The sequence below is a fragment of the Crinia signifera genome, chromosome 3 (assembly GCF_055691185.1).
Source record: "Crinia signifera chromosome 3, ASM5569118v1, whole genome shotgun sequence".
Classification (NCBI taxonomy): domain Eukaryota; kingdom Metazoa; phylum Chordata; class Amphibia; order Anura; family Myobatrachidae; genus Crinia; species Crinia signifera.
The window spans coordinates 35,402,400-35,546,578 of record NC_139219.1 but is presented as its reverse complement, the minus strand read 5'-3'; the positions used below and the strand labels follow the sequence as shown (position 1 = coordinate 35,546,578).

The window sequence follows — 144,179 nt, the reverse complement described above, 5'->3', positions numbered from 1 at the left end:
ATTCTAGTTCACTCTTAGAGGCCAATTCCTTCTTAGCTGGACAAAACCATGTGCACTGCAGGTGGGGCAGATGTAACATGTGCAGAGAGAATTAGATTTGGGTGGGGTTCTCTTGAATTCTCTCTGCACATTTTACATCTGCCCCCCTGTAGTGCACATGGTTTTGTCCATCTAAGAAGGATTTGGTCAGAAATAGTGAACTAGAATAAGGCCCTATATGCCAAAAGCTGGGACTCTTCCCTTTCCGTGGATCCTAGCCGCGTGTCTCTATCTTGCCCAGAACCAGAGATATCAGCCTTCCAGCAGCCGGTCCCTTTTCCAGCTCCAAACGTCTGGTGTACAGTTTTATATTTTTGTCAATGGATTGCTCTGGCTCCTGGTCTCTGATCCCCAAGTCCCCAGCACCTCCTGAAAGTTGTGACTAGTTTTTATACTATTGAAGGCTAAGAAATCTATTTCCAGATAATGGTAATATCTGCAGTCAAAAAAGCTGCCCTTCCAGCTGACGAATATTAAGCCCACTCCATTATAAGTAATTAGCAGAAGTTACTGCTCCAGGTCCTACATGTTGAGTGGAAGATAGAGCACCCCCTGCCACCTGTGGGACATCAAAGCTGCTGCTGATAGCACCCCCCACCCCTAGGAGGGAAGAATGGGTAAGGGCCCCCGTGCATTGCTTTGCCCAGGGGCCTACACTGCTGTTAAGATTTGCCCTGGTTATACCCTGTCCCCATTCACAGATACATTAGCCTGATGGTCAGCAACATAGAGTCGGGACCCCATGCTGAGAAGGCCGGGACCCACTTTGGGGTCAGGACCCACAGTTTGAGAACCGCTGTACTAGTGCAATATTGCAATTATTACTAAGAGCAAATGTAATAATATGGGAGTTCTATTGTTGATCGGATGTTGCCCATAGCAACTAATCATATTCTTCTTATTTCAGAAAGAAAATTGTATATGTGCCAGCGCTGGCTGAATTTTTTTTTTACAAGACGGTTCATTCAAAATGGATAATTTTAAAAGCGAAACATGTACCGCGTAAAACATACACATTATGCAGTGCTGGGCAACACCGGCCCTCCTGATGTTGATGAACTACACATCCCAGCATGCCTTGCATCAGTTTCAGTATGGCCACATAGCAAAACTAATGCAAAGCATCCTGGGATGTGTAGTTCATTAACATCTGGAGGGCCGGTGTTGCCCAGCCCTGACACTAAGTATAAAATGCCGCAGTGTGCATAGAAATTCACCATTACATGTATGAGATTAGCCAGAATAGAATGTCTGTTGATCTATATCAGGGGTGGGGAACCTCCGGCCCGCGGGCCGGATACGGCCCCCGCACCCATTATGTCCGGCCCGCCCGCCTGTCTATATTACTGTTTAAAGTACAGCCGCCCGCCTATATCACATATCAGCCGCCCGCACGGATAATCTGCTGCTGCTGCCGCCGGGGAGATGTTCAGAGGACGCGCCCGCCAATAACAGTGGCTGTGGAGGTGATGCGCCGGCGGTGATTGGCGGGCGTGATACGGGCGGTAGGGAGGGGGACTTGTGAGGTTTTGGATGCGCCCGCCATTCACTGCATGGGCGGGAGCATCGGAGGTCAAAGTCAGAGACTGTACAGCAGCAGCAGCCCTCACGCTGTGCTGCTGCAGCTTAATCAGTATAAACATGAAAAGGTAAATGCCGCTCCTCTCACCCTCCCTTCCCCAGTGACTGACAGATCCAGGGGTTGTCATTTACCCCTGGATTCACCCCCAAACAGGTTTATGTGATTATGTCTGATTATCATAATCAGACATAATCAAATTAACCTGTTTGGGGGTGACACCCCCCCCCCCCCCTTCCTCCACACTGTCACTTTTTATGAATAAATGACAACCCCTGGATCTGTAAGTCATCCATATCACCCTCACAATGCTGGACATTAATTAGCCAGCCCTGTTGTCGCTGCCCGTGTGTATAATGCCCACATGTATACATGTATATGTCGCTGCCAGTGTGTATAATGCCCACATGTATATGTCGCTGCCAGTGTGTATAATGCCCACATGTATATGTCGCTGTCAGTGTGTATAATGCCCATATGTATATGCCGCTGCCCTGTGTATAATGCCCACATGTATATGCCGGTGCCCTGTGTATAATGCCCACATGTATATGCCGCTGCCCTGTGTATAATGCCCACATGTATATGCCGCTGCCCTGTGTATAATGCCCACATGTATATGCCGCTGCCCTTGTGTATTATGCCCACATGTATATGCCGTTGCCCTGTGTATAATGCCCACATGTATATGCCGCTGCCCTTGTGTATTATGCCCACATGTATATGCCGCTTCCCTGTGTTTAACCCCTTCCCGACATTTGACGTACATGTACGTCATGGTCGGGAAGTACTTCCCGACATTTGACGTACATGTACGTCATGGCTTGTAACTGTCACTGCGTCTATAGACGCGGTGACAGTTAGGAGATGTCTGCTGTCCCTGACAGCAGACATCCCCCCTCGCCGCCCAGGGGGGGCAGGGGTGCCCCCCCCGGTCGGCGATCGCTGTGATTGGCTGTTCAAATCTGAACAGCCATTCACAGCGTTTCCTGTGTTACCGAAAACGGTGGTGATCGGTGCAGCACCGATCACCACCGATGAGCAGCACCCCCCTCCCACCCACCCGGCACTCACCCGGCAGCTCCCTCAGGTCCCCCGGCAGCAGCAGCAGCACGCCAGGTCCCCCGGCAGCAGCAGCAGCACGGAGCCTCAGCGCACGCAGCGCTTCCCCCCTCCCACCCCAGCAATGAGTTAAAAAAATAAAAAAAAGGTACTGAAATATATATATATATAAATATATATATATATATATATATGTGTGTATGTGTATATATATATATATACACACATATATGTATGTGTATATATGTATATATATATATATATATACACACATATATATATGTATATATATATATATATCTCCTATATATTTGGCTACATCTGTCACTCAAAGTGGGTGTCTGTGTCTATAACGCTCTGTTCCTGGACTTTCCTCTTAATGTGTAATTGCCTTCATCTGTGCTGAACACCTTTCTGAGAAATTAACCTGTTTAAAACAGGTGATGGCAATCATACATTAAGGGGAAGTCTAGAAACAGAGCATTGTGTCCCTCCTGGAGAGGGTCATGTTGGGAGGTATGTGACCGAGAACCAGCCCAGTGAGCCCACAGACAGTGCCAGACACCCACTGCCTTCCCATGAGCGCCCCCCTCCCGCGATTTGCGGCAAACCCCCCCCCCCGCGCCCCCCCCCTCCCTCGATTCGCGGCAAAAACACCCGCTCCCCCGCGACCCACCCTACCGCGATTCGCAGCAAAAACACCCCCGCGACCCCCCCTCCCGCGATTCGCTGCAAAAAGAACCCCCCCACGACCCCTCCCGCAATTCGCGGCATAACCACCACCCCGCGACCCCCCCTCCCGCGAATCGCGGCAAACCCTCCCCCCCCCTGATTCGTGGAAAAAACACACCCCCCCGCGACCTCCCTCCCGCGATTCACGGCAAAAAGACCCCCCCCGCGACCCCCCCTTGCACGATTGGCGGCACCCCCTCTGCGACCCCCCTCCCGCGATTCGCGGCACCCCCCCCCCCCCCCCGCAATTCGCAGCAGCCCCAGGATTAAATGGCACATGCAAAACACTGACATGGCTATGGTCGACAATGAAAAAGGTTGACATGAGTTTTTGAAGATTTATTTTTAATTTTTTTAATTTTTTCATATTCATTGTCATGTGTCGACATGGACACCAATGAAGTGGCACACTTATGTCAACATTTACATGTGTTGACCTTTCTGTGTTGATTTTTTTCTTGTGGCGATTCGCGTCACACCCCCCCTCCCGCGATTCGCGGCACCCCCCCGTGACCCCCCACCTCCCGCAATTCGCGGCAACCCCCCACCGGAACCCCTGTGAACCCCGCCCTCCCGCGATTCGCGGCACCCACCCCCGCGACCCCCCCTCCCGCAATTCGCGGCACCCCCCCGTGATTCGCGGCAGCTCCAGAATTAAATTGCACATGGAAAACACTGACATGGCTATGGTCGACAATGAAAAAGGTTGACATGAGTTTTTGAAGTATTTTTGTCATTTTTTGAATATTTTCATATTCATTCTCATGTGTCGACATGGACACCAATGAAGTGCCACACTTATGTCAACATTTACATGTGTTGACCTTTCTGTGTTGATTTTTTTCTTGTGGCGATTCGCGTCACACCCCCCGCAACCCCCCCTCCGGCGATTCGCGGCACCCCCCCGCGACCTCCCCCCCCCTCCCGCAATTCGCGGCAACCCCCCACCAGAACCCACATGAACCCCGCTCTCCCGCGATTCGCGGCACCCACCCCCCGCAACCCCCCCCCCTCCCGCAAATCGCGGCACCCCCCGCGATTCGCGGCAGCCCCAGGATTAAATGGCACATGCAAAACACTGGCACGGCTATGGTGGACAATGAAAAAGGTTGACATGAGTTTTTGAAGATTTATTTAATTTTTTGAATGTTTTCATATTAATTGTCATGTGTCAACATGGACACCAATGAAGTGGCACACTTATGTCAACATTTACATGTGGTGACCTTTCTGTGTTGATTTTTTCTTGTGGCGATTCGCGTCACACCCCCCCGCAACCCCCCCTCCCGCGATTCGCGGCACCCCCCGTGACCCCCCACCTCCCGCAATTCGCGGCAAACCCCCACCGGAACCCCTGTGAACCCCGCCCTCCCGCGATTCGTGGCACCCAACCCCGCGACCCCCCCTCCCGCAATTCGCGGCACCCCCCGTGATTCGCGGCAGCTCCAGAATTAAATTGCACATGGAAAACACTGACATGGCTATGGTCGACAATGAAAAAGGTTGACATGAGTTTTTGAAGGTTTTTTTTTCATTTTTTGAATATTTTCATATTCATTCTCATGTGTCGACATGGACACCAATGAAGTGCCACACTTATGTCAACATTTACATGTGTTGACCTTTCTGTGTTGATTTTTTCTTGTGGCGATTTGCGTCACACCCCCCCCCCCCCCCCCACAACCCCCACTCCCGCGATTCACGGCACACACACACACACCTCCCCCGCGATTCTCGGCACCGCACCCCGCGACCCCCCCTCCCATGATTCGCCGCAACCCCCGCCCCGTAACCCCCCCTCCCGCAATTCGCGGCACCCCCCCCCGCGATTCGCGGCAGCTCCAGAATTAAATTGCACATGGAAAACACTGACATGGCTATGGTTGACAATGAAAAAGGTTGACATGAGTTTTTGAAGTTTTTTTTTTCATTTTTTTAATGTTTTCATATTCATTTTCATGTGTCGACATGGACACCAATGAAGTGCCACACTTATGTCAACATTTACATGTGTTGACCTTTCTGTGTTGATTTTTTCTTGTGGCGATTCGCGTCACACCCCCCCCACCCCCACTGCAACCCCCACTCCCGCGATTCACGGCACACACACACCCCCCCGCGATTCTCGGCACCCCACCCCGTGACCCCCCCTCCCGTGATTCACGGCACACCCCCCGCGACCCCCCCTACCATGATTCGCCGCAACCCCCGCCCCCGCAACCCCCCTCCCGCGATTTGCGGCAACCCACCCCGCGACCCCCCTCCCGCGATTCTCTGCAATCCCTCCCCTCCCGCGATTCACAGCATCCACCCCCCGCGACCCCCCCTCCTGCAATTTGCGGCACCCTCCGCGACCCCCCCCCCCGCGATTCGCGGACACCTAAGTTGCAATACAGGGCATCTTTCATACAATTCTAACCATATTTCTCATATACAAACGTTCACAAATTAAGGGGGCGCAGCCCCTTACGACGGTGTGAAGAGCGCCCGTAGGGCACGATGAATCACCTACTATATATATATATAGACAGATATATGTGTGTATATATATGTGTGTGTATATATATATATATATATATATATATATACATACATACATACACACACACACACACACACACACACACACATATATATATATATATATATATATATATATATATATATATATAGAAAGATATTCCCGACATATGACGTATATATACGTCATGGTCGGGAGGTACTTCCCGACCGAAGACGTATATATACGTCATGGTTTTAAACTGTCACCGCGTCTATAGACGCGGTGACAGTTTGGAGATGTCTGCTGTCCCTGACAGCAGACATCCCCCCTCGCGGCGATCGCTGCGATTGGCTGTTCAAATGTGAACAGCCAATTGCAGCGTTTTCTGTGTTACCGGCGGCTAAGCCGCTCGGAAACACAGTGATCGGTGGTGATCGGTGCTGTTAAGTACAGCACCGATCACCACCGATCGCCAGCCCCCCCCCTCCCACCCGGCAGCCCCCCTCACTCCCACCCACCCGGCTGCCGCAGCGCCAGCCCCCCTCCCAAAGCTGGTGACCAAAATGGGGTCACTTGTGGGGGGGTTCCACTGTATTGGTGCTTCGGGGGTCTTGCTAATGCGACATAGCACCCACCATTCATTCCACCACCAAATATCACTCCTTCCCTTCTGAGTCCTGCCATGCACCCAACTGGTATTTTTTGGTCACATGTGAGGCATTGCCGTACTCGGGAGAAATTGGGGCACAGATTTTGGGGTGCTTTGTATCCTTCATTCCTTGTGAAAATGAAAAATTTTGAGCCAGAACTGCATTTTTCTGTAAAAAATTACATTTTTTTACACAAAAATGCAGATCTGGCTCAAAATTTTTCATTTTCACAAGGAATGAAGGAGACAAAGCACCCCAAAATCTGTGCCCCAATTTCTCCCGAGTACGGCAATGCCTCACATGTGACCAAAAAATACCAGTTGGGTGCATGGCAGGACTCAGAAGGGAAGGAGTGATTTTTGGATTTTGCAGCACAGATTTTGGTGGAATGAATGGTGGGTGCTATGTTGCACCAATACAGTGGAACCCCCCCACAAGTCACCCCATTTTGCAAACTACACCCTTCAGGGAATTCATCAAGGGGTATAGTGTACATTTCAAACCCCCAGGGGTTTCACCAATTTTGATACAACTGAGCTGTGAAAATGAAAAAAAATTTTTTTTTATTTTCACTGCCCAGTTGTACCACAATTGGTGAAACCCCTGGGGGTTTGAAATGTACACTATACCCCTAGATGAATTCCCTGAAGGGTGTAGTTTGCAAAATGGGGTCACTTGTGGGGGGGTTCCTAACTTTTAGCATCTTATGGTGCCTAGAAACCTACATGGTGCCTAAAAAATAATCTCATAAAAAGGAGGCTCCAAAATCAAGTAGGTGCTCCTTCTATTATGAAGCCTGTGGTTTGGTCACCGTGCACACTAGGGCCACATATAGGATATTTATGAAAACCAAAGAATTGGGGGAATCAATTTTTAGTCACATTTCTCTAGTAAAATCTACTGTATTCGTTAGAAAAATGTATTAAAATTGAAACTCTGCAAAAAAAATGAAATTTTGAAATTTCACCTACACTTTGTTTTAATTCCTGTGAAACACCTAAAGGGTTAACAAACTTCCAAAATGCTGTTTTGAATACTGTGAGGGGTGCAGTTTTTGAAATGGCATCATTTATGGGGGTGTCTCACATACAAGTCCCTCAAAGTCACATCAGAACTGAACTGGTCCCTAAAAAAATCAGTGTTTGAAATTTTCTTGAAAATTTGAGAATTTGCTATTCATATTTTAAGCCTCCTAGTGTCCAAAAAAATGAAAATGAGGTTGAAATAATGATGGCAACATAAAGTATACATATGGTCTATGTTAGTTATTAACTATTTTGAGTGGTAAGATTATTTGTCTCACAAGCAGAAAATTTAACATTTTGCAAATCGCAAAATTTTCCATTTTTTTACGACATTTTGGTATTTTTCACAAAAAAACACAGACTGTATCGACCAAAATTTACCACTAACTTGAAGTACAATGTGTCACGAGAAAACAATCTCAAAATCACTGGGATAAGTAAAAGCAAAAAAAAGTTATACCCACTTAAGTGATACATGTCAGATTTGAAAAAAAGGGCTCTGTCAGGAACGCAAAAACTGGCTCTGTCAGGAAGGGGTTAATGCCCACATGTATATGCCGCTGCCCTGTGTATAATGCCCACATGTATATGCCACTGCCCTGTGTATAATGCCCACATATATATGCCGCTGCCCTGTGTATAATGCCCACATGTATATGCCACTGCCCTTGTGTATTATGCCCACATGTATATGCCAGTGCCCTGTGTATAATGCCCACATGTATATGCCACTGCCCTTGTGTATTATGCCCACATGTATATGCCGTTGCCCTGTGTATAATGCCCACATGTATATGCCGCTGCCTTTGTGTATTATGCCCACATGTATATGCCGCTTCCCTGTGTATAATGCCCACATGTATATGCCGCTGCCCTGTGTATAATGCCCACATGTATATGCCGCTGCCCTGTGTATAATGCCCACATGTATATGCCGCTGCCCTGGGTATAATGCCCACATGTATATGCCGCTGCCAGTGTGTATAATGCCCACATGTATATGCCGGTGCCCTTGTGTATTATGCCCACATGTATATGCAGCTGCCCTGTGTATAATGCCCACATATATATGCCGCTGCCCTCTGTATAATGCCCACATGTATATGCCGCTGCCCATGTGTATAATGCCCACATGTATATGCCGCTGCCCTGTGTATAATGCCCACATGTATATGCCGCTGCCCTGTGTATAATGCCCACGCGTATATGCCGCTGCCCGTGTGTATAATGCCCACATGTATATGCCGCTGCCCTGTGTATAATGCCCACGCGTATATGCCGCTGCCCTGTGTATAATGCCCATGCGTATATGCCGATAATTGATAATTTTTATATGGCCCCCGAAGGGTTTTCAAATTTTCAAAATGGCCCTCGGTAGAAAAAAGGTTCCCCACCCCTGATCTATATAGATGTCCAACTGAATAAATGTTACATTTGTTACCATTCCATAGGTAGAATAAATGTTGCTGAGGTATTCGGTGGAACATGATATAGATGGTATTAGAGGAGATGGGATAATTAGGAACCGATGCAATTGTCCCACATACAGTGGTCAGTTGGAGTTATGAATTTTCCTCCCAGCAACAATAATAGGTGGATGGTAGTGCCATTTGGGGGCAAATTCGAGCAAATCCTGTGCCAGCTGCTGATAATTGCACAACTCACATATCTTTTATATTCTTCTCATTTATTAGCACTTTCTAAATGATAATATATATAATCTGATTGGTTGCTATTGGGCAACAGCACATTTTCACTAGAAACCTTTCCCCCAAATTATTTAGGCCTGGGCTTGCTGGAAGGACCCGGGAATGCACCCCCCCCCCCCCTTCGGGAGTACCTCTGCTGTACCATCTTCCCAGTGCCATCTACAGAAAGTTGGTACTGCACAATGAAAGCAAACAGTGCCGGAGTATTTGATCATTAGTGCACATGCACCATCTTCCCGAATGTCGCCTGCACCCGCCAAGGAGGAGAGACCCACTTGCCAGCTATAATTGCATTTGTGTGTTCTTTGTCCTCACTATTAAAGAGTGTTACCCTTAAATGTAAAACACTTTGAATCCAAATGGAGATACTACTGCCTTAGGGGCCGATTCGCTGCCTGAGTGACAGGCAGAGGATGTTCACTGGGATCCGCTCTGCGTTTCATAGGTGTACCCACAAAAACAGTGGGCATGCTTATAGAATTTCTGGGCGGACCCCAGCAGACGCTGGCACCCGGGGTGCTTGAGGCGGGCAGATGAAATCACATGACGTCAGCGCCCGCCCCAATTCGGCAGAAAGCGTCCAGATGGAAGTTAAGTCCTGGTTTACTTTTCATAATGAACAGAGGAAAAAATCATTCGATGGTGAGTAACCAACAAATTATTTTTCCTCTGCGCGGGCGCAAGCGTGTGGATGTGTAAGCGGGCACATCCACTCAAAGCATAATGCAGGGATTTGGGCGGTGGGGAGGGGTGTGTGGTGGGTGGTGGAATGGAGTTTACCTGCAAATATACACAGCCTAGCAAACAGGTCTCAATTAGGCTCTTAGTATCCCCCCCCCCCCCCCCAAGTAAAATTTGCCACTGTTCTCTGCCTAAGTCAGTGATGGCTAACTTTGACACTCCAGCTGTTGTTGAACTACACATCCCAGCATGCCCTGCTACAGTTGTATTATCTGGCCATGCTAAAACTGATGCAGGGTGTGAAGATACGAGTTCTTCAATCACTCAGACACCGAGCAGATGAAACCAAAATATGGTTTATTTTTATCACAGCACACACAGGTAGACAAACACAGGAACAAGAGGCAAATGTAGCATATAAACGTATAAAAAATATAAAATATAAAAAATGGCAGTCCTTGTAGCAGCCGTTCCAAAGCACAAAACTATCACTCCTCCACACAGCAGTGATAGCAGATAAGTCCACACGATACCTAGACAGAGCATAACCTCTTAGTCCAGGACAGTCCATCAAAATCTCCCTCCTGGCTTGTGTGCCAGTCATTTTAAAAACTTCCAATTTCCCACAGGGCTTAAACTGCCAGTGGGCCGGTACTTGGTTCGGATTGGTGGACCCAAGAGTCAGACACATCCCCCCAGGTAATATCCAGCTGCCCATCTGCTGCTGCCTCCTGCTGGGTCTGGTTCCAGAAAGTCTGGAAGTGGCCAGAGATATGCAGAGCAGTGTCAACACAAGATAATACCCAGCTGATTACGTTGTGTGGTGGTCACCCCCTGTGGACAACCTTCCTGTTGATAGCAGGGGAATTGGATCACCCCCTGTGGTGCCCGGTTCCACTAAGTCTGGTATTGACACAAAGGAGCTGAAGATAGAGACACAATCATAGTCTCATTACATTATGTCCTGATTACCCCCTGTGGACACAACATATGGGTGAATCCCTGCAATGTTCTTTCCTGGCTATTTCATGTCAGACCATATTTGGGCAAGAGCGATCTGATCTGGAAATACACGCAGCTATGGGGAATATAGACATATATGGAGAACAAGAGGGTACCGACGGACTAAAAAGTACATTAATTACTACACCTAATAAAATATAATAATTACAGATTTACAGTGAGTCTGATAACCTCACATTCCTTCCCCTACTATTTTAGTCCCGGTACCAAGTTGTTCTGGAACCAATAACAACCTGTAGTGTGATCCAGAGCAGAGAATCTGGGCTAGAGGCGCACCACCTGAGTCCCACAGAGTGACATCATACCAAACCCATCTTGGAAGAGGCGGCTGGTTTGCAGAATCAGCAAGGGCAATATCACAATATAAGTTATGCATGTTAACTAACAAGTGAGTTAGCACTTCCCTGTCTTCAAATGTTGGGTACCCCCCCTCTGCAACATCGTAAACTTTCACACCGGGCACACCTATAGGGTGTGCTAATACTTTTGCCTCTGGCACAATGGGGCAGGGAGCAGTTTCCACCTCCCCCTCTTGCCCAAGGAACATCTGCCAAACGGCAGCCCAATATCGGAGCTCTGGCCCTGGCACTTCCGCCACTCTGTCAAGTCCTTCCTCCCTCAAACCCAAACTAGGGGCATGGCAAGTTTCAGTACAGCATTTGGTCTCAATGCCCAGGGCTGAGAAGGGACCCTCCATCAGGAACAATTCCGCTGGTGGCTGCAGGGCAAGCTGGTCCACGGCCAGTACTACCCCCTCAAAAGCCTGGGTCTCACCTGCCGCTTCCTCTGCGCAGTCCTCAGTTTCCAGGATAACCTCCTTCCCCAGCTGAATATGCTGGGCAGCCTGAAGCAAGACATCATCTGCGACTGGTATGCTTGTGGCCTGGATGTTGTCGGATACTCCTCTAACCACGGTGATCTCCTCCTGGACGCAGTCCTCATAGATCCCCTGGCAGCAGGTTAATAATTCTGCATCTTCCACCTCAGCAAAAGGAAAGCTGTAGTGCAGCTCCTCCTGGGGTGCCTGGCTCACAGGCCCCACTTCCTTCATTTTGGGGATAACCTTCCCCTGTATAGAACACTGAGCAGCTTCTTCCCTAGGCTGTGGGAGAAGCTGTTGCAGGCGGTGCCTTTCATCAGCCACCCTGCGACACTGGTCTTGCCATGCTGGGGTGTCCAGGAGCCTGTGATCAATCGCCTCTTCCTCTGCCACAATAAAGCACTCCTCCAGACACTCCAATTGTTCCCACACACTCAGCTGTGCACCGAAATGGAGGATACATGCCCGATAATCGGTAAATGCTTTTGTAGGATCCCCCTGATCGTGAAGGATCTGCTGAAGGATTTCCCCGCGAGTGCAGGATCGGATGGGTATACCTCGCAGCTGACATTCTGCTATCAGCTCCTCCATACTCATTTCTTCAAGGGCAGTTAGGGGCCCCCCTGACAACGACCCTTCTCTTGCGGTAACAATTAATTCTGTGGCAGACCCCTCGGTTGTCTGCCAGATTGCAGTAGCCCCCTTCTAGACCTTTCCTCTGGTTCTATCTGGGGCATCAATTTATTCTGGACTTGTCCTTCAGCCTCAGAATATTGTCCTCTTTGTAGCATCTGGGTAACTGTAGCAATCACTTCCTCTGTAAATTCAACAAACTCTGGCTCCCCCAGCAGATTCCACGAGGTGGCCTCACCTTTACAGTGCAGGAATGCATCCCCCAGGTAACACAACTTGTCCTGAATGCTGGATACTCTCCACCCGCTGATCATCTGCTGAGCTTCTTCCCAGTACTCCCAGATATACTGCATTTTTCTGACAATAAATAACAGATCCGGCTTCCCAGCCTGCCGATACACTGAAGAACCTCCATCCCTGAGCTCCTTTGCTCCAGGGGTCTTGAGGCATCTATTTTCTTTCCTTGGAAACATTTTCCCTTTCACAGGAATGACACCTGCTCACTTGCTGAACTTCACCTTAAGCTGGGTACACATATGTACAATTTCATTTTTCTTGCGACCGTTCGATCGACCGAATACACGTTCGGCCGTCCGAAACATACGACCGATCTGCGCGTACACATATGTACAATTTTACTTGCGACGTCCGATGTACTCCCGTCCAAACAATCGCAAGAAAAAGATTGTACCACCGTACACACTCTCCCGTTCTGGCTATTCGCACGATAAAAATGTACACAACATTATCATAATGGGCTGGATTAAAAGAGCATACCAAAACGAGGCGTGATCACGGAACAAAGAATCGTTCGTGTAGTACAGTGAATAGAGCCGTGACTATTCAGATCCATTGCTAGCTGTGCAGGATATACGTACGTTCGTTCGTCTATCGGTGCATTTGGGCCTTTTTAATTATGAGCTTGAGGAGAAGGAAGGCTCGTGCGTGCATTTTGGCTGCTATGGCCATTAGATTGCAGGCTATTAAAAAAAGAAAAAGGACCAAGAATCGGAGCTGCTGGACCAGAGACTGGCTTCTGAGGAGAGACACCTTCTCCCACATGCCATTGCTACAGGAGATACGGGAGAACAATCCTGATGATTTCAGAAATTATCTCCGTATGGATGACGCTACCTTCATGGAGCTGCTGACACTGGTTACCCCTTTAATAGAGAGAGAGGACACCTATTTCAGGAGGCCTATTTCTGCAGAGCAGAGACTGGTGGCAACGCTGCGTTACCTGGCAACAGGCAGGACCCTTGCCGACCTGAGATTCACCACCGCAATATCATCTCAAGCGCTGGGGTTGATAATACCAGACACCTGTGATGCCATCGTCCAAGTTCTACAGGACAAATACATGAAGGTAAATATGGAAATTACATACATGTCCCCCATATGTATAGCTGTGCACATACCTGTACCCTATATGTATATCTTTACAATGCCTGTTAATTTAAACTTTTACACCAGTGGGTGGGGGGTCATTTTGATAAGGCGGGTAATAGCTTTGAGGCTGCAATGAGGGAGGGCTGATGGGTCTAAAATCAACCCAACAGATTATTAATACGCATATACTTTTATATTGCAGTTTCCATCGACCAAGGAGGAGTGGCAAAATATTGCACGTGATTTCCGTGATCTTTGGAATTTCCCTAATTGTGGTGGAGCTATCGATGGCAAACGCGTCAGAATCATGCCCCCTGCAAAGAGTGGCTCTTTTTATTATAACTATAAGGGGTTCTTCAGCATTGTTCTAATGGCCATCGCTAATGCTCGATACGAGTTTATATTTGTGGACATTGGGAAAAATGGTAGAGTTTCAGATGGAGGAGCCCTGGAGAATACCTTTTTCCACGACCAACTGAAAAAAAATGAACTGAATCTGCCAGAGCGGACTGAAAATGAGCACGGTTTGAACTTTGTTTTTGTGGCGGATGAGGCCTTTGCATTGCACCCTAATGTCCTTAAACCCTACCCACAAAGGGCACTGAACAGGGAACGGCGCATTTTTAACTATCGCCTGTCACGTGCCAGGCGAGTGGTTGAAAATGCGTTTGGGATTCTGAGTAATAAATTCAGAATTTTTCACAGTGCCATCAATCTGCGCCTAGATAAGATTGACAAAGTGGTGCTGGCCTGTTGTGTGCTGCACAACTACATGCGCAGAAAAGCGGTGCACACACAACAACTGGGGGCTACAGTGGACGACAGCCAAGTTGTTGACGAGCCTATTGGTCTGACAGCTTTGGCAAATAATTTAAACACCAGAAATGCATCAACGCAAGCAAAGTTGTCAAGAGACGAGTACTTGAATTATTTCAATGGTGTTGGGGCTGTGGAGTGGCAGAATGACATGATTGCTTGAAAATATAGGTTTTTGTCATTGTAAATATATTGTTTTTTGGTGTGTACTAATCAATATTTTGCCAATAAAATTTGTATACTCACAGTTCTACACAAGTTGTCCTCTGCGTCTTCTTGCAGCAAGGAGGGGGAGGTGGAGGCCGAATCACGGCAAGTGAGTGGTAGTACTCAGGTGCCAGGCATTCCTGGAGGGCACAATGCCACGACACCTGGAGTGCAGACTGTACCCAGTACTGGTGTTTATGTACTAGCAAGTAGTTGCTCCACCACACCTATTTCTATGCCAATTTCTCCTGGTACTTTTGTACAGTCTCCAGGAGCAATACATGAAGGTAAATATTGAAACAACATGCATGTACCCCATATGTATATCTTTGCCCTATAGTCAACCTGCATGGTAAATGATATTTTCACACGGACACCAACTAGATTAGAGAATTTTTAATTTTTATATAAATTATTAACTTATAAACTTATAACAAATATAACATAAATAACAAGGAAATAAATAATAAAGAAATACTTAAACATAAAAATATTTAAACTATATTATTAAAACAATAATGCAATTAAATAAACTATATAAAATATTTACATCTGGTGGTAAACTTGTCCCACCCCATAATCCCCTGTATCCATCGGTGGTTGGGAGGGAGATGGACTTTCCACTAAACTCTGGAAGGGGCCACCAGGTGGACCTGGTGGGAGTGTATTAGCCAAAGTTGCCGGTTGGTGCTGCCTTTGCCCAGTTGGTGGCTGGAAATGTTGGTAGTGCGGATATTGCACCGGGTGAAATACCGCTTGTTGGGGTATAGGGGCAGGGCTGATGGGTTGAAATTCAACCCTAGGCAGAGGGGTCTCATCGGTGAGCCGTGTGTGCCGGGACAGAGTCCCCACACGGGCCCGGTACAGCGTTTCATAAAATATGCGCTCTACCTCCACCCTTGTAGCCGGGTCTAACTTTCTTAAATTGTCAGCCAATACACTCCCCACCCGGTCCGCATCATCCTCCTCCATGGTCATCAATCTGTTGGCAGACTCCAGGATCTTGGTGGTTGCCACGTCCGCAGCATCTGGAGTCTGCCTCGGCCTTTTGCGCCCTCTTCTTGATGGCGCTTCTGCTGGAGGTTGAGCGCTTGTTTGCGGTTCAGCGCTGGTTGTGGCGGTTGGTGTGGGGGTGGAGCAGAGGGCCGGTGAAGGCAGCTGTGATGCCACCTCCAGCGATGCCGAAGATTCCTCCTCGGCAAAAAGCGATGGCTGTAACAAAACAAGATGACAATGATGTATCACTATCGATTTTTAAGACTTCCATATATTTTTATATCTACGCAGAAGAACGCAGCCCACACACCACCATGTTGCTGCCATGGATGAAAGTGAGCTAGTTGAAGAGGCGTTATGACTGGCATCTCTGGAAACTAATTATTTAGATACCAGACATACCAAATACTAATTTAAATACCAGAAATGCATCTATGCGTGCTAAATTAACCAGGGATGAATACATGCAGTATTTTATTGGTGTTGGCGCTGTGGATTGGCAGAATGATATTATTTCGTTAATTTTAGACAACAAAAAAATATTACAATAATCCGCGCCAGAAAGACTACAACAGTGTAGATACCAGGGATTACCAATGCCAACCAAAAGTTCCAAATACAAAAAATGTGGTAAATGCACTTGCGATGTCTGAATATTGATCACTGTGTTCTCAGGCGGATAACAGTATACCTCCACCACTGAGAAGAACCAGAATTAGGGCCACAGAGAAGGTCAAATTGACGATGTATAACCAAAAGGGGGGTATCGCCCCCTGCAACTGACCTCTCTGTTGTGCCCAACAGAGAGGTCAGTTGCAGGGGGCGATACCCCCCCTTTTCATTTTACATGTTCACAATTTTTATACTGTACTTGCTGTTATATTTATCTGGTTTAAAAAAAAAAAATTTAAAATAAAATACGTCTACTTACTGTGCCGCAAATGGTGTCATCAGAAAGCTCTTGGTTGCATGCGGAGGTGGAGGGGGCAGGCTGGTTCCTTGTAGTGTTGCTGACCGAATCCCTGGGCAGCTCCTGGTCCACCGTGAAGGCCAGCAGGTCGTAGTACCACAGCCTGGGCACATAGACTTGGTCTGCCCCTGCCCCAGACCGCTTTGAGGACTCCACCTTATTTAGTTCCTTTTTAAATACGGTCCTCATATTAGCGATCCGAGTCCGGACCCACTCTACATTTGCTGTGGGGTAGTAGGTCTGGCTCACCCTCACCAGCTCCTCCAGAGCAGATAGCCTCTTCTGCCGATTCGAATGGTCTTTGGATTTGGTATTCCAGAGACAATTCTGATCCCTGTAGGCCTCAATGAAGTCCTTCATAAATTCGACATTTTTTTCTGCCATGGTTGAATTTCTGTTCCAAAAAATAAAATAAAAAGGCATATTATTTTCTTGATACACAAAGCACACCATAAACCATTTAATGTACAGGTGTTCAGTCTGTGGGCCACTAGATATACTGTAGCTATAGTACAGGAGTTGAAACTCTGTGGGACATAGGATACATGGTCACTACAAGCCCCAGCATACCCATGGCCCACAGATTGAAGTCCCTGTCATAGAAAACTACACATTTTGTTTTAATACTCACCGAAAGAAATGTCGATAAATAGTCCGGAAAATTCGCAGCGCAGCTCCGATCACTCGAACAGCAACGACGGAATATTCTTTCGTGCTGAACGTGGCTTGAAACACAGTGATTGGATGAGCGCAGGAATCTCCGCCCCACTCACGTGCTTCGCGTCACACAGACACGGGACATCGAGGAGCCATGTCGGAGGGTCTGGCGCCACCGCATATGGGGGAGGCCAGTAAAGCACCTTTGTTTTCCAATTCAGCACTGATAACAACAGATAAAGAAATCGCTGAGAGACAGGACAACAAGGAGAAAAAAGTGACGCGCGCATCCGCCATGTCATCTGCAGAGGTGGAACTGATGGTCAAAATGCTGGATAGAAGGGACTACGATTGTTCGAGAAAAACATACCCCAAGACAAATTATAGAAAAGAAATTATTATGCAGCGTGTATGCAAGGAGATAAAGGAGAAGTTTGGGAAAAGAAGGTCCAAATACCAGCTACAAAAACGGTGGTCGGACCTGAAGCACAAGGAGCAGGCCAAGCTCAAGAAAATTCGTGGAATTATTAAAAGAAGTGAGTCCAATGCCCTAGGTGGCTTTATTAATATACTGTCTTGATCCATTACATTTTGTGTGTTTTGCTGACATGTTGCTTGTTTTTACTCAGAGGAAATCCAATCCAGGAGAAGACATGAGGAAGGCAGAGACAGGGCCTCCAACCTAAAAATAAAGAAGGAGAGTACAACAGGTAAGGTTTTGTACCAGCACACCAACAGAACAACACATGTTTTATACACACAACAAGGGGTAGTAATATGTCACTTTACCTTGTCACTATAGATGATATCCAGGCTGCGCAGCCGATGGAAGGGACCACAGAGGGCCACCAAGTGATTGCGATCACCAGCAGTGTAGATGGTGAGTGTATACTGCAAATCATCTTTATGGGATAGTGACGTATCATTTGTGGAAAGGTAAACATTTCTTTATCTGTACTTATTATAGATATCATCGAGATTTCAGATGTCAGTGCAGAGGGGGAGAAGAACACACCATCACCTGACACGTCCAGCGACGAAAGCACAATGCAAGAAAACATGACACAAGTCCATAAATGTCTACAAGAACTAAGCGGGAAAGTCCATACCGTAGCCCAAAAAATTACGAAAATCCAAAAAGGCGTAGCAGTAGTACACTCTTTATATGAAAAAATGTATAACGGTTTGCATTATAAAGTCAAAAAATAGTTTGTGTACTTTATTTTACTTTTTTCTCCTTCTTGTTTATTTGGAGGCCAGCAGCATGCACCTTAAAATGGTGCATGTCATGGCAAGCAGTCCCACGGCAGCAATGCATCACATGTGAGCAGGCCGGGATGTTCCCATGTGATGCGTTGCTGCCATGGGACCGCTTTCCACTACATACACCACCATGTTCAAATGTGTTTTTATGTTTTTTGGGTGGGTGGGCTTTCCTGCTACACCTTCACACGTGGCACTTATGTCATGGCAAGCAGTCCCACGGCAGCAATGCATCACATGTGAGCAGGCCGGGATGTTCCCATGTGATGCGTTGCTGCCGTGGGACCGCTTTCCACTACATACACCACCATGTTCAAATGTGTTTTTATGTTTTTTGGGTGGGTGGGCTTTCCTGCTAAACCTTCACACGTGGCACTTATGTCATGGCAAGCAGTCCCACGGCAGCAATGCATCACATGTGAGCAGGCCGGGATGTTCCCATGTGATGCGTTGCTGCCGTGGGACCGCTTTCCACTACATACACCACCATGTTCAAATGTGTTTTTATGTTTTTTGGGTGGGTGGGCTTTCCTGCTACACCTTCACACGTGGCACTTATGTCATGGCAAGCAGTCCCACGGCAGCAATGCATCACATGTGAGCAGGCCGGGATGTTCCCATGTGATGCGTTGCTGCCGTGGGACCGCTTTCCACTACATACACCACCATGTTCAAATGTGTTTTTATGTTTTTTGGGTGGGTGGGCTTTCCTGCTACACCTTCACACGTGGCACTTATGTCATGGCAAGCAGTCCCACGGCAGCAATGCATCACATGTGAGCAGGCCGGGATGTTCCCATGTGATGCGTTGCTGCCGTGGGACCGCTTTCCACTACATACACCACCATGTTCAAATGTGTTTTTATGTTTTTTGGGTGGGTGGGCGTTCCTGCTACACCTTCACGCAAGCACCTGTATGTGATACTCTGTTCAGGTCCGACCACCCAAATAAACAAAAGTGTTCACAGTATTTTTTGTCAGTATTTCTTAATAAATGTTAAGTGTTTATGCAGAACAATGAACATCACATATCTATCTATCTATCTATCTATCTATCTATCTATCTATCTATCTATCTTCTATAACTATATCTGTCAGGAATGCACACACAACGATTATTTATTTCAAAAGGAATGCACACACAACGAATATTCTTTAACAGCATGGCGCGGAAAGTACGGGGGAGAAGACTTCCTGTTGTTTACATGCTGCGCTGATGGAGGGATGACGCAGCTAGTCAACACCCACATGGGCGTGCTGCTTTTGGGAGGAATGATCGCAGGAACGGGCTGCATATCGATCGAACGTGCGTACACATGTCACTTTTCTTTCGATATGGAGCCGTCCTGTCGGAAGAATATTAAGCAGCAAAGAACCTGCGACCGACAGACCGTGGACGGCCAAGAGCGTTTTTGGCCGTTTATCGATCGCAACGAAGGGATCGGGACAGCGTACACATATATACAATCGAACGGCCGTTCGTCCGCATATCGGAAGAACGGCCCGACGATTGTACATATGTGTACCCAGCTTTATTGCATTTTCCGTTTCCTTACATATGGTCTGGTCCTCTGTTCTCTGTGCTTTCTGTGCTCGATGGTTGGTGTCTGAATGATCCCACTGTCGCTGCCGCCAAATGTGAAGATACGAGTTCTTCAATCACTCAGACACCGAGCAGATGAAACCAAAATATGGTTTATTTTTATCACAGCACACACAGGTAGACAAACACAGGAACAAGAGGCAAATGTAGCATATAAACGTTATCGGGTAGCAGTCCAAAAATGTCAGTCCTTGTAGCAGCCGTTCCAAAGCACAAAACTATCACTCCTCCACACAGCAGTGATAGCAGATAAGTCCACACGATACCTAGACAGAGCATAACCTCTTAGTCCAGGACAGTCCATCAAAATCTCCCTCCTGGCTTGTGTGCCAGTCATTTTAAAAACTTCCAATTTCCCACGGGGCTTAAACTGCCAGTGGGCCGGTACTTGGTTCGGATTGGTGGACCCAAGAGTCAGACACATCCCCCCAGGTAATATCCAGCTGCCCATCTGCCCATCTGCTGCTGCCTCCTGCTGGGTCTGGTTCCAGAAAGTCTGGAAGTGGCCAGAGATATGCAGAGCAGTGTCAACACAAGATAATACCCAGCTGATTACGTTGTGTGGTGGTCACCCCCTGTGGACAACCTTCCTGTTGATAGCAGGGGAATTGGATCACCCCCTGTGGTGCCCGGTTCCACTAAGTCTGGTATTGACACAAAGGAGCTGAAGATAGAGACACAATCATAGTCTCATTACATTATGTCCTGATTACCCCCTGTGGACACAACATATGGGTGAATCCCTGCAATGTTCTTTCCTGGCTATTTCCTGTCAGACCATATTTGGGCAAGAGCGATCTGATCTGGAAATACACGCAGCTATGGGGAATATAGACATATATGGAGAACAAGAGGGTACCGACGGACTAAAAAGTACATTAATTACTACACCTAATAAAATATAATAATTACAGATTTACAGTGAGTCTGATAACCTCACATGCTGGGATGTGTAGTTCAACCAACAGCTGGAGTGTCAAGGTTAGCCATCACTGGCCTAAGTGAAGCCAGATGCAGTTTGTGCGGCTACTCTGGCTTCACTGTGACTGGCAGTGACCTCCTATTGGAAGTCTGACCTGCCAGTCACCCATGGCAGTCCCATTGAGAGGTGTTCTCTCCCTCCGGGAGGCCTCTCTATGCGCAGCTGCGGGACAACTCCAAAAACAGACCGTGGAAAATGGACAATACTGCACATGCGCCGTACCCGGGATCCTGAAATATGCCTCTGGGACCCTGAATATGCATGTGCTGGCCCCGTGTCAGGGACTGGCGGCTGGGAACGGGATCTGCGGGGACCACGAGCACAGCGGCAGCAGAGGGGGCCTGCATCATGGCAGCCCACCTCCTCCGCAGAGGCAAGAGCCGCCGCTGCTTGTATCTTCTTTGTCTGCAGAATTTGTGACAATCTTTTTTTGACCTTGGCTACTTCCTCACCTACATTTCCTACTTGGCACATCCATACCATTTCTGTGTACCAGACTCTGGGGTAGATGTACTCTATGTAGCAGTGATAAAGGAGGAAAAGTGATAAAGTGCCGGGTACTTTATCACCGGCCAATCAGTTCCTGACTGTTAAGTTATAGGCTGTGTTTAAAAAGGGACAGTTAGAAGCTGATTGGCCGGTGATACTGTACCAGGCACTTTATCACTTCTCCTCCCTTATCACTTATTCATACTGTACATCTAACCCTCAGTCTTGATGACTATTCTACATTAATGACCATCCTATCACACTCTGAGCAGGTGGGCAGGGAACCCTGACCACCAGTGGCGGCTAACGAGGTGGGGCTGCAGCACAGTACAAATTACAAATAGGGGATCCACGCCAATGAAAAATGTGAGTCATGCTAGCATGGATCAAAATGCTAAATTCTACAATATAGAAATAAAACAACAGACAATACAAACAAAAATATATTAGCATTTGTCATCAATGTCAAAGCAATGACGGTACTTGAGGCTCTTTATAAACTTTTCTCTTTGTTATGAATTCTTTGCCAACACATTTTTGAAGGGTGTCAAAAAATACATTGACATCTGCTAGTAAAACTAATGTTAAAGTCACTTGCAGCGAAACAGATGAGCCGGGCTGCTGGGATGTCCAGGCGGTGGACAGGCCAAAGCCAGGGGTCATTTATTTCTGGCTGCCACTGTCTCTGCTTGATGCGGCAAGCTGTGAGCAATCCTCGTGACTGCCCCCAAGATGTTCTGTTCATGTTAGGTTATGTTGGATTCAGACGACACCCAGGGCCGGATTAAAGTGTGCGGGGGCACTGGACATCAAACTTGTGGGGTCCCCTATCAATAAAAGTTATACACTGGCGGTTATAAAAATAATGTATAATTTATCAATTGGTTTTGTTGTGATTGTGTTCAGTTCCTTAAGAGAGAAGATATAGCATATATTTTTTAAACGTATTATATAAATTATATATATATATATATATATATATATATATATATATATATATACATGCCTACAAGTGAATAGAGCTCATGACAGACAGCTCACAGCTTGGCCTCTACACTCCAGTGGCCCATGGGAGTATCTGCGGCAGCCACGCATGCCGCCTTCTTGACCATTGGCCATGTTTGCCCTTGCTGCTGCAGTAGTGACTGACTTGTGAGTGACTTTGACAGTGTTAGCGGCCAAGACAATCTGCCGTTAGTATGTGGGGGCCCCTTATGAGTGGTGGCTCTGGGACGGCCGGCCCTATCGCCCCTGCCTTAATCCGGCCCTTTTGATACCTTTGGAAAACATATTTCCAATCAGTGCCGGCATCTACTTTGTTTCTATGCTTAAAATAAAGAACATTTCACAATGGGGTATATTCACTTAAGTTTTATGAAAGTGGAGCTGTTGATAAACTAGAGAGATAAAAATACCAGCCAAATCAGCCTCTAACTGTCATTTTTCAAGTATGATCTGTAAGGTGATAGTTAGGGGCTGTTTCTCTTTATTTTATCACTCTCCAGAGCTATGTACATCATACCTATCAACCATCCTGATTACAGTGGGACAGTTCCGTTATTTGGACACTGTCTCACTATCCCAACCACGGGCCGCAGTGTCTGCAGCAGAGGCGGAACTACCATTGGTGCAGCAGGTGCATTGCACCGGGGCCCCTGAGAACTAAGGGGCCCACTACTGCCTAGACCAGCAGCTTGTACCTCTGTCACCCACTGTTGTAGGGCTCAAATTGTACTTTTGCACCTGTGCCCACCACTCACAAGTTCCGCCACTGGTCTGCAGAGCAAACGGTGATCACCGAATAGTTGCCGATGGTACCGAATAGGGAGCACGGGGCGCGCCCCAGAAATTATGAGAACGGGGTGAGGTCCCACCCTTTCCACTTAAAGCTTCGCACATGTCGCCAATGCCCTGTCCCCTTTTTCAGGCATAGGTGTGCCTTTGGGCGTGGGAGTGCCTTAGACGCCGAAGGTCCTAGCTCCAGTTGGGAGGTATAGTACGTCTTCTCCATAAGGTGGAGAAGTTTCACACACCAACCAATCAGCTTCTAACTAGCAAGTGTCTAGAACAGACTTTGAAATGACTGATAACTGGGAAACTTCTCCAGTTGATTTATCTCAGAATGGACACATCTCCCAATTACTGTCAATTCGGTACTTGTGTATTATCACGGCGCCCACCTTTTCCATCGTAGGGCATTGTACAACCCAAAAATCGCATTGCATCGCATGCGATGTCATCGCATCGATGCGATGCGACGCGATTGGACACGATTTTTAATTGTACATGCACCCAGATGCCTGATTCCTATGTTAAATGCCCCCCCCAGACCCGATTTTTAATTGTATACCCACCCTGATGGGTAATGACTACGCCCGAAGCGTGGCGAGCGCAGCGAGGGGCGGAGGTACGCGTCCTCTGACCTTTTCATACCCCCACTATCCACGTCGGCGTGGAGTTGATTTTATATATTGTGGCGAGCACAGCGAGCCACCAAGCCCGAAGCGTGGTGAGCGCAGCGACCCCCACGAGGGGACGCGGATGACTTCACATATATTCCGCGGCCACTCACCACGCTTCGGGCTTGGTGGCTCACTGCGCTCGCCACACTATATAAAATCAACTCCACGCCGACGTGGATAGTGGGGGTATGAAAAGGTCAGAGGACACGTACCGCCGCCCCTCACGGGCTCGCTGCGCTCGCCACGCTTCAGGTTGACGTTGATAGTGGGGTTGCATTAACAATGGGGGGGCATTTAACATAGTCATTACCCATCAGGGTGCGTATACAATTAAAAATCGGGTCTCGGGCGACATTTAACATGGGAATAAGCCCAAATCGGACATGATCGCGTTGCATCGCATCGCATCTGTGGTATATATGGGTATTGCAAGGAAAAAAGGAGGTGCATAGATATTCCTAGGTGCATACAGTATGTGTACCTGGCTGTTCACAAAAATAAGGACTGTGCAGAGGATCTAGAGAAGCCTTGGGGGAAATCAATGAGTTGCAGTGATTTACTTTGGCCTAATTCTATTGATCCCACAGGACTATTCAATTAGTCCTTAATGTAGCCTACAAGCTGCAGCTGACAGGGGGTTCAGGTTTTAGCAGACTTCAAAAGAAAACCCCAATAAATGACCTGTTTTCGAGTGTCATACATTAACGCATAAGTCTGCCAGAAACTTTCACAGATTCTATGTGTTAATAATGCCAGAAAACGGTTACTTTACTGGCCAGGAAAAAATGGGACTAATTGAATAGACCCAGACTTTGAGGTACTGTATAACCCTTTTTCCACACCTGTTATATTAATGGGTCTAATTTAATTCTCCCCATAAATCGTGATTCTGATTTACTAATAAATTTGCCATAGAACGGGTGCAAAATTTTTTTGCATGCAAGGTAAATATTAGCTGATTTTGCATGAAGCCCACAAATAATGGTCAGCTTAATTTTACACTACAATTTAAATTTGAGTTTGGACTCGACCCTCCCAAATGTAATCTCTCTGTACTGTTATATCTGCCCAGTGCCCAGGAGTGTTTTAGGAAAGTAGGAGGTTTATGTGCAGCCACCTCTGTCTGGGCCCCCTCCAATCTGCTGGCAGCCGCACAGCGCTATAGAGGCTGAAAGGGTTCAGACTATGCTAGTGCGCAGTCCCCGTGCATCGGGGACAGTGACTAATTCGGACAGGCTCAGCCCCTTTGTGGGGAGTTTGAGATTCATGTGATCGAGTAGAATCCTTGATATGATGCCCAGGTTTGGCACTGTGGATCTCAACTTATTCCATAGTTGCCTATCCTCCTGCATTCTGCAGGAGACTCCCTGAAATAGCAGCAATCTCCCTCTCTCCCTCATTAGTCTAGCAATCTCCCTCATGTCACCTAGCCCACATTACACTGTTACATTTTTGGGGAGAAAAGGAATGAGGGATAGATACATTTACATTGAATCATCTGCACCATTTCCCAGCACTGTACCAAGTATAGTAGCTCTTACTAACTGCTTTGGGGCTCATCTACATTTGTATATTAGTAATTTTAAAAGATTCCTCTCAGATGTAGCGGTACACACCCCACGCTTCTAGGTGCCATATTCACAATCTCTTTTCATAATCTATCCATTTATGGTACTAGACACGCCCCTTGGTTGGAGCATGACACACCCCCTCAATAGGGCACTGTGCAAAATTCTATTACCAACTATAATCTCCCTGAAACTGGTTTTCAAAAGTAGGCAAGTATGACTTATTCTGGTGTGCACAGAAGACTCGTCTGAGGCCATATTGGTTAAAGACTTTATAAAGGTGCACACTCCAATTATTAACAATATCTTACAAAACTATTTCTACATATCTTTCATAGGCTTAATGTTTCATTTTGCATAGTTATAATATTATTGTATAATAAGATATAATTATCTAATGTAAGATGGAAACTTACATACTGTATGTGTTTATATTCTCAGGTTACATTTGCGGTTTACTTGCTGTCAATTGCTTCATATTCTGACTTCACGGCTATGGGATCTGCAAGAAATAATAAAGACAAGAACAAAATGAAGTACAGAATGCCATGTGTAAGGTTCCAAAGAGGACTGAAATGATGGTATAAATCATGATAATCCTTGGGAAAGAGAGATACAAGTCTGCAAACCATGACAAAACATTGAGGAACTTTCACCTCCTGTCACATGTTTATAGTCTCACAATGGGTCTGATTCAGAGCCACAAGCAGGAAATAAGGAGCCGATTCAAATCTTTTTGTACAGGCATGACCCAAATTTATCAGGAAAGCATCCATATGAAAAGAAAGTCCATGCTTACTTCTCATACCCAACAGAGGAAACATTATTTGATGGTGAGAGACCATGGATTGATTTTTTCCTCTGTAAGCGCACACATCCGCGTGCATCGAAGAGTGGGGATAGGGCGTTGGGTGGGCATGCATTCGGCAGGGTGGCGTTTACCTGCTCGCGTATGCAGCAAATATATGCAGCCTAGTGAGCAGGTCTGAATTACCCCTAAATGCAGGTATTTACCCCGATGACAAATTGTAAGCACCTATGCCCCTAATAATACAGTTCCTACCATAGCAACTATCATTATTAGTGCACCCTTACACTAGGCTGCCATTGGCTATAGGGGATGATGGGAGAATACCGGAGCCAGCATCGCGACTAGCGGTCAGAAGATCAGCACCGGAATGACAACATTGATGAGGATACAGATGAAGGAAGGCCAACTTTGTGTGGTGGGTTGTGAATGGGGGTTTGGGTTTAGGCACTAGCGGGGGTTTAGGGTTAGTGTGCAGGGTTTGGGAAGTTATGGATAGGCTGCAGTGAGGGAGGGTTAGGTGCTTAGCAGAGGTGGTTAGGGTTAGGCTGTGGGACAAGAAGGTTAGGATTAAGCATCAGGTTAGTGTTAGGCTGTGGGACAGGAAGGTTAGGTGTAAGCAGCAGGTTAGGGTTAGGCGATACTGCGGTGGGCGATTCCCCCCCCCCCCCCCGGAGCGCAGGTGGTGCTGCTCAGAAATCTCCTTGGCGGGGAGCGGGCGGCGCGGGGGGAGTAGCTTAGTTTCATGCCACGGGCGGGATGGGAGCGTGCGGCGCGAGCAGCGTTTTTTTATAACACGGGCGGGATAGGAGAGGGGAGCGGGCGGCGCGGGGGGAGCAGCATTATTTCATGCCACGGGCGGGATGGGAGCGGGGAGCGGGGGGGAGGAAGGATGAAGAATCACAGACTTACCTGCTCCCTGCTCCCTGCTTTCGGGTACCTCGGCGGCTCACTACCGCCCTCCAGCGGCCGGCGCCCTAGGCAAATGCCTAGTTCTGCCTAGTGGTGGCGCCGGCCCTGAGGTTAGGTTTAAGCAGCAGGTTAGTGTTAGGCTGTGGGACAGGAAGGTTAGGTTTAAGCAGCAGGTTAGTGTTAGGCTGTGGGACAAGAAGGTTAGGTTTATGCAGCAGGTTAGGGTTAGGCTGTGGGATAGGATGGTTATGTTTAAGCAGCAGGTTAGGGTTAGGCTGTGGGACAGGAAGGCTAGGGTTAAGCAGCAGGTTAGGGTTAGGCTGTGGGACAGGAAGGTTATGTTTAAGCAGCAGGTTAGGGTTAGGCTGTGGGACAGGAAGGTTAGGTGTAAGCAGCAGGTTAGGGTTAGGCTGTGGGACAGGATGGTTATGTTTAAGCAGCAGGTTAGGGTTAGGCTGTGGGACAGGAAGGCTAGGGTTAAGCAGCAGGTTAGGGTTAGGCTGTGGGACAGGACGGTTATGTTTAAGCAGCAGGTTAGTGTTAGGCTGTGGGACAGGAAGGTTAGGTTTAAGCAGCAGGTTAGGGTTAGGCTGTGGGACAGGACGGTTATGTTTAAGCAGCAGGTTAGGGTTAGGCACTGTTGACCTTTTGTCAATATCAAACTAATTTATGTTGACTATTTGGTATCGATCGATTGACTGTCGCCCTAAACACTGTAGATCTTTTAGACCGCACCCTACAACTGATTCATTTATACCCAATATGGCATCCGTATGATAGGTCAATAGTCAAAAAGTCAACCAAAAAGTCACCATGCATTAGGCTGAGTTAGACAAAAGGTCATCATGCACTAAGTGGACATTGTCAAAAGGTCGACACCAGCAAAAGATCAAGTTGGCAACGGTTTACACAAGAAAAGGACGACATGAGTTTTTCACAATATCTTTTCATTTTTTTGTACTTAACGATCGACACTGACGGATTGAGAACGCGAAGCGAGCCATGCGAAGCTTTGTGCTACCCTAATTGGGGATCCCTGTTGACAGGTGTCGACAATGACAACAAAAAAAGTGTAAAAAGAACCTTGAAAAAATCAACCTTTTCACACCTCCACCATTTTCCCATTGACTTTTATCAAAAACGCCTTTTCCATGAAGACCATATGTCAAAGTCGACCTTGTGCCTGTCAACCTATTGGCTGTTGATGCTTTGATCCATCCGTAAACAAAGTCATTCAACATTCTATGCCGATAGAGATGAATTAACGTGTTCAGCAACAAATAGGAAGAAATTCTTGGATCCACAACAAAATAATTTTTTGTTTTTCCCGTTCAACAACCAAAAATTTTATTTTGTGTTTTTTGTTTTTGTTTTCCAGATTGAGATATTTTTCAATATCTTTTGTTCCATTCTCTTTTTTGATTCACTCGGAGTTCCAACTCTGAAAAGGTCACTGTTACTTATTATTAATGTGATACATGTAAATGACAAGGAGGTTATATGCGTCAATGGAAAGAAGCACAGACATAAAACATTTTTGACATTTTAGCTGTGGGATTTTCTATGGGCAGCTGGCTGAGCAAACAAAATGTAAATGGTTGTCTATTTTTACTATTTCTGAGCAAGCCTCTCGGTCCCAGCCCAAGCCCTATCACACAATGAAAGAGAGGGATCATTCATACTTGTTCTCAGCTAATGCACTCATGTTGCTTGTTATAGACGTAGCATTGCTGGCTGGGTAAGGATGACAGCCCGTCAAGGCTTTAACCCTCGGGGCTTGCTCACACCTCGCCACTTTTAATGCATATTTTTACATGTTTATAAAAATACATTAAAAATAGAACACATTAGACCCAATGGCCATAATTCCCATCATTACATTTTAAAAGTTAACCCAGTGGTTCCCAAACTGCAGGGATGACACAGAGTCTGATTGGTTGCTATGGGCAACATTACTTTTTTTTTAAAGCTTTACAAAATGTACCCCTCAGTTTTAATAATAGGTGTTACATAATAAGTAGCAGCACAGTACTGAACGTGTTACACGGGTGAGAAATTGTAATTAGGGTGTTAAAAAGTGTAACATTAGGGAAAGCAGTTTAGATGCGAGCACGGGGGGCCGGTGCCCCGGATTTGCGCCTAGTTAGGGACACACCTGATGTGGTCACCTGGCCGTGGTAGGGGTCATTGTGTCCACCCAATATAGGTCGACATGCATTGTGTCAACCACTGAAGGTCAACATGGCGGCATCCGAACTCATCATAGACAGTCAAAAGGTCGACAGGATCAAAAGGTCGACAGTCAAAAGGTTGACAGGGTTTAAAGGTCGACACACAATAGGTCCAAAGGGTCTAAAGGTCGACATGGAAAAGGCCGACATGCAATAGATCGACATGTTCAAAAGGACAACATGGTCAAAAGGACAACACGGAAAAGGTTGACGTGCTTTTTTAACCAAATTTTCAGCTGACATGTGCCGACAGGCGGTATTTCATGCCCTAACATCCACTAGGGCGTGGCGGGAGAATAAAATAGTCCAAGCCCGAAGCATGGCGAGGGGACGCGGTAAACTTAGTGTCCATGTTGACCTATGTCGACATATACACCCTAAAACATTAAAAACTCATGTCAACCTTTTCGATGTTGACCTTTTAACCGTGTCAACCTTTTACCTGTCAACCTTTTGACCATGTCAACCTTTTTTCAAAATTGAATTTTTATTAACTTTTCAAATGTATATAGGGAGGGGGGGGGTACAGAAATAAAAGAGGGGGGGGGGATCAGGGAAGAGGACACAATCACAAGGTTACAGTACTGTGTTGCTAGGCGAAAAGGAGATACATAAAAAATAAAATGTTACATAACGACGTGTAGTAGTAAGCTTATACTAACATTCACATACATACATATGCCTGGTATTTGAAAAAGAGGTAATTATGATGGAGTTTGCTAACATCTTGAAGGCTCACATGATGAGCACATGCTCGTTTCAGGGGAGCTACCTCAGGACTGATTGACTAATTGGTTAATTGGACTATCTCAGTGGATGGAGGGATCTATATGCACTCCAGGGGTACCATCTAAGGGCATGGTTGGGCGGGCCGCCAGAGAAGAGTAGGCCCGCAGTTTCATATTCATAATGAGAATGTACTGCATGTTCAACCTCTGGCAAGGTAGGGACTTTGGTGAAACGCCAGTGGTGAGCAATCAGTAGCCTAGTCGATACCAGTATTTGGCCCATTACGTACTTATCACCTGGGGGTAGAGCACCATAGTAAATATGCAGTAAGGCAAGCTTAGGTTGAGGGATAACACGGTAGCCTAGGACCTCAGATATAAGGGTGAACACTGCTGACCAAAGGGGGTCAAGGGCAGGACAGGACCAGAATGTATGATACAATGTACCCACACCGCCGCAGTTCCGCCAGCATAAATTGGGGTGGGTTGGCCAAATAGAGTGAAGCCTGGCAGGGGTAAGATACATACGATGTAACAACTTATAGAAGTGCTCCACGTGCGATATGCATCTGGATACCTGAAAGCATGTATGAAATACCCCCTGCCATTCTTCGTCTGTTATCGAGCAGGAAAGGTCATTGGCCCACCTCACCAAGGCTTTCAATTTTTGGGGAGAGTGAAGGTCTACAATGGTGTTATACCATTTGCTGACACCGCCTTTACTGTCCGCCCTATCTAGTAAGTCACGAAGGTACCTTGGGGTTGCAACAATTTTATGGGGGGGTTGTGTTACGCTAAATAGCCAGTGGCGGATTTGTAAGAATTTATAGAAGTCCCTGTGTGGTAAGGAGAAGCGGGATTGGAGTTGGTTAAATGGCAAAAGGCAGCCATCTTCGGTAGCTTCATTAAGGGATGCTAAACCGCCCGCTACCTAGACGTCTAGATTCAAGTCCGGGATCAGGGACGCTAGACCCTTCATTGACAGGTTGAGTGATGGGAGGGGGGTTTTGCCTATTTTTGAAGCTAGTTCCAGCCATGCCCTGCGTGCCGAGTGGACCACCACCGATTGAGTTATAAACTGATGACCCTCTGGTTCTGGAAGCCAGAGGACGTCAGCTAAGGGGAGAGGGTACACTAGACCCGTTTCCAATCGGACCCATGGTTTGGGGTCGTTTTCTACAAACCAAGCACTAAGGGGTGAGAGGATGCATGCCAATTGGTATAGGCGCAAGTCTGGAAATGCCAGGCCTCCCTTGGATTTTGGGAGCGACATTGTAGAGCGAGCCAACCTTGGCTTTTTCCCCCTCCAAACATATTTTATAAGGATCGTATTAAATTTAGAAATCAAGGCTTTGGGGAGGAGAATAGGGATCGTGCGGAATAAATATAGTATTTTTGGAAGGACCATCATTTTCAATGAGGCAATGCGACCTGCCCATGATATATGATGCATCGTCCAGTCAGTAAGCATTAGGGAGATTTTACGTAAAAGGGGGAGGTAATTAGTGGATATCAGGTCTGAGGTTTTCGGAGTGAGCTGAATTCCGAGGTACTTAAGGCTTCTATCTTGCCAAGAGTAGTCATACAAGGATTTCAAGGTTCGTAGGAGGTTTGCGGGAAATTGTATCGGCAAAGCCTCAGTTTTAGAGGTATTTAATTTATAGTATGAGACCACCGAGTATTCTGCTAAAGTCGTGTGTAGATGTTTTAGTGAGACGTCCGGGTTTACTAGTGTAAGTAAGACATCGTCAGCGAAGAGACTAATTTTATGTTCCACATTGAAAATGGTGGGGCCTTGGATCATTGTATTAGATCGGATAGCTTCCGCGAGCGGCTCTATCGCCAAAGCGAAAACCAGGGGGGATAACGGGCACCCTTGGCGGGTACCGTTCGTAATCTGAAATGGGGTGGAAAGTATGCCGTTCACAAATACTCTAGCGGTGGGGTTGGAATATAAGGCTGAAATTGAGGAAAGGGCCCGCCCTTCTATACCGAATTTCCCCAAGACTGCAGTAAGATAGCCACAGTGCAGCCTATCAAAGGCCTTCTCTGCGTCCAGGGAGAGCAGCAAAAGTGGTCCCGAGGACCCAGAAAAGGCATCTAACACATTGACCAGTCTCCTGGTGTTGTCTGGGGACTGACGGCCCTGGACAAATCCAACCTGGTCCCGTGAGACCAGTGAGGGGAGTAGGGGGTTAAGCCTATTAGCTATCATTTTGGCGTAGATCTTGACATCTGTGTTCAAGAGGGCTATCGGCCTGTAGTTAGAAACCAGAGCTGGGTTCTTCCCCTGTTTAGGGAATGCAGCAATTCTAGCTTCCAACATTTCTGCAGGGAATGAGCCAGCCACAGAGGCCTCGTTGAAGACAGAGAGTAGGATAGGGGACAAGACCTCTTGGAAGCAAATGTAAAATTTGTTAATAAAACCATCTGGGCCCAGGGACTTGTTTAGTGGTAGGGATTTAATGGCCTGCTGAATTTCTTTCTCTGACCAAGGGAGAGCCAGCTTGTGGATGTCCGACCGTTCTAGGCGTGGAAGGGATAGCTTCCCTAGAAAGGAGTCTATATCCGCAGTTGTAGGTTGAGGGGTAGTGGCGTCATCTTTTAGGTTGTATAGAGAGGAGTAATAATTGGCAAAGGCTGAGGCTATCTCCGCTGGGTCGGATACCTTTACCCCTTTAGAGTTGGCCACCAATTTCACTCGATCCCTCGCTGTCTTTGCCCTCAATTTTCTTGCTAAAAGTCTACCCGCCCTGTCACCCTGGATATAGTACTTCTGTTTTAAACGGAATAAGTTTCTATGAACTTCCGTCAGGGCGAGGGTATTCCATTCCTCTCTGACTTTGAGGAGTTCACGATATATTGTTTTATTTGTGGGGGAAGATTTAAGCTTTTTTTCCAGGTCTGAAAGCCTACTTTCTACTTCCTTTTGGCGGGCTTCTCTTTGTTTGCGCAACTGACATGTCAACCTTTTTCATGTCGATCTTCCACCTGTCGACCTTTAGACCCTGTCGACCTTTTGACATTGTCGACCATTAGTGGTCGACCATATGACTGTCTATCATGAGTCTGTCTATGATTTATACCATATCCGACATGGCTAGGGTCGACAGGATTGGAAGGTCGTCACAGATATTAGGTCGACAATGGGAAGGTTGACAGTGAAAAGGTCGACATTAGTTTTCCCTTTTTTGTCCCAACTGTCGACATATTCAACATGGAAACTGTCTAAGTTGTGCTCGCCATGCGTCGGGCACATTATTTTATTCTCCCACCACGCCAGTGGCGGGACTTGTGGGTTGTGGGCCCAGGTGCAAAAATATCATCTTGACCCCCTCCTCCACCCCAACCCAGGCTCACAATAACTCATTGCTGGTTTTATGCAGCAGTGGGCGTTTTTGTTGTCAGGGGCCCCGGTGCATGAATGGTAGTTCCACCTCTGCACCACACTGTTGTGGATGGTAGGACATGAAATACCGCCTGTCGGCACATGTCGGCTTGACAAAAATGTGAAAAACTCATGTTGACCTTCCCATTGTCGAACTAATGCCTGTGTCAAACCTTCGACCCTGTCGAGTTTAGCCGTGTCGACCTAATTCAGGTGTCCACATAAGTCATTGTCATTGTCCCAATGCATGTTGACTTAAATAGGGTCGACCTACTGTAATGACCGTATACCGTGGTAGGTGGGCTAATATTTTCTGTCCAAAAATAATACTAAGTGCCTCAAGTTTACTTTTACTCCATGCTGAATTGTCCATTATGATTGCCAGTGCGCCTGCATGTTCTCTTCTTCTCTGAGTGACTCCTGCCTTCCGCAATCACTTGTGCAGTTATCACGGAGGTTTTAAATATATAAACACTGCATAGAAAATAAAGTATGTGAAATAATATCTAAGACCAGAATGTCTTTCAGGTAACACTTGTGTTCATGTCATATATCCCCAAAACCATTAATATTGTCACTTTGCAATCTGCCAACGGCCTTTCAGTCCCTCGTCTCTCTAATAACCCTACAAGCACAAATCATTTACTTACGAAACGCTGCTTAATGTGTATCGCCTCCGGCCACTCTTGTTCCGCATCCAACATTGCGTTTTCTCTTTGTCCATTAGCACCTAATGTGCGAGATCCAATTAAAGCTTCTAGAAATAAGCCAACAATTAGTGGGTGAAGCAGACCAGGATACTTACTTTATGTTTTATAGTAACACAATGACTAAGGGTTTGTAGAAATAAATGGAAACAACATATAAAAAGATATTAAATAATTCAAAACGATATATACAGTATGCATTAGTGAGATACGTGAGGTCAGTGGCTGGGGAGGTAGTGGCTAGTACCAAAGACACACATATACTGTACTGTGTGAATGCTGACTATAAAGGATATAGAAATGATTAGAATAAACCCAAAGATGATAAGAATAATACAAAGATGATATAAATGATACATTTCATCTTTGTATTATTCTAATAATGAGAGAGAGAGAGAGAGAGAGAGAGAGAGAGAGAGAGAGAGAGAGAGAGAGAGAGAGAGAGAGAGAGAGAGAGAGAGAGAGAGGTCTGGTACCACTTTATCTGGAATAACTACCACTCTTTTGTACCATCCCAGATAGAATGTGAGTTCATACCAATTGTGACTTTACAGAATTGTGGACACATATGGACAGGCGTGTACCATGATCAGTGGCATTGAGAGGAGGGAGCGGGTTCTCTTTATCTGGGCCCGGGTCTTTTGGAGGGATCCAAGTCCTGCTCCTCCATTGCAAAGAGAGAGAGAACTAACTGCTGCTGCTGCAGCAGCCTCTCTCTCTCTCCATCTCAGCAGATGCTGCTCAGTGCTGAGGCCTGTGTGCTGAGGGGGAGGGAGAGGCAGCTGCAGCCTATCCTCCCTGTCTCTCTGCTGGAGTGATTACACCTGCATTCTGCCGGCTTACACTGTTTTTTTTTTTTTTTTTAGAAAGTTTTACCGCGCCTCCTCCCATTGGCCAAGCCCCCTAATTTTACCAGGCTCAGCTGACCTGTGGGCACTAACCATGATCACCCACTGTGATTGGCAGGAGGACAAATTTTGGTGTTGTTTCTGTAGAAGTGAACCAAGCACCCATGCTTTTGCTCAGTAGCAATTGACCCCCTAATAGAGTAAACATGTACATACCTTCCAACTTTGAAGCTTGACGAAGAGGAAGCCCCCATTTTGACCCCATTTATTCACCCCTCCTGCGGACACTGCCGGCCGCAGGAGAGACGTGGGAACATCCCCGAAAACCGGGACGTTCCCGTGGTTATTGGGACTGTTGGGAGGTATGCATGTATTATGCATATGCACAGTCTGGAGTATGACCTAAAGGGAGTAATAGCCCCTGTGGGCCTATCCGATCCCATAAAATTCAGTTCCCATAAAATTCAGTTCCCAACTGTAAAGCGCAACGGAATACGCTGCACTATATAAGAAACTGTAAATGATAATAATAATACAGTTGAAACAATATGTAAATAAAGTAGAGAGGCCCTTTGGCAGCGTCTGAATATAATGTTCCACAAAACTAAATAAAGGCCAAAAATACTCCCACTGACTCTGAAAGTAGTTTATTGAAAATAAAAACTCCCCCAAGCCCGCAATGAGCATTTTATTACACCGTTCAATCCAAAGGTAATATTGCTTAAGTAGTCCTATGGGATGTTCATCCAAAGCTAAATAAAAGAATAAACTGTAAGGCCTGACTGTTACTGCTCCTTACAGAGCACTTCCGCTAAATGACATAGATGTGAATGAATGTAGAGCAGTGTTATGTTATGCCTGAGATACAGCCATGTGCCAGCATCAATACCCAGGACAATGATATCGCCAATGCTGGGTACTACTCCAGTGACCCACTGTACAGGGTTGGTACTTGCCAAGAAACCCTTTTAGTTACCTCCCAAGGAAGTCGTTGGCCGGCCACCCACTTACGCAACTTACTGTGCCCCATCACCACAGGTCACTGCAGACACTGCCAGTCATACGTTTAAATCTTTTTCTTTTTTTTGTGTTACATTTTAGATTCCTGAAGACTCTACAGTATGTACCCTCCTCTCTTCTTTGTATTGTGTGCAGACCTGTCCTGTAATTGGATGATTATTATTACGTTTTATTTATAAGACTACACAAGCATGCTTCCCATCTGTCTCGCTTTCTGCGGTAATGGCCCCTTTTTTGGGGACTTCCCATGTTCTACCAGCAGTGTTATGTGGCGGGGGGGGGGGGGTGGTTGTGCAGTTGGGAGTCCTTCCTGCCACCCGCTGAGCAGCGGTGAATAGATGCTGTTTGCATGCGGCAAAATGGGGGCGTGGCCTTGCGTGCATGCAGCAAAATGGGGGCGTGGCCTTGTGGGAGTGATGTGATTTGAAGGCCACACCCCCTTGCTGCTAGGCCACACCCCCAAATTTCAGGCACCCGCAAAGGTCCCGCAAGAAGGTTGGTTTTGCAGCGCCATAAATGGCACACATTAGAACAATGCAGGGTACACAGAACTAAACATAACAGTAACAGAAAACCTAAAACAGAGCAATTGGAGTGTGAGAGAAGAGGCCTAGGAGAACAAGAGGGAATAGGGCCCTGCTCTAAGGAGTACAGTCTAGACGGAGATGTCATGCGATTGATCTCAAATGGCCTGATGCTGAGTTTTGTGCAATTCTGAATGTGGACTCATTGAAGATGGGATGTTGCCCATAGCAACCAAATGTACCCCTTAGTTTAGCTATTACATTAAGGAAACTCTCAGGAGACCAAACTCCACTGTTGTGTTAGATTTCCATACGTTTGCTCCCTTTTTGTATTCCTTTGTAGGTTCCCACGCTAGGCAGATCCTTCCCAGGGCAGGTACTCATTAATAAAGCCCACTGGCATTAGGTGTCTGAGCACAGAAGACAACAAGGGAACCTGTTTATTCACCTGGTGAACTTAAGAATTATCCTAGGGAAATACACAGAGATTAAAGTATGACTGAACACAACATATCAGCACTGCTCTGCGCCGTCATACCGTGTATCACTAAACATTTACAAACAAAGTCTGAATTCGCCGGGGTTAAACAGCGGCTTGTTTTTGGCGATCCTCACAGTTTAACCCACCCGCCGGCCGCATTGAATACAACACTAATGAATATGGCTTATTCTGGCATATAGGCCTAAACTACATATTATGCTCATATACAGTAGGGGTAGATTTATGAAGCAGTGATAAGGGAGGAGAAGTGATAAAGTGCTGGCCAATCAGCTTCTAACTGTTAAGTTACAGGCTGGGTTTAAATAGGAGCTGATTGGCCGGTGATAAATTACCATGCACTGTATCACTTCTCCTCCCTTATCTCTGCTTCATAAATCTACCCCATAATCCCATATGCCATATATTCCAGTTCTGGCAATGATAGCCTCTGTGTCCTGGGCACTACTCCAACTTTGACACCAAGCATTAAAATATATCTGGCAAATATGTGATAAAGCTTACTATCGAGAGATGAAGCAAAATCCAACGTAAATTAAAATAGTTGTGTTATAAATACTGAGGACATTTTGTTTATCTCTATATAGGTATTTATAGATATACTCTAGAATCCTTCAAAAACACTCAAGACCTGTTTAGCCTTTCCGTAATTCCTTTAAGTATTGTTTAGGAAAAGCTTTTATGTAATTTATTGTTCCTGTACTGCATTACATTTATTCTATCTGTTAAGCACCTTGAGTCCTATTCTATCTACAGCCAAGACACTTAATACTCCCTACACCATAATTGCCTATTTTCAGGGATCGGCTGGAAAAGCTCCAGAAAATTGGTTGGTGCTCAAGTTAGGCTCAAGGTAGGCAAGTCTCCCAGATCCAGCCTCACCCCCCATCCCCGATTCTCCCCACACCCCTCCTGCACATCTTGCCTGTCCTTTAAAGTGGATGGTCTAGGAAGGTTTATGACACGCAGCGGTACTTGTGGAGTATCACGGCTCCCATCGTATGCCATCGTATGCCATATGTAGTGGCATACGATGGCATACGATGCAATGCGATGCGATGTTTTACCGATTTTTGAGCATTTTAGCTCAAAAATCGTATGCGATCGCATCGGATGCCATACGATGGCATCCGATGCGATGCGATGGCACCCGATTTTGCACAGAAATGCATCAGAATGCATTGAAATGTGTATTAAAGTAGTGAAATGCCCCCAAATGCCATTTTTCATAGTGCACCACCCCCACTATCAACGTCAACCCGAAGCGTGGCGAGCGCAGCGAGCCCGCGAGGGGCGGCGGTACGCGTCCTTCGACCTTTTCATACCCCCACTATCCACGTCGGCGTGGAGTTGAGAATAGAATAGTGTGGCGAGCGCAGCGAGCCCCGCGAGGGGACGCGGATACCTGTGAAGCCCGCGAGGGGACGCATATAGCTGTGAAGGTATCCGCGTCCCCTCGCGGGGCTCGCTGCGCTCGCCACACTATTCTATTCTCAACTCCACGCCGTCGTGGATAGTGGGGGTATGAAAAGGTCGTAGGACGCGTACCGCCGCCCCTCGCGGGCTCGCTGTGCTCGCCACGCTTCGGGTTGACGTTGATAGTGGGGGTGGTGCACTATGAAAAATGGCATTTGGGGGCATTTCACAAGTTTAATACACATTTCAATGCATTCTGATGCATTTCAGTGCAAAATCGGGTGCGATCGCATCACATCGCATGCGATTTGATCACATGCGATGCAATGCGATTTTTAGCATACGTTCTGCATACGATGCAGGTCGTGGGAGCCGTGATACTCCACAAGTACCCACGTTTCATGCTGAATCATGTCATCATAGCTCCCTGCTACCCAATTCCTGGCATTGAATAGTATTGGCGGTGCCAAGAAGACATGATTCACATCCACGCCCCCTGTACCACCCACCAATGGTGAGGCCACGCCCCTTGTTGCACCAACCTTCCACATAATGCACCAGGAAAGTTGGTAACTATACCCTATGCATATATATATATATATATATATATATACTGTATCTACTCTTCTCTGCTAAGGAGGCTGAGACAGAGCAGGATTAAGGGCCTAATGGGTCTGGAGCTGGAAATGTTAGAGGGCCTGTGAAGTGAAGGAGGTGACCCCAATGCCATGTAGGTATATAGAAGTCTAATGCTGGGTACACACCAGGACGATAAGGGTCCGATCCCATCAATCTAGATCCAATTCCGACCGATTGCAGCTCCATCCGCCCCATTGTTAATCTGGCCCTGGGCTGAGATGTAACAAAAACTGTATTAAAAAATGTAAACACCTAAATAAACTTAAACAGGCTGTATGGAGAACATCAGGGAATATTTTACAACAAAGTAGAAAAGAAATAAGCCAGCAGTCAGTTAATCTTGCAGTATCTAAGATACCGGCTGCATCAAAATACTGCATACCAGCTGTTAATGCATCATACTGTTCGAAAGGTTCTGTGCTTTGCTGATCTCAATTATTTGCAATAAGTCTTTTTTTTCCTCAGGAAAATAAAGGAAAAGCATAAAAATGTGTGAGGTTTAGCCACGTTCAGTAGTGTCTGTGTCACTAATACCCTGTTCTCAGGGCCGGCGCCACCACTAGGCAGCCTTAGGCATTTGCCTAGGGCGCCTGCCACTGGAGGGCGGCAGTTTGGAGCTGCCCCCCACCCCTGGATGGAGGTGAGCAGCGCTGGTTGCAGCCACACCTCCCCCACACCCCCTGGAGCGACCCGGGCCCGCCGCATCACCCGGCAAGCCCTCCCTGGAGCGTCACGGACCCGTGCCGCAAGGCCAGCACCGCATCGCAAGGCACTACCCCCCCCACATGGAGCAACACAGGTGAGTGCCGGGGCGACCCCCCTGGGGAGCGGGTGAGCATTTGAGTGCCGGGGCGCACCCCTCCCCCGCCTGGGGCGCTCTGGTGCCTAGCACCGGTCCTGCCTGTTCTCACTGCCAAGCACAATACCAGGTCAAGCATTTTGATATTCTTTGACCCAGGTATAAAGCAGAGATAAAACCTAGGTTTACACTAGAAAAAGACCCACGTTGAAAATCAAATTAAGGTAGTAATAATTATTTTAAGAATGGATGGTATATCATAGTTACTGAATATACACTAATTAGGGGGAATAACTGAAGCACACTATTCAAGGCCCCCATACACTTATGTGATTTGGGATGATTTCACCCAATTCCGATGGCCAAGAAAGTGGGTGAAATCGGCCAAAATCACGTGTTTGACATTGAATCCGATCCAATGAGCGGCCAGGTATGCATTGGATTGGAGGTCAGACCTGCCTGCATGTCCGACCTTCAACCCGGCTCCCCTCCTGGTTTTGCGGGAAACAGGATCTTACGCGATACAACACATGCAAAAGGACAGCATGAGATATATATATATATATATATATATATATATATATATAGGATCTCAGTCAGTCCGGCACTCAGCCTTTAGTTGAGCAGCCACCTGGGTGCCTTCCGGGAGGTAGATGTAGGTCTCTATAGCAAGCAAGCAGCGGCACTCAGCAGGATTTGAAAAAGTCAAAAAGTGGTTTTTAATGCTCCAACGTTTCGGGGCTCCAAACTGCCCCTTTGTCAAGGTGTACAAACAAATAAGTGACCATTCAGTCCTACCTTAAATACCAGCAGGAATCAGTGCACGATGATCCCCCTCCGTGGAGCGCTCCCCGGCGTCTGACGTCATTTCCGGTACTACTAGCCAGGAAATGGTTGTAGTCTAGGTAACGTGGACGCTCAATGCGCTCCCAGCGCTGACTGGACGCTCCTGTCTGCGTCTCTGGTTGCTATGGCTCCCGGGATGCCGGTCATAGCCGTGGCGCTCCCCGGCTGGGGAAATAAACATAATAAAAAACGAATCAATACAAAGCTTACAAAAAAGCAAATACATATAAAGTGCTATGTGTTATATCAGGTTAAAAACTGGGGGACTATTAACGGAGTACCACGAAGGTGATACTGGGGTTAGCTATGGGTTATCCCCGCTTGCATATAGTTAATGCCTATACACACAATTCACGTTTGCTGATACAGTGATCTCTATACTTGGGGTAAATTAACCCCCTGAGTCCAGGCGCATCTCTCACCAAAACTCGCTAACAGATTAAATAATATAGCATACAGAAAAAGGTTGGAGAAAAAAGTTAAAAAAAAAGTGACAGGGCGAAGACCCCTACCAAAAGTGGGGAAAAAAGGGGGGGGAAAGAAGGGGAACACCTGGGAGGTTATTCCGAAAACGAGTGATGGGGTCTTAGAAGGAAAAAAAGGGGGGGGGGGGGGGGGGAGGAAAGGTTCTACAGTAGAAAAAAGGAATAAAAGAAGGAAAAGGGGGGAGAGTGAGGGGGGCGGGGGAAGAGGGGGGGGGGGGGAATGGATAAGATAGGGACCAACCTAGAAGTAGAATAAAAATGAAAAAATGAAATAAAAATAGAAATGGAAATAACGATAAATATAGAAATAAGAATAAATGAATAAAAAAATATAAAGATGAATGAATGAAAAAATGAAAAAATGAAAAAATGAAAAAATAAAATAAAATAAAAAAAGGCGAGACCAAATGTCCAATGGCTGTCCTAGTTTGTGGTGCTGCCACATATACTAAGGAACTAGAGGTCCTCTCTTCTATCAGAGGAACACGTTATAATTAAGGCGTTCATTGAGTCCCAGTGGTTTGCTAGATTTCAGCATGTGGATCCATTTCGTTTCCAGGCGCAATAGATCTCCATCTCTATCACCTCCTCTTTTCTTCGCCGGAATGTGGTCGATGATAAGATGTTTGAAATCTGTCATTTTATGTCTCAATTCCGCGAAGTGCCGGGCCACTGGTTGGTCCGAAGTTTTCCCTGCCAGGGCTTGTTTAATGGCCGAGCGATGGAGTGCCATCCTCTCCCTCACTGTTCTGGTGGTTTTGCCCACGTAGATGAGGTGGCACGGGCAGGTCACCAAGTATACCACATATGTAGACAGACATCCAAGTACATGTTTGATCTTGAACGACCTAGATTGAGTTGCGTCTTGGAAGGTATTGCCCACTATCATGTGGGAGCATGTGGTGCACTTGGGGCACTTATAGCACCCTGGTGCTCGGTGAGGAAATTTGGGGGCGTTGGGGTGGAGAATTCTGATATGTCCGTATGCACAATGTAGCTTTTGATATTTTTACCCCTTGTATAGCAGGACATGGGTTTTACCCTGCTCAGGTCGGGTAGTTTTTTATCAGTGGCCACTATGGGCCATAGTGCTCTGGTGGCACGTGCTAATACCGGACTTGATGTATTGTACCTGGATGTCCATGGTATCACTGCTTTCTGGTCTTTCTGCCTGGCTTAAGTAGCTCACTTCTTGGCATCTGTAGTACCTCCTCTTTTGTAATTGCCAGATCTCTGTACCTGTATCCTCGTTCCTTGAAGTGGTCAATCATATGATCCAGTTCCTTGGGCAGCTGGTTTGGATCACTGGTGATGCGTGCTGCCCGTATCATCTGGGACCTAGGAAGGCCTTTCTTGAGGGCTCTAGGATGGTGACTGTTGTTTCTAAGAAGATTGTTCTTATCTGTTGGTTTGGAGTATAAATTGGTGTGTATAACTCCCTTATCGATGGTCACCAACACATCTAGATAATTCAACTCGGTAGTCGAGTACTGTGACGTCACCCGAATGGATGAATCTCTACTATTGATGGTGCAGAGTAGCTCCTCAAGTTTCTGTGCCCCCCCAGTCCACAGCACGAACAGGTCATCTATGAACCGGGTATACATCAGGATGTGTTTGGATACTTCTGGATTAGTGAAGAACATGTCCCACTCCTCCGCGAACATAAAGATGTTCACGAAGGATGGCGACACGTTACTCCCCATAGAGCACCCCATTAGCTGCAGGTAGAAATGATTGTCGAATAGAAAGTAATTCCTTTTAAGTGTCAGTGACAATAGTTTGATGAATAGGTCAATGTCCAACGAAGTGAGTTGTTCTTTTACAAGGAATTCTCTCATCACCTGCAGACCCTGATGGTGGGGTATGTTGGTGTATAGACTATTTACGTCTAATGTCCAAATGATAGTGCCGAGTGGTACCTCCTTGATGCTGTTAAGCTTGGTCAGGAAGGCAGTTGTGTCCTTGATGTATGTCGGTTGGCTCATCACCATAGGTTGTAATATTTCATCCAGAAATTGGGACACAGGTTGGAATATGGAGCCAATCGCGGAAATAATCGGCCTTCCGGGCGGGGCACTGGTGCTCTTATGTATTTTCGGTACCGTGTACAGTATAGGTACCACCGGATGTTTTTGGGTCAGAGCTATGAGAAGGGCTTTACTGATCTTATTCTCTTTAGCCGCTTCCTCCAAGAGGGTGTCTAGTTCAACTTTGTATTTTTGTGTGGGGTCACCCACCAATTTTTCATATGTGGAAGTGTCACTGAGTTGTGACAGTATATCAGCCCGGTAGTAGTCAATATCGAGGACCACCAATCCACCCCCCTTATCGGCGGGGCGGATGATGATATCCCGATACTTACTCAAATCCTGTAAGGCGCTCCACTCAGCTTTGGATAAATTATAATGCTGTTGTGGTGGTGTACTGGAATACTTCATAACTGATTCATCCAGCAAACGTGTGAAAGACTTGATGGATGGATTTTGTGAAACGGGGTCAAAGGTGGAATGTTTTTTACTGTTGATGAATGTTTGATGGTCGAGGGGTTCAGCATTGCTTGTTTTATTCTGAAAATGTTCCCGCAATCTAAGTTTTCTTGAAAATTTATACAGGTCAACCTTCCAGTCGAATTCATTGAACCCAGTAGTGGGTACAAACATCAATCCTTTATTCAACACCTTTTTCTCCGTGTCCGTCAAGTGCCTTTGTGATAGGTTATAAATTAGTGTGGCGTTTGCGGATTTCTTTTGTGGAACCCTCTCGTTCTGGCCTCCCCGACGGGTGGCAGGTCTTTTCGCCTGTAGTTTTTTGACCGTTTACCGGTGGCTCCCTGTTCGGATTGGGAGACAAGTGCCGCCCCGTCCGAATCCATCTGAGCGTTATCGGTATCACTATTGGAGGATGCCGTCTGTCCAGGTCTGGCTTCTCTACGGCGTCTCCAGCCACGGCCTGCTGGTTGGCGTGGTCTCTGCTGTTCTTGACCTCCCGTGAGCCATTTGTAAACGCGGTTCTGGTCATAATCATCTTTAACTGTTTGTAGTTTGTTACGTTTGAAACGGATGAGCTCTGCTCGGTAAGTGTCGCACTGGGACCGCAATCTTGCTACCCAATCCAGTGTCAGCTAGTAGTATCGGAAGATTGTCTTTTTCAAATACTGCTGTATTTTCCTGAGCCTTCAAAAGTTCTTTGCCCGATTTTTTTCTCCAACCTTTTTCTGTATGCTATATTATTTAATCTGTTAGCGAGTTTTGGTGAGAGATGCGCCTGGACTCAGGGGGTTAATTTACCCCAAGTATAGAGATCACTGTATCAGCAAACGTGAATTGTGTGTATAGGCATTAACTATATGCAAGCGGGGATAACCCATAGCTAACCCCAGTATCACCTTCGTGGTACTCCGTTAATAGTCCCCCAGTTTTTAACCTGATATAACACATAGCACTTTATATGTATTTGCTTTTTTGTAAGCTTTGTATTGATTCGTTTTTTATTATGTTTATTTCCCCAGCCGGGGAGCGCCACGGCTATGACCGGCATCCCGGGAGCCATAGCAACCAGAGACGCAGACAGGGGCGTCCAGTCAGCGCTGGGAGCGCATTGAGCGTCCACGTTACCTAGACTACAACCATTTCCTGGCTAGTAGTACCGGAAATTACGTCAGACGCCGGGGAGCGCTCCACGGAGGGGGATCATCGTGCACTGATTCCTGCTGGTATTTAAGGTAGGACTGAATGGTCACTTATTTGTTTGTACACCTTGACAAAGGGGCAGTTTGGAGCCCCGAAACGTTGGAGCATTAAAAACCACTTTTTGACTTTTTCAAATCCTGCTGAGTGCCGCTGCTTGCTTGCTATAGAGACCTATATATATATATATATATATATATATATATATCACTCAAGGGGTATTGGATAGCCATAAATTGCAGTAGTGTATGACCACCTTTAGGAAGTAGCTATGAACAGTTAGGATTGATGAGGCCTCCTCTGTACTAGAGGACAGGGTATATTGTAGTAGGTGCAGGTATGATGGCCAAATAATAATCTAAATGTAACACACACAGTATGCGTATAGCATCATCTGATGTAAAGAGGGTGCATGTTTTTCACTATGAATAATTAAGAGCTGGAGATAATGTACTGCACTGCTTGTGTCAGGAAATAAACACAAAGGAACTTACACAGTTGGACATAAATTACTCACAAAAACAATAAAAAACAAAGTGCATTTCCAAATGAAATTAGAGCCATCTGCATGTCTAGACACCTTTGCCTCCACAGCTTGTGCTCCTAGCTTAGCACAGGTGCAAAACATACACCTCCGAACAGGCGTATACAGGGCCGGTGTAAGGCTTCTCAGCACTCTAGGAAAAACTTCAACCTATTGTACTGCCTGACATCCCCCAGTACTTGTGTACTTTCACGGCTCCCATCGCATGCCATTGCATGCCATATGTAGTGGCATGCGATGGCATGCGATGCGATGCGATTTTCCCGTGTTTTCATGCATTTTTGACAAAATCGCATGCGATCTGATGCGATGCGATGTCATTTTTCAAAGAAATTATGGACATGAGTTGACATCATGTAAAATGAACCCCAAATGTCATTTTTCACACTGTACCACCCCCACTATCAACGCCAACCCGAAGCGTGGCAAGCGCAGCGTGCCCGCGAGGGGCGGCGGTACGCGTCCTACGACCTTTTCATAGCCCCACTATCCACGTCGGCGTGGAGTTGAGAATAGAAAGTGTGGCGAGCGCAGCGAGCCACCGAGCCCGAAACGTGGCGAGCAGAGCGAACCCCGCGAGGGGACGCAGATACCTTCAAAGGTATCCGTGTCCCCTCACGGGCTTCACAGGTATCCGTGTCCCCTTGCGGTACAGTGTGAAAAATGACATTTGGGGTGCATTTTACATGATGTCAACTCATGTCCATAATTTCTGTGAAAAATGACATCGCATGCGATCTGATGCGATGCGATTTTACCCTGTATGATGCACATCGTGGGAGCCGTGAAAGTACAAAAGTACCAAACCCCCAACCCCACACTGCCACCAATGCCCACTTTCCAGCCCCTCAAGTGAAAGTGTGGACATGGAAGTCAGATCCCGGTGCCCTAGGCAGCTGCCTAATCGTAGAGCCAGCCCTAGGCTTATATGAACATAATTGCTGGTCTGCATAGTCTACATTTGCATGACCATTCCCTTAATGAACTCTGGGGCTGAGGTGGGCACTAATGGCTTTGCCGCTGAACCTTCAGGCCTCATTCGGTGATGTATACAACCTCTACGGTTTGCCACGTTCTTTCAACATAGGCTTCCTGGCCCTGGCTCAACAGATCTGCTGGTCATCCAGAGTAAGCTAAGGCTGAGACCGTTTTGACCGATGGCCGTGATCATAGCCACAGAACATCGGCATCCTGTGGTAGTATCAATAATTGCTGTGTATTGATTTTCTGAATATATCGGAAAAATAAATATATATTTTTTTTTTTATTCACTTTCATGCACAATGTAGTACTAGGACTGATCCTCTTCCATTGATGGTTTCACAGACTTTTTATGGCATATGACCGACGTTAGGCTTGTTTTTACCATCCAGCACAAACTATTCAGCTGACCGCCTCTTCAAGGGATTTTGAAGATGTCCATGTGATGAATCGCATTGGGTGCTGCTTTTGCTTCCTACCAAAAGTTTAGCTACAGTACCTCATGGTCATTCTTGTTTTTTTTTCTGTTTTCTTTTTTTTAGCCTATTAGTATAGAGCATCGTTGGTCGTTGAACAACTATACTTTCCTATATGCAATTTTTGTCCTAGTCTCTTACTAAAACTTACTGTTTAGGGGATAGCTGATACCTTTTATATTTAAGGATTGCTTTTATAAGGCTTTTTGCTGGTTTTTACTGATATTGGCATATTCATCTACATAGTAGAAGTAAAAATACACAAGTGGCGCCTAGCGTCTATTTTTTTTTTTGAAATTGCTTACTTACTGGTTCGGGTCCTCGGCTTCGCATTGCTTACTTACTGGTTCAGGTCCTCGGCTTCGCACTGCTTACTTACTGGTTCGGGTCCTCAGTTTCGCAATGCTTACTTACTGGTTCGCGTCCTCGGCTTCGCACTGCTTACTTACTGGTTCGCGTCCTCGGCTTCGCACTGCTTACTTACTGGTTCAGGTGCTCGGCTTCGCATTGCTTACTTACTGGTTCAGGTCCTCGGCTTCGCATTGCTTACTTACTGGTTCAGGTCCTCGGCTTCGCAATGCTTACTTAGTTGTTCAGGTCCTCGGCTTCGCATTGCTTACTTACTGGTTTGGGTCCTCAGCTTCGCACTGCTTACTTACTGGTTCAGGTCTTCGGCTTCGCACTGCTTACTTACTGGTTCGGGTCCTCGGCTTCGCAATGCTTACTTACTGGTTCGGGTCCTCGGCTTTGCAATGCTTACTTACTGGTTCAGGTCCTCGGCTTCACAATGCTTACTTACTGGTTCAGGTCCTCGGCTTCGCAATGCTTACTTACTTGTTCAGGTCCTCGGCTTCGCATTGCTTACTTACTGGTTTGGGTCCTCGGCTTCGCACTGCTTACTTACTGGTTCAGGTCCTCGGCTTCGCACTGCTTACTAACTGGTTCGGGTCCTCGGCTTCGCACTGCTTACGTGGTTTGGGTCCTCGGCTTCGCAATGCTTACTTACTGGTTTGGGTCCTTGGCTTCGCAATGCTTACTTACTGGTTCGGATCCTCGGCTTCACATTGCTTACTTACTGGTTCAGGTCCTCGGCTTCGCATTGCTTACTTACTGGTTCAGGTCCTCGGCTTCGCACTGCTTACTAACTGGTTTGGGTCCTCGGCTTCGCAATGCTTACTTACTGGTTCGGGTCCTTGGCTTCGCAATGCTTACTTACTGGTTCGGGTCCTCGGCTTCGCATTGCTTACTTACTGGTTCAGGTCCTCGGCTTCGCACTGCTTACTTACTGGTTCAGGTCCTCGGCTTCGCATTGCTAACTTACTGGTTCAGGTCCTCGGCTTCGCATTGCTTACTTACTGGTTCAGGTCCTCGGCTTCGCAATGCTTACTTACTTGTTCAGGTCCTCGGCTTCGCAATGCTTACTTACTGGTTTGGGTCCTCGGCTTCGCACTGCTTACTTACTGGTTCAGGTCCTCGGCTTCACATTTCTTACTTACTGGTTCAGGTCCTCGGCTTCGCATTGCTTACTTACTGGTTCAGGTCCTCGGCTTCGCATTGCTTACTTACTGGTTTGGGTCCTCAGCTTCACATTGCTTACTTACTGGTTCGGGTCCTCAGCTTCGCACTGGTTACTTACTGGTTCGGGTCCTCGGCTTCGCAATGCTTACTTACTGGTTTGGGTCCTTGGCTTCGCACTGCTTACTTACTGGTTCAGGTCCTCGGCTTCGCATTTCTTACTTACTGGTTCAGGTCCTCGGCTTCGCATTGCTTACTTACTGGTTTGGGTCCTCGGCTTCACATTGCTTACTTACTGGTTCAGGTCCTCGGCTTCGCATTGCTTACTTATTGGTTCAGGTCCTCGGCTTCGCATTGCTTACTTACTGGTTTGGGTCCTCGGCTTCACATTGCTTACTTACTGGTTCGGGATCTCAGCTTCGCACTGGTTACTTACTGGTTCGGGTCCTCGGCTTCGCAATGCTTACTTACTGGTTTGGGTCCTTGGCTTCGCACTGCTTACTTACTGGTTCAGGTCCTCGGCTTCGCATTGCTTACTTACTGGTTCAGGTACTCGGCTTAGTATTGCTTACTGGTTCAGGTCCTCTGCTTCGCATTGCTTACTTACTGGTTAAGGTCCTCGGCTTCACTTTGCTTACTTACTGGCTCAGGTACTCGGCTTAGTATTGCTTACTTACTGGTTCAGGTCCAAGGCTTCGCAATGCTTACTTACTGGTTCAGGTCCTCGGCTTCGCATTGCTTACTTGCTGTTCCCCAACACCTAGCCTGGTGGTCCTCCCTAATGCCTCTCTATAACCCACATTGGCATACTTACGTTTGGCATCCCGGCAGTTGGGATTCCGGTGCCGGCATCCTCATTGATATTGTGGTTACAGCACTGATCTCCTGGCTGTAGTTGCAATGGTGACATCAGTATTTTGAATGCTTCCTGACAGTGTGTGTGTGGGGTCTGAAGGGGGTGGAAGAAAAGCTTGGATCACAGGGTCATCTAGTGATGTCATTATGCTCCGTCTAGGGCAGGGGTGTCCAAACTTTTTGCGATGAGGGCCAGATTTGGTGACATGAAAATGTGTGGAGGCCGACCATTCAGCCTGACATTCTTTGAACCATTAATCACATCAGAATGGTCCCCCACTCTGTCCCCCAGCCTGCCCCTTCACTGTATATTTCCCAGCCTGCCCTCCTTCTCTGTATTCCCCCCAGCCTGCCCACATTCAATGTATGTTCCCCACTGTCCCCCAGCCTGCCCCCCTTCTCCAAATATCCATTACTGCCTCATTCACAGTTTGTCCCCAAGCCTGCCCCTCCTTCACTGTATGTCCCCCAATCTGCCCCATTCACTGCATGTCCCCCAGTCTGCTCCTCCTTCACTGTATGACTGTCATTTACAGTATGTCCCCCACTCTGCCTCCATTCACTATGTCCCCCAGCCTGCCCCGTATGTCCCCCACTCTGCCCCCATTGACTGTATGTCTCCTTGCCTGCCCCCACAAGGGGCCTCCAGTGGCCCCCTGAGGTCCAGATCTCCTCCGCACCTCCCTTAGTCTGGCTCTGGACAAAATGTCGACATGCACTATGGCGACTATGACAAAAGCATGACATGAACCAGGTCAACCTGTTTTTTTCACCCTTTTCATCGACATTGACAACAAAAAAATTATGAAAATATAAGGTACTCTTTACCTAGCACGGCGCCCATCGCGGGCATTGAGTGCACTAAAAAATCGGGTGCGACGCGACCGACGCGATGCCCGCGATTTCCCATAGGGACCAATGTTAAATTTCTCAATTGACACGATTTTTCCATAGGAAACAATGTTAAATGGCCCACAGAGGCCAAATAGGCACCCTAAAGTGTGAAATGGCCCCCACAATTTTTAACGCCACCCCACGATCAACGTGAACCCGAAGCGTGGCGAGCGCAGCGAGCCCGCGAGGGACGGCGGTACGCGTCCTACGACCTTTTCATACCCCCACTATCCACGTCGGCGTGGAGTTGAGAATAGAATAGTGTGGCGAGCGCAGCGAGCCACCGAGCCCGAAGCGTGGCGAGCGGACGCAGATACCTTCACAGGTAAACGCGTCCCTTCGCGGGCTTCACAGGTATCCGCGTCCCCTCGCGGGGCTCGCTGCGCTCGCCACGCTTCGGGCTCGGTGGCTCGCTGCGCTCCGATAGCTGATACCTTTTATATTTAAGGATTGCTTTTATAAGGCTTTTTGCTGGTTTTTACTGATATTGGCATATTCATCTACATAGTAGAAGTAAAAATACACAAGTGGCGCCTAGCGTCTATTTTTTTTTTTTAAATTGCTTACTTACTGGTTCGGGTCCTCGGCTTTGCATTGCTTACTTACTGGTTCAGGTCCTCGGCTTCGCACTGCTTACTTACTGGTTCGGGTCCTCAGTTTCGCAATGCTTACTTACTGGTTCGCGTCCTCGGCTTCGCACTGCTTACTTACTGGTTCGCGTCCTCGGCTTCGCACTGCTTACTTACTGGTTCAGGTGCTCGGCTTCGCATTGCTTACTTACTGGTTCAGGTCCTCGGCTTCGCATTGCTTACTTACTGGTTCAGGTCCTCGGCTTCGCAATGCTTACTTAGTTGTTCAGGTCCTCGGCTTCGCATTGCTTACTTACTGGTTTGGGTCCTCAGCTTCGCACTGCTTACTTACTGGTTCAGGTCTTCGGCTTCGCACTGCTTACTTACTGGTTCGGGTCCTCGGCTTCGCAATGCTTACTTACTGGTTCGGGTCCTCGGCTTTGCAATGCTTACTTACTGGTTCAGGTCCTCGGCTTCACAATGCTTACTTACTGGTTCAGGTCCTCGGCTTCGCAATGCTTACTTACTTGTTCAGGTCCTCGGCTTCGCATTGCTTACTTACTGGTTTGGGTCCTCGGCTTCGCACTGCTTACTTACTGGTTCAGGTCCTCGGCTTCGCATTGCTTACTTACTGGTTTGGGTCCTCGGCTTCGCATTGCTTACTTACTGGTTCAGGTCCTCGGCTTCGCAATGCTTACTTACTTGTTCAGGTCCTCGGCTTCGCAATGCTTACTTACTGGTTTGGGTCCTCGGCTTCGCACTGCTTACTAACTGGTTCGGGTCCTCGGCTTCGCACTGCTTACGTGGTTTGGGTCCTCGGCTTCGCAATGCTTACTTACTGGTTTGGGTCCTCGGCTTCGCAATGCTTACTTACTGGTTCGGATCCTCGGCTTCACATTGCTTACTTACTGGTTCGGGTCCTTGGCTTCGCAATGCTTACTTACTGGTTCGGATCCTCGGCTTCACATTGCTTACTTACTGGTTCAGTTCCTCGGCTTCGCATTGCTTACTTACTGGTTCAGGTCCTCGGCTTCGCACTGCTTACTAACTGGTTTGGGTCCTCGGCTTCGCAATGCTTACTTACTGGTTCGGGTCCTTGGCTTCGCAATGCTTACTTACTGGTTCGGGTCCTCGGCTTCGCATTGCTTACTTACTGGTTCAGGTCCTCGGCTTCGCACTGCTTACTTACTGGTTCAGGTCCTCGGCTTCGCATTGCTTACTTACTGGTTCAGGTCCTCGGCTTCGCATTGCTTACTTACTGGTTCAGGTCCTCGGCTTCGCAATGCTTACTTACTTGTTCAGGTCCTCGGCTTCGCAATGCTTACTTACTGGTTTGGGTCCTCGGCTTCGCACTGCTTACTTACTGGTTCAGGTCCTCGGCTTCACATTTCTTACTTACTGGTTCAGGTCCTCGGCTTCGCATTGCTTACTTACTGGTTCAGGTCCTCGGCTTCGCACTGCTTACTTACTGGTTCGGGTCCTCAGTTTCGCAATGCTTACTTACTGGTTCGCGTCCTCGGCTTCGCACTGCTTACTTACTGGTTCGCGTCCTCGGCTTCGCACTGCTTACTTACTGGTTCAGGTGCTCGGCTTCGCATTGCTTACTTACTGGTTCAGGTCCTCGGCTTCGCATTGCTTACTTACTGGTTCAGGTCCTCGGCTTCGCAATGCTTACTTAGTTGTTCAGGTCCTCGGCTTCGCACTGCTTACTAACTGGTTTGGGTCCTCGGCTTCGCAATGCTTACTTACTGGTTCGGGTCCTTGGCTTCGCAATGCTTACTTACTGGTTCGGGTCCTCGGCTTCGCATTGCTTACTTACTGGTTCAGGTCCTCGGCTTCGCACTGCTTACTTACTGGTTCAGGTCCTCGGCTTCGCATTGCTTACTTACTGGTTCAGGTCCTCGGCTTCGCATTGCTTACTTACTGGTTCAGGTCCTCGGCTTCGCAATGCTTACTTACTTGTTCAGGTCCTCGGCTTCGCAATGCTTACTTACTGGTTTGGGTCCTCGGCTTCGCACTGCTTACTTACTGGTTCAGGTCCTCGGCTTCACATTTCTTACTTACTGGTTCAGGTCCTCGGCTTCGCATTGCTTACTTACTGGTTCAGGTCCTCGGCTTCGCATTGCTTACTTACTGGTTTGGGTCCTCAGCTTCACATTGCTTACTTACTGGTTCGGGCCCTCAGCTTCGCACTGGTTACTTACTGGTTCGGGTCCTCGGCTTCGCAATGCTTACTTACTGGTTTGGGTCCTTGGCTTCGCACTGCTTACTTACTGGTTCAGGTCCTCGGCTTCGCATTGCTTACTTACTGGTTCAGGTCCTCGGCTTCGCATTGCTTACTTACTGGTTTGGGTCCTCGGCTTCACATTGCTTACTTACTGGTTCAGGTCCTCGGCTTCGCATTGCTTACTTACTGGTTCAGGTCCTCGGCTTCGCATTGCTTACTTACTGGTTTGGGTCCTCGGCTTCACATTGCTTACTTACTGGTTCGGGATCTCAGCTTCGCACTGGTTACTTACTGGTTCGGGTCCTCGGCTTCGCACTGCTTACTTACTGGTTTGGGTCCTTGGCTTCGCACTGCTTACTTACTGGTTCAGGTCCTCGGCTTCGCATTGCTTACTTACTGGTTCAGGTACTCGGCTTAGTATTGCTTACTGGTTCAGGTCCTCTGCTTCGCATTGCTTACTTACTGGTTCAGGTCCTCGGCTTCACTTTGCTTACTTACTGGCTCAGGTACTCGGCTTAGTATTGCTTACTTACTGGTTCAGGTCCAAGGCTTCGCAATGCTTACTTACTGGTTCAGGTCCTCGGCTTTGCATTGCTTACTTGCTGTTCCCCAACACCTAGCCTGGTGGTCCTCCCTAATGCCTCTCTATAACCCACATTGGCATACTTACGTTTGGCATCCCGGCAGTTGGGATTCCGGTGCCGGCATCCTCATTGATATTGTGGTTACAGCACTGATCTCCTGGCTGTAGTTGCAATGGTGACATCAGTATTTTGAATGCTTCCTGACAGTGTGTGTGTGGGGTCTGAAGGGGGTGGAAGAAAAGCTTGGATCACAGGGTCATCTAGTGATGTCATTATGCTCCGTCTAGGGCAGGGGTGTCCAAACTTTTTGCGATGAGGGCCAGATTTGGTGACGTGAAAATGTGTGGAGGCCGACCATTCAGCCTGACATTCTTTGAACCATTAATCACATCAGAATGGTCCCCCACTCTGTCCCCCAGCCTGCCCCTTCACTGTATATTTCCCAGCCTGCCCTCCTTCTCTGTATTCCCCCCAGCCTGCCCACATTCAATGTATGTTCCCCACTGTCCCCCAGCCTGCCCCCCTTCTCCAAATATCCATTACTGCCTCATTCACAGTTTGTCCCCAAGCCTGCCCCTCCTTCACTGTATGTCCCCCAATCTGCCCCATTCACTGCATGTCCCCCAGTCTGCTCCTCCTTCACTGTATGACTGTCATTTACAGTATGTCCCCCACTCTGCCTCCATTCACTATGTCCCCCAGCCTGCCCCGTATGTCCCCCACTCTGCTCCCATTGACTGTATGTCTCCTTGCCTGCCCCCACAAGGGGCCTCCAGTGGCCCCCTGAGGTCCAGATCTCCTCCGCACCTCCCTTAGTCTGGCTCTGGACAAAATGTCGACATGCACTATGGCGACTATGACAAAAGCATGACATGAACCAGGTCAACCTGTTTTTTTCACCCTTTTCATCGACATTGACAACAAAAAAATTATGAAAATATAAGGTACTCTTTACCTAGCACGGCGCCCATCGCGGGCATTGAGTGCACTAAAAAATCGGGTGCGACGCGACCGACGCGATGCCCGCGATTTCCCATAGGGACCAATGTTAAATTTCTCAATTGACACGATTTTTCCATAGGAAACAATGTTAAATGGCCCACAGAGGCCAAATAGGCACCCTAAAGTGTGAAATGGCCCCCACAATTTTTAACGCCACCCCACGATCAACGTGAACCCGAAGCGTGGCGAGCGCAGCGAGCCCGCGAGGGACGGCGGTACGCGTCCTACGACCTTTTCATACCCCCACTATCCACGTCGGCGTGGAGTTGAGAATAGAATAGTGTGGCGAGCGCAGCGAGCCACCGAGCCCGAAGCGTGGCGAGCGGACGCAGATACCTTCACAGGTAAACGCGTCCCTTCGCGGGCTTCACAGGTATCCGCGTCCCCTCGCGGGGCTCGCTGCGCTCGCCACGCTTCGGGCTCGGTGGCTCGCTGCGCTCGCCACACTATTCTATTCTCAACTCCACGCCGACGTGGATAGTGGGGGTATGAAAAGGTCGTAGGACGCGTACCGCCGCCCCTCGCGGGCTCGCTGCGCTCGCCACGCTTCGGGTTCACGTTGATCGTGGGGTGGCGTTAAAAAATGTGGGGGCCATTTCACACTTTAGGGTGCCTATTTGGCCTCTGTGGGCCATTTAACATTGTTTCCTATGGAAAAATCGTGTCAATTGAGGCATTGAACAGTAAAATCGGGTCAATTGAGAAATTTAACATTGATCCCTATGGGAAATCGCGGGCATCGCGTCGGTCGCGTCGCGGCCGATTATTAGTGCATTCAATGCCCGCGATTTTTTTTACTTGCGACGCCCACGATCAAAATCGTGGGCGCCGTGCTAGGTAAAGAGTACCAAATATAATGTTGACCTTTTTATGTGAACATTTTTTGACAGTTTGCTGTCAACCTTTTGGTGTTGACCTAGAGACACTGCGCAGACCTTTCAAACAGTGACATAAAAAAGGGGCAGAGGCAGGACTCATTCTCTGACGTCACTCATGCCAATCCACGGGTGGGGGAGGAGCTAGGTTCTCTTCACGCACAGTGGGAGGGTCGTGGCCGTGGCGTGTTTACCTATGTATTATTCCTTTAGCTCTGCCTCTGAGTGTCAGTTGGCCTGGGCGCAGGGCAGCTGCTGGGTAGAGGGTGCGTGCCCGCAGTGTATATACATACGCTGCCAGTGTGCGGTAATAAATAATAAATCTCCCATATACGGTGCCCGCTCCCCCGCCCACACTGACAGGCGGCCCCGGCACTGCCCGGCTGCTGCAGCTGCTGTGTGACTGGGCGGCAGGGCCGGGCCGCACTTCCTGCTGTCACACACACACGCCGCTGCTGTCATCATGGTGGCGGGATCCCGGAGCGGGGCGGGTGACAGAGGGCTGCTGCTGCTTCCCCACACAGGCCCGGGCGGAATGGCGACGCTGTGGCTGGCAGCGGTGACCGTGCTGTGTGGGGCGGCCCGGACTGAGGGCACGGTGAGGGCTGTCACCTCCAGCAACTGGTCGCTGCTCCTGGATGGGCAGTGGATGGTCACATTGTAAGTATACTGTCACATTACATGGGGGCAGTGTGCCATGTACCCCCTGCACTTACATTTCCTTGCCCCTTATTACCCCTGTGCTGCCCTAGGTACCCTGTGTTACTGGGGTGATTATATATACCCTAACAGGGACAGTGGAGTGTATTGCAGCATGTTTAGAACATGGAGTATACCACCATAGATCTACATAGTATATAGAGAGGGGATGCAGTTAAAATCCCGGCGTTCAGAATCCCGACGCCGGAATCCCGACACTTTCTCCCTCCGTGGTTATCCACGACACCCCTGGAGGGAGAATAAATTAGCGTGCCGAGCGTAGCGAGGCACCGAGCCCGCAAGGGGGGGCGATCCACATCCCCCCCTTTCCGGGATTTCGGCGGTCGGGATTTTGAACGCCGGGATCCCGACCGCCGGGATTTCATACTGAATCCATAGAGAGATATTAGGGAGTAGGTAGTGGTACTAAAGGCCCCCATACTCAATTCTCCTGTGAGCCACCCAGCAGCTCGCTGGGAGGCTCACATACGATTTGATGTGGCATTTTTTTACATGTGATAAATTGCATGCGATTTATCACATGTAAAACCGGGGAGCTGGGGCGGGCGGCAGGTGCTGCAGTGGGCGGTGAGGCACAGCAGGGCGGGCGCCGCAGGGGGCAGCTGGTGCTGAGTGCTAGCTGGTGTTCAGCAGGATGGGCAGCGGCGGGTATTAATATTTTAAAATAACCTGTCAAATGACTTGCTGGGCTCTGATTGGCTGAGAGAGAGTACTCTCAGCCAATCAAAGGCCGGCTAGTCATTTGACAGGTTATTTTAAAATTGTAATACTCGCCACTGCTTGTCCTGCTGGACACCCGCTAATGGTCAGCACCTGCCACCTGCCTTGCTGCTCCTCACCACCTCACGGCTGCAGCACCCAAGGTCAGACATGATGTTATGTGCAGGCTGTCCGACCTCCTCCGACGGTACCGTGCATCGGATTTTGGGCCGGTGTCACTCAATTTATCTCATAGTGTATTATGATACCTTATGCCTTGGAGAGAAATAAAGTGAACGTACTGTAGGTAAAGGTTTGAAAAATGAGAGGAGCAGGTTGGTGCTTTATTCTCCAATCCACTTTATCCAAGGCTTAGGCCCCCATAAACTTGTGCGATTTGTCCTCTTTTCATCCGATTCCGATGGATCAGGCTGAGAGATCGGATGAAAATTGGGCAAATCGCAGGTGTTTGAGACCTGATTGGATCCATTGTGCATCCCTATGCACATCGAGTCTGAGTCCAGATTCAGACCTGCAGCACATAGGGTAAATCAGAATCGGACCCATCAGCTGAACATTTCCTGTGCTTTTTAGAACCTGCAATATATCGCATACCATTCCCCAGCAGCTCCCTTATACATGCAATAATCCTCATTAATTATGCGGTATACAGTATCACATATAGAATATGGCACATCAAGTGCAAAATCCTATGTAAGGGCTTCTGGGGGAGTTCAAGGGAAATCCGGTCTGACTTGTGTCTCGGACAAGTCGGACCAGTGTAAGGGGGCCTTAATTACATAGACCCCATTAAACACATGTATACATACAGATATATCTATGGTAAAGGCTAGTGTACATGTATGTGTGTGTATGTATGTATGTCCTGAAGACGGGCCCAGCCCGAAACGGCGTAGACAGTACGCAGTAAACCTTGTGTTGTTTCACTAGACCCGGAGTGACGTGTTTTCATTGGATTATATATATATATATATATATATATATATATATATGTGTGTGTGTACACCATGTGTGTATATATATCTATATATATATATGTGCATATAAATATATGTAGTAATTGTTAATTATGGTTATATTCTGAGTTTACGAATGTTATATTAGAGTACCCCATCTTCTCAACATTTACATACATTAAAATGTGTAATGCAGCTGCACACTCTATGCCCCCCCCCCCCCCCCCTCTATTGCTGTACTATAGTTTCTGCCACCAGGCTCACTAATGTAATTTCTGCTCATATCCTCCTGGAGTAGTGACCATAATAAGTGTCCGATAAGTGACCCATACGAGCACCCAAGTGGCACTTCAGGGCACGATCAGTGAGCTAAAACACTGGGCGCACAAATAATGGCATACCACCCTCGTCTGAAGTGACAGGGCAATGCAATTGTGGGTGCCCATTAAACACTTGAATAGTCCCCAGGTAATAGTCCTATTTTACTGTATGATGTAATGTAAAGGTGGCCATACACTAGTACAATATGGCACTTTTTAACATGATTTCGACCCATCCGGTTGATAAATCATGTCATATAGAATGTAATTTCATTCTGATTCCTGTCCTATGTACATCGGATCGCATCTGTAGGTAGCTAGGGCTACCACAAGGGGTTGTCGTTCCCTGGGGCAGTGAAGGGCATTGCATATAGTACATTACATTGTATGAAAAAAGGGTGCATACGATGTATTATATGCGATCCTAGCTGCTGGGTAGCCCGGCGGATCCCCGGGAGGGAGTTGCCGAGGTATCGCAAGCAAGGCTGCGTGCAAAACTTCGGCTTAGTGAATGTAGGCCTTAACGATGGTATAGTCCCTTTATGCATTTTTATGGATTTACTTTGTGCCACATGCTGAATGAAACGCCCATGCATTCACCAGAAAATACAATCCACATTTACACCCACCCCCAAAAGTTACTTCAAATTTTCTTCTCTAGTGTTTTATTTTATTTAAAGACACAGCTTGATTGGCATGCTGCAGAGTCTGGGGAGCGGCACCCTGCACGGGATACATGCACTAACACGGTGGTGAGGATGCCGACTGACCCCATCATCCCAATAGTTAAAATCCCAACAAGGGATCTGATGGCACCCTAAATATTCCCCCCTGCACCACTAACCCTGCCTTTTAGCAGTCCAACCCTAATCCCCCTGAATACTGTCATCCTGACCACTGGGATGCTGTGCTGATTGCATGCCCCCTGCATTGTTCTATAAAGCGCGTTAATGAGTGTAGGTTCTGCGCCATTGGGTGCAGGCATCCTGGACACGGGTGTCCAGATACTATGGCCAGTTTATATACTGAAACCATGGTTGTTCCGGTGGTGATCCAAGGCTTTGTCCTCAGACAAAATGAAATAAAGCTCTGGTTATAATTGAGATCTAGATTATAATGATGTAATGTATGCAAGATTATGCATTGGTTACACAGGAGATACAGTGGTATAGTTTATACCGCTGTTGTGCTGGTAATCCCGCTGATTTGAATGTGGAGGCCCACGAGACAGCGGGCTGTCATAATGCAAGACTTAGTGCAATTTTGCCTCTATCCCCAATCTATCAATTCTACGTTTTATAAGACTGTAATGCTAGACAAATCTCATCAGGTTGGATTACACACAAAAGCTTTTCTTTTGAATAAAGTTTTTTTTTTTTTAAATTCTAGCACAACCTGTTACTTTGTTTGTAAAAATCTTTTAACGCATTTTGTTAGTCGGTGACGGGTGCTGTAGGAGCCTTGCACAATACGAGGGGTCTTGTTTTTTGGATATTTCATATGTTTCATGATACCCCTTTCACACCAGCCTAAATTCCCGGGTTGAGTCCGGGAACAACCCGGGACTAGCTCTGGTGTGAAAGGTTTCAGGGACAAATTCCCGGGTTAATTTGCCGGCAATTCAACCCTGCTAGGTAGCAGGGTTACTCCCGGGTCCTTCCAGGGTTACTGGCTGGTGTGAAAGGTGCAGGGACACATGTCCCTGCTTCCCGTGTTGCCTCTGCTAGTGCTGATTTGCTAACAGGGCAACTTCCTGTTGTGGTGGACACTCACAGACACGCCCAGAGACAGCATACAGCATGCAGGGAGACCGTGTGCATGTTCTGTAGCACCACAGACCCCAGAAGTGCATTTTAACCCCTGAAAGCCTGCAATGTGTGCCATGTCTTGGACAAATGAGAAGGTGAGAGAGCTATTAATGATTAGAGGTGAAGATGCTTTCATAAGCCTTTTAATTTGTTTTACACAAGTAAACAAAGGCTGAAACACTACAAATGTTTTGTGTCTTAATTATTAATAATCAATAATCTAATGTGAGCCTAAATAAGGCCATTTTTAATGCTATTCTCATAGAAATGCAGGGTCATCCCTGGTTCAGTGTGAAAGGTGCCGACCCGGGTTGTCCCTGCTTCAAAAGCATGTGTGAATGGGTCCCAACCCGGGAATGTCCCTGCATTCCCGGGTTTGTCTCTGCATTTCTGGTGTGAAAGGGGTATTACTGGAAACAGTGCTTATTTTATAGGGGTTTGCAGATAAAACAAGTGTTTTGAGACCTATCATGCAGTTTTGCCCCTTGGCCATCGTTCTGCTCGCCAAAGGGGCTGAACTTAAAAATGAAAGCTGCCGTCTTTTAATCTGCTGCATGCAAACATCGTTTATAAATGACATTTGCACTTTGTTAGGTGGAGAAGGGTGTGCTGTGCGTTTATATATTTTAGCATAGATGTTTCATCACTTCTCTGGGGTTTAGCTCGTGAGATTTTGGCAGCGAACTCAATCTGGCAGTGTGTTCAATGTGCTACGCGGTAATTCTGGAGTTGGCTCAACATCCCCTAAGGGGGAGATTTAATTGTTTGTTGCTCAAATCTAAACTGCATGGGAGCTATTCAGTTGTTTGTGTGAAAGCCCCTTTTTCGTACGATTACACAGGATTAGTTGTGCAAAGCAGAGTTCTCTGCAGTTCTACCCCAAAAGCTTACGAGAGGCCCAATGGCTCTTAGGCCAGAAAGTAACCGTTCCAGAATGATAGAATTATTAACCCATTTGCTGTAGATGAGGAGCCCCACTGGTCACCCGCATTTATACTAAAACTGCTTTTTGGAGGGTGGTTGAAAAAAAAAAAGTGAAACAAAACTACTGTAAATAATGGTGGCCATACACATGCAGATTTATCTGCAGATCTGTCTGGTTGGAACAAAAACATGGTTATGGATAAGACCAAATGACAGTTGACTATTTGCTTGGAAATGCTGGAAAACGGACAAACTGTCACTCAGATATTACCATGTTTTTGTTTCAACCAGCCAGATCTGAAGATAAATCTTACTAGTGTATGGGCACCTGTCATCGACAACTGTGTGGGCACCCAAGTGAATCCGCTGGAAACTATTGTCTGGTTAACCCCTGTTAATAGTACTTTGTGCAATTCAAAACAGAATTTTCCTTCTTTGGATGGGAGATTAGTACTATATGTGGGGTCAGCCCCAGATAAAAAAGCCTTTCAGTTAATTTCGCCTCAATTGCAATTGTCTGGCAATTACTTGAGATCATCAGACAATATTGTTCAGTACTTCCGGAAAAAAAAAAGTTTCCCATCCCTGGAAAACTATCTCCTTCATACTGGCCCACGCTTGCATTTGGGGTCTCCCTGTCTTGAAGGAGGGAGTCCCCCTTAACAGTAATTGTCTTATGATTATTGGACAATAACAAAAACAGTACCCCCCCCCCCCCCATAATTTTGCACATACTGGTGGATCTAAAGGCCATACAGTATCTCTCCCATATTGTGTAAAAAAAAAAAAAATAATAATAATCCATCATTTAATGAGATGGGTTGTATAGTATTTAAAATGGGGATGCGGTCATCTATTAGAATGAACTTAGGTCTACAGTCATTAGGTCGACCCCACTAGGTCGACTGGCAGGAAGGTCAACCTGACTTTAGGTCGACATGGGCCAAGGTCGACATGACTTAAGGTCGAATTTGCATAAATGTCGACATGAGGAAGGTCAACTGGTCATAAGGTCGACATGGGGTTTTCACTGTTTTTTGAGCCGACATGTGCCGACAGGCGGTATTTCATGCCCTACCATCCACTAGGGCATGGTGGGAGAATAAAATAGTGTGCCGAGCGCAGCGAGGCACCGTGCCCGAAGCATCGCGAGCGAAGCGAGCGATGCGAGGGTCCGATTCTCATTGCCAACTGTGTCCGTGTCGACTGTGTCGACATTCGGATAAAAAAACAGTGAAAAACCCATGTCGACCTTATGACCAGTCGACCTTCCTCATGTCGACCTTTATGCAAATTCGACCTTAAGTCATGTCGACATTGGCTCATGTCGACCTTAAGTCAGGTCGACCTTCCTGCCAGTCGACCTAGTGGGGTCGACCTAATGACTGTAGACCTAAGTTCATTCTGACAGATGTCCCGATTCCTTAAAATGATAGTGCTTTTTGTTCTACCATATTCTCACTAAACATAGGAAGTGTTTCAATCAAGACAGTGAAATTGAAAAATAAAAGCATTTTCATTTCAGGCGCAGATATTCCTTGTGAAAACGTATACATAGGGAGTTATTAACTGAAATGATTTATTAGCACAACACGGCGAAACAAGAAGCAGTCATGTTTACTTGTGGTGTTTAGGAAATGGAAGTTTTTTATTTTTTTCTTGGTTCCCCTTCTTGAAACTTCATGTGGTTTAAACATTGTTTGATGTATTAGAAATGGTAAAAAGACTTTATGCTATTTTCTGAAAGTACAAGTTATAATTTGAGCGCTGCTTATATAAAAAAAAAATCATTGATATTAATGTTGGAATGTGATGAGCGCAAATTTGAAGTTCGCTGTTTTACAATATCTAGGTAAAAAAGGTCAAAATGTAAATGTTTTACATGGACCTAAGACACTGGTAAAACATTTTTACATAGATACTGGTAAAACATTTCTAACAATTTTGCAGATTCCAGATGCAAACCTTCTCAGCAAACGGGTGTAGTGAATTACATCGCTGACCGCCGACTGACTTCTCACCTAATCACCTCCTCCCACTCCCGTGTCCAAGATTTCTCTCGCGCTGCCCCCCTGCACTGGAACAACCTCCCGCCACCCATCAGGCTATCTGATTCCCTTACCTCCTTCAAGCGCTCCCTTAAAACCCACTTTTTTCGACTAGCCTATCCCTCCTCCTAACCTCTTTTGATCCTCCTATCCTGCCTCCGTTCCCCTCCGTTCCTACTTATCCTATTGTATTTCGTTCGTCCACCCACCTATTTTTAGTATGTTAACTCTTATGAGCAGGGCCCTCCTTCCTCACGTACTCACCCTACCGCATTACCTCACCTGTGCTCCTGTCCTGTTCTTCCCTTCCTCTACTTCATCTTCAGTCTCCTTGACAATTTTGACACCTACTTCTGAACTGATGCTGATTTTAGTTCTACCAGCTATACCCCTATTCATACTGTATTTTTCAACACACCCTGTACGTTACCTTGTAATTTTTTTTTTTGCTATGTACGGCGCTGCGGACACTTTGCGGCGCCTTATAAATAAACGTACTACATGCTTGCTGTGCCATTCACCGCAGGAAGGAAGGGACGCGGCATTTTATAGGCATCCCCATGAAAACGCTGGGCTATCCCATGGGCACCTGGGCGGGCTGATGCTTGCTGGGGGTGGGCTGCTGCCATCGGGAGGACAACAGGCGCTGCTGTTTCCCCCTTGTAACCTGCTAGGGGACGTGTACCAAAAACACATCCCCTCACATGCCGCCGCTGCAGGACAAATCATTCGATGGTTGCCAACCATCGCCAGAATCAGGTTCCATGTCACTGACGATGTGTACTACTACTCCTCGTAGTGTTCATTCTAGCACCCGCTATATTTGAAACCCATGCAGTTCCTCTTCCCTGCCTGGGGTGTCGCTGTCTGCTGTAGAGGTTCTAGCAGTGTGGTCTGTATATCAGCACTGATATGCAAACCAGACCTGTGCTAGAAACACCACAGCAGACAGCGACACCCCAGGCAGGGAAGAGCAACTGCATGGGTTTTCAAATATGGCGGGTGCTAGAATGAACACTACCTCGTATGCATCATACTCTGTAGGCCCTACATTCAGCTCAGTATGAGGATATCATTAAGGACAGAATACTCCTGGATGTGGCCACTGATAATAGATCATATGGTCTTTGGCAATATTGCACAGTGTGTGTGTGTGTGTGTGTGTGTGTGCACTATATAGTTTGTCCAGGAGTTCATGGGAAATGGTTGACAACATCTCATGGTTTGCATGTCATTTAGATTTTACCCATCATTAGAAAGGTCATTGTCGATGCATGGGTTTTCCAAATTTTTCACGACTTTTGGGTGTTATTATTAGGTTGCCAGAGGGGATGGTTTGGGTTAGGCTGTAGAAGGGACCGTTTAGGGTTAGGCACCAAGGTGGAGAGTTACGGTAGAGGCATCACAAGGGGACCTTCGGTTACGCCATCAGTATAGACTCATACATATCAGTAGCATGTGTGCCTTACAAGGCCATAGGTGGTTAAAAACACAGAATAATGGAACAAGAAATTAATTATTAATTCCAAGAATAACTTTAGAGCTTACAGTTACAAAGAGTGATTATAATTGTGACTATTTAAAAATGCATATCGGTTACAGACTATTTCATATGATTAAAAAAAAAGGGTAAAACTAGGACCCGGGTTGCTTATGTATCAGACCCAGTTTATTGATGTGAGAAAGGACACACAATATTGGTACTCTTTTTTCCAGGTAGTAAACTCTTTTATGCTGCTCTAAGGGCCTTATTCTAGTTCACTCTTTCTGACAAAATCCTTCTTAGATGGACAAAACCATGTGCACTGCAGGTGGGGCAGATGTAACATGTGCAGAGAGAATTAGATTTGGGTGGGGTTTTACTTCAAAGTGAGATCTATATCGCAGTGTAAAAAATAAAGCAGCCAGTATTTTCCCTGCACAGAAACAAAATAACTCACCCAAATCTAATTCTCTCTGCACATTTTACATCTGCCCCACCTGCAATGCACATGGTTTTGTCTATCTAAGAAGGATTTTGTCAGAAAGAGTGAACTAGAATAAGGCCCTCAGTGACCCGCAGCACTTTTACCAAAGGTAAATATTGAATAAGCCCCGAAACCTGGCAACAGCCTCCAATCTGCAAAGTAAATCCCCTATACCTCGGGAGTTATATGGTCCTGCCAACCTGTTAACGCTCAAATCTGTGATCGCTTCATGGATTCTGTGTTGTTATACCCAATAACCCCTGTTTACACCTGTGTTGACAATCAAAGATATTAAATCAGGGAGAATATTGTTATTAGAATATCACAGGTAATAATGAGTTGGTTAGTTACATTGTCTCTCTTTCCGCCAAGGAAGCACACCCAGTAGGGGATCATCAGACAACGTGTGTATTTAGGGTTGAGCCAAAAGGGCAGCTTAGACTCAGACTGAAGCCTTCTCCGCTGTCATGTGACATATGAAGTAAAAGCATTTTTCCCATACTCCCTCAATGCACATGTTTCCCTACAGAGAGATCTAGTAAGTGCGCAGGTTCAGTGCATTTTTCATATGCCTAGTTTCCAATATATGAACCCTTCTCCCCATCCCACCTCACAAATACATGATGTTTAGTGACATTCTGTAGCTAAAATAGGCTTCCCCTGTTAATTTCTTGAGGAAGTGTCCCACTGGTAATTGAATATTGGCCTTAAGGTGCATATACACATGGTGCGACTTGTACTCCCGGTTTTGATTATATGTTGTAAATTGGAAGAAAAGCTAGTGCGCAGTACAGCTTGCCATCCTGATGCGCGCCAATGGGATCAGCATTGCAATTAAAAATAAACTTGCAGGCAGCCCAATTTTGACTATATTGTGTACAATCCAATGTTCTAGTATAGTCAGAATCTTACAGCCAAAAATATAGTCAAAATCGGTGGTCCTGGGCTAAGGAGAGTTTAAGGAAAATCGTATAGTCAAAATTGGCCATAGCCAAAATTGCACTATGTGTATGCACCTTTAGGGCCAAATGGAATAGGGTGTGATAATTAGAAAGTGAGAGGGTTTTTTTTTAAAGCGGCAATCAATTACATGGCAAAATCAATCTGTTTTTTTTAGTGTAAATGATTGCCACTGTAAAAAAAAATGGGAAAAGTCTTCTAAAATATCTCACTTTCTTAGTGTTCACTCTAGGGCAGGGACCACTCAGCAGGGCACATTTTTCAAAATCCTATATAAAAAAAATGCACACTGAGCCAGGATTAAACCAATTGTCACACACCATAATGCCTATTACACATTATGCCACACACCAAAATGCCTATTACACATGATGCCACACACTGGAATGCCTATTACACATGATGCCACACACTGGAATGCCTATTACACATGATGCCACACTCTGTAATGCCTATTTCACATTATGCCACACACCGTAAGGCCTATTACACATTATGCCACACACAGTAATACCTATAATATACCACGCACTGTAAGGCCTATTACACATTATGCCACACACAGTAATACCTATAATATACCACGCACCGTAATGCCTATAACTTAATATACCACACACTGTAATGCCCATTACACAGCAGTGAAGTGGCGGTGGCCGGCGATGATGTGTGAGTGCACCTCAGCACTCACCGCCGGGCCATACACACTGGGCGGCTTTTGAGCGGAAAGCAGCTCAAACGGTAAAAGTGAGCTGCTTTCAGCTCAAAATCACCCAGTGTGTATGGGACACTCCAGCAGTTGTTGAACTACACATCCCAGCATGCCCTGCATCAGTTTTAGCTGGGATGTGTAGTTCATTAACAGCTGGAGTGTCAAGGTTAGCCATCACTGCACTAGAGCAACAGGTGTTTATTCCGACACCCGAATGAATGCCCAGATCTGCCCAGATTGTGTGTGCACACTGGAACGACTTTAATGAAGGACGAAACAATTACTCGTAGGCATACTACAGGGCTCTGGTTGTAAGAGTGTGTGTGTCATACCCCGTATACACTGAGTGATTAATATGATTTGTTGGCACGAAACAGCATATTGTGCCGCCATCGCTCCAGTGTGTCCCTAGCTATTGATGTCTTACAGACGTTGCCTGTTCTGCCCAGTTAGTGTTCACTCCAGGGTCAACGCAGGCCAGGGTGCTGAGGGGTAGAGAGGGAACCCAGAAAAGGGTGTGTGGCTGGCTGGGGGAAAGGGAAGGATTTCATGATATGCTCCCCTATATGTCACTCTGGGTGTTATGCAGGGCTACCCCCAAGTTCTATCCACACTGTTAATAGATGCATCTTTCAAATTTTCCACCAGAAAAAATACATCCCATGGGTGGGGACAGGTGAGGATGTGCCCTGTAAGCTGGTTCAGGGGGGAGCCTCCATTAGTGCAGTACGCATTGTCATTTTAAAATGGTGAGGGCAGCGCCTAGCAGGAATGCTACCAACCTTCCTGAATATCTGTGAATATGCATTTATCAGGCGGAGGGTAAACCCACTTCCCTGTGAGGACCACGTCATGTAATGATCTTTCTCATTTTGTTGATTAGAGTAGTTATTATCATCTGTTATGGACCTAATATACACTCTGTGGGGACCATGTTGCTGCTCTCTCCACCTCATTAGTGGCCGTGGCAGCCATTTCCTGAAGCAGGACTTACTGCACAGGAAATGGTTACTGTTGGTTCTTCTCCAGTTAATGGAGCTTTTTCCTCCGAGAAACCAATTGTTGTAGTATAACTGAAATTATCATTATAATCCCCTTTCAGAGGCTTACCCTCTGTATCTTTAGTCTACCTGAACTATATATATATGCATAATATTTCAAAGGTTCATTTTATAATATTCCTGCCTTGGCATTTCAGACACATAATAAAACTCAATGCTTATTATGCGCAGGAAAAAAAGATTACAATACAATGTGAAGTTGATTTCATTCAGCCCTTCACTAGGATTAATTTTAAGAATTGTCTTATTCTCTTAATCCCAGTTGTACATCAGTAATTTAATCCCACAGCAGACATCCCAGTGGAGCACAACATGTGAAACTCTATCTATCTATCTATCTATCTATCTATCTATCTATCTATCTATCTATCTATCTATCTATCTATCTATCTATCTATCTATCTATCTATCTACAGTATCTAATCATTCTTGTATTGTGCAGTGTTTATAGGGTACCTAGACCAAAATTAGGCAATTTTACAGTTTTTTTATAATGATTTGTTCTGTGTTAACTGAAAAAACTATTGAACAGATTATTAGTGAATAGGATCCAATAAAATGCAAATAAACACGTAGTGAAAAGTGTTCGATTATTGCATTTTTTTTCAGGCTTACCAATTTGGTCTCCCGGAAAAAAAAAAAATTGCCCGAAAACACAAAGGTTAATACTGATTTTATACTAAAAAGCCAGGCCGCACCTTGGTTTTTGGACCAGGCTCCAACCCAGGTGTGCCCCGGCTTTTAACACATTTACACCGCTGTCCCCAACTGACATGATTCTGAGCAGGCAACATTAGCGGAGGAGGATCCTAAGCTGGTGATGATTACATTATCTCCAAGCGCCAGGAAATCTGCCAGCTGGGACCTCCCGCAACGCTTGGTAGAGCTGCCAGGCTGCCCCCAGCCTCTGTCCATGTGCCCCCAGCCTCGTCCGTGAGGTGAATGGAAGCGGCACACCGGCATCTATTCATCTCTCCGGCTCCGCTGTTGCCTGCATAGTACAACAGACAGCAGCGGAGGCTGCATGCAGCCTCTGCCATTGATGTAAACCTGGTCGGTCAGAGACCCGGAATATTTTTAAAGAGAGCATTTACACTGAGAACTGACCCAGGCTGACCCGCCAACATATCTTTTAGGTGGGGACTGACTATCCCCCCTTTTTGAGCAGCTGCTAAACCTCAGAGGGACAACTCTTGTCAAGCGCCTGTTTTTTTCCTTGGAGTTATTCCTTGGATTTCTTCCCCTCCATGACCCGCCAACATCCCAGAAATGTTTTTGGTGTAAAAGGGGTATTAGTGACACTTGTGTGTTTTCGCTTGAAAAAAGGTCTTCTTTTGGGAATTTGATTTCGCATGCCTCAGGCAGGTGTAACAAAATCCCAGATAAGAGGTGGCAGGCATCAGCCTATCGGGTTGCCTGGATAGCTTCTGGCGAAGCAATTGCCCACGGTCAATGTTTGCAGAGTGGTCCTCCATCACTGGTTGGTCTGTCCCATCGCTGAGTGGGAGCCAATGAGGAAGCTCCAGTCCTTTAGCCAATTTATTCTATTTATATATATATATATATTGGTATGCAATTTTATTTTAACCTTTCACATTATTTATTCCGACCTGACATTTAACGAGTCACAGAGAGCGGGCTTGGTCCCCAGAAGGTGCCAATGAACATATTATTTGGTTCCTGGCACTCACATCTCAGCACATTCTGTAGTGTTCAATACGTATCAGGTCATCAATGCTCGTTACAACTATTAATTCCATGTAAACTAATTGAACAGCTTTCTTTGTATGCTTGTGTGTTGCCAAAAACACCAGAAGTTCCCTAAATCACAAGTAAGAACGTGAATACAATGCTTGCGATTAGAGGCAATTAAAATTTCAGATTTAAGTGAAATATACTTTGATGGAAGCAAGTAACTGTGCACCTGAGCAAACCCGTGCTGCACTGCAGATGGGGCAGATGTAAAGTGCAGAGATATTAGATTTGGGAGGGGCAGGTTCCAGTTCTAATCTAAAATTGCTGTGTACAAAATAAAGCTGCCCAGCATTTGTGGGCTATATGCAAAAGCAGCAATTAGGGTTCATTGTAGCACCCTGCACCTTTCAAAACATGTTCAGTTCCTCTTCCCTTCCTGGGGTGTCGCTGTCTGTTGTTGTGTTTCTCACTTAGGGCCTTATTTTGGTTTATTCTTTCTGACAAAATCCTTCTTAGATGGGCAAAACCATGTGCACTGCAGGTGGGGCAGATGTTACTTGTGCAGAGAGCGTTAGATTTGGGTGGGGTTTTACTTCAAAGTGAGATCTATATGGCAGTGTAAAAATAAAGCAGTCAGTATTTTACCTGCACAGAAACAAAATTACTCACCCAAATCTAATTCTCTCCGCACATGTTACATCTGCCCCCCTGCAGTGCACATGGTTTTGTCCATCTAAGAAGGATTTTGTCAGAAAGAATGAACCAAAATAAGGCCCATAGTTTGATCTGTATCTCTCTGCTGAAATACAAATCAGACTGTTAGAAGCACCACAGCAGAGAGTGACGACACAGGCATGAAAGGGGAACTGCACGTGTTTTGAAAGGTGCAGGGTGTTACAATGAACACTAAGCCAGTTTTTACCCTGCATGCAAAATTCTATGAATGTATCTGCTCCCCTTATATTGTATCATCATGTTTTGTTCCAGTTACAGAATAACTTGCTTTTTTTATGCTTTGCTCCAAAAACTGGGCAATACTACCATCCTGCGATCTTTTACCCACTGAACGTTCCGTGGTATGACTGCACAGTATATTGAGTTTGGCGATTGTATTCCCTGAACCACAACCAACAGCGTTGTCTGGACCACTCCCAGAAAACGCCATGTTGCTGTCCCTTGTCGTGTTGTCGCCCACCCCTGGCCAGCACTAAAACTGCGATCTCCTGTGAGCCCAGTTTTCTAACATTCTGATTCTAAATGAATTTCACTATGTATGGGAATGTTTAGTGTTCATTCTAGAGCATCCGCTATCTTTGAAAACCCATGCAGTTCCTCTTCCCTGCCTGGGGTGTCCCTGTCTGCTGTGGTGTTTCTAGCACAGGTCTGGTTTGCATATCAGTGCTGATATACAGACCACATTGTGCTAGAAGCACTACAGCACTGCAAATTCGCAGCCTTGCGAGTCCACCAAATCCTGCCGGGCCGATGCCGCCCCCCCCCCCCCCCCCTTGTGCGAATGCAGACTATGGAATATTCTAGACCAGTCAACTGAATTAGTTAACTGCATAGAATCCTTAGTATCTTACTTGGGAGAACAATAAGTCTGATTGTAATGCTTTATTCTTGTAATAAACGTCTTGCTTGGAGCTACTTTTGTGTATGATTAAGAGTCGCCCGTGATGTAGAAAGTGCAGGACATTCTTTTCTCTGCCTTTTTTTATTTTTTTTTCAGTGTAAAGTAGCAAAAATTGTTTTTTATCTCGGAGCTGTTCATACATAATCCATTGAGCAGACTGAATAGCTGATAGAGCCTTAGGAGATGTGTAATTATTCTGTACGGTACATGTGGGCCACAACAGAGTCGCAGCATAATGAATCTGACTTCCAAGGCTTGACGATTGTATTGTATTTTCATAACAGATTTCAAAGTTTGGGGTTAAAAAAAAAAAATTTAATCTGATGCTGCCTTTGTTTATAGACCTGTGGCCAAGAGGATTGCTTTGCAACAAGCAAAGCTTTATTGATACACAACAACTTTTTCATTAGTCAGAATGTATTCTAGGAATATTTATCTATTCAGTTCCCTTGATCTTGTGTCTCCAAACCATATGGATATTTGCTGAGATAGGGTTCTATCTACAGTACTTGGCTTTGGAGAGAGAAAAAGTATCGACCAGCGAGCTCCTTAGGGGGGAGGGGGGTATTCAATTCCCTGCCGCTGTTCCCGACGGGGAAAATAGCAGCAGGGCCCTATTCAATACTGTCTTCCCCAACAGCATTGAACAGGGATCTCAGCAGAACGGGCCCGACTTCACAAGCAGTCGGGCCCGTTCTGGCGAGAACGGCCGGGAATTGTCGAGCTCCCGGCCACAGCTCGATGATTTCTGTCCGTTTCTTGCGGCCACTCCCCCTTTTCAACACTTGGCAGGTGGGACATTGAATCCCGCCTGCCGAGCTGACGTTGAGCCGGCCGAGAACGAGACCGGGTCACGACCATTGGGCTAGCCTGACAGTCGTGACGCAGGATTGAATACCCCCCCTTAACTTCCTTTTTTACATAGGAGTAAATGTTTGAAACTTGGAGAAGTGTTATCTATCCCCATACAGAACACATTTGCGTATTTGTTGGATTCTACGGAGTATAATATGTTTATTCTTGTATTTCAGCTATGCCCCTTGGTGTCCGGCATGTCAGCAATTTCAGTCCGAGTGGGAGAGTTTTGCCAAACAAGGACAAACACTCAATGTCAATGTTGCAAAAGTGGATGTTACTGAAGAACCAGGTACAGTTATGGTGCACCTTATTGGTATAATCGGCTCATGTCGGGCATTTTATATGAGTGACTCCATAGGAAGACCAGTTTTTCACCTTCACTGACAACCATTTTTTACTGCAATGGGGTTAAATTTAAAATCTGCAGTCGTACATACAGGTTGGAGTTGCCAAATATTTCTGTGCTACATATAAATGCAACCAGCATTTTCCCTACATGACCAAAAAACCAAATGGGTTTCCACCTCTTACATCACAGCATGGTTTACTTGGGAGCAAATGTGCATCATTTACCTGTAAGTGGGCTATTCAATAAGAGATTCCGACTGTCGAAATGTTATGACTGTCGAAATTCCGATCTGTTTTCACCCAGCTCGATAGAAACTCGACAGCCAGTATTCAATGTTCAAAGTGGGCAAAAACTACCTCGAATTGTAAAAAAACATCAGTGAATTCTACAATCCGCGGTCATTTCCGAGAAGGCTGAATTGACTTGTTTTAAAGTCTGATCTGTTTTGGTCTTCAATGCTGTCAGAAATGGCAGCAATAAATAGGCGAGGACCACTATTTCCCCCAGCAGAAATAGCGGCCGACATTGAATACCCCCCAAAATATGTTAGGTTTGCACCCCCATGTTTCTATCTAGCATCAGAATGCACATTTTAACTAGAAATATTTCTTTAAATTGTCCCAATAGTGTAGAGCCGCTCTTCCCAGAGAAATGTGAATTGTATACCCTCAGATGGAGGACTTTGGGGTGGATCCAGCCTACCCTGAGAAAGGTCACGTAAGCATGGAGTGACATCCAGGACCATGTGTAAACGCTGAGTGTTGTTTTTTTTAAAAAGGGGCAGTAATTTAAAAGGCATGGTTTAGCCTTGTAATTCACTGCCCCTTTAAAAACTACCGGGATGGGCTGGCATCCGGCATGGCCAGCGTACGCTCATTGCATTAAATCCGGCCCCCAAAACACCAAATAGATAGGGCCCTAATCTATGGTGGCCGTGCTGTTAAACAGCCGTATGAACCACACCTCCCCCCCACTTAATCCTTAAGTGTTTTTCATTTTATTTGAAATGACATGAAGCATGTCCATTGCGATTGGTTGGAAGCCAGTTATTGAAAAGTGACCTGGAACAAGGGAACCATCATCCTCTATTCCCAGTTTTGACAGTGTCAGAAACCGTCGGATTGAATGCTTGGGTTGCAACACCATAGCCCACATAACATCATAACATACTGTAAATGTGCCCAATCATTGTTTATATTTATGAAATTCCATCAGCTCTATCACATATTCCGATAGAGGCATTCAGCTAATATAACCCAGGGACTTGCAGTTTCCATAGCAGCAATGTGTTTAATGAAAAGAAGGGAATTAGTGATTTTATTTGAAAAACGATATCGACAAAAACAATATTTCAGGGAAACATTCTGTGATTTTAACCTTTAAAAAAAATTAATGATTTTTCCGTGGGTGAAATAAAAAAAACAACACTTTAACAGTGTTCATTGAAGCAACTATATTGGTAAATCCATCTTTTTATAATGCGATTCTTAAAAGAGCCTTTCTGTTTTTATTTATGCATATTTATATATTTATGTTGATGAATTAAACATAAGATAAGGAAAAGACATCGCTGCTGCTTAATGAATCGATATTTTGATTATTATTATTATTATTCCATTGTGTTCTCAGTAGTTGCGCAACACATTCCAGAATGCCATATCGGACCGGTTACAGAACGTTAGGATATCAGTTCCTCATATTTGTCATGTCCGTGAGGCCGACCCCGCCCTTTTTGCTTGGACGTGACAAATCGAATCGAACAGTGAATCGAACAGTGTTAGCTGCATTCGATGCAGATTTGATACATACGGATGCGCGAGGCATTGGGATTGAGAGTACAAATAGAATGTGTAGGCAAGTCTATTTCTGCTTCGATATGCCAGATTGGAAGCAGTTCCATGCTACTCAATGCTGCATCTCCCTCCCCCCACGCGCTGTCCTCCTGCCCTCCCTCCCTTCCTCCTGGCCGATGCTGGAAACCCAAATGGAATCGGTATCAGCGGCCGGCGGGTCGAACCGTGTGTACACCCCTGAAGCATTGTCAAACACAACATGGTCGATCTAGACACCATTGATCCGCTACTCCAGAGGTTCCCAAACGCGGTCCTCAAGACACCCCAACGGTCCAGGTTTTAGGTATATCCTTGGCTCAGCACAGATGGTTAAATCAGACTGACTGAGTTACTAATTAAGTCACCTGTGGCCAAGCATGGATACACTTAATACCTGGACCAGAGGCAGAACTCTGGAAGGCAATGGAGTCATCTGCCGCTGGGCTCCTGCTCTCAAGGGGGCACCTCTCCACCACTGCCAGTTTAAATCCATTAATGGAAAGCCATCCAAATCGCTTCTGTGCCTGAGTTCTGAAATATGTGTTCTCCCTCTCTTTCTTTTTACAGTATATTATATATATTTCATAACAGTATATTATATATATTTTGAATAACGTTGTGTGTGTGTGTGGCACCAATATTCATCTTGCCTCCGGGCAACTGGGACAAACTAACGCCACTGACCTGGACCATTGGGGTGCCTCGAGGACCGCGTTTGGGATCCTATGCGCTATACCATAACCTGAAATCTCTATAGTCTGTAATGTTATTATGACTGAATAAGAGAGTAGCCGGTATTTGCTCACTGTCTCATTCAGTGATAATAACATTATGACCGCAGCGGTTCTGATAGACCATCAGTAGAATATAGAATCTATTTAACAGTGCGTCCATTAGGAAGCGATTTCCCTTTTACTTACAGTATGTTTGCAGAGTATTCTATTGGGACTCCAGAGGTGTGGATGGAAATGACATGTACAAACCCTTAACAATTAGTGTTCCGCCAATCCTCTTCACTTTTTCACATGCAGAGTACATCTACAACGGGCTACCTGGCCATTAAAAGCACTTAAAGGATTGTTAATGACAGTAAACAGTTTTTGTTGTAATAGCTGTTAAAAGGAGTGCATTTGTACAGATTAGCCGAATCCTTTCCCAGCTCTACCGCCTGCATATTCCCAGTGCCTTTAATGCTTCTGCTTACTTTATATCAGTACTGAAGTTTTCATTGTTTTTAATCTGTAGAAAAGCGACATTTTCTCCCTTTGTCTTAATAATACAGCTGAAATTCATTTAAAAAATATAATTGGGCCTAAAATAAAAAAAAGAAATAGCATTTCGGTGAAGTTTATTTACTGAAAAGAGCCAGACTGTTGCAGGCTCACGTCCGTAGCTGCAGCTTCCCACCCAAATGCTAGTCCCTTGTTAAGCGAGAGAACACTCTGTTCTGACTTGTTCTGTTCCACGTAAACACAGGCATTAGGGACTGTCGCATGGCAGTGAGTCCGCAGTTATGTATTGTCTTAGCTTCAGTGGTCGTAAAACACAATACAGTGAACAGTTATAGGTGCAGGCCCTATTGCGCAGCATAGAGCAGAACTTACCAAAGAAAGCCATTTGGTTTGTGTTTGGAGCATAAAGGGTTTTGATGTAATAACCTCAAATGATCTCATTTATGGGGTGATTCAGGTTGGTTGCAAAGCACATTTGGTTTGCTAATGGTCAAAAACCATGCTGCACGGCAGGTGGGACAGATGTAACATGTGCAGAGAGAGTTAGATTTGAGCGGGGTGTCTACTTCAAACTGAGAACAATATTGCGGTGTAAAAATAAAGCAGCCAGTATTTATCCTGCACAGAAACAAAATAACTGCCCCAAATCTAACTCTCTCTGCCCATGTTACATCTGCCCCACCTGCGGCGCACATGGTTTTGTCCATCTGAGAGTTAAGTTGCCTTTGTCACTCCAGGTGATTTTTTTTTTTTTTGGTGAATAAATTGTCATCTTGCACCACAACACAATGATGTGTTCTTTCTGCCTCTCCGTCCTGTAACTGATCTCCTCTGCTTGTCTTTGTCAGGACTGAGCGGCCGGTTCTTCGTTACAACTCTTCCAACGATATTCCAGTAAGTTTAGAATTCTACTTTACATGCTGCGTTTGTAAGAAGATACAGTGGGGGAAATTTACTCAGATGGGAGTTCTATTTCAGATGGGCAACCAATCAGATCTATTATCTTCTAGAAGGTGTTAGATAAATAAGAAGTAGCTTTTAATTTGTTGCCCATAGCAACATCCCATGTGAAATAGATCGCCCATCTTAGTAAATTTCCGCCCAGTGTGTTGCGATTGCATCTGTAGTAGTGAATATTATATTTGACCTCTTCAGGCACCTGTCATTTATTTTCTTTTTTACCCTCATTTTGTATTTAAACCCACTTTGCTAAAACAAGCATTAATAGTAATATAATAATAGCATTTATTTAACCCCTTCAGTGGCAATCCCGAGAATTTTCCGGGCTGTGCCTCAGTGCAGAGTCTGGCAAGCCTGGAAAATTCTCGGGATTGCCACTGTTTAGAGCCGGGCAGCGCTGCTGAGTTCAATCCGGCTCCCTCCCCTCCGCCGCGCCTCCTCCCACCTCCTCCCCCCTCCCCTCCGGCTTTTCTATTGAAGTCCCCGGCGCCAGCTTATGACAAGCCGGCTGCCGGGGACAGGGACGGGGTGCCGGGGTGCAGGTCCGGGCAGCGGCTGATTGACAGTTCAGCGGCGCTGCCTGGACCCAGGGAGGCAGTGGTGTTTTTTTTTTTTAACTCATCCAGTCGGGAGCGCTGCCCCCCCAAAAAAAACACTACTGAAGGGGTTAATATTAAAAGAACAAAACCCTTTTTCTATGTACTTCTTAATATGACTACGTGATGCATTATACTTCACTGTCCAGTTGAAACAACTAACACAGCGTTCCATATACAACCATTTACTTCGGTGACAAAGGTGTGATAATAATTTGGCTATGTCTGTATTGGTGTAGTGTGTGGTGTTCTTACGCTGGGTACACACTGCACATACCCAATGAGCCTGTTGTTCTCTGTGTACAATGTACGTTGCAAGTTTACACATATTAACGTTTCCTGTTTCCTAGCGCCCAGGATGGGGTGTTCCGACGCTACCATGGATCAAGAATGGTAGAAGACCTTCACACGTTTATTTCGGAGAAGAAGTGGGAAGTTATAGAGCCCGTGGCAGGATGGAAGTCGCCTTCCTCTATCTTGTAAGGAATTCTTGTTTCAGCCAATGCCAGTGAACAATTAGGAGTATAAAACTAAAGCATCCAGTTCCTTTGTGCATGCCATAACATTGTATTCCTTCTCTGGTGTGATGACTCTATGGGGCAGATGTATTAAGCCCAGGGCCGGTGCAAGGCACCGGAGCGCCCCAGGCGAGTCGGGGTGGGGGCGCCCCGGGGGAGGGGGGGGGTGGTACCTATGTAAAAAAATTGCTGCCCTGGCGCCCCTGCAGTGCTGGGGCGGTCAGGGGTGTCCGTGCCGTAGGGGTACCTGCGGCGCCGTCATGTGTATAAAGCTGGCTGCGGCCGGCTGGGTCCCTGTAGTGAATAGCAAATAACTAGCGCTTCCCGCGCCGCCGCGCGCATAGCGCTAGTTATTTGCTATTCACTACAGGGACCCCGCCGGCCGCAGCCAGCTTTATACACATGACGGTGCCGCAGGTACCCCTACGGCACGGACACCCCTGACCGCCCCAGCACTGCAGGGGCGCCGGGGCAGCAATTTTTTTACACAGTTCGCTGGGGGTGAGGGGCGAACTGCCGCCCTCCAGGTGCCTGATTAAGCCTGGCGAGGGATTTAAACTGTGGCTAAAGTGGAAGGAGAGGACTCTCCAGCCAATCAAGTCCTAACTGTCATATTTCAAACATAGCTGATTGGCTGGTGCTTTATCTCCACTTTATCTCTTCGCCAGGCTTAGTACATCTGCCCCTATAAGTGGCCTAACCGTTGCATGAAAACGTATGGCTATGCATGACTTACAGTAGTTGTACCTGTAAAATCCCTATTGGGAAAACACATGAATAATACAACCCTGTAGCATAGGGCAGAGATGGGGAACGTTTGGCCCTCCAGCTGTTGTGGAACTACACATCCCAGCAGGACTTGTTACAGTTTTGCTGTGTGGCCATGCTACAACTGTTGCAGGGCATGCTGGGATGTGTAGTTCCACAACAGGTGAAGGGCCAAAGGTTACCCATCCCTTGCATAGGGTATGGGTCATTGGGTTGACCCATATTAGGTGGTCAAGCATTGGGTCCACCACTGACGGCTGACATGACTTAGGTCTACACATGAAATATGTCAACAGGGTTGGAAGGTCGACACAACCATTAGGTCGACAATGGCAAGGTCGACAGTCAAAATGTCGACATGCATTTTTCACATGTGAGCATCTGGGTGGTCTGGAAACTGTGACCATTGTTTGCAGCCTCCCACTAAGCACATGTGACTCCTAAGGGGGTGAAGATGGGTAAAGTGTTCTGTCCAACATTTTCCCAGGTGAAATCGGGCACATAAGCAAGTTAACGTTTATTTGTACGGCACTATCGTATTCTGTTATGTGAATACAGCAGTATAACAAGGCTGGGGGGGGTATATTTACTAGAAGAGTGTAGTATTGCCCAAATAAACCAATCAGATGCGGTCTATCATTTTCTAGCATGTAATCAAGAAAGGGTAACTAAAATCAGATTGGCTGCTATGGCCAACACCACCGCTTGTCTATTTTAGACTGGTTAGATGGCAATGCTTACACATTTACAACCTATAGGATATTAAGAGGTTAATGGTTAACCTTAATGGGCTATATATGATCCAGTCATATAGCAATTTAGCATCAGTTTTAGCCTGGAACCCCAGAGGGTTGTTTTGAGTATAACAGAACACATGTACATTTTGTTTGGGTGATTGGGTAGAGTAGACTAACGAGGTTAAGTGGACAGCCCTCTAGAATGTGACTAGCTTGCCTTAAGAGAAGATTTTCCACTGCAAGTTTTGTTACAGGAGTAATGGCATTCCAGAGAGTGGGCGAGGTTCCTCATTTCCATATACAGGCTGAGTATCCCTTATCCAAATGATCCCTTATCCATAGTTTTCAGAATGCTATTTTGTATTTTTTTTGGTAATTGCACTACTGGGGACATGATATGTAACTGGCACTACTGTGTACTTGATATGTAACTGGCACTACTGTGTTCTTAATATGCAACTGGCACTACTGTGTACTTAATATGCAACTGGCACTACTGTGTACTTGATATGTAACTGGCACTACTGTGTACTTGATATGTAACTGGCACTACTGGGGACATGATATGTAACTGGCACTACTGGGGACATGATATGTAACTGGCACTACTGGGGACTTGATATGTAACTGGCACTACTGGGGACATGATATGTAACTGGCACTACTGGAGACATGATATGTAACTAGCACTACTGGGGACATCTGTAATTGGCACTACTGGGGACATGATATGTAACTGGCACTACTGGGGACATGATATGTAACTAGCACTACTGGGGACATCTGTAATTGGCACTACTGGGGACATGATATGTAATTGACACGAAAACGATTGCTTGGCATTCAAATTCAGTACCTGAGATAGTCCACAAACTTTGTGTCATGTTTTGAAACCTTGTTTCATGCACAAATAAAATATATCTGTGTGTATTTCATGTGTTTGTTGTGTTTATACAACATAAATGCAAGATATCTGGTTCCGAGCATTTTGGATAAGGGATACTCGAACTGTGTTTATTTTTAACTTGCACTCTTCAGTGTTTGGCCAAGTCATTGAGGAGTATTCAATGTTTTTTGAGAGTCTGGCTCACCGCTCACTGTTCTGTGTCCCTGTGATCTCGCTGAAGTGCTCACCACTTTTTCTTATCTCCTCATTTCTGGCTTCCTCAGTATTCAATAAGTAGTTATTTGTTACTGGCTTTTACAATGTTAAACTATTTCCTTTGAGACCAGAAATATCAAAATTCAGCATACACACATTGCTAACGATGAACAATATTTTACATTGTTTGGACGTTAGAGCTATATATTGCTCTTGTACACACTAGAACAGTGATGGCTAACCTTGACGCTCCAGCTGTGGTTGAACTACACATCCCAGCATGCCCTGCATCCGTTTTAGCATGGCCAAATAGCAAAACTGTAGCAGAGCATGCTGGGATGTGTGTTTCAACAATATCTGGAGTGTCAAGGTTAGCCATCAAGGCACTAGAACAGCCTTCATGCCACTCCGTTACATCTACCCCACCTGCAGTGCAGCATGGTTTTGTCCATTAGCAAACCAAATGTGCTTTGCGAACCGACCTGAATCGCCCCGTATATACATTTATTAACTAATGGTGTTTATATTATTTTCTGTTAATATTTCAGTGTGTTCATAGAAGATGAGTGCTTATCTTATAGTGCAGTAGAGAAATGTGGAAGCTCCTAGATACATTTCATGTAAACCACCCAACTTAGATTCCAATCTTGGGTTACTGTATAATCATTCCACTAATTATTTAAGATTGACTTGTTGCCGAAGATCTTCTTCATTAAATCTGTATCTTTATACTTCACATTCAGTCCTGTCAGATAATGTAAATGAAGAGAACAGGTAGGTGGCTCAATATAAATGATCACATTTGGTTTGTCTGCTAGACACTGAGCCTGTCTCCGTTCTAGGCTGCTGTCTCTACCCAGACTAGCATCATTACTGTGTATTGTGTACAGTGTTAATCTCTGTAATGCTGGATTCTGTCTCGTCATATTTTAGGATGTCTGGAATGGCGGGTCTGTTTCACTTATCAGGGTGGATTAGGGTAAGTAATACCATCAGTTTGTAAAATAATATTAGATATTCTGCAGTCTATGTTATGCATTGCATTTGGTGAAGAACGCATAAGAAATTATGGAATTTAACAACATCTTGGGAACATTCATGTCTATTTACTGTCTATGTTGCAAGAAATGTACGCAGAAATGGAACACACTGTGTCGACCATTTTCATGTTGACCTTTTCTAAAGTCTACCTTTTCCATATTGAACTTTTGTACCTATTGACTGTATGGGGTCAACCTAGTAACTGTCTATCTAAGCTGTTGTGAAACTACCAGTCCCATCATGCCTTGCCACAGTTTTGATATTAGGGAATGTGGTACTTGTGTATTATCACGGGGCCTGATTTAAACTAAATCGCATAAGATATCGCATACGATTTAGCGGCCGATTCGATATGAGATGCGATTTAGCGGCCGATTTCCCGCTATTTTCTGCCGATTTGCATGGTATTCCATCCTTGCACACCCCCACTATCCAAGTCAGCCCGAAGTGTGGCGAGCGGACGCGATCCGCGTCCTCCCGACCAGTTCATACCCCCACTATCCATGTCGGCGTGGAGTTGATTTTATAAAGCGTGGCGAGCCACCGAGCCCGAAGCGTGGCGAGCGGACACGGAAAACCATTCCGAAGCGTGGCGAGTGCAGCGGAATACACGTCAAGTAATCCGTGTCCCCGCGCGGGGCTCGCTGCACTCGCCACGCTTCGGGGTGGTTTTCCGTGTCCCCTCGCGGGGCTTGGCTCGCTGCGCTCACCACGCTTTATAGAATCTCCACGCCGAAGTGGATAGTGGGGGTATGAAAAGGTCGGGAGGACGCGTCCACTCGCCACGCTTCGGGCTGACTTGGATTGTGGGGGTGTGCAAGGATGGAATAGCATGCAAATCGGCTGCAAATCGGCCGCTAAATCGCATCCGATTTTTGCATGCGATTTGCGGCCGAATGCTAAAACTATGACAAGGCATGCTGGGATGTGTAGTTTTACCAGCAGCTGGCGGTCCACAGTTTGGCCATGCCTGCTGTAGATGATTATACCACACCCGTTAAGAAGGCTTTGCCTAGATCTATTCTAAAACTTCATGTTCCACTGTTATCCAGGAGCTGTTGTGGCATGAAGAGTACGACCTCTGTTTTGTCATTCTCATCTTCTTCTTTGGAAGGTTTTATCAAAGTCTACAACCACCTATAGCGCGCCTTGTGGCACATTCACACATAAATGCTGAAATTGTTTAAAAGCGTACACAAACCAAATTCTTGCTTTAGTGACCTACAAATGTGTCCTCGTACACTATTGCTGCAGGCACGTCAAACACCCCTTCTTGCCGCAACAGGTCCCATGCCACTCTTTTCCGAAATAAGATGCAAACAAACTGATTCCCGATACTGCACTGATTTATATGGTTTGTGCCACTTGTGTATCTGTGTGTGAGTCTGGATCTGTTTACGATGTGCTACCATGCAGCGGCCGCAGCTTCTGTTCATGCCAAGTTCTGTTATGCTTCATATACAGACTCATCGCACACAGATATACAAGTGTCCCATATCAAATTAATCCATGTGAGGTGATAAATACACATTCCATTGTGACCAAAGTGAAAAGAAAGTTGCGCTGCTCACTCGCTCCTGTTGCCTCCCGATGCATGGTATGTTGGCGTAAAGGAGGACACCTCTTTATTCCTATTCCCACCACAATGTATTATATACTGTAATGTGTACTTCATATAATTCCAGAGGAATACAGTAGGTCAATCCCTCTTTCCAAAGTTTGCAATGCTACTATTTTATAGGGAATAATTGCGTAAGAAAACATACCGGGGCAGATGTATTAAGCCTTAGCAAGAGATACGTTTAAGGGTGATAAAGAGAGATAAACGTCCAGCCAATCACATCCCAACTGCCATGTTACAGGCTGTGTTTGAAAAAAGTCAGTAAGGAGCTGATTGGCTGGACGCTTATCTCTCCTTATCACCCTTGCATTTATCTCTTGTTAAGGCTGAATACATCTGCCCTACTGTTTTCAATGTGCTCCTCAGATGTTAGCGGATAGGTGTGAGGAGGCCAGAATGTCTATACTTATTTATATATTTCCTATAATGAGGCCTTATTTTATCTGAGGCTGTGTTCTGCATGTATAACTAAATCTTTGAATGCAAGATACAGTTAGAGAGAGAATCGTGTTAAATAACTTATTGATCTTACAGCAATTAAAGCAGTTCAGTGTCCGGTCTTGTCTTGCAAACGCTGGTAATATATCAAATTGCATTAATTATAACAAAATCTGGTGCTTATTACTTGTACATTATACATTTTCGATAAGCTGTAGTCCTATATGCGGTAGCTGATCCTAACTAATTACTCTTGTCTGCTGCCAATTTAAAGTGCTGTCTACATTACACTTAACTATTTTCTAGCATATCTGGTCACTTCACTTCTCATTACCGTAATGTTATAAGAGGCTTCACTTACTGTTTTTTTTTCTCCTGTGGAAAATGTTTCCATAATGCTTTATTTCCTGCTTTGAAAATTGGCGCCACCTACTGTTCCTATATAATGTATACTGTAGTACAGCTGTGTCCTCATACAGTATGTCACACCAATCGGATCCTCTTGGCACGCTAGGTCCCGTGAGACTCTGCTAGCTTGGGTTGGGGCTTTCTTTTTTTTGTTGGAAATGTGTCTTAGGGAGGTATTCAATCTGGCGTCACGACTGTCTAGCCCGACAGCCGTTACCCCCGGATTCAGTGTCCCGCCTGCCAAGTGCCGAAAAATGGGTGTGGCTGCGAGATGCACCCGGAAATCGTCGAGCTGCGTCCGGGAGCTTGTAAATTCCTGGCCGTTGTCGACAGAACGGGCCAGACTGCTTGTAAAATCAGGCACGTGCTGCTGAGATCCCTGTTCAATGCTGTCAGGGAAGACAGCATTGAATAGGGCCCAGCCGCTCTTTCCCCCTTCGGGAATAGAGGCCGGAGATTGATTACCCCTCTTAAGCTGCATACAAGCCATGCGATAAAGGCAGACAACGACATGGTTAACAATTTCCTTTAATTTCCCGGAGCTACAGAATGAACGATATAGTGCAGGGCTGGGCAACACCGGCCCTCCAGATGTTGATGAACTACACATCCCAGCATGCCTTGCATCAGTTTCAGCATGGCCACATAGCAAAACTAATGCAAAGCATCCTGAGATGTGTAGTTCACTAACATCTGGAGGGCCGGTGTTGCCCAGCCCTGATATAGTGCATACACACTAAACAATTTCAAACAGTAAAGTTTGATTTACCACTTTACCACTTTCGGCAGCTCTTTTACAGAGAATGGACACACGGATTTCCCCTAGGGGAACACAGACGCTGTAATGGGTTGAGTTTCCAAGCTGCTGTGTTAAGTGGGGGAGTCAATCCCACTAATAAAATGATAAAAAACAGAAACAAATGATCACAGCGCTGTTTTGAGGAGAAATGAAAATACCATGGAATATGTAAAACAATTTATTAAGTAGTTAATACTAATAGGATATATTGAAAAACATAAAATCAATAATATGAACACATATTAAAATTACGTAATAAAAAGGTGCAGTGTCTCACAATGATATTTAAAGATGGTGCATGTGCCGTTCCTAAATGTGAATCTGGAGCCCTGGTAGCAATGCCCTCATAAGCGGTGGTCTCAACACTCACTATATTTGGATTCTGACTTGTTTGTTGGCTCAACTGGAAGTAGTAGGAGTTCTGGAGTGGAGACCAGAAGAGGATCTTGGCACGGTTAGGTGTTAAACACAGGCAGATTTTGTGCAAACTTCAGGTCCTGAGGTCTTGTCCAGGTCATTTTAATTTTAAGCTGGACTGTGCAGAATTAGGTCCAGTGGTAGGATGGATGTCCAGAATCAAGTAGAGACTGGTGGGATGGCACGACTGATGCGTTTCGCTGGCCTTTTCAAAGGACCCCAAGCTAGCATTAAATCTGCCTGTGTTTAACACCTAACCATGCCAAGATCCTCTTCTGGACCTCGGTCTCCACTCAAGGGACACCTACCGCTCGCAATTGAACAAACAAGTGAGAATCCAAATATAGTGAGTGTGCCCGGCATTTTTTTTTTTTTTTAAAGCAGCGCTCCCCCCAAAATACTCGCCCAGTGCGGAACCCTACCTAAAAAAAAAACACCACTGAAGGGGTTAAACACAACAATTGTTCCCCCATTAGTCTATGGCATGCTGCCTTAAAAACACATTGAATTATAATGCACATCCAACTGAGAACCGAGGGGTGTTTGCCTTGGAGGTCAAAAAGGACATCTGTCCTCCACTGGTTTGAATTTGATTATCCTCTGAATACACAACAGGCAAATGCGTGTGCAGGAAGAGCTAGCACACAGGTTCTCAAAATCTCTCCTCAGGACCCCACACAGTGCATGTGTTGCAGGTCTGCTCACAGAATCAAGTGAAATAATTCGTCCACCTATGGATCTTTTAAAATGTGTCAGTAAGTAATGAGTGCACCTGTTGGGTGACCTGGAAAAAGTGAACTGTGTGGGTTCCCGAGGAATGAGTTTGAGAACTACTTAACTAGAATATAGGAGTAGTTATTTGGAAACAATTAAGCTTGGTTTTTAGCATAAAAAAAAAGTAAAAAAAATACAGATGTAGGCAATTTTAGTGAAATAGACCTGCCTGTCAGGGCTCATGTCTATGGTGGAAGGGAGAGAACTGGGAGAGAGGGTAGGGGGAACAAAGGTACTGGTAGAAAGTCTGATTGGCAAAGGCGTTCGTTCCAGAGCAGTGGGGCGGCAGGGGAGAAATCTTGGTTGCGGAAGTGAGAAGTTATCAGAGTGTATGTGAGGTGTTTGCTTATTTTTGGGGCATATCCAGTACCACTTTGTGTATTTGACACTACGTAAACTGCTGTACGTAATCAATTTGTGTCTTGAAATAGACTTTTTTTTTTAATAAAAAATGAAATAAATTATATATACCATATATACTCTAGTACAGTGGTAGCCAACCCTAGCCCTCGAGAGCTACCAACAGTTCACATTTTCCAGACAACCTAGCTGCAGCACAGCTGCACTCATTAATCACTGACACATTTTAAAAGATACACAGATGGAGCTAATTAGTTCACTTGTGATTCTGTGAGGAGACCTGCAAAACATGCACTGCTGGTAGCTCTCGAGGACTAGGGTTGGCTACCCCAGCTCTAGTATAAGCCTACTTTTTCAGAAAATTTTTTATGCTGGAAAAAGCCCCCCTCGGCTTATAATCGAGTGAGGGTCCCACTTAAGTCAATAAGTTCTCTCAGTTTTTTATTGTAAAATTAGGTGTCTCGGCTTATATTCGGGACGACTTATATCGAGTATATACGGTAATCTACCTCCCAACCAATGGTAAAGCCACAGGGATGGCTGGAGCATGTAATTCTATTTGGAGCATTGGTGAAGGGGAGTGAAGGAGTGTTAAATGTACTTGAATTCCACTGCTGTTATTTTGCATTGGTTTGGCAGCGGGGCGGGGGGGGGGGGGGGGGTGGGACTCATCATTCTCTTGTCCCTAAGCTTTTCCTATGACATGTCATATTTTAATGTTCCAATATTATTGAGCTGTTTATCACTTTACAAGACGCAGTGTGGCCTCGAGGGATAACAGATTGAGTCATTATTTACACACATCTACACAATCCTGTGCTTCATATGCCGGAGAGGCGCACAGACTGTCAATTAATATTTCAGACAGTGGAAAGATGTTGGGAAAAATATAATATTGTTTTTTGGTAAGAGGGACCCGTCTTCATCTTTCGCTGCATTATAAGAACGATCTTATGTAGAGCATCTTCTGTGTATAAATTCGAGTAGTATTTGCAGAGGAACCTGAGTACCGTACATGAGTACAGGGCATAATTTAGGCATAACAGCTCATGAGTCCTCAGACGTGCGAAGCGTTTCCATCTAGTAAGATATGTCATTATTTCACAGAAAAACACAATATGATATTACAGAATTTATAACACATGCACGAAACAGCCGAAGGAATTACCATGACACCTGAAAAAATAATATCTGCCGTCAGTTTAGACAAAATAAAACCCCCTAGAAAGAATCAACACCTATCATACTGAGAGGCAATCTCCGCAGACACGCCAATCCATCCCCACTGCTTCTGATACTTCAGATTTTGTCAATTTAAACATATTGATTTCCTAATTGAATGAGCTTAGCCCAGAAGCGGTGCCTTTTTTGCTCAGCTCATTCCATCTCAATGTCACAAACAGAAGATAACAAAAACGGAATAAAATTGCCATTGCAGCCTATTGTCCCGAGGGTATGTGCAGAATCAATAGATTATCTTTGTGAAAGTGACCTTGCCAGACATTGCGTTTCCTCTATTACAGCCGTGATATTGTCATCCGCGCTGGTGACAAATATATGCTGGCCTTCTTCAGTCTCCTCAGAATTGCTCTTTCACAATGTCTATTGTTTAAACGAACTGCTATATACAGGATGTGACACGTGAATCCGAGTAGTATTTTTCTTCATTCTTCCTATTATGCCCCTCCCCCTGTGCTGACAGGCGGAGCAGACCAGACTCCTGACCACCGCAAAGTGCGACGCTTCTCCTTACCAGAATGCCTGGGCTGCGTTTTCAGGGAAATAATTAGCAGAGTGTTTCTCAAATGTTGTTCTCAGCACTGACGTAGATCAATTTAAAAGCTCTTTCCATTTAATTTACAGCTCCGGAATACACCGTGTTATAGGCTTCAAAAGAATTTGGACTGGGTTATTGGAAACTGAATTAATATATTATACACACCCCCTGTTGTTGTTATTATTATAATCATTATTATTATCATTACCTGAAATATTAATGAATAATGCTGAATTATGTTCATGATTACTGTATTTTATGAAAATGTAAACCTCTATATTTGTATTCATAGTGTTCCCGCTAGGCTGCGCCCTGCCCGATTTTTAAAGGGCAAAATTCGCCCTGCCCATCTGGCAGCGCCCCGCTAAAACACCATGCCTCCTACTCTTATGCAGAGCCTTCGGGGCAGCCGGGCCCACCCCCTTCAGTGACGACTGCGGCCGGGCCCACCCCTTTTCTTGACGGTGGTGGCCAGGTTCGCCCCCTTGACGCCCCTGTTCCTAGAAGGAACACTATATTCACACTATCTGTAAAGCACTTTGAGTCCTGCTGGAGAATGCTGTATATACTGTTATATACTGTAAATACAATACAGAGATTGGCATATGCAGACACTGGGGCACAGTCATGTTGGAATCAAAAATGGCCCTCCCCAACCTATAGCTGTGTACACACGCTTCGATTTTTCCGTTTTGGATTCGATTTTGCTTATGGAAGCAAAATCAAATCCACATCGAATGGTTTTTTAGGACACTTTCGATCTGCATTCGATTCGATTTGCGCTCCCGGTTTCTCAAAATCGAAAATAATAATGTGCAGCCAAGGAAATCTCGAATTCCATCCAGTAAATCAAATGAGTACATTGTGCCTACACTGTGAAATCGAATCGATTGCAAAAGTACAGATCTAATGCCAAATTGAATCCAGATCTAATAGAAAATCGAAGTGTGTGTCCACAGCTTTTTACTGCTACGTTGGAAACATGGCATTGTTCAAAATGTCTTGATATACTGGAGTATTAAGATTGCTCTTCACTGCAGGTAAGGAGCCTAGCCCAAAAGCCCTGTACACATGCATCGATTTTTTTTTTTTCCCCCGATTTTCGATTCGTATCGAATCCTAAACGAAATCGAATGGTTTTTGTGTCACTTTCGATCTACATTCGATTCAATGCGCGCTCCCGTTTTCACAAAATGGAACAGAAAAATTGGCTGTTTAGCCAAAGAAATATCGAATTCGATCTAGTAAATCGAATGTGTACAATGTACCATAAATGGATATCGAATTCAATATCTATCGAATGCAAAATACAGATCTAATGCCAAATGGAATGGAAAGATCTAATGCAAGATCTAATAGAAAATCGAATCAAAAGCAAATCGATGTGTGTGTACAGGGGTAAACCTTTACAAAAAGGCCCCATACGATTATACCTCCTCTACCAAACATCCCAGTTGGCAAAATGTAGTCAAACGGGTAACATTCTTCATCCCCCCAGGGTCGCCCATCTGACTGCCAAACAGACAAACGTGAATTGTCACTCCGCAGAACACGTTTCCACTGCTCCACAGTCCAGTGTCTGTGTGGTAGATTTATTATGCTCAGTGAAGTGATAAAGTTTTTGTTTTTTATCACCGGCCAAACAGTTCCTACCTGTCATTTTTCAAACCAAGCCTGTAACTTCACAGTTAGGAGCTTATTGGCCGGTGATAAAAACCAGACACTTTATCACTTCACCGAGCTTAATAAATCTGCCCCTGTGCGCCTTACACCACTCCATCCGACGCTTGGCACTGGACTTGGTGATGTGAGGCTTGCATGCAGCTGGTCAGCCAATAAGCTCCCATGGCACAGGTATTGTGCTGACATTAATACCAGTGGAATGTTGGGGCTCTTTAGACATGCAACCAGCAGAGTATTGGCGACTTTTATGCTCCAGCCAATCAACTCCCAACTGTCATTTTTCAAACACAGCTGATTGGCTGGCGAGTTATCTCCTTCCACATTATCTCCACTTTATCTCTTCAACAAGCTTAATACATCTGCTCCAATATCGCTTACAGTAGGTTTCGGTGTAGTGGGTCGACAGTCACTTGGTCAACCACTAATGGTCAACAGTGACTAGGTCAACACTTGAAAATGGTCGACATACCCAGAAGGTCAACACAAGCTTAATGTTGACATGGGCATGGTCGACGCACGGTTTTGACAGGTTTTTGGTATATGTTAACATGGACACCATATAAGTGAGCCAGTCTAGTTTTATTACTGTACTAGCTAAGCCTGCTCGAAGCAAAAGCTTTGAAAGCTAGTCTGTTACCTTGTGATTGCTTCTGTGTCTCTGTAAGTGTAATTGCCTCTGTGTTTCTATATATGTGAAGATAAAGACGTGTAGTTTAACGCGCTGCCTGCTGAATAGACTGGCACTATAATAAATATATTTGAATAAATAACTGATAAAATTGTTTCTTGTAAAGAAATCACCCAATTGGGTACGTACACCCAACATATAACACATTGACCTACAAGTGTTAAACGTTTATCCATGTTAAGCAGCCAATACACGCTGCGATGCGGGATGTGCGTTATTTGCTTTGAGGTGCGCGCTCCCGCGGCACCTCATCGCACAGTACAAAAAGTATGTGCTTGCACATACTTTTTGTACTTAGTTCTCATCACATTGCATCGCATTGCATGCACAGGCAATGTAATGCAATGCAATGCGATGTGATGCGTGCTAGTTAAGCACCGAACGCACGCCCGTATCGCAGCGTGTATGGCCAGCTTAAGGCACAAATAGGCTAGATCAGTGGTTCTCGAACTCGATCCTCAGGACCCCACATAGTTCACATTTTCCAGGTCACCCGGCAGGTGCACAGGTGCACTCATTACTCACTGACACATTTTAAAAGATCCACAGGTGGAGCTAATTATTTCACTTGTGATTCTGTGAGAAGACCTGCAAAAGATGCACTGTGTGGGGTCCTGAGGACCGAGTTTGAGAAGCTGTGGGCTAGATGGTCTGCATTATTCTCTGTTCACTTTTCAAAGGTGCAAGAGCAGTCTCCCAACCATTGGCATTACAGTCCAGTTTTCATGCTTAAAACCAGATGGTTAAACGCTAACTGACCGAGGGACTAATTAAGTCACCTGTGCTCAAGCATGGATATCCTTAAAGCCTGGACTGTATTGTCGGCATTTGAGGAAATTCTGTGCTAAAGCCTCCAAAATATATATTGTCTTTCTGTAGGTGCAGTGCGTTAAATAAGCTGCTGTTCGGTCAGTCCAGCCTGAATAAATCAAGAACAGTCATCTCCGGAAACATCCGGATTAAAGTCTTATTCCCAAATTATTACAAAACTCCTTTTCAAAATTGTATTTGGTCAGAAAGCTTATAACCAGATTACGGTATTAGATGTAAATTTTTTTTTTTTAGAGATTCCGCAATAAAATACATTCATTATTAAATCATGTACTTTTAAAAGTACAAGCAGCAGCAGCAGCAGCAACCTCTCCTCCTTCAGCATGAAGATACAGTCTCCCTGCAGCCAATCAGACCACGTCCCGTCTACCCTGCAGACTTTCACAAAGTTAGGGAGATGTATCAAAGCTTCAAGAGCAATATAGTGGAGTAGCTGTCAATAGCAACGCACCAGCTCATACTGTAGCTATCGTTTATCTAGCATAGATTATAGAATGATAGAAGCTGATTGGTTGCTGTCAACAACTCCCCCACTTTATCTCTGGGAAACGTTTGATCCAGTGATCTTGTGAAGTTGTGACAGGTGAGGCACCGCTCATAAGAAGAAGGAGCGGTCTCACGTAGTCCAATACAGTAATGAGATGTGCGCATATTTACAGATTCAGACCAACGCACAGATCCATATCTACCTGTACAAGCCATATTGCAGTATAAATGCGGTAGTTGCCTATACGAGTATAGAATTTAGAGATGTGCAGGCTCTGATTTACTCTGATTTCAAAGCAGGATCTTATGGCTATCAACTGGCATGTGATTTGGGATAGCCAATAAGAGCCTGCTTTGAAATCAGAGTAAATCAGAACCTGCACATCTCTAATATAATAATTTTTTTTTATTGCTTTCTGGGCGTTTAATAAAATCGCTATGGTCAATGAAGATATCAACAATCCATTTTATGTGTCAATATATCGCATGCGTCCATATTCCTACTGATGGAACATACACAGTGTTCCACAAATAGTGCATCAGCTCCTTCTACTGGAAGGAAAAAAATTTGCAATACAAGTAGACTATGGGCACTTATGGAATCGGTACATCTGTCAAACCAGACTTAGGTCTACAGTCATTATGTCGACCCCGGAAGGTCGACAGGGTTAAAGGTCGACATGGGCCAAGGTCTACCTGGGTTTAGGTCGACAGTCATTAGGTAGACATGAGTTTTTCAGTTTTTTGACCCGAATGTCGACACAGTGGACATGGACACAGTTGGAGTTGAACCGCAGCCCCTCGCATTGCTCACTTCGCTCGCATTGCTTCGGGCACGGTGCCTCGCTACGCTCGGCACACTATTTTATTCTCCCGCCACGCCCTAGTGGATGGTAGGGCATGAAATACCGCCTGTCGGCACATGTTGGCTCAAAAAACAGTGAAAAACTCATGTCGACCTAATGACTGTCGACCTTGACCCATGTCGACCTTTAACCCAGTCGACCTTGGGGCCAGTCGACCTAATGACTGTAGACCAGGCATTCCCAACCACGGTCCTCAAGGCACACCAACAGTGCAGGTTTTAGTGATATCCAGGCTTCAGCACAGATGCTTTAATCAGAATCCCTCAGATACTAATTAAGTCACCTGTGCTCAAGCCTGGATATCTACAAAACCTGCACTGTTGGTGGGCCTTGAGGACCGTGGTTGGGTCTGACAGATGACCGTTTCCCCTTCTGATACTGTGGGGCAGATGTATATTAAGCCTGGTGAAGTGATAAAGTGGAAGGTGATAATACTCAAGTCAATCAACTGTCAATTTTTAAACACAGCTGATTGGCTTGCGCGTTATCACCTTCCACTTTCTGACTTCACCAGGCCTATTACATCTGCCACAGTATTCTGTAAGGAAGACTAGTGGAAGTGTCCAGATCTCACTTTTACCACTCACAGAACCCACCTCCCCTTTCCGACACCTCGGGCTGCTGATTGTGGAGCTGCTATACAATGACTATAGTGGAGATTGTAACGTAGTCCATGTTGTCGACTTTGATTTGTATTCCTGTTGTGTGATTGACAAATATTAGGGAACAGACCGTGGCTGTGAGGTTTATTTCAGGTTTGTCATGGAGGCTACACGTGTGACAGGTACTATGATACTGCTGAGAAATCCAATGTGCGGTTGAATTTAATATGGGAGCATTGAAAATGACTGCTGTTTAATTAAGATTAGAACATTAAGGAGGAGATCCCTTATCCCCCCGAAACTATCCAATGCCAGAAATTAACAGGGACTTTGGGGCCTGGCATAGTAGTACTCTTTGTACCACCCTGTCACTAAGCCTGCAGGAGACTGTGTTGATTAATTGAATGTGACACTTTTGTATCTGTGTGCCACTGAGTCTGTATATGGAGCTGAACCGAGATTGTATGCTTCATTGGAGCACATGGTGTACCCATTCAGAGACTCAGGGCCAGAAGTATCAAGCTTCAAATAGTGATAAACAGCCAGCGGTACTTATGTAATATCTGGGCTCCCGTTTTTCTTATGAGACCGCGTCCCCTCGCGGGGCTTGCTGCGCTCGCCACGCTTTGGGCACGGTGGCTCGCTGCACTCGCCACACTATATAAAATCAACTCCATACGTAGTTGGATAGTAGGGGTATGAAAAAATGGGGTGCATTGAACATGGGAGCCCAGATAATACATAAGTACCCAGCCAGCCAATCGGCTCCTACCTGCTATTTTTCAAACCCAGCCTGTAACATGACAGGTAGGAGCTGATTGGCTGGGTACAGTATATGGTCACTAGATTGGCCACCGGAAGGTCTACGTATATTCAGTCAAGCACTGAAGGTCGACAGGCATTAGGTCAACACGGGTAAGGTCGACAGTCAAATGGTCGACATGGATTTTTCACGTTTTTTTGAGCCATGTGCCGACAGGCGGTATTTCATGCCCTACCATCCAAAAAAAAAAAAGATACCCACGCTAGCAGAGTTTCCCAGTAACTGGTCTGACTGCAGCAATGATGAATAAGCATGGACGGTGTAATGGTTAGTATTGCTGCCTCACAGTGCTGAGGTCATGGGTTCCATTCCCACCATGACCCTAACTGTGGTTTGTATATTCTCCCCGTGCTTGCGTGGGTTTCCTCTGGGTACTCTGGTTTCCTCCCACATTCCCAAAAAATAGTTAGGTAAATTGGCTCCCCCCCCCAAAATGAACTCTAGAATGTCTGTGTGTGCGTGTACATGTGGTAGGGATTATAGATTGTAAGCTCCACTGGGGCAGGGACTGATGTGAATGTTCAAATAGCGCTGCAGTATTTGTGTGCGCTATATAAGAAGCTGTTGAGGACACATCAGTAACTGCCATGTTATAGGCTGTGTTTGAAAAATGATAGAAGCTGATTGATTGGTATCTTATCTCTGTCCAAGCTTTGATACATCTCCCCCAGAACAGACTAGTACCGTGCTCAGATTAAAGCATCTAGTAGAAATCCTAGCGTATACTAATGTTAGCCAGAGCAGTTTGGTTATAAATGCCACATGGCTTCTGTATGTTTCACTTAATATTGACCTTGTCAGATTGATAACTTAGCAGCGTGTAATACGTTCTGTCTCGCTATGGCGCAGCAAGTATGTGTCAGCTTGTCACAGTAATGACTGGGAGCGTGATCTGACCCCGCTTCATCCATTAGACGCTTTTGCTGGAGGATAAAGTATTTTACATTTCTTGTTGTCAGTGGTATTGTATTTTTATATTGATGTTAATTTATATTAAGCAGACAGTATTTCTCTTAAAGGGGAATTCTACTGGTCAGCACAAATGTCATGTTGCACCCTGATTACACAAACCTCTATTGTACTTCTACTTTTTGTTTTAATTACTCTAACCTCTTTCCTTCTGTGCTTTAAGCGCCATACACACAAAGCGATTTACAAACCGTCTCGCTCATTCTGGCCCTTCTGTGCAATGTCGTTTGGAATATCATCCAGTGTGTGCGCTCAATATCGTTAACTATGCGCGTTCCCGAGGGTCGTTAACAGTGTCCTATGTCGCCTCTACATGCAGGACAAATTTGACTATATTGTTCGCTTAGCAGTTCAAGGAAACTCTTTCGTAAATTATATTGTCTAGTGTGTATGGGACTTTAGACATTCTGACATGCTCTGACATTGCAAAATGCAGGTCACAGCCGGGATTAGGACACAGGAGCGTCCCGTGAGGGACCCGGCATTTGCGAGGTGAAGCTCCCACAGCGACCCGGCAATAAGCAGAGTTGCTGACGTCATCAGCCGGGTGTAGCGCCAGTGCGTCGCTGGGGGAGGAGGCAGCACTCGCAATCGCTGCCTCCTCCCTATACTGTGAACGAGATCTGGGTCGCTTCACACTGCCCAGCAACCCGGGTCCGACCCAAGTAAAACCCTTCTTTCAACCTGGGTTGAATTGCCGGGTTACTGGACCTGGGATTTTTCAAAAGGCCCTTTCACACCGCACAGCGTGCTGTTTTGACGCGATTTTATTCTTTTCCATGCGCTAATGTATTTCTGATTTGGTTTAAATGGGTTACTGCATATTTTCCTGGATTACTGTACGGTGTGAAAGGACCTTTTGAAACTCAAGGTCCAGCAACCCGGTAATTCGACCCAGGTTAAAAGAATAAATCGGTCATCAAAAAAATACAGCATCTGTGAGTCCCATAGAGCCATAAAGAGACACTATTTCTAGGAAATGAATACAATATAACATAGGAAATATCACACTTTGTTTATAAAATATCCTGACCGCCCCTTTAGTAAATCCACTGTGAAGTCTCTCCTTCCAGACTGCAGTGACTGCGCAGATGGACCATGTACCCTGCAAGCACATGGACATATGCACTGACTGGCAGAGACAGGCCCCAGTGCTGACAGATATTCACAAATGGTCATTAAGTCCATTGCACACAGGCAGTCTAAATCCATTTCTTACCACGGCTGACTGAAGATATGTTTGGATGTATCCAGTGTGCTCAGGATCACTGATCCCTGCGGGAAAGAACGGCGACTTTCATGCATAATGCCGGATAAAATGTGGGAGTGTAAGACTAGGACACTTTATGATAATTGGTTCTTTCCAATATTGCTATTTTTGTTCTTTGTTGAGGGAAAAAATAAAAAATATCCACGACCCATTGTCACTATGGGGTATATTCAGTGCGGCCGGCGAGGGGTTCGTATGGCGAGGATAGCTTATTTTCGGTGAGGATCGCCAAAAACATGCCTTCCTCGCCATCAGCTTATACGCATTTTATAATTTGCTTGATAAATTATAGCGAAAAGCTGATTGGCTGCCTTGGGCAATTTCACCAATCTTTTCATACATAACCCCGATTGGCTGTTTAGTATTACCAGATGCTGAATCAATTCTGAATAATGGTCACTGTACTCCTATATGTATTAAGTACAGAATTCTATATAGTTCACAGTACTTATCTGCTTGCTGATTTTATTCACTTTTTCAATGTTCTTTCTGTTTCTTTTTCAGCAAACACACAACTACTTCACAGGCCCTCTGGGAATACCGGCCTGGGGCTCCTATATCATCTTTGTCCTAGCCACCTTGCTGATTGGGCTAACACTTGGTTTGGTATGATGTGACTTTATTATTTATAATTGATGAAACGTTTGACTACTGCCAGCATGTGGATATAATTGTTATTGCATCTGCAGTCTGGAAACATTCTAAAGCTGTCATTTTTTTTTTGGTCAGAACTGGCTACAGCCACCAACCAACACTCCCTTTTCAATGTTACGGTGTAGAACAGCGGTTCCCAACCTTTTTTTTTTTTTTTTCCTCCCGTACACCTTGATTAGGCTTTTCATTTATGAGTACCCCCTTCTGTCAATATGAAATATCCACAGTACTTACGTGTGGTATGCGTATCCTTAAGCTTGTCCTTATAGTAAGGAGTAGCAGAAGTGTAATGTGTGGTCAGGAATCGGTCCCTCTCTGTCTGGCAGTGGCCAGACAGAGAGGGACCTACTCCTGACCGCACACTACTCACCCAGCTGGCTGTGTACCATCTCCAGGGTTCCCGTCTAATGCCTGTAGTATTAATGCTGCTACTTCCTTCACCCCTGTCAGTATGGGGCAGATGATCACCGATGTCTGCGGGCAGAGCAGATAGCTCCCAGTCGATGGCGGGTCAAGCAAAACCACGAGCAGACGCTGCTGATGGAACCAGAAGTGACACAACGTGGTCCATCTCCACAGCAGCGGGAGACTTCTTCCGCCAATACAAATATTATTTTCAAGTAGCCCCAATCGTTCTGCAGCGTACCTCAGGTTGGGAACCTCTGCAGCATGAAAACACACATACTCGTTTTTTACCAGATGCCAATGAAAATACCAGTATGTGAAGCCCATGCAAGCACAGCTACTGCAAACTACCCACAAGGTGGTATTCTATCAGCAGCGGTCATTTACCTCTTCCAATAACTTCTTTGGAATTATCCAGTTAGCGCCCATTCGGCCCGCTTCCCCTCCAGATGCCAGCAGTTATCGGGGATTATGCTTCGAGTGCCTCAGGCAAGATTCCATGAAAAGCTGCCCATCTAACCTGTCAAAGCTGGCTGTGTAACTGGAGGCATGCAGGGCGGACATGGGTGCAGTGTGCGAAGGGTATACAAGCTAACATGGGGATCCAACCTGTGCTCAGTAACCTGGTATAAAGCAGGGCGGAAGTCATATTGGGCTGCACACACATTAGACCGTATTACAACCGTTGTGGACGATAACAATGGGTTTTGAATGACAAATCATTTAAAATGTCCAGTATGTATATTCGATCACGTTGATGATGCATGCACCCGCGGGTCGTCTTTTGCTTCTTCTGATCTTTTGAACAGGCAGAACTGTATATATTGTTAACGAAGGCATGCTCCTGGATATGGCCACTGACTATATCTTTTTTTGATCGCAAATGCAAAGTATTTCTGAAATGGGCAAAACCATGCTGCACTGCAGGTGGGGCAGATGTAATATGTGCAGAGAGCGTTATATTTGGGTGAGGGGGTGTTCAAAAATAAATCTAAGTTGCAGTATAAGAATAATGCAGCCAGTATTTAAACTAACTCCCCCAAATCTAAAGCAGCCCATTCACGCTGCTATGAGGGCGTGCTTTCCGTGCTGTACTAGCACAGATCACATTGCATTGAATTGCATGTGCATCCGTTGTGCATGCAATGCGATGCAATTTGATGAAACCTAAGTACAAAAAGTATGTGCTTGCACATACTTTTTGTACTTAGGTTTCATCACATTGCATCTCATTGCATGCACAACGGATGCACATGCAATGCAATGCAATGTGATCCGTGCTAGTACAGCACGCCCACAAAGCAGCGTGTATGGGCTGCTTAACTCTCTCTCTGCACATGTTATATTTGTCTCATTTGTAGCTTATTATTGTTACTATTGCATTTTGCATATAAGGTGCCACAAGTGGTAAGCAGTGACATATGACATATAATAGATCAGTACAGGGTACAAAGAACTAAACATAACAGTAACTGAAGAACAAAAACAGAGCACAGATAACAATTAGTGGCACAATCCTCAGTACACAATACAGCTGGGATGTAGGGAAGCAGAGGAGCTGTCTGCATGTTACCAGGTGCAGATGTCAGTGGTAGAGATGAGCACAGGTAACAGCAGCACAATGCTCAGTACACAATACAGCTGGGATGTAGGGAAGCAGAGGAGCAGCCTGCATGTTACCTGGGGCAGGTGTCAGTGGTAGAGATGAGCACAGGTAACAGCAGCACAATGCTCAGTACACAATACAGCTGGGATGTAGGGAAGCAGAGGAGCAGCCTGCATGTTACCTGGGGCAGGTGTCAGTGGTAGAGATGAGCACAGGTAACAGCAGCACAATGCTTAGTACACAATACAGCTGGGATGTAGGGAAGCAGAGGAGCTGTCTGCATGTTACCAGGTGCAGATGTCAGTGGTAGAGATGAGCACAGGTAACAGCAGCACAATGCTTAGTACACAATACAGCTGGGATGTAGGGAAGCAGAGGAGCAGCCTGCATGTTACCTGGGGCAGGTGTCAGTGGTAGAGGAGCACAGGTAACAGCAGCACAATGCTCAGTACACAATACAGCTGGGATGTAGGGAAGCAGAGGAGCAGCCTGCATGTTACCTGGGGCAGGTGTCAGTGGTAGAGATGAGCACAGGTAACAGCAGCACAATGCTTAGTACACAATACAGCTGGGATGTAGGGAAGCAGAGGAGCAGCCTGTATGTTACCTGGGGCAGGTGTCAGTGGTAGAGATGAGCACAGGTAACAGCAGCACAATGCTTAGTACACAATACAGCTGGGATGTAGGGAAGCAGAGGAGCAGTCTGCATGTTACCTGGGGCAGGTGTCAGTGGTAGAGATGAGCACAGGTAACAGCAGCACAATGCTTAGTACACAATACAGCTGGGATGTAGGGAAGCAGAGGAGCTGTCTGCATGTTACCAGGTGCAGATGTCAGTGGTAGAGATGAGCACAGGTAACAGCAGCACAATGCTCAGTACACAATACAGCTGGGATGTAGGGAAGCAGAGGAGCAGCCTGCATGTTACCTGGGGCAGGTGTCAGTGGTAGAGATGAGCACAGGTAACAGCAGCACAATGCTTAGTACACAATACAGCTGGGATGTAGGGAAGCAGAGGAGCAGTCTGCATGTTACCAGGGGCAGGTGTCAGTGGTAGAGATGAGCACAGGTAACAGCAGCACAATGCTCAGTACACAATACAGCTGGGATGTAGGAAAGCAGAGGAGCAGCCTGCATGTTACCAGGGGCAGGTGTCAGTGGTAGAGATGAGCACAGGTAACAGCAGCACAATGCTTAGTACACAATACAGCTGGGATGTAGGGAAGCAGAGGAGCTGTCTGCATGTTACCAGGGGCAGGTGTCAGTGGTAGAGATGAGCACAGGTAACAGCAGCACAATAGGAAAAAAGATGGGGTGTGCCAGCGCTGGCTGAATAATTAGAAAGACCAGACGGTATCTCAAAAATATATAACAAATTTAATTTACATATATAAAAACAATCAATCAATCAAGAAAAATAATAAAACAAAAAAATAAGGATTATAAAAAGAGCACAGTTTTGCTGGTAATTATTGCGGAGCTCCACACTTGTGGAATAAAGATAAAAGTTGGGTGATATTACCATCTGTAGGTAGAGGTGTATTCAGATTAGAACACCTGGAGGGTAGTGATGACAAAGTCCCATTGAAATAGACCTGGATGGAAATACAGGTGGGGTTCTCCCTATTTGGCGTCTTCTCCTTGTAAAAGCTGGATGTTTAGGAACTGGCTGAAGTCCCAAATGAAAATTGTAATCCAATGTTAAGATGTTATTAGGAGATGATGGACGTCTGTGGGAGATGGGGCATCACTTTGTCAGATGGAAGATGAAAGATAAATCTAGCTCAACGCGTTTCCCCGGATGTTTGCTGTCCGGCTTCCTCAGGAGCAAGTGTGTGGAGTGAGCTCTGGGCTCAGTTTAAATAGCAGAGAGCTAATTGCTCATTCCATGCATCTGTGCGTCAGTGCTCAGGTTAAAAATAAAGCAATAACAAATACATTTAAAATAAATCTAATGAGAACCGTCTGGATAAAATATTAAAATAAAAAGTAATATAGGAGGCAGTTTCTATAAGAAAAGGTAGTTAAATACCCATTAAACAATGATATAAAAAGGAGACACATAGTATTGAACTTTGACCTATAGGTCACATGATCGTTTGCCAATAGAGACATATAAACAGAGACTCATCAATGAAATAGATGATGGTATATTGCAAATGGAGTATGGGGAGAGTACCTGGTGCTGGACGGGGTGTACTCGAGACCCTCGCCCGCCGCCGATTGCCGGTATCGGCGATGCGGGGAGAGGGTCCGCACGAACAACCCGTCCAGCGTCTGAAAGGTTGCTAGGGAACGGCGCGCGTGTGACGCGACAACGTAGCGCGTCACCCGCGTCGTATGGCAACCTGACCTGCGCCCCGCCCGCCGCCCAGCACATAGGGGAAAGTACGTCAGCCAGATGAAATGAAGGCGTGAACGTATGCGGTTCACCCTGTTGCTAGGTGACGGGGAGGGACGCAAGCCGTGGTAGATGTGTATTACCACTTCAGAAAGAATCCACCACGAGGGATTATACAGGACAAACCCTAGAGACTCCTAGGTAAAAAGGAGTATAGTATAATCAGAAAATGGATATATAATTTCATCAACATGACAAGAGTTATATATTATAGAGCATTGCTATTATATTAGGCAGACAATATATATACACAAAATGAGGACATGTGTTTATATATATCGAGAGAAAAAAACATATTTTTACATCAATCATAAATAAAACAATGTCTAATTTAACACAAAAAATATATATATATATATGAATTATATTTTATCACATGTATATTTATTTAATTATACATTTATAAATTTATAAATTGGGGTAGAATGAATTTAGAAACATAGTACAATGAAATGCTATATGTGGGATGTATTTCTGAAAGTATCGGATGTAAGTCTTTAATGGGCGAGTAAAGGGAAAAGGGGGGGGGGGGGAAAGGGGGGGAGGAGAATTATGATAGAGGAAAACATGTCTAGATGACGGAGTTTAATTCAATTGTTTCGTTTAGACCATCAGGGTGTAAAGAATTAAATTTGAGAGTCCAGTACACCTCTCTCTTGCATAATAGATTATATCTGTCTCCTCCTCGTGATGTGGAGACAACATGTTCCAGACCTACTATTTTCAAACATGTGGGATCAGATGAATGTTTGATTTTATAATGCCGCGACACACTGTGTAACATATAACCCTTTAGAATGTTTCTCCTATGTTCCATAAATCTGGTGCGTAGACTACGGGTCGTTCTACCAATATAGGGTAAATTGCAGCTACATTGTATAAGATAAATAATATATGTCGAGTCACAGTTCATAAAGCTTTTTGAGACTAGGGGGGGTTCTAAAGGTGAAATAATTATAGGTGTTTTGTTTTTAGGGACGTGGTTGCACATAGTGCATTGGTTCTTTCCACATTTGAAAAAACCTTTAGGTTTGTCAGGCAACCATAATAGGTGGTTATCTGTTTTAGTGGTGGTGTCGGGTCTTTTCTTGGATAAATGACTGGGAGCTAATAAGGTTTTTAATGTTTTGTTCTTTTTGTAAATCACTATAGGTTGTTGTGGGATGATGTCAGACAATATTTTGTCTTGTAACAGAACTCTATAATTCCGCCGTACTATGTTTTTTATATCCTTAGCACAGCTGTTAAATTTACTTATAAATGCTATATCTCTTTTGTCTTGTTTTTTATTTTTATTTGTAGTATTTTTGGGTTCTAATAGGGTTTTCCTATCTATCTGTAGAGCTTGGGTATATGCATTTTGTATAAGATCTTCAGGATATTCTCTGTCACGGAAAGCTGTTAGTAAATTTTGTGCTTGACTTTTGAACTTTTCTGTGTCGGTACAATTGCGTCGTAAACGCATAAATTGTCCCTTGGGGATATTAGTTAGCCAAGGGCTATAATGCGCACTATTAAAATGAATATAGGAGTTCGTACTGACAGGTTTGATATAATTGGAAGAAATGATTTTATCTTGATAAATCTCGAGAGTGACGTCCAGGAAGTCCACAGAGATCTTGCTATAAGTATGGGTGAAGGTCAAATTATATGGGTTAGAATTAAGTGAATTAACAAAAAGTGAAGCAGAATGAAGGTCCCCATCCCAAATGATAATCAAATCATCGATGTAACGGCCATAGAAGACCAGGCTCGCCTCCCAGCCGCCACCCCACACATGGGTCCCCTCCACCTCACCCATGTATAGGTTTGCATAGCTGGGTGCGAACCTGGTCCCCATGGCCGTCCCCATCGTCTGTAAATAAAAATCACCGTGAAAAGTAAAATAATTGTGAGTGAGGATAAAGGTGATACTGTCCAGAATAAAATCCCTATGTTCCGATGATAATGACTCATCCTGTGAGAGTCTCCTCTGTATAACCTCACAACCCAATTGGTGGGGTATGTGAGTATACAGGGCGCTGACATCTAGTGTGAGGAAGGCATAATTGTCCTTCCACACAATATGTTCTAATTTGGTAAGTAAATCGGTGGTATCTTTTATGTAGGATCTTAACATCGGAACATAGGGCTGAAGAAAAAAATCTACATAATGTGATAAATTAGAAGTGATAGAATTAATACCCGATACTATGGGACGCCCAGGGGGTGCAGATAAATTTTTGTGTATTTTGGGGAGAAAATAAAAAGTGGGTGTGATGGGGTGTGATGGTAAGAGAAATCTGTGTTCCTCCCTGGAAGTCACTCCCGAGAGTAGGGCACCATCCAAGAGTGTTCCCAACTCTTTCAGAAAACCACTTGTGGGGTCTTTATCCAAAATCCTATAAAAGATGGGATCATGTAATTGTCTATAGGATTCAGTCAAATAATATTGTTTATTGAGGAGGACCACGCCCCCCCCTTTATCAGCTTCTTTTATGATGAGCTGGTCATCGTTTTGAAGTTCTCTAAGGGCATTTTTTTCTTTTTTAGTTAAATTGGATGGTCTGAATGTTTTTTTCTTTTCTTTTATGCAAAGTTCTTTAAAGTCTTCTAACGTTATTTTGTAAAATGACTCAATACTTGAGCTCTTAGCACTTATTGGAAAAAATTCTGATGGATTATGGAAAGGAGTTCTGAGTGATGTTTTATAATCAAATATCTGTTTGGGGAGATCTTGTGAGGTATGGTTTTGCTCCCATAGTTCCTCTAAATTGGACAGAAGGAGTGCATCATTTTTGTCTTTGCAGCAGCACAATGCTCAGTACACAATACAGCTGGGATGTAGGGAAGCAGAGGAGCAGCCTGCATGTTACCTGGGGCAGGTGTCAGTGGTAGAGATGAGCACAGGTAACAGCAGCACAATGCTTAGTAGACAATACAGCTGGGATGTAGGGAAGCAGAGGAGCTGTCTGCATGTTACCAGGTGCAGATGTCAGTGGTAGAGATGAGCACAGGTAACAGCAGCACAATGCTCAGTACACAATACAGCTGGGATGTAGGGAAGCAGAGGAGCAGCCTGCATGTTACCTGGGGCAGGTGTCAGTGGTAGAGATGAGCACAGGTAACAGCAGCACAATGCTTAGTACACAATACAGCTGGGATGTAGGGAAGCAGAGGAGCAGTCTGCATGTTACCAGGGGCAGGTGTCAGTGGTAGAGATGAGCACAGGTAACAGCAGCACAATGCTCAGTACACAATACAGCTGGGATGTAGGAAAGCAGAGGAGCAGCCTGCATGTTACCAGGGACAGGTGTCAGTGGTAGAGATGAGCACAGGTAACAGCAGCACAATGCTTAGTACACAATACAGCTGGGATGTAGGGAAGCAGAGGAGCTGTCTGCATGTTACCAGGGGCAGGTGTCAGTGGTAGAGATGAGCACAGGTAACAGCAGCACAATGCTCAGTACACAATACAGCTGGGATGTAGGGAAGCAGAGGAGCAGCCTGCATGTTACCTGGGGCAGGTGTCAGTGGTAGAGATGAGCACAGGTAACAGCAGCACAATGCTTAGTAGACAATACAGCTGAGATGTAGGGAAGCAGAGGAGCAGCCTGCATGTTACCTGGGGCAGGTGTCAGTGGTAGAGATGAGCACAGGTAACAGCAGCACAATGCTCAGTACACAATACAGCTGAGATGTAGGGAAGCAGAGGAGCAGCCTGCATGTTACCTGGGGCAGGTGTCAGTGGTAGAGATGAGCACAGGTAACAGCAGCACAATGCTCAGTACACAATACAGCTGAGATGTAGGGAAGCAGAGGAGCAGTCTGCATGTTACCTGGGGCAGGTGTCAGTGGTAGAGATGAGCACAGGTAACAGCAGCACAATGCTTAGTAGACAATACAGCTGGGATGTAGGGAAGCAGAGGAGCAGCCTGCATGTTACCAGGGGCAGGTGTCAGTGGTAGAGATGGATAAACCCCAATGAGACGAGATGGGAGTATATATTGTAGGTGGGTAAGACAACTGTAATTGATGTGCAAGAAAAGAGGGCTGTGAGAACAGGAGGGAAGAGCTTACGGTCTAGAGGGGGGGGGGGGGGGGGACTGACAGGCGACATGAGATGCAGGCAGTGAGTATGGCAGGGATGGCCAGGACATGAGGTGGCAGGTAGGGAGAGCAGCCTTGGCACTACAGTAGGTTAGACTCATCATTTTAATTGTTGAATATTCAGTACCTTTATCCCCCACTACCTGTCTCTGCATCCCATCATCTTTAAACACATTTCAGAAGAATGTTTAGAATGTCTCTATATGAATGGGAATAATTATCTCCCATCAATAGGAACCACTAGATGCTGTATGTTACTTCATTTTCTCTACCTGGGGTGAGTCCTACAGTACTTTGTGTCTAGAAAGTCTCCTGTATCATCTACAGAGTGCACTCCTGTATGACAGACAATCTATTCTAACCGAGGGCTTTGATGTTGTCAGTAAGTAACCAAACATACTGTTGCCTGTTTCCCAAACAGATACTGGTGCTACTAACGGATTGCTGTTGTCCAGCTAAACCCAAGTATGAAGTGCTAAGATCTGGTAAGTCCATCTTCATTACATTGAGCTATAAGGAATAGATTGTCCTAAGCTGTATGTGGTTCACGTATGGTAGGCAAGCCCTGAGCATCTACACTCTAAACCAGTGTTTATCAACCACTGTGCCGTGGCACACTATTGTGCCTTGAGCTGGTCTCAAGTGTGACCCCGGATCTAGGGATGCCCAAACCAGTTTACAGCCACCACCAGTTCAGCTGTTATTTACTGGTCTCTTCTTGTTATTTACTGGTCTCTTCTTTTCATGTAAAGGGCCAATGTATTTTATTTTTGATACCTGTGGGGACCAGTGTGATTGTTTTTTTATATGGGGGCCAATAGGTTTTTTTTTTTTCAGGCAAAAGGCAAATTCCTTCTCAAATGGACAAAACCATGTGCACTGCAGGTGGGGCAGATGTTACTTGTGCAGAGAGAATTAGATTTGGGTGGGGTTTTACTTCAAAGTGAGATCTATATTGCAGCGTAAAAATAAAGCTGGCAGTATTTACCCTGCACAGAAACAAAATAACCCACCAAAATCTAAATCGCTCTGCACAAGTTACATCTGCCCCACCTGCAGTGCACATGGTTCTGCCCATTTGAGAAGGAATTTGCCTTTTGCAAGTAAGGTCCTGTATGTAGCATAGGTTGTTGGGTCGAACTATATTCTATCTACACCTGTAAAATGCCGACATGGCTTAGGTCGACAGGGACTTTAGATCAACATGCGAAATGCGTCATAATATATAAAAATATATTTTTTAAAAAGGTGGTTTTTCATACCCTACCATCCACTAGGAAGAATGAAATAGTTTGGCGAGCTTAGCGAAGCGCCGCGCCCAAAGCTTGGCGAGCAAAACGGTACACTTCTACAGGGTCCATGTCGATGTAATTCGACATAGGGGGGTAGTCAATCTGCTGCCGCTATTTCCGTCATGGGAAATAGCGGCAGCTCCCTATTCAATGCCGTCATTAACGACAGCATTGATGAGGGATCACGGCAGAATGGGCCCGACTTCAGAAGCTGTCGGGCCCGTTCTGCCGATAACGGACGTGGATTGTCGTTATCCGGGCCGCAGATCGACAATTCAGGCCGTTTTTGCGGCCACGCCCCCTTTGCGCCGAGCGGCAGGAGGGAAATTTAATCCTGCCTGTCGTTCTGTGGTCGATCTGACCACAAACGGGCCTGGATCACGGCTGTCGGTGGGGATCGACAGCCGTGATCCCACATTGAATACCCCCCTTTGTCACAAAATATATAAAAAAAATTATATCTATCTATCGATCTACATATATACTGTATCTGCATCCAAGGTTCTGTTCATCAATGTCAGACAGCTGGAGGAGAGCACTGATTCTTGTCCGTCTGTTTGTAGATAATGAACGGCCGTTGACGGTACAATGTATGTTCTTCATAAGTGTTCTATTTAAGGTAGAATAATGATCTGTTTTTAAATCTTTTCTAAGGATACCATATGTTGATATAAACATCAAAGGCCTTCTTTAAAACTGTCAGAGGGTTCCATATGCACATTGCTATAGGGGTGATTGTGTTTTGTGGATGAAAACCCATGTGTGCACCAGCTTATGTCTGACCTGCTGAGAAAGCATGTAAGGGTTGCTTGTTATGCACTCTGCTATCTATCTGTTGTTACCGTGCTTGGAACATAGGGTGTGCATGGCAGGCTATATAGTATAGGTTGACATAGGTAGAGTCTTTTACTAGGAGAAGCCATGTTAAAAAGGGGATGCGGTCAAAACGTCGTCAGTTGGATCCCGACGGCCAGAATCCCATCATTTTGTGTGGGGGGATGTTAAGTTACAGGAGGGGGCGGTTATGGTTAGACTGTGGGAAGGGTGGGTTATGGAGAAGATACTGAACGGGATTTTGACAGCATCCTGGCCATCTTGATGGTGCTATCAGTTTCAACTGATTAAAAAGCTCCCATGAACAACTCCTAATAAATTTAAAGTCGAACCAATTCGACTGTTTAGTCTTTGTGAGTCACACCTGTGATGTTAGGACTCTACTTGTCCTGCACAAAAAAAAAAAAACTATTTTGCGGCTCAGAATGGCTTGAGGAGGTCCTAATATCCCACCTGAATCTGAAAACAAACATTTTTTAGATAATTTTCTCCTAGTGAGCTAGTACAGCGGTTCTCAAACTGTGGTCCTGACCCCAAAGTGGGTCCCGACCTGCTCAGCATGGGGTCGCTTCCCCTCATCTATCAAACCCGCTGTGCGGGTACTTTAACGGCAGCGGTGCGGGGCAGGAGGGTTAACGTGTACAGTATGTGTTAGTTGCTGCAGAGCTCCGGGCTAATACCTTATTTATGAAGCTTCCCGCTGGCCACGTGCTCCTTCTTTGCAGTCCAGTTCATAGCGCCAGAATTTTCTGACGAAGTGGGTCTCCTGTGTGATGTTAGGCGCCGCTTGTTGGTCTCCGGCAGCTTCAGATTAAAACTGTGCATGCGCCGGGTACACAGCATCCCAGCATCCCCTGCGCACATTACCCGGCGCATGAGCAGTTTTAATTTGAAGCCGCCGGAGACCAACAAGCGGCGCCTAACAAGGAAAACTGTGCATGCGCCATGTACGTATAGCGAGAAAAAGTATCCGGCGCATGCGCATATTAGACAGCGGTCGGCAACGCACATACGTTATGGGAGGCAGCGTATCCCCGGCAGCAGGGGATAACGCACTCCCATAGCGAAGGCCACTCTGTTCATCCATTTGGGCGAATTGCAGGGGAGCTTCACCACGATAAAGTACCTTATGCACACAATAATAAATCTACCCCTCAGTGCCTCCACAATGCTGCCATGTATGTGCTGTCTGTTGACCACACATGTGATGGGATGGGTTATGGTATATTAGACTCCTCCCATCACTCTGTGCCTCCACAATGCTGCCATGCATGTGCTGTCTGTTGACCACACATGTGATGGGATGGGTTATGGTATATTAGACTCCTCCCATCACTCTGTGCCTCCACAATGCTGCCATGTAGGTGCTGTCTGTTGACCACACATGGGATGGGATGACCTTCTGCGGTAACTTGCTGGAGTCCTGCAATAATTTTTATTGTCTGATGGGGTCTCAGAGCAAAATAGTTTGAGGACCCCTGAGCTACTAGGTAACATTCTCATGGATAGTGAGCATGTAGACTCTGTCCTTCTCCCTTACCCCTTATCCTATTCGCATCCTTGGGGTTTCCTGGTAAAGACTAAGAAAGTAAGTATCCAAAAATGTAAGTTGTTGCTTCTTGCGGATTACATTATAATAGGCTTTTTTTTATTTTTTATTTAATTATGCTACGTATACCTGTCTGTAGTCACTGCATAATAAAAAAATACCAGAGTATGTTTTTTAGCTTTATTTTTTAAAAACATAGGTTTAAACCAGCCCACACTTTTTTAAATACCAGACTTCCCTGCCTATGATTTGGCTGCAAATCTCTTGTTAATGAAAGTGACAAAAAGGGAGAAACAATGAATAAATAATGTAAGCATTTCTAGAATACTTGTTTAGTATATAGATTACCTAAAAAAACAGGAACGCTTCATCACAAGAGGGGCGAGCACATAGAATAAGGGTGGATGCTCCTGGCAGTTTACCATCTAATATAGATTTTACTATTGAATTCAAAAATGAGAAATCATACGGCTATAAAATATTTTCTGTATACATATTGCTGTTCTGATGTACCAGTCACCATTACATCTGCTGTTGATACAAATATGATTTTTTTTATTTATTGGAGGGGGTGGGGGTACAAAAAGTTTTGTCAAAGATGTTCTAAAGAAAAATCTACATCTGTTTTGCTGTCAGTAATGTCATTTTGTGGCTGTTGTCACTGCAGAAATAATCAAGGAAGACGTGGAGGTTCTAGATCAAGATCCAAAGGACGCTTCTGAGGAAAGAAAAGCTTCATCTGATGACGAGGGTGCCATTGAGGAGGAAAACGAAGATGAGAATGAAGACGACCTAGGGGAGGAAGATATAGGTGACAGTGGAGATAACAGTGGCGCTGAGGAGGAGGAGGAAGAGGAGGAAGATTCTGCAGTGGACAACTCTGAGAATGGGGATGAAGATGACCCCAGAACTCAAATACAACAGCCAAGCACACCCGAATCTGAAAGTGCCCTGAGACAACGCAAGAGTGAAGCGGTGGATAGTGGACATTAGACCTCCTTATTTACATATTTTTATGGACCAAAGATATGTCTCCATCATATTTTTGTTTTTGGATAAGGTTTTTTTGTAGCATCTGTATTTTTGCCTTTCTCACCGTAAAATAACGAAGAGTGTTTTAAAGTTGTTCCCTGATTGTTGTATTTCTAAAATCACAATCAAAATATAATATTTAATGTCCCCTATTTAAGAAAGTCTGAGATGCATCTCAGTTTACACATAGTTCTTTCGGGATGCGGTCATTTGGTCTACAGCATGATGGTCGACAGTCATTAGGTCGACACCATTAGGTCGACATGGGTCTAGGTCGACATGGGTTCGACAGGTTGTTAGTTTGACGGGTCATTAGTTCAACAGTGTCTAGGTCAACAGTCAAAACATCAACATGGGGTTTTTCACTGTTTTTTTGAGCTGACATGTGTCGACAGGCGGTATTTCATGCCCTACCATCCACTAGGGCGTGGTGGGAGAATAAAATAGTGTTCCCGACACATCGCAAGCGCAGCGGTGCAGTTTAAACTGTGTCCATGTTGACTGTGTTGACATTCAGGTAAAAAAACTGCGAAAAACCCCATATCAAACTTTTAACTGTCGACCTAGACATTGTCGAACTAATGACCTTTCGACCTATAACCATGTCAACCATGACCCATGTCAACCTTCTCCCATGTCGAACTAATGACCTTTCGACCATCACGCTGTAGACCAAATGATCCCAACCCGTTCTTTCTACCTAGTTAAGGAATTTCCCATACAGATGTGTCCACATACATGTAGCCTGGTGGCGTGTTATAAGCTCTTTTAATTGCGCCATGGAGCAGGGAACGTCTTTGCATGTATTACCTTTTTCATTTCAATGCACACAAAATGGTGTGAGTAACACACACAAGCCTCTGCTGATTAAAATGATATGTGTTATGCCTACATTCTGTGTGACTGCGGCTGTATCTGTGTATGAAATGCTACGTGACATTGTTCACCAGTAAAACACTGCAACAAAGCATTTCGTATGCAGATACAGCCGTGATCGCACAAAGGCTAGCAACCTAGTGTTTTAATCCGCAGAAGCTGCTTGTGCGTCCTATCCGTTTTGAGAATAATGTCTAATGGAAAATAGTCCAAAGACGTTCGGAGCTGCCGATTCGCACAGAGCACAACTGTTATGCGCAACGCGACTTGTAGTGCACGGAGGATAGATGTATGTGGACCCAGCTGTACAATTGAATACTCCATTTATTGTTTACATGCATTTTTTTCTCAGTGTAGATGTATATAGACATCTGCACACTAGTTAGAAATGATCAAGTTGCTCTAGTTAGAAAATATCAAGTTGCAGTTTTAAATTGTACACGTTCCGTACGTGTTTAAGGCAGACTTGGGCAACCTGTAGTGGTCTAGTTATTTGTAAAACTGCAATTTGCACAGCTGCGCACTGCTAATATTGTTGTTATTGCGCTTATGAGTTGGATGCAGGTCAAAATATATTTTTCATTGAAACAGAGTGGGGGAAATGTAATACCTGTATTCTTCTAAATGGGCTGCAATTTTTTGTTTTTGTTTCACACAGTTACTTGGCTGCGCTAAATATATAATGAACTGAATTGTTACGCATCAAATAGAAGTTAAAATATAAACTCCCCTAAAATTTGGTAGGTTTTAACTACGATAAACATTTAAATGTATGGAAATAAAATGAACTGAATAATACAGTTTAGTAATCTATCGGATAATGGGTTTGGGAACAGAATCTTTATTGGTCAGAATGACAGTTGCAGGATTCCGACGGTGAAAGTGCTGGCAAACTTTGATAAGTATTCTACAGCTAACCCTATCCACTCTGCCCGCAGCCTAACAATCCTCTCCCACTGCCTAGACTAACCTGAACCATCCTCTTCAGCAGCCTAACTCGCTCTTCCTGCAGCCTAACACCCCGCCTCCGCCTGCTTGCCTGCCCACCCGCAGCCTAACTCTAATCTTTTTCCGCCACAGCCTAATTTTAACCTAACCTAACCTCCATAATCTTTAGTTGTTAGCATTTATATTCGTCGTGATCGCGCAGCTGGTATTCTGAGAGTCGGGATTGTGACCTGCAGTATGCCAAATACGTCCTTGGGAATGGAGGTATGTCATCACATATGGCGATCTCTAATAATATTTTAAACATAAAGTAGTCCTCTCAGATGTGACATAACCTGATGTAAACTTAAATAGGCTAATTTAGTTGGAGATTGTGATGGCAAAAATATTGTATAATATTAATTACAGGAAGCAGTAATTATAATTCCTCCCCTTAAGGTGCGGTATTCAATCTGGGGTCACGGCTGTCGAGCTAGCCCCACAGCCGTGACTCTGTCCCGTTCTCGGTCTGCTCGACTGAGAACAAGCAGGCAGAATTCAATATCCCACCTGCAGCGGGACGAGAAGGGGGCGTGGCTGGGAAGAGGTGAGCTGCGGGCTGGCAGCTCTTCACTTCTTGGCCGTTCACGACAGAACGAGTCCGACTACTTGTGAAGTCAGGTGAAGTCAGGCTTGTTCTGCCGAGTTACCCTGTTCAATGCTGTCAGGGAAGACCGCATTGAATAGGGCCCCGCAGCCATCTACCCCGTCGGGAGATGGCCGCAGGTGATTGAATACCCCCTAAGTCTCATATTATGAAGTCGTTGACTCCTCCCATTATTTTATGGCAGATAATTGCATAGAACAGGGATGGGGAACCTTCGGCCCTCCAGCTGTTGTTGTACTGCACATTTCAGCATGCCCTGCTACAGTTTTACCATTTGACCATGCTAAAACTGTTGCAGGGCGTTCTGGGATTTGTAGTTTAACAACAGCTGGAGGGCCGAAGGTTCCCCACCCCTGGCCTAAGAGACCGATTGGTAAAGACCAGCCCTTATTCTCTCAGCAATGAAAAATGCTAAATTAGAAACGGAAAACCTAACCATTGTATATTTACAAGCACATCTATATTAAGTGTACAGCACAAGATCCAAACAGATATCACCCACAGACTTTTCAAAAGGGAACCAATGCTCTTTTTCTTCTTTTTTTTTAATTATCCAATCTTAGTATAGTCTCAAAATAATAATTCTACATGGGATATCCAAAGGACTTTTATTGAAAGACTGTCTCATTGTTTAGGATCAAACAAGCAAACACTGGATTGTTATAGAAACCCTGCCCAGGAAACTCCTGGAAGCAGCCCCAATGGAGGCGATGCTGCTGAGGGTCGTTCCAGTTGATATGTCGACAGTCAACAGGCCAGCCCCTATTGGTTTACAAGCAATAGGTCGACACATAAAAAGGACGACATGGGTATTTAATTTTTTGGTACTTGTTTCCTAGCACGGCCACAACGATCATGATCGCGGGCATCGGGGGTAAAATCGGGGCCATCGCGGGCATCGCATGCACTAAAAAATGGGCTGCGATGGGCCAGACGCGATGCCCGCGATTTCCCCATAGAGAACAATGTTAAATGCCTCAATTTACCCGCGATGACCACGATTTCCCATAGGAAACAATGTGAAATGGCTCAATTTACCCAAATTATCATAGGAACAATGGTAAATGGGCCAAAAACACCCCTGAACATTGAAATGTCCCCCCAAAAGTAGTTTACGCCACCACGTGATGAACCCGAAGCGTGGCGAGCGCAGCGAGCCCGCGAGGGGCGGCGGTACGCGTCCTCCGACCTTTTCATACCCCTACTATCCACTAGGGCGTGGAGTTGAGAATAGAATAGTGTGGCGAGCGCAGCGAGCCACCGAGCCCGAAGCGTGGCGAGCGCAGCGGATACCTGTGAAGCCCGCGAAGGGACGCGTTTACCTGTGAAGGTGTCCGCTCGCCACGCTTCGGGCTCGGTGGCTCGCTGCGCTCGCCACACTATTCTATTCTCAACTCCACGCCCTAGTGGATAGTGGGGGTATGAAAAGGTCGGAGGACGCGTACCTCCGCCCCTCGCGGACTCGCTGCGCTCGCCACGCTTCGGGTTCACGTTCATCGCAGGGTGGCGTGAACTACTTTTGGGGGGACATGTCAATGTTCAGGGGTGTTTTTTGGGCTTTCTGGCCCATTTACCATTGTTCCCTATGATGATTTGGGTAAATTGACCCATTTAACATTGTTTCCTATGGGAAATCGCGGTCATCGGGGGGTAAAGTTACCCATTTAACATTGTTCCCTATGGGGAAATCGCGGCCATCGCGTGTGGACCATTTAAGCATTTTTAGCCGCACACGACGCGACCGACCCGATTTTCACTGTTTTCAATGCATTTCAATGGAAAAATCGGGGGCATCGCGTCGGTCGCGTCGCAGGCCACTAAAATGACCCCCGATGGCCGCGATTTGTGGCCGTGCTAGGAAACAAGTACCAATTTTTTTTCCCCATCCATACTTCTTACCACCATGCCATCCATGTCGGCAGAGAGTTAAATAATAATAGTGTGATTGTGAACCATGGCGAGTGAATGCCGACATAGACACCCCCAAAAAAAGTGAAAAACTCATGTTGACCTTTTGCCTGTCGACAACTAGTGGTTGACTTAGACACTGTCCACTTAATGATCCACACTCTTTATTGTGACTGCCGTCATCCCATCAGCCGGGATGCTGGATGCATTCCATAGGTATAAAGATCATATCTATATTTTACACAATTGTCTTTCATCCACAGCTCTAAACATACTGCAGTGGTATGGTGGTATGTGGCCACATCATTTAATAGCAGAATCGGTACTTGTGTAGTTTCACGGCGCCCGATATATCGGATGCGGTATCGGCTGATATATCGGCTGCGATATCGGCCGATATATCGATGCGATCCGATGTGATTTTTTTACCTGTTCATAACCCCACTATCCACTACGCATGGAGTTGATTTTATATAGTGTGGCGAGCGCAGTAATCCACGTCCACTCGCCTCGCTGCGCTCGCCATACTATATAAACTCAACTCCATGCATAGTGGGGTTATGAACAGGTAAAAAAAACCGCATCGATATATCGGCCGATATGGCATCTGATATATCGGCCGATATCGCATCCGATATATAGGCTGCCGTGAAACTAAACAAGTACCGAAGAATCATACATACTCTGTATTCGCCTAGGTAGATTCCAAACTGTATTTCATTCAAAAGCTGTGAGATCCTCACTCCTGAGGTCTAATGCCCCGAACAGACATGGCGAGGGAGTCTCCGTGCTCAGCATTAATGCTTCACACAGATCACTCGGCACACTGGCGATGACTACATTTACAATGAATTCAGTATAAATCTAGCCCGGCGATGGTGACGTGTGCAGGGTGCCTACAAACAGATTAATCAATCCTTGCTTCATTCCTATGCGAACCAGTCAGATTGCTTAGAAATAGGGCTACAATCGCCTTGTGTGTATGCCACAGTAGTCTCTTTAAATTACGCGTTTTGTCTTATTCGATTTCATCAGGCTTTATTGTCTGTAGCGGTACAAATGAAGGACTTTGTTATTTTTCTACTGCTAAATATGATATAAATACTTTTTTATAGAACTTTTTGCTTTGAAGTGACCCTCGGTGGCTGTACAAGCTGTACATTGCTGCTAGCTCACGGCTGTGTCAGTATTAGTCCAAGCCTTTCATGTCCCTTCCATATTGGGCATATGTTTCTCGTGCCCCTTCTAGGGACTCACTTTATTTTAACCCCTTCCTGTGCCAGGTAAATCTGTTTCTACATTTCCCCCAAAATATTGAATGTAAAGGTAACCGAATGAAATTTTTATTGACGTTTTTAGTTAATGTAAAACATAATAAAACTCTGTTTAGTTTTGTTTCCCTCTCTTATACAGTATGGGTTTGTTATGGCAATGTCATATTGGATCCCCCACCTATTGGTAAGTCATTTATGTCTAGGTTGTTTACTATATCTCATGAGAGTTCCCTATTTCTAGACACCTCCAAGCCGCAGGAGCTACTGCACCTTCCTCCTTGTCTATGAGAAACGGAGAACATTATTTATATGACAGATATTGAAGTATATTTGGTGTCTTCCAAAATAACCTACAGTATATAATATAATAAATCTCATAGGGCGGAACTTGGAATAGGAGGTAATAGGTTTTATTTACGAAGTCCAAGTGGTCGTGTGTGCCACTTGGATTTACACCTCCTTGTCTCAAGCTGGGTACACATTAGACGATGTGTATCCAGTGTGAAGACGGGACCCGGTGAGGTGTTGGCATTGACCAGTGCATACACCCTTGCCGATGATGGGCCACCTCTAGCGATATCCTCAGGTCCTTCATTTGCAGGCAGAGGACATTGCTATCGACACGTGGGAGTGCGCTTTGCTGTTTCTATAGTGCGTGCACACTAGACCATATACACAAAAATATTGTTAACGATGGTCGTTAATGTGCCTATTGTTTAATATATCATCTAGTGTGTATGCACCTTAAGTGTCTCTTTTTACCATTAAATAGGTTATAGATTGTGTGGCTAAAGTTCATCCCTGTCGTGTACTTAGAATGATTTAATAGACATCTTGAGTGTTATGTCTTCTTAAATAATACAGTTTATGTTAATGAGTATTATTTTAAATTTCACGTTGTTCCCCCCCCCCCCTATTATCCAGTTGTGCTCGCATGTTTTCTTTAATGTCGATTTGCTGATTTTTAAAGTTTTTATACATAAAAATATATTTGTCATTGGTACAAATGTTGAAATAAAAATAATCCAGTATGCCTTGTTGGCAACATATTGTGTATATTCTCTATCTTTTTTAACCTCAGACATCTGTTTTGGCTTACTGTGCACCCATCACGCATAGACAGTATGAACAGATATTAGTGGGATGAACCAGTATTAAAAATAAAGAATCACTTACAACTTGTTACATGAATAAGATATAAGCAGGTGCAGGGTTGATTATGGGCAGAGTGGAGAACCCGGGGGCTCATTTAGAAGTGATAAAACTTTTTGTGAATGATAAAACTCATTGGGGCAGATGTATGATCCGTCGTTATGGGGGAGAAGGGGTATCAGCGCACGTTATGTGCACTGATACCGCTTCTCCCCCATGTATGATCGTGCCGGGATGCGGTAATGGACAGGGGCGCTATGCGCCCCTGTCCATATCGGCGCTGCTATCAAAATGATAGCAGGCCGAATGTATGAACGGTCAGCATCGCTGACCGTTCCGCACGAAGCCGGGTTTGGCTTCGCCAGCATCAGGCTGGCGAAGCCCTATCTAAACAGCAGGGACAGCGCTGTCCCTGCTGTTAGGTCTGGGCTGCGCTGGGGATCTCGCGTGAACAGCGAGATCCCGCGCATGCCCAGTGCGGCCGGCCGGGGAACAGGAGATAGCGCATCAGTATTAACTGATGCGCTATCTCCAGAAAGGGACATCGCTGAAGGGGGGAGTTAACGCTCCCCCGCTTCGGCAGACAAGATGTTAATACATCTTGTCGATGTCCCTTCCTGCTTCGCCTCGCTATTGAGGCGAAGCAGGAAGTATCATATCGGCGCGATAAGCGCTGCTATGATACATCTGCCCCATTGTGCTTGATCAATGGTGGTCCAGCCACTCAGCTCGGAACTTCCATGTGTTTGAAAAATGACAGTGGGGAGCTGATTGGCTAATCCGTTTTTATCATTCACGATGAGTTTTATCACTTGTTGATAAATGGGACCCCAAGTTTAGGTTTTTCCTGTGTTAAAGCTTTATATAAATGAATAAAATAGAAACATTCAGAAACATAGTGCCGCACTGTATGGAACGGGGTTAAATCCCCCCCCTCCCCCACACACACATACCCCCTCCTCCACACACAAGAAACAGACAAGCTCATGGCCACGGTAGGGTGACCAACTCATCCCTTTAATCAGGGACACATTAAATACACTGGTTCTGTGGCAGTTTAAAACCAGGTGAAATGGAGTCTTGAGGTGTGGCAGTTTAAAACCAGGTGAAAGCCAGCCACAGAACCTGTGCAATTAATATGTGTCCCGGATTAAAGGGATGAGTTGGTAACCCTAGGCCACGGCGTATAAGTACCTTCACCATCTATCTATCTCATTAGCTATGACTTAAAGGACCTTTCAATATAACTGCAGCTGCAATGAAGGTGGATCCATTGATAGGTAGCACAGTAACTGCAGTAACTGCGGCAGCTTTTGCTAATCTTCCTATGGAATGGAGTGGAGGGTGACTGGCTATGCTGGAAAGAAAGAAAGCTGATTGGTTAGGTAGTTTGGTGGCACTCCCGAGAAATTTCCAGGTTTGCCAGTCTGCGCACTGGAGCATAACCTGGAAAATTCTCAGGAGTGTCACTGAATGGGGTTAATTGACTTGGCTGTATCTGTCTGCTGTGTTTTTATACAAAAAAAAAAACATGTCCGTGTTAGCGGATATTTTAAGGCTCGCTTACAGCAACGTTGGCACGCAAAGGGTTAATCTGTACAATTCAAAGGCCCTTCCTTCTAGATTTCCAGCCGCACTGCTTCCCTTAAGCTCCGTAACCACGCAGACTTCAAGTTACCATAAAAAGTGACATCACAAGCTTCTGTTCCGATGACATCAGAGAGCGCAGACCGAGAGTCCCGATGACAAACAACCGTTATAAATAAATGTGGAATTATGACCGAATTGTTAAACTGCAAGCTATGCAATGGAATGAGATCTAGAAGGGGGGGGGGACATTCAGAGTGTGTAACGAGAGCCTAAAGTCCACTGCGCTTGCTTAAACACCATAGACGTTAGCACAATGCAACTCTTGTACATGACCCCTACCTGGTTTGTTTAAAGTTCTGCAAGGAAATGTGAAGTGAGGGATTAAAGTTCTTTAGATCAAGTTTTCAGGCTCTGCAGACAGAAAATATATTCAAATCAAACTATTTTTCTTAAAAAAAAAAAAAAAAAATGAAGGCAAGCGGGATAAGTGAGCAGTTTCAGAGGTTATATTATTACTGTTTAATATGTGCCTCATCTGGCATACATTACTACAGCACAGAAACTGGCATGGGAAAACAGTTGACTGACCACAGCTGTTGGACTAGGAAGTTAATAGTGAGTTTGGGAAAACTAAATGTGCCCTCTGTTTACAGACGCGGATCCACGCTGACATTACCCAGTGGCGCAAACAATAAGCCTTTGCAAACCAGGAACACTCTTTGCTCAGGATGAAAACCTCCTTGTGAGGCTTTAAAGATCCAGCATGGATTTTTGCAATAAACAAAACATTTTTGCAAGCTACTTTCGCATGTGTAAGAGTCACACTACGAGACAGAGGGAGGTTTATGGTGTGTTACATTAGCAGTTGTGACCTGGCTTAAGCAAAACCAACCCACATCCCAATTGCAATTTATTTCATGTCCCGCAGCCCAGAGGACACAGCGGTTTTGTTAGAACCCGGGGACAAAATAGTTGCAGTCGGCAGTTTTATTGAGCAGTGATTCCCCGGTTTATTTACCGCCTATGCTGGGTGCATATTGATAAGAAAATATTGTTCGAACAGAAAGGTACATATATAATAAAGTCAAACCAATGCCAACCAAGTGTCGCTTAACCCTTTGCTAAATGTGCCAAAATATATGTTAAATTTGCCAAACAAACCTTTTTTATTCATCGTAATGGCCTGCAATGTTTACCTTTTATATAGGAAATATAATCTTTTATGGCATAACATTTATTATTTGAATTTATATAACAAATGTGAGCGACGCTGGCATTTTATAGCGGATATTTTGAACATGTCGCAGAGTTGTTGGCAATCAAAGGGTTAATAATACATAATACAAATGATTAAATAATAAATTTAATATCACAATAAAAATCTATACAAACAACCTTGTTATATCAGAATAAAATACACAATGTATTAAATAGATAATGAAACTGTATATAAAAAAAAAAGTCACAACTTCATTTTGTGCCGCGTAAGAAAATATGGCCAAATAAATAGCTCCAGATGACGGGTAGACATGATACGTCTCATTACGGGTCTGTGCTGATGGATGGCAGATTTTGCGGAGGTGTTACGCTTTGCTCAGGATAATGAACAATTAAGGACGCAATGTGGCATTCTTTTCCTGAAGGTTGTGTTCTGGAGGTCCTAAAAATAAAATACATAGGAAAATTATGATTTATTTATTACCAGTTATTTATATAGCGCACACATATTCCGCAGCGCTTTACAGAGAATAGTTGAACATTCACATCAGTCCCTGCCCCAGTGGAGTTTACAATCTATATTCCCTACCACATGTACACGCACACACAGACATTCTACAGTTAATTTTTTTTTTTTTGTTGAAAGCCAATTACCCTACCAGTATATTTTTGGATTGTGTGAGGAAACCGGAGTACCCGGAGGAAACCCACGCATCCACATGGAGAATATACAACCATGTTGGGAATCGAACCCAAGATCTCAGCGATGTGAGGCAGTGATGCTAACTATACCTTTCAGATGTTTTTCACATAATCCAGCAGTAATAGCAAATTTTTGTTAAAAGTTTTTGTACTTGTGTAATAGCACGCCGCCCGGCTACGCTGCATTTTCAGCGTAGGCTAAGCTCCGCTGTTAGCGTAGCCCAGCGGCTGGCTCTGTCCCCAGCGCCCATGTCAAGCCTAGTGAGCGCCTCTCACACAGCGCCGGTAACCGCCAGATCCCCTGCGCTGGCAGACGCCGACGGAGAGGCGCTCCAGCTGTCTGAGACGCAGGTGCGTCTCAGACGCTCCTGCGTTTCAGTAATTATTGCGGCAGGGTACGGCAACCCTGCCCATTACTGCTTTAGGGAGAGCCTCCTTTTCAAACCCCCACTATCCACGCCAGCCCGAAGTGTGGTGAGCGGACGCGGATTACTCGCCATGCTTCGGGCTCGGTGGCTTGCTGCGCTCGCCACACTTTATAAGATCGACCCCACGCCGCCGTGGATAGTGGGGGTATGAACAGGTCAGGGGGACGCGTAACACGTCCTCGCTGCGCTTGCCACGCTTTGTGCTGGCGTGGATAGTGGGGTTTTTTCAGGAACACATATCTGACAGGGACCCTGACTACGCTGGCCGCGGGAACACTACGTTACTTCTGACAGGGACGCTGACTACGCTAAGCGGCCGCGGGAACACTACGCTACTTCTGACAGGGACGCTGACTACACTGGCCCCAGTAACACTACGCTACTTCTGACAGGGACGCTGACTACACTAACTACGCTAAGCGGCCGCGGGAACACTACGCTACGTCTGACTGACTACACTACGCTGGCTGTGTAAACACTACGCTGATTCTGACAGGGACGCTACGTAACGGGGGCCGTGCTATTACACAAGTACCATAGTTTTATTAAACATTTTTTCCTATATCCCTAATACCAGTATGCCCAGTGATAATAGCCCATGAGTCCTATATGCCCATGGGTCATGTGACGTGCGCGCTGCAGGGATGCTGGGAGTAATCTTTCAGAAGGGGAGGTAATATAGAAGTGCATAGGCTTCTAATGGGCAACAATGATATGAAGATGGTGTTGCGTATCATATCAAAGATCTGCAATCAATCGCATTTCCGGCGCCTGGTGCATAAGCAGAACCCCGCATTACATAAATATGCAGATCTGCGCCACTATAGTACATTTACCCCTTCAATCCATTCTGCAAATGGCAAGCATACACCTACATACGTCCGGATAAAGCCAGTAAGTGTTTTGTCAAATATAAATAACTTTGTGTGTTTTTTTGTGTCTAGCCGGAGATGATTTTTCTTCATATATCCGAGAGCGGACTCATGCGTCATCTTCTCTAATAGTCCTCGTGCCCACACGATGCACATTATGATTATCGCACCAGAAACCTTATTAAAAAAAGATTTCATATTTTATATACAAATTGCTTCGAGTAGAGAACACCGGCAGAGTCAACTTCTTAAAGAAACAGTATGGTCTATGTATTTATATAGGAAATAAAACAGGAAATGTTTTGTTTATGGAGGGATTTTTTCCCCCCTTACTGAGGAAAAGCCAAAGGAAGAGATTTTTCCCTGGTAAGATTTAGATTTAATTCGCCACAATGATGTCACATCCTAACAGTAATAACAGCACAATATATTTGCTTTATTCCAGTTTACCTCAGTTTGTTCCATAATTTTGTTATTATACATATAAATGATCTAAGCAAAGAAGCTTTGTGGCAGTGTGGTATTTAATGTATGTGGTGGTTCTAAGTGAGATCACAGGTCATACGTAAGGTAGTAACTTGAAAATGGAACAAATATGGTACGGAAAACTTAGAGAATGTATACAAGAAGTGTGGCTGATCGCGTAATATGTTCCAATAATGACATAACAATGTGCTCAAATTTAGTGAGGTCTGTAACGGATAAAAGCCAATTTATTGATTAATCTTTAATGACATAATGTCCTTTTAAAAAATACCCATGCATGAAGATGAAAAAAACAAAAACAAACAAAAACAATTTAGCGTTTCTAAACCTTACATTTTTATTATGCGTTTCATCTTCATGGACTTCATCAGGGTGTCCTGCAATCCAAATGGATCAGACATGTGTGCATTAGTGTAGCTTTGGATTAATCAAATTTATAGAACATAGTTTTGTACAAAAAGGGTCAACGTTCTTGGTTAACCCCTTGAGTGGTGTGTTTTTTCCTGGGGCATGTCAAACCTACCAGGGCAATAATTATTATTAAGAAATTGGGAGTTTGAATTGTGCACCTGCAACCTTGACTTTGTATGCAGTACTACTGAAAAGTCTCTATAGGGTCGCACCTCTCATTACCGGTGTGCACCCCAGGACCCCGTCCCAGGTTTGTCCTGCCCCAGAAATGCTCACCACAGAAGGTGCAGCCACTACCTTCTGCAGCAGTCCCTGCTTCCCTGGGGCTGCTGCTACCTTTTTCGGCTGCTAAGGATAGTTTGGGGCCACTGGGGGGGCTCAGGAGTGTTCGGGCACTTGGCCATTCGTGTGTTTGGGGGCCTGAACCCAGGAACAGCTGAGCATGGCCGATCCTCCCCAAGCGTCGACTGGTACGATCGACAACATGGGGGATGGTGGTGCGCCAGTGGCTCGCCCTTTACTTATTATGGCGTGCCCTGAAATTTCTCGGGAGAGCCCACTCCTCCAGCGCAGCTCAGCCCCAGAAATTTTCAGGCATACTGTACCATTGAAGGGGTTAAATGCCTCAAATTTGTAATTGTGTTTATCCAGGGAAAAGACTTGCATGCGTGAGGTCTTTCTGTGATAAAATCATGCACATTTTTTATCGCTGGCCGAACATAAGTTGATTGACAGGAAGCTGGTAATTGGGGGTGGTAACTGTCCATTTTCTGGGAGTGTCAGAGAAATGCCCAGGCGTTTGAAGGAAAGCACAGATTGCTTGTGGTAAGGCGTTCCAGTTCAGTTATGATAATGTTCCTTTTATAGCCTATACTTGGTCTTCTATTTCTGTTGCCTGCATGTGTATTCTCTTGGGTTCTCCTATGCTTTACTTAAAACAAGGTACCCAACATGTTAATATAGTCTAGAAGCCAGTAATGCAATGTAGAATCTTAATATTAAATATGGGGGATAATAATATAATGACAGCGCTGGTTCGGTGGAAGGAAGCTTACTTACCAAATGTGGGACTGGTTGGGGGGGGAGACCGATGGTGTTCACTTATTCTAGAGAATAAGCATTATTCCAAAATTGAATAAATTCATTTTTCCCTTCAAAATTCTACACTCAACACCCCATAATGACCACGTGAACATCTCTAGTGCGTATGCTTGTTCTGTGTAGTTTGAGTTCTACTCTAGGCTCGGCGACCGCTCATGTGTCCTAATAATAAGATTTCTTTAACTCTTGTTTTGTTTATACTTTATATTTACTTATAGCTGTTTGAAGACTCCAATATCTCAGACAGCAGTCACGGGTCTCCCCCGAGTGTTTTTCTGTGCATGGTAAATATTGGTATCACTAAGGATTTTCCTGCAATAAAAGGTAGTCGGAGTTGGTGGCAGTTAACGGGGCAGTGGTGAATCAAATACAGCCATGTCACAATTATTTGGGGAAGAAGGTGTTGTTCTACTCTGTGCTACTCATTGATTACTTTACCTTGCCTCCCAGCTGATTGTGGCGCTAGTTGCTACTGTTGCCGTAAGTAACATAGTAGTTAAGGTTGAAAGAAGACTTACGTCCATCAAGTTCAATCTTTTACAAGACCCGTTTTAGGGTGTTGCTTAGATGTTAAATCCCCTTTTGAATTTTTTACTTCGATTCCACTTTGGGCTAAATAATGTTTATCGGTTGTAGCCCTGGAAGATTTTATCAAGTAAATGCTTGTCCAACCTTAATTTAAATGTATTTATTGTGTCTGCCGACACCACTTTATCTGGAATAGAGTTCCATAATTTTATTATCCTGACAGTAAAAAATCCTTTCCTTCGGAGGGTACATTATCTTCACCCCTCCAGCCTGAGCGCATGCCCACGTGTCCTAGTCCCCAACCTCAAAGTAAATATGGTGTTCGACAGTTCATACTATTGTCTCCTGATGTACTATTTGTGCATGTTAAGCATGTGTCCCCTTAAACATCTCATCCAGCACAAACATTCCTACAGATCTGCATTTCGGGTTAGAGGCAGAAGCGTCGGCGGCAATGGGGTAAGGAGGGGGAGGGCAGGAGTCGGGAGCCGGGACCAGGTGGTAACTATAGTTCCGCAGACCCCCCAGTCGCCCACACCTGCCTAGCGCCTCCCCGCCACCGCGGGGGCTGCGGGACTATAGTTACGCCACTGCTCCAAACCATTTATTAGCTTGATTGCCCTTGTCTGGACTTTTTCCAGTTCTATAATGTCCTTTTTGTAGTAAGGAGCCCAGAATTCTACTCCAAATTCCAGATGAGATCTAACTAGTGCCTTGAAGAATGACATGATTATTTCAGTGTCCTTAGCAGGGCCGGTGCTAGGGTGTCCGGCGCCCTCCTGCAAACCATAAATTTTGCGCCCTTTCACATTGCCATTGCAACAAGCTGCAGCCCGATTGTGGGAGCGTATGCAAGATGCGATCCTATGGAGGATCTCGGGTGCATGTACATGTATGCATACACTATCTCAGTGCTGTGTCTGCAAAATGTTGCAGGCACTAAAGGTGCCCATACATGCTGCGAGAATCGCATACGTTATGGGCTAGATCGCATTGCACGGCATGCATGCAATGTGTGTGCAATGCGATCTGAAAGCAGTACAAAAAGTATGTGCAGCACATACTTTTTGTACTTTTCGATGCGATGCCCGCAGGAGCGCACATTGCATCGCACGCTGCTATTGCAGCATGTATGGCCACCTTTAGGCACATAACCCAGGCCATTATTTAAAAAGTGTCTAAATTAATATAAAAAAATCTACAATTATAAAAAAATTTGTTATAAACATGTATAATAAAAGACTCACTGTTCTTTTGAGGAAGAGGGGGCAGGTCGCAGGTCGCAGGAGGAGGACAGTGTATGTGCGGTGCAGGGAGCTGGTCAGCCTCTCCATACTGCTGCCTGCTGTCAGACAGGCAATGCAGGCTGTGTGCATGGAGCAGCTGTTTATACCGCTGTCAGACAGGCGCTGTGGGTGGCGTTCAGGAGGCAGTGACAGTGAGGGCTGAGGCAGCTTTAGCAGAGCAGGGAGGGAGACAGCGTCTTTTCAGCAAGGCGCCTCCCTGCTTTGCAGGAGCTGCTGAGTGGGTATCGCTGGCCATGGTCCTTAGCTTCCATGCCCCTTTTTATACGGGCTAGCATCTTGTTGGCCTTATTGACTGCTACGTGACACGGAGCACTGCACCCCAGTTTGTTGTCAATTTGGATTCCCATTGAGACTGTAAGTAGCACACTGGTTGTTTCCCAAGATGCATAACCTTACATTTATCAACATTGACCCTCATTTTCCATTTTTTCGCCAACTCATCTACTTTATTTAAATCTCTCTGTAGCGGAGACATCCTTTTTTGTTTCGTGCCCTATAAATAAAATGTGGTAATAATAATAATAATAATATAAACATACCTCCCAACTTTGACAGACTAGGAGGCGGGACACTGACATTGATGAGCGCCGAAAATTTCAGCGGCGTGGCCTATACTTGCAGCTCTTCCGCGAGGCCACGCTCCCAATTTTGACGCTATGGGGGCATGACCCAGAGGCTCTGTGAGCCTCTAGCCATGCCCCCAGCCCCCTGGCTGCGGGAATAGACACTGCCGGCCGCGGGTGGGACAGCGGGACAGGCCCTGATAATCGGGACTGTCCCGCTAAAATCGGGACTGTTGGGAGGTATGATATAAACAATAAAGAATAACAACATGTTGCTATGCAGAAGTTACACTAACCATGCCTAGACATTTTTCTTTTGTGAAAAATAGTTGAAAAAACATATTTAAATAGTTTGTAATCAGTTTTTTGTTCATTTTCTCATCAGTTATATTTTCTACTTTATAATTGAGTGACCCAATATTATATATTTTATTTTTCTTGCTGATTTTTTTACTCATTTTATTAGACTCACAATTGTTTACAACCCAGTTTTCAGCTTCTATCTTTGGTAACTTTGATTTTTTTTTTTTACGTGTGTTTTTTTTTAATGAATAATTAATTGGCAGCTTCTCTATACTATTAAAAGTTGTTACCACCAATATATATTTAATGTATTGCACTGGTTTCCCTTCCTTCACAGAAATTGTCTTGCCATATGGTAGATACTTGCAAACAGGGCAGCCGAGAGGAATGACGGGCCCCGGTAAAATTTTGGGGTCGTGGGGGATGTGGGCACCTCCCGCACTTCGGCAACACCCCCAAAATGTTTAGAGGAGGGTGAAAGAAAACTTTAAAAACTGTAATCTCAGCAGCAGCAGCAGCAGCAGCACACACTTCTACAGCATGTACTGTGCTGACAGCAGGCTCAGCATGAGCTCACACGCTGTCAGTGAGACACTCATGCTGAGCCTGCTGTCAGCACAGCACATGCTGTAGAAGTGTGTGCTGCTGTTGCTGCCCGGGAGGGACGGAGGGGGAAGGGAGGGGTTGGACCAGGGTTCCTGCGGGGCTCATCCAGCAAGCCTGGGCCCGGGTAATTAGTACTCGCCCCCCCCCCCCCAACTCCCCTCTCGGCTGCCCTGCTTGCAAAAGTTTTGATTGGAAATATTATTTATGTCAAACCTTTCATTTGTTATCTGCGCTGTTATGGATATTCCTCTTCTGCTTGGCATCAGTATGTCCCTAAGATGATTAAACGTTGTCCCTTTAAATGCACAAGTTTTGTAGCTTTCTTAAAAAATATTTTACTCTAACAGAAAATTTAATTTTAACATATTTACAAAATATTTGTAGGTCTCAAACGTTCATGTGTTGTGATCAGTCTTCCTAAATGCCTCCTCACCTGCACTTTAGGGGTGATGTGGTCAGTATATGACAACTTAAGGGATTATTCCTCCTCACACTGTGCATGTGTATCCCCACTGATTGACTTAATTGTTGTAGTAATGTCTACTGCCAGTTCCAACGTCCCAAACAGTAAAGACCTAAGCTAAATACTTCACTTGTGATTCTGTGAGGAGACATGGAAAACGTTAACTGTTGGTAAATCTCGAGGACTGGAGATGGCTACCCCTGGTTTAGACACTTCATCAGGGTAAGCCTTATGTCCAAATCAAGAAATTCACGGCTATGAAGGTACTACTTAAAGTAATATAGAGGGACCTTTACTAATGGTCTCCTAATTATGTGTTCAGTCTGAATCTCACAACTTCAGGTAGGAACTTTACCCATTCAAGAGAAAAGTTGTAAATATTGGTTGCAGGTGCTCCTATGGGCATACCTCCCAACATGACCCTCTCCAGGAGGGACAAAATGCTCTTCTCCTGCACTTCCCTCTTTATTTATGATTGCCATCACCTGTGGTGAAGCACCTTCCTTACCTAATAACCTGTGTAAAAAAGGTGACGGCAATCACACCAAGTCCAGAAAAAAGAGTGTCATGTCCCTCCTGGAGAGGGTCATGTTGGGAGTTATGCTATATGTTAAGCTTTTCAAGTTCTGGGTGATAATACAGAAAATCAACTAATCAATAAATCTATGCTTTTATTATATTCTGTTTTCCTGACTGCCGCTATTATTGCTGCAGATGACTTTAGCTTGTTGCACACTGTACTATTCACTGCGTATGAGGCCTTCTCTTTGCGCTAAACAGTTATTATATGTTAGAAGCAGCAGCCATTTTGTTAGGCATGACTTGCATATCTCGTTACAAGATGGCGTGTGGAGTCAGAATACTGCTGAAATAAGTAATTTCTTATGAGATATTGTTTTGGATTTCTGGGTTTAAGAATGCCTTATTGATGTAACAGAGAACAAGGACAGACACCTAGACTCCACAAACTGAATAATATGGGAACAAGGCCACACATGCGTAGACCCACAAGGCCACTGAAGTTGGGTGTTGGGTTAATTATGACATCATGATTGAAAGCAGAGCTTGCCAATAAGACTCAATGCTTATGAGTAATTAATTAATTAATTAATGTGATAAAGGTTTAAATATCAGAGTGATAGAAGGAGGGACAAGGCATTTGAGGAAGAACACGCAAGCACGGGGGGCTGGAGGTAATTATGAAGGAGGTTTAATCATGGCTGATCACTGTCCTTGAAAGGTGTCCATTTTGATTTGATTTAGAATTACTGTTTAAGTATTAGCTAATCAATTTTATGTTTCTTGTGTTAGTCTGCATTTGCAAATATCTGTAATGAAGCTATTCTTTAAGTAAAGCATTGTCATACCTTTTATAACAAGGTTGTGTGGGTGTGCAATCATTTCAGCGTTGCCGTTATATTTAAAGGTAATAAAGTAAATAAATTTGGTTTGGGTTATTTATCATATCTAATCTTATCAGATAAATATCTGGTTTATCAGTTGGAGGCCCCAGCGAGATTCAATGATGGTTGGTGTCCATATTTTATCAGTTATTGAGAAGATCAAAGTTTGAAAAAAAAAAATTAGCTATTGGGGAAAAAAAAAAAAAAAAATGTGTAGAAAAAATTGTAAAGTCGGTGCATTTATTTGTACCCTTATCTTTCTCAACATCTGTTAAAGTGTGCTAATCCAATATCACTTGAAACAACTTCGATCTTTAATTATAAAACCAATAGATCGTAATTTAAGGCATGGAAAGACAATGCTGCATTTTGCAGACTGTCAGCTTGCTAAACCCCCCCCCGCATCGCCCATTTCTTCTCTGTGTCAGAGAATAGATAAGGAGAGCAGCGAGAAACTTGGCAAGAAGTTGTAAACAACATTGCTTGAGTCAGGAAGAGTATTTCTTTGGTTTATTTGCAAAGCATGCAGACTATAGCAAGCATATTGGTATAAAGGTTATGCTGGCAATAATTTTCTACTTTTAAAAAAATATATTCTTTAAATAACAGTTTTTTTTGTTTTGTTTTGTTTTTATTTTTTGACCGCGGTTGGATTGTTTGGTGTATATTGTCTGCTGAGGATATTGCTGAAGTAACTAATCTGTAGCGGTTGTTTTGATAATTAGAGTTTCTTTGTTTGTCCAATCTATAAATTTTAAAGAAGTTGCATATATTTGTTGTAGGTTTTCCCGTGCTTATAATTTGGTGATTAGAGATAGGAGATTGTGTATTTACATTTCTTCCTGGTTGTCTGGCCAGCAACATGTGGAAGAAATGGAATGCATGATTTATCCATAATCTGTATTGTTTGGAAACCCTCGGATTTTCTACTGTATATGGTTTATATAAGAAAATGTTAATAAATAATTAAGTATACGTTGCATTGTTAGAGCTAACAAGCAGTCTGATTACAATAACAGTTTGAGCTAATTTCTTTATATCCATAGACAGAGGTCAGTTAAAATACAGAGTTTAAAGGAGTAGACACTAATATTGTAAGCCAAGTAACAGTTAATTTTTACCACCAAAATAAATAAAGTTAATTGGAATATTGTTTATAACAAAGAAAGTAAGATCGAGTTTATCTCATTGTAAAGTTTTTTTGATTTCTTGTCTTGTGGAGATGAAGTACGTAATGTAGGACTGATGTTTTTCTGCTATGGGTTTTTGATTTAATTTTTTTGGTTTATTAAACAAAGCAGCTGTGAGTTGGAAACTCTAAAGTGATGGATTCAGTTGATGTAATGCGAGATAAGGAGTTGTCCATGTTAGGTGAAGAAACAGGAAATGATCATGTGAATTCAATGTTTTTTTCAGTTAATGAGTAATACATTTTGAATAAGAAAAGTGATATATATATCGATGAGATATAAGTCCAATATAACATCTATTCTTAAAGGTTCATATTGATATATTAGACCATGTTTTCTGTTTGCAATTTCTGTTGCCTATTTGCTTAATCTGGATACATATATTGAATCAGATATACCTTGAGTAATGCGCAGATAAGTCCTGGGTTTATTTTTATTCTTATGAATGGAAGGTAATCAGTGATAACTGACTCAAGGCTGTGGGGTTTTCTTTAAGCCAATTTTTGTTTTGTTTTTGATTTGTGTTAATATAATTTTGTTTGTTTTGAAAGGGGGAGGGTACTAAATTGATAGAGTATCTTAAGGGGTTAATACTGTGGCCACAGTTAGCTAGATAACCAGGGGAGATAGTGATCTAATCGTGTAATGATCACTTAGACAATGTGCAGATATGGTAACAAAGAATGACATATTGCATATAATTTTTTTCTGATTTGATGAGTTGATTTTTTCCTGTGAAGAGTGCTGACCAGTAGCGAGATTCACAGGGGGTATCTGCCACCTACATGCAAGGTAGAATATACTGAGAAAAAAAGGGTGGGGGTGGGACACATGAGTACTGGTAACAAAGAATGACAGTAGAGACCCACAAGACTGGTAACAAGGAATGACAGGATGTGGAAGGCGTAGGTGTGGTAACAGTGAATGACACATAACGCAAGGTTAGGTTTTTTGGGGACATTTTTCATTTATTTTATTTACATTTTTGTCTTTGAAAGAGGTAACACCTTTTTAAGCATTTGTATGGGATCACAGAAAGTACTCTGAGTATGTGACTAGTGTGAGCAAGTGAGAAGGTATAGAAAATACTATGCTGGTCATAGTTAGTTGGAATTGGCGATGATGATGCACCTGTGAGGTAATGATTATTTGATGAGAGTGAACGCGCAATGGTCTGGTGACAGGTGGTGAAAGCTTCAAGAATTGAGATAGTATATCCCACTAACCCACATATGTTTGGAAAGATTGTACTGTCCCACTGAGGGGTTAATTCTGTTCAGTGAGAAGTGAGGAGAGGTGATATGTCTTTTAGAGCCTTAGGGAGAAAAAGAAAAAATGGAAAAAAAAAAAAAGAATAATTTTGAAATTTTTTGTTTATTTTTGAAAAAGCAGAAGGGAAGAAGTTTTTTTTCAGTGATGAGGTGAGAGTAACATCAGAAATAACTCTGTAGGAGATTAAAGGCAGGAAATGGTTAATGAGATTGATAAGAGAGTAAAGTTTTATTCCTAAATAATGTGAAATATCCAAGGAGTGTCACAGAACTGTTTTCCATAACAAGGACATGAAAGATTTTAGAATTGAAGATATTGTTTACCCTTTTGAAAAAGCACAATGAATAGATTAAAGTTATTGCAATGTTCTGTATGGGACAGTGATCAGCCATACCCAGGGATGACCTCCAGCCCCCTCCCCATTGCTTCCCTCAAGTGATAATGTTGTTTTGTCAACATCTGTTTAAAACTGCCATTTTTTTTTTCCAAATGACAAATGCTAATATGATGTCTGAGCTTAATAATGCTATTGCTTTTGCTTGTTTTATTTAAATAAAAATCCCAGCCAATAGAGGTGTGACTATTCCAGAGAAAAGATTAATTTACAAATTGATGCATTTCATTTTGCACAGAAAAAGCAAGTGTTTTAAAAAATAATATTATTATTATTATTATTATTATTACTGAGCCACTAGAAATTCTTTAGAAAAAAATATTGAGTCTGCAGGTAATGCTGCAGAATCCTTATCAAAGCCATTATTGGAAAATGCAGATTTTATAGTGATTATTATAAGATGCATATTGAGTTACATTTTTATGTTTACTTATTTATCTGATTGCATGTTGCCACTTTGATAGATCCATTGGTCATGCATATGAGCCCACAAATAAGGAATGGAGGTCACAATTAGGTGCAGCACTACTGGGTTCTGCTACTAGTAAATCGCATTTGCTGCACAACTAATCATGATATTCTCTCAAATATTTGTAATGATTTAATGATTATTTTTTTTCTCAGAGTGGTTTGGAAGAAATTGTGTATTATTAACAGGAATCCATGAGAGACTGCTGTCAGAAGGCACTGACCGATATGAGGACCCTCACGGGGTTAGAGGATATGAGTGATGCTCATAGGGCATTAAGCAATTAGTATTTTGATGAGTTTTTCATTACTAATTATGTCACAAGTTTCTAAACATCTATGGACCACAAGAAATCGTTTTTTTCCAGATTTTACAACAACGCATACTATCTAATACCCATAGTAGTTGCAACACTCCGTTATTGCAGGTTATCTGCCCAATGTGATTATTCTTATTATTTTTTTAGTGTAAATCAATTCACTTTACAGTTATGGAAGTATTACAGTCATCTAATCATTGATTTATGATCTGCATATCTCTTACTATCAAATAGCAGATAGTCAGGACTTAATACATTTATTTACAGCACAGTCCAATATACGTGGACTTAATTAAGCCAAAGTTTTATGGACAGCCCCACTATGTCCCACAATGAGTTGCATGATTGCTACCACAATGCTGATTCAATATGTTTATGATCTAATGATGTGTTTAAATTCTTTACAGGATTCTCTTACTGACACCTTTTCTATTACTACTACTAAATCTAACTGACACAGAGCTAACAAAGTACAATATACTGACATAATTGCTTCATTTGAGGCTCTGATACACGCACTGACAGAAACCACAGCACTGGATATATCAGATTTATCATATACCTTTCTTTACTGTAATGAACAACAAGCAGCGGCCTTGGGAGTTTGAACACATATACATGGGGGTTCACATAGACCCATCAGGTACTACAGTTGCACATTTGACCGAGTGGCATCTGCTTTACCAACATGTTTAAGGACTGTGGCGGCTGCTGCAGCCTTTTGTATAGAAATTACAGAACACCGCACACTATGTGTCTCTAATGCTACATCTTTTCTACTGAACTCTTCACGGACAAGACACATTTCCAGTGCATGGTTCTCTCGTTGGGAACTTTTGCTCCCAGCGCCACATGACCTGACTATTGTCAGGTGTGGTACGCTAAATCCTGCTACTCTGCTACCTGGTGGGACCCGGGAGTCCCAGAGGATGGAATAGAGGCAGGATTTAGAACATGATTGTGAGGAATATTTAAAGCAAAATTTCTCCAATTAGACCTGATATCTCTGACACGCCACTACCATCTACAAAGATTGTAGTTGTCACCAACAAGGAGACTCAGGATGGCCATATACGGGATATGCGGTAGTATTGGATTTAGAGATTCTCATTTTCCATCGTGATTTTGCTATGATATAATACGCTAATATCACAGCAAGTAAAGGAGCTTATTGAGGCTGTGCAACTCCCTGCAAAGGCAGTAGTTGTTAAGTGTCAAGCTCACATGTTATAAAGTGATCTTGTTGCACTTGGTAACAAAAATAAGATGGCCACTGTTGTGAATCACACCATTATACAATTTAATGTTTTTACAATTGACCAGCAGAATCTCATAAAACATCAAGAGTTGTGTATTTAAAAGGAATGTGCCAATGGATGATGAATGGATACAGTCAAAAGGCTAATGGCCTATGTAAAGATGGTGGGGGCAGACCAGTAGCTCCCCAAACCCCTCCTCCTGGCATATGCGGATGCTGCCCATGGGATGACCCATGTAAGGAGAGAGAGGGCATGTATGTTGATTTCATCTTATGCAGAGGCCCAAACGCATCTGCAGAAGAATGAACTCAGGAAAATTATTCCTATAGAACCATCAAACATTTCTCCTACCACTGGTCCATTCCTAAGGTTAAAATTATTTTTTGAGGAATTTACATGCATTTAAAATTGTCATTATATTTAAATGGTATCTGATATGTTATCTTGATTAGAAGGAACATCTCAGCTGTCCCATGTACAGCATCCTTTACAGCAAAGAAATGTTTTGAGAAATTTGTGTTCAGACATGTTATCCCATAAGGTATATGGTATTAAAAAAAAAATCATAGAGGTACATATTTGAGACAGGAAAGGTATTCTAAGGAATAAGTCAATATATGGGTATTGAAGGTTGGTTGCACTCACCATTCACTAAAAGGTTTTAGTCAAAATTGAACATGTTAACAAATGCACATTGAGAACACATTATTTAGGGTGGGTGTGGAAATTACCATGAGTTGACTTGAAGTTTTGTCTTCGGTTTTGTATGACATTCACACTACTCCTCAGCAGCCACTGAACCTGTCCCCTTATAAGATCATTATTTTAATTGATATATACATTTTTTTGGGAGACCATCAATTCCTATTCAACATCCAGCAGCAGACTTGTCACTCTAATTCTCACATCATCTAAATACTTTACCAGAAAAGCAAACAAGCTTATGAAGGGATGTTGTTATAAGGTCCAGCCTGGAGACTATGCAATGGTGAGAAAATTCTTACAATTAAATGTCTCATAGATCAAAGGCAAGACCCGTCCCTGTGAAACAAACCAATTGAATTAATGCGTCTCACTGCAAGAAGGTTTCCGACCTGGTGGTGATATCAGTTGAAAGAAATAAACTGATGCAGATAAATATTGTGACTTTGATTCTAACTTAATAAACTTATTTGATGATGGGCCTGTCCAGGGCCCCCACACAGACCAAGACAAGGTCCACGGAATCGGGGGGCATCCTTAGTGGTGTCCCTGCGGGTTGTGGGCAAGAAGAGGTCCACGGAATCGGGGGATACCCTTAGTGGTGTCCCTGCGGGTTGTGGACAAGGTGTAAAACAATGATCCCCATGAGTGACCAAGTTTCCCATAACTAACTGAAGAAGTCATTTTTGTTTTTTTAAGTTTTCATATTTTTATAGTGAATGAGGGTTACCAGGGATTGGTTGCTGGCAAGGACAGTGTGTATAGTTATCAAAGAGGTATTACTAGAGTCATGGTGGTGTATTCTACTTCTGCTTTTAATTTTAATCCCACAAGTATAGTAATAATCATAACAGACACACATATACATTATACTACTGATGCTCCCAGGTTTCGGTATGCATCAGAGGATGGTAATAAAATACTGATGGCTAATATGTTAAACTAATTAGAAGGTTTAAAATAAATATATTAGTAATAACATAAAAGTAACTGAAACCGCCCACACAGGAACCATTGATAGAATACATCTAGTAAGGTATCAGTAAAGAAGAGGCATTCTAAGTAAGGATGGTAACAAAGGTGCAAACATAATATCTATCTGCAAACTGACATTTCTTCTTTAAGACGCTCATCATGAGCTGATAGAAAGAACAATAAGGTAAACTGATTGTTGGTTATATTGTCATCTACGGTATCACTCCGGTAATGTTGGGTTAATGGCTACTTATATTTGCAGTCAAATCAAACAACACTTAATTTTCTATGTAGGATTTACACAAGTGAATCTTATAAGGTTACTGACTCTCCCTAGGTTTAAAATTGGTAAAGAGTGTAATAACAGGAGATATTTTGGAGTACAACAAAATATGTAGTTATGTGACAGAGTTGGGTGTGCTAGTATAAAATCTAGATAAAAAAGAGTACTCATTGAATTGTTTCTTATGATGTTTTCTCAAACATACTGTCTCATAAGCCATGGACATTACCACAAGGATTATAAGGTTTCTAAATGGTTACAAACAAGATCTATTGTAATAAAATTTTACTTTTACTAATTAATACAGTGATGATTCAACATGAAGATTTGAAAGTAACACATGGTATATTAAAGAAACACACTTATTTACATTATCCCAAGTTTATAAAATTGTATTTGAATTTGTGAATATAATTAAAATATGGTACAAGCATCACAAATACTAAACGGATGATGATGTTAAAAGGAAAGTTGAATGAAATTATTTGGGTTAAAATTTAGTTTATTGAACAGGTGTGAGTGATGTGATTCCCTACAGTTGGTTTATTTGGTTGAACCCCAATAACTGGTTCGCATAAGTCAATGTTATATATGCTTTAAGAAGTTTGATGTTTTTGCCAAGATAATATTATTGATTTTTCTGTATACTAGTGAAATGCTTCAAGAAGGTTTTCCGATGTATTAAGAGAGAAACAAATGATGCACAGTACGAGAGATATGAACTTTTTTTCGGAGATATGAAAAAAGTTGAGGATGGACTGATAATACAGAAAATCAACTAATCAATAAATCTATGCTTTTATTATATTCTGTTTTCCTGACTGCCGCTATTATTGCTGCAGATGACTTTAGCTTGTTGCACACTGTACTATTCACTGCGTATGAGGCCTTCTCTTTGCGCTAAACAGTTATTATATGTTAGAAGCAGCAGCCATTTTGTTAGGCATGACTTGCATATCTCGTTACAAGATGGCGTGTGGAGTCAGAATACTGCTGAAATAAGTAATTTCTTATGAGATATTGTTTTGGATTTCTGGGTTTAAGAATGCCTTATTGATGTAACAGAGAACAAGGACAGACACCTAGACTCCACAAACTGAATAATATGGGAACAAGGCCACACATGCGTAGACCCACAAGGCCACTGAAGTTGGGTGTTGGGTTAATTATGACATCATGATTGAAAGCAGAGCTTGCCAATAAGACTCAATGCTTATGAGTAATTAATTAATTAATGTGATAAAGGTTTAAATATCAGAGTGATAGAAGGAGGGACAAGGCATTTGAGGAAGAACACGCAAGCACGGGGGGCTGGAGGTAATTATGAAGGAGGTTTAATCATGGCTGATCACTGTCCTTGAAAGGTGTCCATTTTGATTTGATTTAGAATTACTGTTTAAGTATTAGCTAATCAATTTTATGTTTCTTGTGTTAGTCTGCATTTGCAAATATCTGTAATGAAGCTATTCTTTAAGTAAAGCATTGTCATACCTTTTATAACAAGGTTGTGTGGGTGTGCAATCATTTCAGCGTTGCCGTTATATTTAAAGGTAATAAAGTAAATAAATTTGGTTTGGGTTATTTATCATATCTAATCTTATCAGATAAATATCTGGTTTATCATGGGGTTGGGGGGGCAGGGCAGCCGAGAGGTATGTTGGGCCCCGGTAAAAATTTGGGGTGTGGCCTAATCGTGGGAGGCTTGGCCAACTCCCACAATTAGGCCATGCCCCCAAAATGTTTAGGGGGTGAAAACACACTTTAAAGTGGAGGGGGGTGTTTTATTGTCGCCCCCCCCCCACCCCCCCAGCAGCAGCAGCAGCAGCACACACCTACAGCATGTGCTGTGCTCAGTCAGCATGAGCTCTCACGCTGTCAGTGAGATGCTCATGCTGAGCCTGCTGTCAGCACAGCACGTGCTGTACGTGTGTGCTGCCCGGGAGGTATGGAGAGGGAAGGGGGGGGGCGGACCAGCCCCCTCCCCCCCCCCCCCGGGCCCCTCCAGCAAGCCTGGTCCTGGGTAATTAGTACCTACTCCCCCTCCCTCTCGGCTGCCCTGTGGGGGGGGGGGGAGTTAGTTAGACAGCGGGGAGCAAGGGGGGGTAATGAGCGGCAGCAGAAATCATGTTGTGGGGCAATGCGCTGTGCAAGGATTACCACAGATAATTCGGCAAAACGGATTATCCAGCACAGTTTTGGAACCGAGGGAGCCAGATTATTGATGATCAACCTGTATAACAATGTTCTCCTGGGGACAACATGAATTGCCAAAAAATGGTTTTGATGGAATATACACGAGGCGGATACGCCTTCATCCCTTCCCTGGGGCACCAGGTGCCTACTGGCAAAAATAGCGGCAACCACTAAAAAAACCATCCTCTCCCAGTGGATACACTCCAATCCAATATCACTACAACTCATGCTTCCAAGACTAAAATTCCTCTACCAGATGGACTGGATAGAATGCCTATTAGACACAGAAACAGGGGCCAAAAATTTTTTTGACACATGGTTATTATACATAATTTCTCTCACGACCCAAGAGAAGAACAACATTAGACGCGCAGTGTCACTCACAACCTGGTACAACATAGCCACCCTGGAAAGGGGTCAACCTCCCTTTTAGTATAGCTCTAGATGTCCCATATGTGCTCTATGATAACCAATGTTTGAAATGTCATAATGTTTAACGTGTGCCTCTACAATTTATAACCCTCTATTGCTACCTATGTAAATTGAAAATTGACATGTCACTCACTGTTAATATTGTTGTGCCATATATGACTTGATCCTGTTTAATAAAAACATATTTAAAAAAAAAAAAAAAAATGGTTTTGAGCAAATTATATGACAAGATTCAGATTGAGGGCCGGAGGTATCAAGCTTCTAAAAGTGATAAAGTGGAGAGTGATAAACAATCAACCATCAGCTCCTACCTGTTATTTTTCAAACCCAGTCTGTAACATGACAGTTAGTAGCTGATTGGCTGGCTGTTTATCACTTTTTGAAGCTTGATACATCTGGCCCTCTGTCTCACGCAGGTCCATATGTGACCACTGAGTAGAACCTGGAATGGTACTGTATCCATCCCACCACCTCAGTTTTCCTGTCAGTAAGTGCAGTGGGTTGTTATTGGAGTGTTGGCACTTGGGATGCGGGTGGTCAGAAGACTGACAGCGGCATCTTGATGTGCACAATCCTGAAACCTGAGTGGTAAGTTCCCCCTACCCTTCCTTCCTCTAGAGCACGGGTGTCAAACACAAGGCCCACGGGCCAAATCCGGCCCGCCAGACCTCGTCATGTGGCCCGAGTGAGGAGATAGCACGCAGGACAGTGTGTCCCAGATCCTGCCTAGGCCACCTCCTCTCACCCACCCCACCTTGCCTGTTCCTCCACTGTCGGCGGCCATGTTCCTGTAGGCACATATGTATGCGGCTACAGAAACATGGCCGTCGGCCTCCACGGCTACGTGGAGGAGGGCCCGGCCGCCTGTTCCCTCTGATGCCCGGCAGTGACAGACACTGGGTGGGGACGTCATGACGATGACGCCGCCCGCCCATGCGTCTGTAGAGAAGTAGGAGCAGGCAGGGAAGCTGGACCGGGAGTCGGGGACAGTGTGGCCGCAGCAAGCTGTGAAGTAAAGCTGGAAGCCGCAGCAGCTGCAGGACAGAGGGAGAAACAGTAAGTGAGGATGAGGATCACACTCACAATAAAAAATATATATCTGCTGTTTCCTGAGGTGTCCCCGTGTATAATAATAATAATGCCATGACACCACAGGCTGCTCCTCCTGTATAATCATTTATGTGTCATGGCATTACTTTTATTATATTATACAGGGGGAGCAGTCTGTGGTGTCATGGCATTATTATTATACAGGGGGAGCAGCCTGTGGTGTCATGGCATTCATTTTATATTATACAGGGGGAGCAGCCTGTGGTGTCATGGCATTATAATTATACAGGGGGACCTACAGATACAACCGGCCCTTTGAGGGTGACCAAACTGCTGATGCGGCCCCCGATGAATTTGAGTTTGACACCCCTGCTCTAGAGTAACCTCTCTGTCTGGATCCTAACCCTAACTGCCCTCCCTCTACCGGTTAACTAACTCTAATCTCCCCTACTGTCTAAAACTCCCCCATAACCCTGACTGTCTCACAGCATTTGTATTCCTTTCACTGCCCACCTCCTACCTCACAGCATTGACTGCCACTGCACACATTAGAGCACACTCACTGACCCTCCCACAGCACCTACACCTTTATGGAGGGAATCTCAACAGGGGTCTGATAAGTATACTTACCTTCGCCCCACCCAGCCTAACCCTCAACGACCACAGCCTAACCCTATCCTCCCCCCTGCAGCTTACCCCTCCACACTAGTGCCTAACTCCTCTATCCAGTCGCTTAAACCTAACTCCCAACCTCACAGCCCAAACCCCCCATCTTAGTGCCTCCCTGCAGCCTGACCCTAAGGGCTTCAACCCAGGCCTGGGGTGCCCTGGAGAGGGGGGACCCATTTATTTTTGGGGGTCTCCACCTCCTCAAGAGCTCCCAGCCTGGACTGACTAGTTAGAGTGGACAATGTTTTGGCCATGGAACCCCATCAAGCATCTCCCCTGGCTATGGCATTGCACCATCTGCTAGTGGAGCCCGGTGCTGCTCCTTGAAATTCGGGGGACCCCCACTCATTTTGTTTGCCATATTTTGGGAACCAGGGCTGGCTCCAAAAGCCCAGTGTAGTAATTACATCAACATTACATTCACATAGAAATACCTGGTTATTTATCCACACACAGGACTGTATCTCTGCAGCTACCTCATTCCTATGCATACACTTGGTGATATACTGATCATCAGTAAAAGTGCACACACGCATCCGCCTGGGTCCCGGGTGCAGATATATGCATCTTTTACGCTGTTTCAATGCTGCGGCCCACTGCCACTGCCACTGATGACCGCTGCTCCCGCTGTAGATGGCCGCTACCTCTGCCGCCGATGCCTGCTATGGTAACAGGCATTGGTGGCTACAGTGGCCGGGGTCAGACTGACACTGAGCAGCATTGTGTGACAGACTGATCTGCTGTCCTATCACATCTGTCTCAGTGATAGGGGCGTGCTTTGTATGTGGACTAAAGACTCATCCCTCTCACTGAGGCAGATGTGTAGGTGCCGCTTCCCTATTGTTTTTCAATGGGCTTTGCAGTCTCTTTTTCTGCCTGTGATTAGCTCCGCCCCTCACTGCTGACAGTTTTCAATTGTCAGCGGGAGGCACAGCTTCCGCTGCCTCCCAGCCTTCCATACAGTATCCCACCTCATAAATTATAAAAAAATACTATTTATTACACAGTATACCTGCATGGCATTAATTGTACATCTGGCATATGGCTTTGTACACCTGCCATGTGTGTCCTTAAGAAGTATACTGAAGTAGGACAGCTCTGTCCTATGTACAAATTCTCAATATCCCTAGTGTATAATAAGAGATGACTTGACAACAGAATTACAATGAGCAATAAAATATTGGCAGAAACATTAACATTACAAATACGACAGTCATACAAGTAAAACAAGTACATCTTTCTTTCATAGAACTCAATTAAGCTATTTTTCCAGCTGAATGCTTATAATCCACTTTAACAAAAACACACACTACTCCTTTGTGATCTTTCTACAGAGAAATAATTTAGAGGCCCATTCAGATCCCTTCGGATGGGCTGGGAATTAGTCTGCTGTGCCCATGCGGCATGCGTGAACCCCTTGTGCTCCCACAGGCTCTGAACGCCTGTGCTCGCACTCCGCCCGCAGATCAAACAGCGGATGGAGTGCTCGCCTCTTGGGGGGCCTACAGCCAGCATTTTCCAGGAGTGTACCGGAAAACACAGGCGTTCCCCGGCCATCAGGAGGGAGGGCCGCTGACGTCAACAGCAGCCTCCTACTAGGGATGGCAATCGGCACATCACCCATCGATGGTTGCCATCGATGGCTTCTAAGTCAGGAACCTTCTATGGCTATAAACCATTCTATCATCGGCCATTGATGGTTCCCGCCATCGCTTACCCGCGCATGCGCAAAGGAATGTGGCCCCGGGAGGTGTGCGCATGCGCAGTAGAACTTTTCTAGTCATCATATCTGGACAGTTTTCTTCTGTGCATGCGCGTACCACCTGGCCGCGACGCCGTCCCGGGCCGCTCTCTGCTGCCTGCCCTGCAGTGCGCACTCGCACACACGGCCACACAACTCCTGCAGCACAGTGAGCTGCTGCCATACACATCACACGTACACCCCGCCTGGCGGCCAATCATAACTGCGCTGCCGCTGAATGACAGACCAAGAGACCACTCAGACCTGCCGCATCATCATCATTCATCATTGGCGGCTGGCCCTGCCAAAAAAGGACAGGCGCGGCGCAAACTGCACAGTCAGTGTCACAGTGAGTGACAGACTGTAAGGCTGGCTGACTGAGACAATGAGTTGTAGTAGCCGGGCAGCAGAAAAAAATTAAGTAATCGCCATCGGATGTCATCCATCGATGGCATAAAACTATTCGACCCTCGCCTATCGATGCCTAAAACATCGAGCACTAGGTCCCGACCATCAATGTTTTGGGAACATCGATAGCCATCCCTACCTCCTACCCGTGACCTCTGCAGCGCCGAGTTAGTCCTGGCACACACAGTGCTGCAAGCAGGGGAACAAAAAAATAAAATTAGATGGTGAATGATTTCCCCCTTTGTGCACGGCTGTGAATGTGATCTGTGCACAGGGGATGGAGACAGGCGGGAGACGGCCGTTTGGCATGGTAGCGGCTACCTGCTCCTTGTCCTTGGTATTTATTCTTTGAAAAAACATAAGTCCTGATTTTTTCTGTTATGGGAAACATCTTGCAGTATATAATGCCTACTGTGTAATTATTGTACATTTTAGAGGGAGTGTGTAGATCTGCAATTTGACCACTAGGTGGAGCTCTTGTACTTGAATTGTGAACAAAATCTGCTATAAAGTATGAGATCATTCCTAAATAAAGAATATTTGTGGATACTGATGTGATACCAGTGTGATCTAGTTGACTTAATACATTTGTCAGATTACAAATGTTTTATCTATCACCTAAGACAGACTTGCAGTTTCTCTTTCTCACTATCCATATAGTAATATACAGTTCTATAAGGATATTATTACATGATACGTACAATACATTACACAATGGCTGCTTAAATCATGTTACTGTCTGTTAGAATTTTTTTAATGTTTATTATTTTTAATGTACAGAATAGCAATGGGAGCTGTGAAACGAATAGAGAAGCATCTTAATATAACTTTGTTATAGATGTAAGTAGGAACTGAGCTCTAGGCATTAGTGCCAATGAAAGAATGGACTGCACCTGTTCCCTTCACCTGCTCGGACAGTATGGGGGAGATGCATCAAGACTTTAATTTTAAATTGCCCAAAAATCGAGCTATATCGTTGAGTTTCAGGGCTAATACACACATTTACTAACATATAAAAAAAATCATGTTACTAATGGCCCGATTCGTAAAACTGATTGGTTGCTATGGGGAACTTCTCAGTTGTACTCTTCTTCATTCTAAAATACTTGGTAGGTGATTTATCCAAGTATGGAGACAGATTCGAGGCCCATGTATAGTAATAAAGAGTCTTCTTCTCTAAAACTTAGAGATAAAGTAAAGTACCAATCAGCTCCTACAGTAACTGTAGTTTTTTAAACGCATACTGTAACATGGCAGTTAGGATGTTACCAATACCAATCTTAGCATAATGTTGCTTTAATTTTCTAGATTATATTAGAAATATTATAGCTAGAATATATTGCTATCGGTAATACCTCCAGATGTCCTCTTTAGAAAGTCTGATAGATGTCCACCTTTTGGGTCTATTATTGAATAAACAAAAGAACTGCTTCTCCAGCATTTTTAGCCAGAGAAATCCTAAATATAATTTCCCATTATTTAGTGATAAGTGCAGAGAAATGACTGGTTTCAATTCCTCTTCATTTATTTTACTGCAGCTCTGATTGTTCTTATTTGAGTTGTGCAGGATTGGTATGTATATAGATGTGAGCAGGTAACTGTGGAGGCAGTAAGTGTCAGGGAGAATCAGTGGGCAGCAGGGAGAGGCAGAGGGTGACAGTGGGAGGCTGATAGTAATGGAAACTGTAATGACACTAATTTTTAAAAAAAAATACTACACAATAATGGTGTACATGCTACCAGGGGCGGATTTAGGGATGAGTGCGCCCCTAGGCACAACAATATTGTTCGCAATAACTGTGACATTTTCTTTTTTTATGAATACATATTTACTAAGTAGGACAGTTTACAGGGGCAGTATCTGCATATCCTATCATTGACACTCTATTTATGATGGAAAATAATATAGTTCAGTGGATATTTTG

The 144,179-nt window shown here is 44.9% G+C and overlaps 1 protein-coding gene and 1 long non-coding RNA gene across 2 annotated transcripts in view; one reads left to right on the top strand and one right to left on the bottom strand.

Annotated features, from left to right (window-relative positions):
• Nucleotides 1-56,118: 56,118 nt before the first annotated feature.
• TMX4 (thioredoxin related transmembrane protein 4) lies at nt 56,119-110,203 on the top strand. Its single transcript, XM_083175629.1, has 8 exons — nt 56,119-56,579; nt 72,478-72,593; nt 76,566-76,611; nt 77,624-77,752; nt 81,332-81,377; nt 96,756-96,857; nt 105,828-105,891; nt 109,749-110,203. Exons 1-8 carry the CDS (start codon nt 56,383-56,385, stop codon nt 110,072-110,074), a joined length of 1,026 nt encoding a protein of 341 aa, XP_083031755.1. The 5' UTR covers nt 56,119-56,382; the 3' UTR covers nt 110,075-110,203.
• Nucleotides 110,204-119,907: 9,704 nt separating this feature from the next.
• Nucleotides 119,908-144,179, bottom strand: part of LOC146062468 (uncharacterized) — a 28,392-nt gene continuing 4,120 nt past the window's right edge. The window contains exons 2-3 of the long non-coding RNA XR_014471333.1: nt 122,547-122,590; nt 119,908-120,167 (exon numbers count right to left, since the gene is read on the bottom strand). This is a non-coding gene — a long non-coding RNA (uncharacterized LOC146062468). The remainder of the gene's footprint in view (nt 120,168-122,546; nt 122,591-144,179) is intronic.

Bases quoted from the DNA above. Each gene is read 5' to 3' on its own strand.
- TMX4 (XM_083175629.1), top strand. From the start codon at position 56,383: ATGGTGGCGGGATCCCGGAGCGGGGCGGGTGACAGAGGGCTGCTGCTG. The intron at 76,612-77,623 runs GTAAGTTTAGAA...CCTGTTTCCTAG, and splicing joins ACTCTTCCAACGATATTCCA to CGCCCAGGATGGGGTGTTCC. The intron at 77,753-81,331 runs GTAAGGAATTCT...GTCATATTTTAG, and splicing joins AAGTCGCCTTCCTCTATCTT to GATGTCTGGAATGGCGGGTC.